The sequence below is a fragment of the Eretmochelys imbricata genome, chromosome 27 (genome assembly GCF_965152235.1).
Source record: "Eretmochelys imbricata isolate rEreImb1 chromosome 27, rEreImb1.hap1, whole genome shotgun sequence".
NCBI classification, from domain to species: Eukaryota; Metazoa; Chordata; order Testudines; family Cheloniidae; genus Eretmochelys; species Eretmochelys imbricata.
Genome location: NC_135598.1, coordinates 15,981,473 through 16,123,506, shown reverse-complemented (window position 1 = coordinate 16,123,506; position 142,034 = coordinate 15,981,473). Strand labels below are relative to the sequence as shown.

Here is a 142,034-nt window from a genome sequence, read left to right as displayed (position 1 = left end):
CATCTCCCACCACTTGGGACGTGAGGCCAAATATCCCCTTTGTCTGCCCCGTCAGCTGTGGCTGCAGTGTCGTGTATAACTACGCAAAACCAGAGGAGAATCCACCTTCCATCACAGCAGCTTCCGGTGCAGAGCTGCTCTGCAGGCAGCGTGATCACCGATGACATCAGCCTGGCTTCGTTACAGTCAGATTCACAGCTGGAGCTTGTGCAAAACAAAACCCTGCCTGCGGCCAGCACCCGGCGGGCAGGTCTGTGTCGGCTGCATGGATGCACCGAGCCCAGTGGACCGTTTCATTCTTTAACCTGTCTGTCTAAGAGCCTTCTCTGGCCTGCAGTACAGTGGTATCTGAGCACCACACCGTCTGTGATGTGTTTCTCCTCCCAACAGCCCTGTGAGGCAGGGCACAGCTGGGAATTGAAGCACAGAGAAGCTAAGTGACTTGTCCACAGCCATACAGGAAGTATGTGGCAGAATATAGCTTTGAACCTGGGAGTTCCAAGTGTCAGGCTAGCACTGGACCATCCTTGCTCTCCTTCAGACTGGGACCCGAGAGCTGTCACTGTCAGTCTGTGTGTAATTTATGTCAGCAGTGTCCCACATGTGGCAGGTACCTCACTCCTCTCCAAAGCACAGAGACAAACCCAGGTACAGTCGCCCAGATGCAGTAGAACAGGGGTGGGCAAACTTTTTGGCCCGAGGGCCACATCGGGGTTGCGAAACAGTGTGGAGGGCCAGGTAGGGAAGGCTGTGCCTCCCCAGACAGCCTGGCCCCTGCCCCCTATCCACCCCCTCCCACTTCCCGCCCCCTGATTGCCCCCCTCAGAACCACCAACCCATTCAACCCCCCTGCTCCTTGTCCCCTGACTGCCCCCTCCTGGGACCGCCAGCCTTAACTGTCACCCCGGGACCGCACCCCCTATCCAAACCCCCCCCCCGCTCCCTGTCCCCTGACTGCCCCGACCCCTAGCCACACCCCTGCCCCCTGACAGGTCCCCAGGACCCCCAACCCATCCAACCCCCCCCACTTGTTGTCCCCGACTGCCCCCTCCCGGGACCCCCATCCCTAACTGCCCCCCCAAATCCTCCCCATCCAACCCCCCCTGCTCCCTGTCCCCCCCCTTCCCGGGACCCCACCCCCTATCCAACCCCCCTGCTGCCTGTCTCCTGACTGCCCCCCCCAACCTCCTTCCCATCCAACCGCCCCCTGTCCCCTGACTGCCCCCAGGACCTCCTACCCCTTACCCAACCCCCCACTCCTCCTACCCCCTTACCAGGCTGCTCAGAGCAGCAGGACAGGCTTATTGGAAAGCCTGGGAGGTGGGTGGGTGCAAGCTGCACTGCCCGCACAACGGCATAGCTATGGGGGAGCGGGGACAGTGGGGGAGGGGCCGGGGGCTAGCCTCCCTGGCCGGGAGCTCAGGGGCCAGGTCGGACGGTCCCGCGGGCCGGCCATAGTTTGCCCACCTCTGCAGGAGAGCCTTTTCTATTGTTTCCTGCTTGAGTCAACAGGAAACATCCCAGCTATTAATGGGAGCTGGCATCTTAAAGCCCTGAAATTGGAGGCTGCAGGAGGTTGGGGAAGCTGAAGAGTTTACCTCTCAGTGTCGCTGCGAACAGCCTCCTTCCACTTACTGTGCGTCACCAAAGTCTCAAGCAATTTCCATTGCCTCCAGCGTGGTGTGAGCTGGGGCCTCAGGTTAATGGCCCAGGACGGAACATTTAATTCCCAGGCTGCTTGGGGGCAGGGGCCTGCACTGTCCCCTTCACTGTTAATTCTGCATCGGATTGGGGAGGAAAAATCCTGCCACCCGGCTGTGCTCCGAAAGGTCAGGTTAATAGTTATCCCAGTGCCACAGCCATGCTCAGATTAACCCTTCCTGCGCCAGGGGGACAATGCTGGGGGTGTGGAGGGGGTGCAGTCATACTCCATAGGAAACGCTTCTGAGAGTGAAGCAACCTCCTGAACACGGAGTGGGAGCTCTAGTGCCTGGGAGCCTGAACTCCTGGGTCCTTACCCAGCTCTTCCACTGACTTTCAGTAGGATTTTGGGAGAGTCATTTCTTTAGGTTGTAAGCGCTTCTGAGCAGAACCGTGTCTTCCTGTGTGTTTGGGCCATGCCAGCTCAGCCCCACTCCCTGCAGAGCTCCAGCCTTCGTCCTGTACCAAGCCCACGTAGCTCCAGTCCACTCTTGGTCTAGACATGCCCAGGAAGCATCATCTCAGCCCCCTTTCTCTGCTCTCTCCCAGCTGTATCCGGGCCTTGGCACCCGCTCCCTGCAGGGAGCTGGGAAGTGCAGAGGCCCTTGGCTGCAGGCAGCCAAAAGAGAGAAACCGCAATTAGGGAGTGGCATGAAATGCCTGAGCAACATGCCTGCAAAGCCAGGGGAGCACATGGGAGCAGGAGGGATTGCAGCAGCTGGGGCTTCTGAGCTGGCATGAGTTGACCCAGAGCCAGGCACAGGGCCATGTCTGTCAGACCTGATACACATGAGCCCCCATTGAACTGACTGAGGCTGCAGGTGGGCAGAGGCAGAGCACAGGGTTTGCACTCATAACACGTCATAACTCTCACTTGGCAGCGCATCGCGCGATCGCAGAAGCTGAGGCTGGGGCTGGGAGCAGATGCAGATCTGACAGAGGCACTGAATGTCTGAGGAGGCTCGAGTTGTCCCTCAGCGATGATCACCCAAGCTCTCTGCCTCATTCCCTGGAGTCACATCTGCACAACACTGGAGCAGTTGCCCTCACCTGGGGGGGCAGCTACTCCTGATGCACCTCATAGGCTGGGGCAGGGCATCCCCACTGCAGAGCTGTATGCAGTCTGAGCACGGGCTGGGAGACAGGACTGAGTCCTGAGTTCTAACCCCAGCTCCGACTCCGATGCCCTCTGGGACCTTGGGTTCATCACTGGCCTTCTGCGCCTAAAGCTCGCTGCCTATTTGATGGCCATAATAATACACGGCTGCAGCTCAGAGGGGTTGTGAGCTGCTGCTTGAGAAGCACCATGGCTGTGCAGCGTATTATTATCATGGTGTATCCTACAGTGGCTCACAGACTTTGACACCGATGCAGCTTTCGTGTTATTTACTTTTATTACTTAACCAACAGATTCAGCCTGAGGTGATCTATAACTGTAACTTCTGACAAGCACAGGCAAGAATCTGGGATTCTGGCATCTGACCCTTTATCTCTGTTGCAAGAAGCAAGGTATGAGTTCCACTTTGCACAGGTGGACGGCATTACTGAATACCTAAATTACAGCACAGCTCTCTGCAGTGCCCTTGCAGCAATTAGCAGCTAATGAGCACTGCACCCCTTGATAACATTCAGCTTTAGCTGAGCAGTGACACTCACATCAAATCCAAACTGTTCCTGAAGCTGATTTGGAAATGAAAATATTAAGTATCTTCTGACACATAAAGGGCCTCTTGATCGACATTCCCATTTGATGCCCTGCTGCTTTCAGATCATCTCTCTGTTGGGGGGCAGAGGAGGGGTTTTCCCTCGGTTTCTTACTACTCCGGAAATTTGCTTGAAAACAGGATCTTTATTTCCTATAAGTTCTACCTGCTCCAGCTGCTTCCTCCCTCCCTGACATCACAGTCCCTTGTTTGTGATGTCACCATTGGTTGCTATAGAGATTATTCTGACATCACAGATTCAGAAGCCAGCTGGGGACAGATGCTGATGGAGCTGATGGACCCATCAAGGAAAAAAGATCATACAAATGCCTCTTGAAATGCCAGTATGTGGGGAAGAGAAATACAGCAATGTACGGTTATGAGGCAGAAGCGAAATCACTCCAGAGAAGGCATTAGCAGATCTCACCTTTATTCCTACATAAAACAAACTTCAGTGCAGCCTTCTAATAATAAATTATCCTCATCAGTCACTTAAGATTTGGCACCTCTATAAAATCCTCCCTTCAAGGATCTTGAAGTGCTTCAGAACATGCAGGAACTAAGTCTCCAGCTGTGTTGAAGATAGTGCAGTGTTATTGCCCTCTTCTCATAGGCGGGGGAGCCAAGGTAAAGAGAAGCGAAGTCATTTGGTCACACAGCTCTTCTCTGTAGACTTGAGTCTAGAACCCAGGAGTCCTGACACCTGCTCTGTGCTCTGACTTAAACTAGCCCAGGCTTGTCCCCCTCATTTCAGGTCCTCAAAAGGGAATTAACTTTATGTGGGTTAAAATCCCTATTTCTGTGTTTTTCCCTTCAGGGCCAATCCAGCAGCACCAGGCCTGGCACACAGGAACCCAGGGCCTGCGTTGCAGCGAGGGGCCAGCCCCTGAACCTTGGTGCATGAAAGGGTCCACACCAGGAGCACAGTCTGTGCGCAGGATCCAGGTGTGAGTGGGAAACGCCCAGGTGTGCAGAGCTGTGTCCCAAGATCTGCACACAGGGCTGTCATTTACTCAGCTTCCTACACAGCTGGAAACACCCACCCAGAGCCAGCCCTGGTTGCAGACACGCCTTCACTCATCCTTCAGGACTCTGTTCCATGCTCAGCCCACGTTTGAGAGGTTTGGGGTGAGATAGGACACGATGCTGCCAACACCTCATTTATTCCGGGACCTTCCTGCCTGCATGGGGCTGAGACTGGGCGTGGGAGGGAAGCAAATCATGGACAGTTTCTCTCTTGAAGCTACAGAGGTTTTTGTGCTAATCCAGTGCTTGTGCATTTTCCCCACAGGGGGATTCCTGCTAGTTCCTGTCACTGAACTTGGTCCCCTTCCCCGGGCAGGCGCTGCCTCCCAGATACTGAGCTCAGCCAAGGGAACGCTGCTGCCTTCCTGCAGGAGACCCCCGGAGGTCCCCATCCACCTGCCAGCTGCAGAGACTTCTCCCTGCGTGATACATCCTGTGGGCTGGTTAAGCACTCAGGGACAGGGGTGCTGCGAGCACAGTTCTCTCAGTGCTAGAAAATCCACCATCTTTGGGTACCAGCCTCCTCCAAATGGAATGGATGGATGCAGCCTTGCCAAGGTTGTTGTAGGTGTGTGGTCCCTACATGAAGGTTCCCAGGGTCCCCCTTGTCCCTCCCATTGGAATATGGGCCATTTATGCCAGGTGGACTGGTGCAAAGGGACTGCAGACCAGGTGTAAATCCCCTGGCACAGGAGAATCTCTGCAGCAAGCTGCGGTACAAGGGGCATTTGGGGCTGGAAGGAGACAGGGGCAGTGCACAGGAAGGAAGGGTGCATCAGGGCGAAGTTCAGGTGGACCTGCACCCTGCTGGTTCTCCACCCCTGCAATGCCCCAGAGAGGCCAGTGAACCAGGGGCACAACCGAGGGCTTCCCTGGCCTGCACTGGGGACCACACAAGCCCCTACAAACGGAGGTGCAAGCTGCCTTCCCTCTATTCCTGTACCAGCGTGGGCATGAATCTGGCTTTGTATCCCGACCAGCTGCTCCTTCATAATCTTTCCCCACCCCCTGAAATCTATACAAAGGATCAGCCCAGGGCCACCCTCTGGATTTAGTAGGTCACCTGGCTGAGCCCGCAGTGCCCAGCACCTGTCCTGCCGCCACCCTAGCAGTGCCGGTTCTTCCAGTGTTGTCCTACCAGCCTGCCCGGGTGAGTCATCTGGGCGAAAGCTGCAGAGACTCCATCCTGTGCCACTTACAGCCAGCCCCACATGACATGCACGAGGCTGCTCCTGGGAGGGGCAGCAACAGCCCAGGAATGATCAGAATTGGCCTTCCCTTGGAGTCTCTCCTGGTTTGGGGTGCACGCCTTACCGAGCCCCCTGCAGGGAGTGGCTCTGCACAGCTCTGTCTGTATAAGAGAGGGATTCTGTTCAGAAGACCGACAGGCAGCATTCAAAGCTCATGAGTGACGGTTGCCAACCCGCCAGGACTGGCCTGGAGTCTCCAGGAATTAAAGATTAATCTTTAATTAAAGATGATGTCATGTGATGAAATCGCCAGGAATATGTCCAACCAAAATTGGCAACCCTATGTGGGGAACCCCCAGGGCTCCAGCAACCAGGAGCCTTGGGAATGCTTAGCCCAGCCATGAGCAGAGAGTGCACCGTGTTCCCCAACTCAGGGAGGGGGATGGAAATTAGACAACACTCTGCAATTCCTCGCCAAGGTCACAGCACAGCTGCAGCCCTCCCCTGGAGCACTGCAGGCCACACAGCTTTGGAATGTGCCTCAAACTCTCCCAGGTGAAAGCTGGTCTTGTTTATTAATTAGGAATTAATTCTTCTGTATGTGATGGCTCCTCTAATTATCCAGGAGCAGGTTCTGCTCTTCTCAGGACAGGGAGCAGCAGCCTGTCCAGAGGCCAGCTTCTTGCGGGTGGCTGGGCCCCAGCGCGAGATGTTAGCTGGGGGAGCGTGTAGTGCCATGGGGCACAGTGCCCTGTTGTGCTGCAGTAGGGCCCAAAGGCTCCTGTCAAGAGAGGGCCACCATGGCCCTGGGCACTATGCACACACTGCTGCCACACAGACCCAGCAAGGAGCTGTGCCTCGCACTGGAGGTTCCACGGTGTCCAGGCACTGTAACAGAGCATCTCAGGACAAGCTCCCCCCTCCAGGAGCCTGCTGCAAAGTACTAGGTGTGAGAGCCTACCCTACGGTGGCTCATGCTCCCAAGTGCAGGCGAGCACCAACTCCCAGGCCAGCTGCAGTCTTCACAGAGGCCCCCAGGACTTGCATTTTGCTAGGGAGGAACAGAGAAAATATGAAAAAGAGGAAATATATGGCTGCAGAGCAGAGCTTCTTATCACAACCTGGGACGCTCGCTTTCCCTGCCGCTCCCTCTCGGTTCTGGGGTTTCCTCTGGCTTCCATTTGCCCTACATTTTCTTCTACTTTGGACAAGGTTGTGCTAACACAGATCCGGGGGAACCAGCTACAAATGACCCCATCCACCTGGGCTGCTGGCATGTGTCTCTGCACAATGGAGGGGAAGAGCCCCTGGCTTTTAAATTATCAGTAACACTACACTCTGATCCAGTTCTCCTACACGGTTCCTCTTCTCCACAGCATCTGTCTGTCTCTCTGCCATGACTGTTATAACCCTGCATGCTGCAGTGTGCTTCCTTAAAAGAAACTCTGAATTAGGCAGTGCAGACACGCCAGGCAGCGCAGTTAGTGCTATGATTGATACACCACAGGCTTGCTCATATCTGGCTGTGCTCTGGCCAGCCCCGCAGTCCTTCATTCAAAAGAGTCAGCCCTGCACGTCAGAGGCTCTCAGGCCGCTGCATCCTTACACATGGGAGGAGACCCGATTCAGAGGTACCCAGAGCCTTGCTACGTCCCCATGTCATGCACCAATATCAAATGCTGGGGTTTCATGTCTGGTGAGTCCTTGCCAAGCTATTAAATAGTGCAAGAGAAAGGTTTTTTAAAGAGAGATTCAAAGCGGTTTTGGCTGGGTCAAAACCCAGCTGACCCCCTGGGTCACAGAGGGAGCGATTTCAATATCTATAACGCATCCCTGATGGATGGCGCTGGCGCGTCTGCTCCCTCCCTCGGCAGCTCCTCCCATCCCCAAAGCTGTTCCTAGATGTGCCAAATTCCCCTGGTATTTAACCTGCCTTCTCCCTGTGCAGCAGAGTCTTGCTCTGGCCACACTGACAAATGGGGACCTTGTGACATGAACCTGAACAAACTTCCAGCTTGGAAGCTACCCAGGAAACAGGTCCAAGCTCTAGTAACAACGGCTGGAAGGTGATTGATGTGGGCAGAACTGTGCCTGTAGACCCCAAACTGGAAGGCTCCTGCCTCCCAGCTGTTCTGCAGCTCTGGGAGGGACGGGGGCTCTGAAATAATCCATAAACACAGTGGTCAGCAGCAAGGCAGGTGAGAGGCTCTAGATTCATCAGACTGTGATCCAGGCTAGGAATGTGACTTGACTCATATGGTTTCCTTATTTTAGCTGCCACAATCATTATGTGGGCTGCAGATAGAACCTGGGGGAGCAGTGATAAATGTCAGGTCTCTCCCGCGGGCTCTAAGCTCCCTGCTCGCCATGCCAGTGTTCTCAGTGCTCGTCCCCTGGCAGCGGCCACTCAGCACCTCTGCTCTCCCATCCAGGGGGATGTGGGCCAGAGGCTTTGGTGCAGTAAGCCAGGGCAAAGTGACCAGCCAGAGCTTCTCAGTGGAGAATTCCCCCTGCAGGGGGGGATCCCCGCAGGTGCCGCGCCCTGGAGGGAGGTGAGCCACCCAGGCCGCACCTCTGACATAAGGGGGCATATCGGGGACTGTGTAGGGAGCTGAGCTGCCCTACACATGACCTCCACCAGCGCAAGGGCCTTTCAACAGGCTCTCTGCAGCCACCTCTCCGCCACGTCCAAGCAAACTGAGGTCTTTGTTTTCAACCACCTCCTGCTTCTTGGCATGGTGCACATCTGCCAGCTCTCTGGGGTGGGCCTTTTTGCTTGTGCCGCGCTGCACAAAGGAGTCCCAATCCATGATGGCGCCTCTAGGCAAAAAAACTCATAAACAGCAGAATATCCATAGAGCTGGCTTTGCCCATCTCCTCAGTGGGTAAAAGCAAGAGCAAAGCCAGGGGCCTGTGCTCAGCATGGACTGTTTTCCTGCTTCCCAAGGCAGGTCCACACTAAAAATAAGACCAATGAAGCTCAGTGCAACATCTGGGAGCTAAATGCTGAGGCTTCCGAGATGGTGCATTTCTGGAGCAAGAGGTGCTTGGCTGGCCCTGGGCCTCACCTGACACTGCTGTGCAGGAGGTCACAGAGGGCATAAACACAGTGAGATCCCAGCAGCAGCAGTGTCTGTAACACATGGGTCTTTTCGGAGCCAGGCTGCCCGTCTGCAGCCATGGCCTGTCTGGCAGCACAGCACTCAGCCCCAGGAAGCTGTTATGCATTATTTACAGTGGCTCCAGCATTGTTTGTGGATATTGTGCTAAAATCTTCTGCACCAGTGAAGTTTAGCTCAGCGGGATCTGCCCCTTCCCCACAACTTGACAGAGATGGGTATAGGTCAGGGGGCAAAACAAAGCCAACTGCTCACAAAGCCTGCATGCAGCATGGGGAGAAGATGATGGTGTGAACGCTGAGCTGCCCAGCCCAGGAACATTGAGGAGGGGTGGAAGAACAGACAGAGGTGCATCCCCATAAAGAGAGAACAATCTTCACCCCATAGAGTGACCCCGGCTTGCTGGGGATTTAATCCGCTGACAATATAAACCATGAGAGAGAATCCCTTGCTCCTGAACAATACACCCACAGAGTAAGCCCAGCAAGTCAGTGACACAGGTGTCTGGGTTTTTCCTGGGCTCTGTGCCACTCTTTCAGAGGGAAACGATGCTGTGCTTTATTTGGATAATACTTGGGAACCAACGAAACACCTGGATGCTTAGCTGAAACTCTCTCCTCTTGGCCTGCAGGACAGATGGGACCGACCTGTAATCATTTAAGTATCTGTGTTTAGGATTCTTACTGCTGAGCTGAGCTGTGTGCAAATAACCTGCCTCTACCTGAATAGCAATGAGGTTCTGAGGAAATGCAGGTTTCAGAGTAGCAGCCCTTTCTGCATGTTTATTTTTCCCCACTACTGTTCCTCACACATTCTTGTCAACTGCTGAAAATGGCCCACCTTGATTATCACTACAAAAGTTTTTTTTTTCTCTCCTGCTGGTAATAGCTCACCTTACCTGATCACTCTCCTTACAGTGTGTATGGTAACTCCCACTGTTTCATGTTCTCTGTGTATATAAAATCGCCCCACTGTATTTTCCACTACATGCATCCGATAAAGTGAGCTGTAGCTCACGAAAGCTTATGCTCAAATAAATTTGTTAGTCTCTAAGGTGCCACAAGTCCTCCTTTTCTTTTTGAGGAAATGCAGCACATCCAGTTTGCATAGTAATGAACCTCTCTCTGCCTGAAAGGTGTTGATTACAAAAAGGCGAGGAGGTTTGCTTGCCCGGGGATAATGAATGCCCCCCTTTGTAATGTTGTGGGCTGGGCATGATTGCAGAGCATGTGGCAGAATCCTATGTCAGTGTGTTGCACACCAGGAAGAGGAGAGGGATGCCTTCCTCCACAGCCCATGTGCAGTTAGACACCTCCCTGCTTAGGGAAATGAGTGGTTTGTAAATCCTGACATGGTCACATTGGAGGGGAGGACATTCTTGCTGGCTGCACTTGGGCAACCTGACCAGAGAAGAGCTAAGTTTGAGAGGGGGCCCTGCTTGGTTGCTATGGTGATCAGGTAATTTTTATTTATGTTAACTTCTTCCCTATGCGCCATTTCTGGTTTCTGTCAGATCTGCGAAAACCAAAATGTGACACTTGTGGTTAAGCAGAGCTGGCTGGTTGTTTGTCTGTTACCTGCTGCTGCTCTCCGAGGAAACAGAACTCTGTCTTCAAGGGACATGGCAGCCTTTCCCAAGGTCAAAGGGTACGGAGAGGCTGCAATCTTCCTCCAGAGGAGTGCCACAGAAATGCCCACGGCTTTCAGTGTGGGGAGACAGGAGGCCTGGTGACCTACGGGCATGATGTGACCCCCATGCCTCGGCCCCCTTGGTCACTGTTAGCATCATTTGCGTTGCAATAGCACTTAGGGGCTCCACTGTGCCAGGCACTGCACAGGAACATCAGGAGACGGTCCCTGCCCCAGGGAGCTCCCAACCTGGACAGACAAAGGCTGGGCACAAAAGCAGAGGCTTGGGAAGTGGGGGGTGTGATTTGCCCAAGATTAACCAAGATTGTCAGTGGCAGAGCGGGAGGGCTTGTCCAGGGTCCTAACCACTAGACCTCACTGCTTCTCAGGGGGTGAGTACAGCAAGCTATTCCCATCCCCTCTGACTCGCTGGAGGAGGTCCCTGGCCTCCCTTCCTCTCCCACTCCAGCTGTTCATGAGGACGCTGGCACTGTGCCAAGCATCCGTGAGTCTGAGCGAGGGGCTCACTCTCTAAGAAGGACCCGACCCCTCCACCCCGAGCATGGGGGGCAGGAGACCAGCTCAATAATTCATGCCAGTTGTTATGCAAAGAGCAGGCTGGCTGGTCCCGGAGGCAGGCGCTCTGACTGCAGAGGAGGGAAGCTGGTAACGAGGGCCAATGCGGGAGCCAGCAAACAATGCCGTGAAAAGCACTAGATCAATATTCACATAATGCCTCTCCTCTGAGCAGCCACACAGCTGGCGAGAGTTGCCAGGGGGGCTGGACGGGCCATGGGCCAGCACTGGCTCAGAATATCTGACTGTCAGGGGTAGGAGAGGTGCGCGTGTCCCCTAGGACAGTCAGTCATGCCTCACGCGCCAACCCAGCTTGGCCTGTAATGCATTGGCAATCTGAGAGCCCTCCAGGAGGTGCCACAGCAGCCAGCCAGGCCTTGAACAGGTGGAGAGGCAGGCAGAGAGCTGGCCCCAGCCATTGGTGGACTCCTGCCTCAGCCACATTGATTCATCAGAGCTGGGGATGAAGTTGCATAAAAACTATGGCAGCCCAGCAGCACAGGCCACTGCAAACACATCCCCCCCATGCTCTGCACAGGCTCCCCCATGAACAGAGGCCAGCCCACAGTCTCTGTCCTGATTCTGAAATCTCTCCATGGGACTGGCCCTGGCCAGCGGAGATGCCTCTCACTGTTACTGCGGTCTCCCATGACTTCTGTGCTTCACCAGCACAACAGGACTGTTGGCCAACAGCCAGGTCTAGCCTGTGGAACTCGCTGCCACAAGAGATGTCTTCTCCATCTTTGCTTCCCCTCGCTAGCACATCGCCAAATTGAATCAAGCCCTCACTTATCCCCGTGCCCTGTGGCAGGCAGGAAGGAGAGAGAGTTCCTTTGCTGTGCGTGTTCTTTCCAGGGACTTCTGTGCTACACTTCAGTGAGAAGGGATCTAGGTAAATGGACACTGGAGCTGGAGGAGAGGATGTGGGGAAATGCTGTCTGAATGCTAGGACACAAGCCCCTCCTGATGCTCAGAGCAGAGGGCGCTGAAGGTACTGTCCGTGTAATGGTAACTGGGTCACTTCTCTCTTCACTGAGCAGGACTTTGCCCTCGTTAGCACGTTTTCTTTCAGTCCCCTCCTTGTACTAACTGCTGCAGAACCCCAAGTGCTGGGGATGAGGGAGAAAACTAGGATTAACCAAAAACCAAAGACATTTAACCTGGAACCAGCCATTCTCTCCCCCTTGTTCTTCACGCCTGGCTGTAGCATGTTGGGAAAGGGGGACCAGAGGTAGCTGCCTTTGGCTCCACAAGGATCAATTACACAGGCCCAGAGGATCAGCAGAGATGCCTGCTCTGATAGCGGCATCAGATGCCCTCTTCCTGCTCTGGGCCTGGTGCTAATTTCTGCTTTGATCATTTGGATGAGATCAAACAAGTTGCTCTGGATGATTGAGGGAGGCGCTTAGAGTCTGCTGGGCTCCCGTCTGCCCAGGACATGGCAGGCATTGCTGCTTCACGGATGGCAGTGAGTCAGCAGCGCACGGAGGATTCCTCAGGCAGGGATGTGAGGAGCATCTGGGCTTCTACAGACAGGGATGGTCAGAAGAAACCAGGCAGATGGGAACTCAGAGACTGAGCCCCATTCCCTGCCTGCTTACCAGCACGTCTGCAGGAGAGCATACATGCCCTTGTTTGGGTACGCTTCCACAGCAAAGAAAAATCCGCAGCTGGTCCGTGCCTGCTGGCTTGGGCTGTGGGCCTGTTTCATTGCTGTGTGGAGCTGAAGCCTGAGCTCTGGGACCCTCCCACCCAGCCCGAGCCCAGACGTCTACACAGCAATGAAATAGCCCCGCAGCCTGAGCCCCCCGAGCCCAAGTCGGCTCACACAGACCAGCTGTGGGCGCCTCATTGCTGTAAAGACATACCCCACGTGTGCTCTTGTACCATGGACACACCTGTGTGCACCCTGACTTGGATTGTACGGCTGCAGGTCTGTGTGAGCCCACATCTGCTCCTGCACATGGCAGTATGTACCCACATGACAACGTTCCTGCATGGGCCTGTTGGTACATACTGGAGTGTGCAGTAGTAACTAGGCTGCTGGGGGTCCGGTTGGCTTAGGGGGCTGAAGATGTCCCCAGCCCAAAGGGCCCAGAGAGCCGGCAGCATGCAGGGTACAACAGGAGAGAGACGACACTGACAGCAGGGAGCGTGCAGGGGAGATGGATCATGGAACAGAGTTATGTATGCACCTGGGTTGCCTCGCAAGCAAAACAGCAGTGAACTGTCCCTCAGCCCCAGGGTCTGGGACACAGAAGCCTCCCTCTGGGTTTGGTTTGTTAGCTGCTTCCTTCTGTTTCTTGTGTTCCACTCACTCCAGAGGAGGCACGTGAAGCTGCAGAGCTGGCATCTGCTGTACTATACCATTAATCTTCCTCCCCTTGTGCCTTTCACAGGTGGGCTCTTTCAGCTCCCTGGAGAGCTGCAGATGGGTTTCAAAAACTGCAGAACACAGCAGGACTCCTAGCCAGCTATCGCAGGCATGCCACCCCCTGCCCTCCATTGTGGTGCTGCAGCCAGGAGGTTTTCCCACCTCTATTGAGATCAATTCTGCACAGCCCAGAGAAGCGTAAGAAACCAACTGATGCATGAAATGACCCTTAGAGTTATGCACGTAGATGCAAATTAGAGAGTCCAGGCCCAAAGAGACATTGAATTCCAGACCAATAAGCCTACAGTATCCTACTGCCCCATGCTTGCCTGAATTTTCATGAAGAAATTACAGTCTACAGAATTCTGAGCCAGTAATTTATACAGCACATTGGACAATATTTCATCTTTCCTTTCTATTGATCTTTGGCCTGTGCTTTAGTCTAATAATTATTCCAGTATTTCATACTTCATTTTACAATGTTCTTCAGGGGAACAGAAAAGTCTGTTTATCTTTGGGAGAACAGATGGGAAAGAAAGAGACTGCAGCCAGGAATTTCTTCTTCTTTGGAGCTGATCAAACTCTCATGGTTGAATTGTCAAGAATAAACATAATCAAATAGTGTTGACAACTTCAGCTGAGAGAGCAGAATGCATTTCAGAAGGAGACCTCGGCCTTTGCATATTCCTTCTCTACACACACACCAGCTGGCAGCCTCTAATATCACACACATCAGAACTCACCACAGATAAAAATCTTCCTCTTACAGCAGACACCCCAGAAGCTTCTTTTAGCACCAGAAAATGTGGGACCTAAATCCGCCAGGCGGATTTTCAGTTCCTAGCCCCCTTCCCTTCCCATTGCAGCATCTCAGTCTGTCTTTGCCTTGAGTTATTTACCAATGGAAAACAAGAAGCATACACAGTCCTGGGAGCCGGATGTGTACAAATCTCAGAGAAGGGTGGGGAATCACTTCTGAGAAGTGGGATGAACCAGGGGATGAAGTGTGGGGCTATGAAGTGAGAATCCTGGGTTCTGCCTAAGCCTTAGTTTTCTATAGTATCCGTTGCCATGGTAGCAAAGTCTGCCACTTAAACTGAAGCACCCACTTAATTCCCACTCAGAGATCAACTGCCTGGGGCAACCTTGTCTCTGTTCTGTTAGGAATCTCCCGTCCCAGACCCCCACTACGAGCTAGTGGGCTATTCCTGCCTCTTGAGGAGGAAAGGGGGCCCTGTCTGGTTTAGGTCATGGCAGAAGAAGTGGCAGGATCAGTCTCTCTGGAGTGTTTATACGTCCCCCCACCCCTTGGTATACCAGCACCAGAAGCCCAGACCAGTCAGGTTTCAGCCTCCATTTGTCAGCCTGACCTTTGGTCTGAGTTAGCTGCTAAGTGCCACCCTTGCCCAGGGCTGAGCTGGATTCTTTCGCAAGGGACCAATTCCTGGGCCTTGTGAGGGCTGTGTCTCCAGGCCTGCTCTGGGGTCGCGGACAGCACCCTTGTCCCTTCCCCATGTGGTCCCTTCCCCATGTGCCAGCATAGAGTCAGGGCCCCGCTGCCTGTGGAGGGCCCTGGGCAAACATCATCGCCGGCTGGATCCTCACCGTGAGGTGGGCACTTTCCCCATTTGAAACAGAGGCTGAGGCCAGAGTTTTCAGACGGGCTCAGCTCCCCTTAGACACCAAGCCGAGGGAAGATGTTTTCAAACATGCCCAACCCCCACAGCTCCCATTATCACAAAGGAATCGCCACCTCCCGCCTCGGCTGAGGGCAAAGGGGGTCAAGGCAGGTCAGGACTCTGACTCAGGAATCCTGGCATCCCGTCCCGGGCTGGGGCTGCATCATTCCAGGTCTCCAGGGTGCCCTCTCCAAGGGAGCTGGTGATGGCAATCAAGGAGCTTGCCCATCAGGTTGTGAATACATGGTGGAAGTTGGGCCACGTAACAGGAGATCAAGAGTAGGGAGGGTGGTTGAGAATCTGACGACGGGGCAGAGTCCAAGGTTCTACTGGTTTGCCCCTGTTTGTGGAGCATGCCCCAGGCATCCATCTCTGCAGAGCTGGGTTCCCACAGAGCCTTGCTGTCAGGCAAGATGTGTCAGGAGAGACCTGTCAGACCAGAGGCCGTTGCAGGTCAAAGGGAGAGAAAGGGCTGGGAAAGCCTTTGAGAGAGGGACCCATGTGGGGCTAGTCACAGCAAGGTCCTCAGCCCAAGCTGCTTGTCTCTGAAAAGAAGAGAATTTACGTGGACATCCCGAGTTTGGCTGCAGTGACTTCAGCGCTTCTGAGCCTCCAAGACTGCTCCCTAGAGCTAGCCCTACGTGGTACCAATTCATCCTTACAGCCTTCAAACTGCTTAGCCCTCCTGGCACGCACATGCCAGCAAGGCTCGCCACAATCCCTCGGTTTAACTGGTCAGTTGCGCCCAGTGTGGCCTGCCTGCAAATCTAGTGCCCGGGAGTGGCTGGAATAATGAGACTCTGCTGTAGCCCCCAGACTTTCCCCTTGTTTCCTTTCAGTGAGCTTGCTTCAGTTAAAAAAAGAGAGGAGCCCATGCCTGGTTTGTTTGCAAAACCAGGAGACTTGATGCAAGTGCAGCCCCTGCTCAAATGTTTTCAGCATAAATATTCCTGGAGATTCCCTGAAGGAGCCCTCCAACCTACTCCAGGTTCAGCCAACCACTGAGCTGCATCCGAGCTAATGCATTCACTGCCCACCCCTCCCCCACAAGGTGAGAGCCAAGAGCATCACTCCACAGGACTGCATGCCCTGACCTACTTTGTTGCACTGAAGGTTCCCCTTTAATTAAAGCGCTGACCAGAGAGAGGGTCTAGCATCTCCAGCAACTCACAGCTCAGATAATGAAATGTCACATAAAAGAGAATTAGCAGAGTTGTGAATTTCATGTACAGATTTAGTTATGAGAGTCTCTCTGCAGTGTGATGGGCATTAGGGTCTTTGGTGCAATCATACGACGTAAAACACAGCACCAAAAAGCTGAGATCACGTCTCTGCCTTGCTGATCCATTGCTGAGCCATGAGCCGTGGCCCTCTGGGGACTGGCTTTATTCTCTATGCTGTCATCCTGATGCAAAGTCCAAACTGCTGAGTGTATGGAGGAGCAGTGAGCCACACAACCTCACAACTCACATTTTATACCCAAATTTCACTTTCCAGCCAAGAATCTTGGTTTCCCACCAAACCATCCCAGAGGTTTTGCTTTGGTATCTTGTCTAACTGCAGGTGTCAGGACAGTAGATGGGCAAGTGTTGCCAGCAAATTCTGCGGAGACAGTCACCTCAGACTCTAAGAAAGGAGAATGCCCAGGTCAGCATTTCCACCCCTAGCCTCTTTCACCCTCTTTCTCCCTGCTCTGCAGTTGTCTCCTCCCATTTATTTGGCTCACTGGCTCTGGCTCACTTTCACCTTTTAAATCTCTTGAGCCCTGCATAGTTGGGAGATGATTGTACTGAGAATGAATAACTTCTCCTTGCGCACATGATCCACCCATGGGTGTTTGCCTTTTATAGCCTTCCCAGGTAGCTTTGATACAGTATCACCCACACTGTTTGTAGCAGGCACTTATCCCTTCATTGACATCACCTCCTCCCAAGCTGAAATGCGGGGACGGCTCAGCCCAGTTCCTGGAGATACAAGCTATTGCAGTTCTTACAGGAAAGCAACATTTGGCAGCTGGATAATGGCAAGTAGCCGGCCAGTCCTGCACCGTGCCCCTGGTCATGGACACCATGAGCCAATGGGCCTTTTCCATCTCTCACTGCTGTGCCACGCTGAATTCTGGGGGTAATCTGGGCCAGGCTCTATCTAAAGTGGCCCCTGGCAATAGAGTTACTGAGCACCAGCTTCAGCTTTTGAACTACCCCAATTGCCCTCCAGAAACATAAGCTAGTTTATAATCAGCCATGTGTGTGCACCAGTTCGCAGACTGGCCCAGGGCAAAAGGCTTTTGTGTTTTATTCCGGAGAGGAAATCTTGACCCAGGTGTTTCAAGCAAGGAACCAGGAGCCACATTTTCTGGGCTCTGCTACTGAGCTGTTGGGTGACCTTGGGCAAATCACTTAGCCTCTGTAAAATGCCAGTGTCCCTTCCTCGCAGAGTAGTTGTGAGGCTCAGTTAAACAGGACTTATAAAAGACTGAATTTTCCAATGGAAGCCATGTCAGTGCTGTGTTGTTATCATTGCCTCCCCCAAGAGGGGCAGGAAAGTTGAATCTCTTTAGTGCATCTTTCCCAGGGATCAGAAAGAAATTAAGTCGGCAGCACTCTCTCTATGCACTTATACAGAGCCCTCTCTCCAGCCCACCTGAGCTCCATTAGAACCCAGCATTTCGGGAGAGGGGTTTGCAGCCCACTGCCTCTGGGAGGAACGGGATTCCTCTCTGAACCACTGGCCAGCAGCCCACGGGAAGAGCTGGGTAGGAGCGGGTGCCGTGCATTCCTCTACCCAAACATCTGCTTTAGGTAGAGGCTGCAAGGCTTTGTCCAGGTCTCTAGTATTAGCCCTTGGAATAAATCTGCCCTCGAAGACCTTCTCCTCTTTGGTTTCACTCTGTGTGCTCCTAATGCAGCCTGTTTTGGACAGGAAGTTCTATGATTGTTTGCTTCCTGAAGGCACTGGATTTCTTAATGTGTGCTGTATGGCACAAGGAAATCCTGGAAGCCCCCCACCCCAGGCACTATATCAATAACCAAGATATACTAACAATAACTAATAGCTGTAGGAAACCTCCATCAGATAGTTCATAGATTTTAAGGTCAGAGGGGACTGTTTTGACTATCTAGCCTGCCCTCCTGCATGGCACACACTAGAGAACCTCACCCCTCGGTTCTGGCAGTGGAGGGAATCATTCTTCCCCGCTCCACGAGGGAACACTGCTGAGCCCACTCACTCGCGGTCGAACTGAGGCCTGTGCTTTAGAGAAGCCACCAGTCTCTATTGAACAGACCCCAAGCGTTGAGGAATTAAGCATGCGGGGGGAGGAGGGGGAGGGGGAGACAGAGAACCTGTTCCAATAGGTTACCCTCACACCAGGAAGGTTCTGCCAGTTCCAGTCTCTGGTCACAACAAGGCCATTCCCTTGAGTGTATTCTCCAGGTGTGCGTGAGATGCAGCAGAAAGGAGGCTGCAGTGAGAACAGAATAACTCATGCTCTCTCCGCTGCAATTCTCTAGCTTTGTGTGGCTCAGCAGACCAGGTGACGCCTGAGGCTACCGACAGCAAGTAAACACAGGGCTTTGTTAGTTCTGCTCTAGGGGAACTTGCCTTCTCTTACAAGGCAGACCCACTTTCCACCATGGGGGCTGAGCTCTCAGGTTAGGCTTTGATGGGGTTATTTGGGGCTCACCTGCTCTGCTACTTAATCACTGCAAGCAGCCAGTTGTATAAGTTAATTAAAAAATTAACAGGTAACAACAAAGCTTGAATTAAGCTCATTATGATTTTGGAAACTCAGCATCTCACCCCCAGCCGACTCTCCTCTCTGAAGAGTCCCAGTGACATATCCTGCCAGCTGGGAAGCTTCAAAGCATGCTGAAAAGATTCTGTGCATTGACCCACCCCCATCGCACAGCCTCCTATGTGATTGCTCAGTGCCAGGTCCTTGACCTCCCAGGTGATGCCATGGGAAACTCTTAGTGAAAGCATATGGCCTCCTGGTCCTGCCATTAATCAAGTTCTTACATTCCCCACCTAAAGCTGGAGGGGGATTGCAGGCACTACTGATTTAAACAAGTCAGCAGAACATCCTAGGGTGGGGTGTTGGAGCCAGAGAGGATGCCAGACACACAGAGCTGTATGTTCCTTATATAACAACCCCTAGGGGATTTAAACTGAGCGCAGTGAGCTTGGTTACATAAAGAGATTGGGGCTGAGGCTCATTCTATCAGCAGGGCACCTTGCTTTCTGTGGCTCAGAATGGGACTCTGCATTCCACCACTTAGCAAAACTCATCTAGCTTAAAATGCTCAGAGAGCGTCCCCCTCCCCTGACACCCATGCTAACTGGGCCAGGAACCCTGCTCAGCCCAAATACCCTGGCACGTGGGCATGGGCTTTGCTCTCCCTTCCCCTGCTGCTATCTGGGGAGAAGTGGGTGTAGCTGCTGCAGTAGCCTGGACCCACTGCTAGCCCCGTTCTTGCAAGAATCTGAGCTTTGCACTCGTATTAAGCCACCTACGGGTCCCGTGGCAGCCCGGGCTCAAGAGCCTGAGCTACAATAGCCACACTGCATTCTAGCACAATAACTCGAGGCCCACGGGTACAAGCCTGTCTACCCAGGCTCCCTCTCAGCTACAGCTTAGACATGGCAAGAGAGAGACCTAAGGGCTTATCCACACAGGGAGTTACTCTAGTGCTCTGACTCCCAACTCCAGCAGCCTCAACGCTCAGCTCCTCCTCTAAGCCCCAGACAGGTTTCCTAGTCTGTGATGATACTAGTACAATGCGAAGAGCCCCCACTGCCCTCCGGCCCCTCCTAGTTCAGTGCTGCTAAGCTAGCAGACGCTCTCCAAGCTGGAGCCTGCCTGCAGAGAGGGGTAGTGGACCTGGGGAAGATCTTATACAGGACGGGTGTGACCCAAGCTGCCATCAGAGAAGAGCGGGATTGGCTGTGAGAGTAAATTGGCATCCTAGTGGAGCATTTCTCATGAGGTTCAGCTGAAGCCATTCAGGGTCTCGCTAATAAGGAAAACTACCAGTATCAACTGAAGGACTAAGTTTGAGGTGCCCAGAAAATCACTGGCACAACAATGGGATCCACAAAGCCTAGGGTTGCCAACTTTCTAATCGCACAAAACTGAACACCCCTGCCCTGCCCCTTCTCCGAGGCCCTGCCCCCACTCACTCCACCCCCCCACCCCCGAAACTCGCTCTCCCCCACCCTCACTCACTCATTTTCACTGGGAGGGTGGGGTCCCTTTTCGACTGGCTGTTCGACCTGAGTTAGGCACCTAGGCAAGTCCCTGAACAATGCACTGGGGCAGCTAGATACCTGGGAACCACCTAAACTAGCCAATGGGAGATGCCGGATGAGAGGGGTGCGTCCTACGTCCCACGTCCCACCACTCTCACAGAGCAAAACGCCATAGACCCGGGCTGCAGGGAGGCACCTACCTCTGCTGACGATCCCCAGCTAGGACTCCCTCTCCCAGAGCCTGGTGGCTTTGGCAGCTAAAATGCAGGCGGCGGTGGTTCAATTTCTCCCTGCCCCCATCCAGGAGGGGCGAGATCTAGGTTCAATTCCCCCCTCAGCCTGAGGGAGGAAAAAGGATTTGGGGGGGCTCCCACTTCTTACACACTCTAACCATGGAGCTGTGAGATACTCTGATATGGTGCTACCTCAATCTCTCCTGTTCAAGCTATTCCCCGTTGAATAAATAACTGAAGTGTCATTAGAGCAGGGGCCCTGGCCCCTGAGTTTCCCTCCAGGCTATAGGGTCATTCTCATGCTTGCTCTGGCCTGAGGCACTCAGGGATTCTGATGCCTACACTCCTTTATGGATCTGGGCCTGCTCTCCTGAAGCATGAGGATTTATAGCTCCCTTCCAAAACCATTAAACTCTGAAGTGTGTGTGTGTGTGTCTGTGTGGCGGTGGGGGGGGTTCTCCCTGGTCATTGCCACTGATCTCCTGGGGTGGGATGAGGGGTATGGGAAATCAGCTAGGACACAGATCAAGAGGGTTCTTGGCACAGGCACCAAGAATCCTTAGAGTCAAGGTAGAAAGATCTGACCTCACCCACCTTAGCTCTGATATCCTGGGACCAACCCAGCTACACCACCAGGAATCTTTAGTACGTTTAATCTGCCTGCAGAACAAAAAGAAACACTTCCTTCTACTACCCACTCCTCAGACACCTGCAACCCCTTCCCTCCTCCAGGCCCCCTTCTCCCCATCCCTCCTCAGGCACAGGCCCACTTCCCCTTATGATCCTGACCTTGGCCCAGGTTCTCAGAGGTACTTAGCACCTGCCTCCCCTGGGGAGTTGATGGGAGCTAATACACAAATACCTCTAAGGATCTGGGTCCTTGTGACTGACACACTGCGGCTGTGATGGTCCTTCTGTGTCAGGGCTGGGGGGCGAAGCAGAGCAAGGCCAGCCAGCGTGATCATGCTCACAAAGCTCGTCCAATTATTTAAACAGCTTTTTAGGCAAATTATGTGCAAACCCTTGCTGCATATCCCTGTCATCTCTGGCAACTAACCCAAACCCAGGGCCCACATCGGGCTAATATCAAGGAAGAAGGGATTCTCTGGGAGGAAGTCAGTCCCTACCCCCCCCCACTTCCTTTCCTGCTGTGTGAGAAGTTGTGAATGGTCCAGCTCCCAGTTCTCTGTGCTTAAAACCACTTCTTGGCTCCTCAGACTCTGCTGCTCTTCCCCATGGAGCCCCTCAGTTGCCATAAGACTGCGCCTTCTCTTTGTCTGGAAAAGGGGAACAAGAGCTCTTCACACACAGTTCATGATGGAAACTGCTTCTGCTCCCGGAACATGAGACACGGCAGCCGCTCCCACAGGTCAGGGGGCTCCGACCCCACCGCTGTCCCACAAACTGCTCAGCAGACCCGAGGGCGCAGAAGTGAATACAAAGGTATAATCTTGTTTAGCGAAACAGGCTCCAGCCACACACACACGACCAGCTTAAGCTGAATAAACCCTGCGGTGGTCAATATTTATTCAGACTGGTCAATATTTTATTCAGACTGGTCAATATTTATCCGAACTCGTGTGGCACCCTAGACATTTTTACTCCGGGTCACCTTTGGGGCTAACGCCCTCCGCAACTGCTGCATTTACCACCCTATTGTTAAAGGAGTGGGGGGGGGGAGGAACATCTTGTGTTCACAGGAATGGAGCTGTCCTGCGTATTCCTCCCCCAGCCCTCCAGTTCCTGTGACAGCAACCACGTTTGTTGTCACCTTTGTACAATTAGAATTGCTAGGGGTTAGGCTGCAGTGTTGTTAAGGTGTGTGTGGGGGGAAATATATTTTATTGGACCAACTTCTGTTGGTGAGAGACAAGCTACACAGAGCTCTCAAAAGTGTCTCTTTCCCCAACAGAAGTTGATCCAGTAAGATAGGATCTCCCCCCTCTGGAGCACCAGTGGGTGTTTATAGCCTGTGAACAGCCGAGCTGCTACAAGGAAGGGACCCAGGGTAGCACATCTGATCCCAGCCAGTTGGGTGTGAGGGAAGGAAGAAGCCTTGGGCTTTTCACAGTTACTTAAAGGCTCCTAGCTCATTTTCACCCATGACACCTACTCAACTCCATACAGGGCACTTCAAAAGGTGACTTTGGTCTAGAGTTTCCGGGGAGCAACTTTTGAGATTTACCATTGACAGAGCAGTAGGAATTGCCACACCGGATCTGGTCCAGTGACCAACACCAAATGCTGGAGAGGAAGGTAGGACACCCACAGTAGCAGAGTGAAATAATTCGCTTCCTCCCAGCCCCCACATCAGGGCTCATCCTGGTCTCCAGTAGTTCAAGACTGGTTTAAACCTGCAGCCTGAGATTTAATATCCCTCCTTTGCTGAATCTGTATCATCACTAGTTATAAAACTCCAGATACATGCTGGCATTTGCAATTTTATGCAGTATGGGAGCTGCAAGGGCTTACCACCCTGGAAAAAAAACGATTGGATTGTGATTTTGTTACTATTAATTAGTGCAGCAGTCAGAGATTTGGTTGGTTTCTTTCGACCCCCACAAGAGCTCACTCCCTTAGCATGGAGACAAGGATAGGTTAGATTTCTGTTACTTTATGTTTAAAAGCCTTCTTTCCTTAAAGACAGCCAACTGTTTAGCAGAGGTCATAGGTTTCAATAAAAGGCAGTCCTGCCTTTGATCCCAATGTACCATTTGTCCTGATCCAGCCAAGTGAAAGCTGGAATCTTGACGAAGTATGAACTCGGACAGCATGAAAGTAAAGAGTCAAAGCCACTCCCAGCTATCCAATCTCTCTGTTTAATAACTTATGTTTAGTTCCTACAAAAAAACCAAACACACGTGGTTTATAAAAAAACAACCCAGTAATACAAAGATTCCCCTCCCCCACCTGTCCTGTAGCAATGATGGAAATGAACACCCACACGCCTAGAAAACCCACTTGCAGTGTTTTCACCTAATGCAGGTTGCCATCAAGTTGCAGTCTCCTAACCCCACCCTACCTCTCCTTTAAATTTGATTTGGACACATCAGGGGCCATTGCTCTCAGCCTGGCTGGGGCACTCCGTGTGTCCTGTCGGCCGGCGGGCACAGGTCCAGACCAGTCCCTACAGCACACTCCCATTGGAGCCGTCCCAAATCCTGGAGTCAGATTCACCGGGCAGGCACACACAGCCCCCAGAGGGTGCTGTCCCCTATCAAAGTCCTCGTCTACACGGGCGATTTAGCCACGCGGGGGTGAGCCAGGCCTGGCACTGGAGCCGCTCACCCCGCGCCCAACCAGCAATGCCCTGGCAGCTGGGTGGGGCCGGGGCAGGCCCAGGGGGCTGCTCATCGCTTCTTCTTGCTGTGTCGCAGCATTTTCTTCCTCTTGAGGATCATTTCGTAGAGCTTCTCCAGCCCCTGCTGCAGGCCCAGCCCGTCCACCGCGCTGCAGCCCTGGGTGTAGCTGAGGGTGGCGGCGCTCAGTTCGTGCAGGGCCAGCAGCTTCTCCACCTCGGAGGCCGCCAGCGCGCCCGGCAGGTCCTGCTTGTTGGCCAGGAGCAGCACGGGGACGCCCTGGTTCTCCGACGTCCGGGTGATCCTGTGGAGCTCCACCCGGGCCTCCTCCATGCGCTCCCCCTCCGCCGAGTCCACCACGAAGACCAGCCCGTCCGTGCGGCGGGTGTAGGACTTCCAGAGGGGCCGCAGCTTCTCCTGGCCGCCCACGTCCCACACCTGGAAGGCGATGGCGCGGGAGCCCCCCAGCGGCACCCGGATCTTCTCCATGTTGAAGCCCTTGGTGGGCGCAGCGCTCTTGACGAACTCCTTGAACTTGAGCCGGTAGAGCAGCGAGGTCTTGCCGGCCGCGTCCAGCCCGATCACCACCACGTGAAGCGCCTGGAAGTGCGGCAGGAAGGCCGGCGCGGGCGCGATCTCCGCCAGCTGGTTCCCCATGGCGCTACGGGGCGCTCCGGGCTGCGGCGGGGCAGAAGGACAGGGTGAGCCGCGGGCTGCGGGAGGGCCGGCCCCAGCCCGAGACCCGCCCCCAGCGCCGGGAGAGGCGAGGCGGGGGACCCCCGGGCCAGCCAGCCCCACTCGTCGGGAGTTCGCCCCGCTGCGGACGCTCCCGGGGCCGGCGTGGGACCAGGGTCCTTCCCACGGGGAAGGGAGCGGGCCGGGCCGGGCCGGGCACCCGCCGCGCCCCGTCCCCCTGGGTCTCTCCCAGCTCCCATCCCCACGGGCCAGTTCGCCGGCGGGGTCCCAGCGCCCCCGCAGCCAGGTTGGTGGGGATCCCCGGGGAGACGCCCCTTCCCGGCACGTCCCCAGCCCTTCCCGGCTCGCTCCCCGGCCGCGCCTTCCCCCTGCAGCCCCCAGCCCGTTTACCTGCCATAGGGGCCGGGGCAGCCCGGGATCGGAGCCTACTCGTCCGGCAGGGACCCGCCACCGAGACCGCCTCTCTGCGGCGACCGGAGCCGCGGCTGGAAACTCCTGCAGGGGCGGCGGCGAGGGAGCTAAAAGCCTCCGCGCCAGCCCCGTGATGTCACAGCGCCTGAGCCAATCAACGCCAGCCGCTGCGCACAGCTGGCTCCAGCTGTTTGCCCCTGGACAGGAGCCCGGAGCGTAGAGCCAGCCGTGGGGAAGGAGGGCGCAGCCCCAACTCACTGCGTGACCGGCGCGGGGGAGAGCTCGTCTTTACATTCGTCCACAGTTTCCCCCCCTGCGCCCGCCTGCTCGCAGTTCCCCTGGCCCCGTCATGCTGGCGAGGAGTCACAGCTTTCCCAGGACAGCCAATGTGTATGGGAAGGCCTGGGGAGAAAGGGAAGGGACCTGACAAAACAAATAAAAAATAAGTCTCCCATTATCCCAGGCAGAGCCTTCTCCCCCAGGGGCATGAGACACAGGCCTTCACCTGCAAATCTCATTTGGCTGAGATACTGGGGTACTGGACATTACAGAAAACCCTAAAATATCCATCATCTAAGACTGGAGGGAAAATCCAGTGGGATCCTCAAGGCGCACAGGCCCCAGGGCAAAGCCTTGTTTTCACAAAGAAAGCTCATAGATAGTGTTAGTAGCACCCCGCTCGTTTCCTTATGTTGGCGGCTGTCTAGAAGGACTGGCTGAGATGCGGGTGTGCCTGCAAGCCGAGAATGAAAGGTCCCTTTGTCACTGGTAGATGCTGCTCCCCAAATGAAGATGGTGACCGTTAACAGTCAATCATGAAATTAAATATGCTTCCTAGGAAGGCGGCTCCTGTTCTAGGAGGATGTATGCTCTGCATGACAGCTGTCAGTCATAGCTGGTGTTATTCGGTAGTCTTTTTTCCATGCTTCAGCTCCTGCGAGCCTTCAAGGTAGCGATACTCACCAGGCAGTGAGAGCTCATTTGCTGACAGAGAAGCCAATTACGCAAACTTAAAAGGGTTAAAGGACTAAACTGCTGCTATCTTTGGGAGATAGTGGAATCCAATAAATAGGTGACCGGGAGCATAAGCAAAGTACCTTGCAGGCAGACGCCTGCTCACCCCTCGGCTGTGTAAACAATTAGGGAGGATCTAAAGCAGAAGGATGGTCTTGACACTAAGGCAGCGACCTGGGACTCAGTAGATCTGGATTCAGGTCCTGTTTCTGCCACAGGGTCCCTGTGAGATGTCAGGCAAGTCACTGAATCTCTCTGCACCTCATCTCCCTATCTCTGAAAGGGGGATGCCCCTATTTCTCTACTGCACTGTAAGGGTAAATGCATTAATGGTTGTGAGGTGTTTGGATGCCACCTAGATGGTTTTGGCAGGGCTATGCGGAGTTCCCACCCAGCAGATTAAGATGCTGCTTCATTCTGAATGAAGCACTTGCATAGTCTCTAGGGTTTCCAAATAACCCAGTTTTGATTAAATAGCCCCATGTTTGAGAGGCACAGAGAGGTGAAGTGACTTGCCCGAAGCCTACACAGGACAGCAATAACAGAGCCAGGAACAGAACTCAGGAGTCCTGACTCCCAATCCCTTCTGCTCTCACCACTGGACACAATTCCCTGTCCATGTATAATACAGCCCCTTCTTAAAACGGTTACTACTACTTATGCACCCGATGAAGTGAGCTGTAGCTCGCAAAAGCTTCTGCTCAAATAAATTGGTTAGTCTCTAAGGTGCCTCAAGTCCTCCTTTTCTTTTTGCGGATACAGACTAACAGGGCTGCTCCTCTGAAACCTACTACTTATAGGAGTCACTCTAGATTTAGCACTAATACAACCCCACTGTTCAGGCCTATGAATCTGCCAGTCCACCTCACAAGTGGGTGATGACCTAATTTAAAGGCTGTCAATACACTGCACTGCTATACTTCTCAAGCCAAGCCAAAGAGATTGTCATTGACAGGAGTAATTTAATGGGAAGCATCTAATCCTGTTGGAAGCCAGCGGCGGATGGTTCAGGGAACAAAGAAGTGGACCTTTCACCTCCATGCCCCTGCTGTGAGTCCTGCCTGCTATCTCAAGTGAAATGAGTTTTGGTAAACCCAGTAATCCACTACACTTAACTCATTAATGTAGACAAAGCTGGAAGCCTCTATTCAGGGATAATACCTGAGACTGTCCCTAAGCAGGGACTCAATAGCTTCTGGCAGCAATGATCCTTCAAGGCTAAAAGTAGCAGTGAGGAAACAAAGGTCAGCTCCGGCTGTGGCAGGCCCACTTCCCTGGTGCATACACCCAGAAGGAGAGAGCATCAGTCCTAAACACCCTATTATATTTGTTCCCCCTATTCTCTGTTCCCCTGCCCACTTGTTTGTCTCACTTCTTGCTTGTAAACTCTTTGGGGCAGGGAGTCATTTCTTACGCCTGCATGGTGCCTGGCCCAGTGGGTCCCATCCTGCACCAGGGAACTGGGCATTACTACAACAGAAATGTTCAGTTACAAGCACCACCCTCAGTTTTTCAATGGGATGTTTTATTGCTGGCATTTGATAGCTCTGGGGCACCTGGGAACGCAGTAGGTGTTTGTGACACCCACTCTTGGCTCTGAAGGAAGCTAGACACGGATAGGAAGGCGGAATTTGCAGCACCCTTGTGAAGCCTAAGCCACTCCCGGAGAGAGGGAGGCAGAGTTCAGTGCTTACAGGGCCTAAGGAAGCTGCCAAGCGAAACCAGAGAACTGGATTCCACCAGGCTGAATAACTGTCCGCAGCCTGCGATGGGCAGGGGGGCTGTGCTGGCAGGAGACACCCCAAGCCCCGGCGGTTTGAAACCTGAACAGCCAGGTCCGAGTTCCCGAGCAGGGGGTGGGAGATGGGCGCCAGCTGCCCCCACCAGCCCTGCGCGGATGTTCAGCGGGGCCGAGCGCCCACGGGCGCTATTGCCGAGGGCGCAGCACCCGGTGTGGGGGGCCCGAGCGCAGCCCAGCGGGGCTAGGGAGCGGGCGGGACCGGGGGTGGCCCCGCACCTGCCGGACCCCCGGCGCCCCCAGAGGCGCGCCTGGCTCCCGGGGCTCCGCGCGGCCCCCGGCTGGTCCCGGCGCCCGCAGGCAGCGCCGCGCTCGCGGGCGGGGATCCCGGGGGCTTCCGCGGCACCCCCGGAACGCCGGGCGGGCAGCGCCCCCTGGCGGGCAGCCCGGGCTGCAGGGGCCGGGCCGGAGGAGGGGCCCCAGCCGGGGGTGGGTCCCGAGGGAGGGCCCCCAGCCGGGGGAGGGTCCCGAGGGAGGGCCCCCGGCAGGCGCAGCGGCTCCCCGGACGCGGTTGCCGGGCAGCCGCCGCCGCATTGTGAGGCCGGGTCCCCGCGGCGGCAGCTGGGGCTCCCCTGGGCAGAGCCAGCCCCTGCCCCGGCCCCCCCGCCCCATGTCCGCCTACCACTGGGAGGCCCGACGCAGGCAGCTGATGCTGGAGCGCAGGAGGCGGAACCAGCTCCTCCAGCAGGTGTGCGCGGGGGGGGGCGTCCAAGGGCCGGGGGGGGGTAGCAGCAAGGGTGGGGTGGAGAAGGGGGCGGGGAGGGGGGCAGCAGCGGGGGTGGGGTGGGGTAGGGGGCGAGGACCCTGCCAGGCGGCTGCTCACTGAAGGGACGTTCATTTCTGTGCAGAAGGCGCAAGAAGCCTCCAAGAAGGTGCCTGAGCAGAGGCCCGAAATCAACACCCCCCAGCTGCAGCCCCAGAGGCCCCCCGCGCCAGGTGAGGGGGAGCTGGGCGGGCTCTTGCCAGGGCTCAGGAGAATAAGGGTCTAGGCTGTGGCAAGGGGGCACTGTCCTTGGTGGCAGCTTGGCCTGCACGGGGGCAGGGCAATAGACATTTGTGAAACCCCCTTTTTGGGGGGAGTTGTAACATTGGAAGATATCAGAATCGTTTCCTAGGCTGCAGTGATGGGCATAGAGTCAGAACCTGAAGCGACCCAAAGGTCCACCCCGGCGCCTGCCCCCGACAGTCGTATCTTAGCCGGCAGGGTGCTGATGAGCTCCGTGCTTCAGCTCCAACTGAGGATGCTCAGCACCTCTGAAAAATCAGGCCTTTTTCTCCCACCAACTGCTGGAGGCAAAGCCTTCGCTGCGTGAATAACTGAATGGAACCAGAACTTGAGAAGAAGGCGCTATAAGGATCCCATCCTCACCTTCACAGCACTGGGGAAAATTCCTGTAGGGAAATGAATTGGTCCACTCACACATCATTCCACACCTGCAGCTTTTAACGTAGGTGGCTGGTGAATAATACATTAACAGATGAGTGAACTAGTAACTGAAGCAGAGTGCAGGATTTACAGGAGAATTGAGTCAATGACTGAAGTGTAGAAAGGAGACTGCTAGGACTAACACAGTGTTTCCAGTGGCTAGTACAGGGGACTGTAGGTCAGGGCTCCTGGATTCTGTTTGCCAGTAAGTCTGAAGGAGTTATGAAGTTTAATTCATTAGTGTTTGTAAAGCACCTTGAGATTCAAACCATGGCCTAGAATTCCAGAAGCGGCCCTTGCTTTAGTGCCCCCCAAATAACTGCACTGAAACAACACAGCCACAACTACCAGAGAGAGAAAAACTTCACGTGCAAAAAGAGGCCCAGCTGAAAATCGGGCCCTAGGTGTAAACAAAGTTTGTGTAGACAAAAAAAGGGAATCAAAGTAACAGCAGTTTAGTTCAGTTTTAGTTATTTTGGGGTAAGACTTATTTCAGATCATGTGTCCCCTGTTTGATTTCACATAATCAGAACAGGACACACTTTGTCCAAAAGGAGTTAATCCATTAGGGAACGCAGGCAAACCATCCTCTTCAGAAAGGCCTTTCCACCTTTGGCCTGACAACATTGACACCCTCTCCACCCAACCTCCCCCCCCAAAAACAACAACTACAACTCTGAAACAAATCAACCTAAAAACACCAATACAATTAATTAAGTTTAAAAAAAACTAGAACTCCGCTTCCACACAGTTTTAGTGTTCAACACTCCACTAGGTAGTCACCATTGCTATCAGTTTTATGTTGAAGGCCCTCAAATACTTCAGCGATGGACAGTAGAATAAGACCCTAAGATAGATAGAAACGTGTCCACACACAGAGATGCACCAAAATAATTAAAAGCGTGGATTAAAACAGAGTTAGCGCAGTTCCAGTTTGTGTCTAGACAAGCCCTTAATAGATCTGACCCTATCAGACTACCGGGGGAATTACAATAGTCTAGGTTTCCTCAGCCCTATTAAGATGGGAGTGAAAAGCAGGGTGGAAGTTCTTTCTCATGCAGCATTGTATCAGGTGTTCTAAAAATAAAGTCAATCCTTAAATTTTAGCTTCATAAACCAATGATGCTACACATCTGAGGCCAATCCTAAACTCGAATACACCACTGCAAATCCCTTTCACTAGGCCAGTTTTTCATTTTATCTTCTTACCACTTGTTGCTGTTTTATGGCAGTATGATAGCAACACAAAGGCATGTCAAGTAATTCTTGTGAATCTGCCTTTGTCCCAGAGCTGCAGTGTGGGTGGTTCTATGGCTCTTCATGGCTTTGCAGTTATTCAGGGCAAAGGCATTTAGTAAAATAAATTCACATTTGGAGAGAGAGTTTCTGCAAAGGCAACTGCATTTGGTTAGTAACTTGTGATTCGTTTCAGAAGTCACCTGCTCCTGCCAGTGCTGCCCATGCAAGTGTCATTACGTGACGATAAGCAGCGCAAAACTGCCACGTAGATTCTCAGTAAGTTGATGGGGAAGAGGTGAGAAAAGAGCTGGGAGCAAGAATTAGCTGTTTGCTTCCTTGATGTAAGGGTGTGATCCCTGTGCATGAGCATCCTGGGTTTCTCTGCAAGGAAATTCCCTAAGAGATTTCAGAGCTTTCATCTTTTGTTGCCATCACAGCCATCTTAATGAATCTCATCCACATCAAGAATTAGGGTTTCTCTCATCTTAGGTGTTTTGCCACTTTAACTATACCGGTATAGCTAAAGCAGCAAAATGTTCCTGGCATGAATGCAGTTACACTGGCATAAAAGACTGTACAGCAGCCTAACTTATTCCAGTTCAGCACCTTTATACTGAGTATAATGAGGAGTTATCAGCAAGAGAGTCACCTGAACTGTTGCTGGAGGTAAATTCCTCTCATTTCTGCATAAAACTGTTTTCTTGCCAATACTGGATCATTATTTAAACCCCACTGCTGTCCACTCCTCACCTCTGTTTGAAATTCAGTTGTGAATGTTAAGAACATGGTTCCTTTTGTTTTTAAAATCTTTTACAAATCCCCCCCCCCCCCCAAATTATAAAATGATGTGGCCTAAAACAGCCACCATGCATGCTTCCATCAGACACAAGAAACATGGAGACAAATGATCTTTCTTTACCCTTCCAGGCTGTACAATACACACAACAATGGTAAGGACCGAGTAACCAGCAGCATTGGAATGACTCCTCACCTAGTAACATGCTTTAAGCACCAAGGAGCTCCAGACGAGTGCAGCTAAATCCAACACCATAAAGAAGCCATCAGCATGAAGAACACATAGGACCTGCCGGCCACTTCCCAACAGGGGCTGTAACCCTTAATGTGTAATAAATTCTCCCAACCCACAGAATGTTATGAGGGTATGGTCTCTCTTAAGCAACCAAGTGCACCTTGCATTTGCATATCATCCATTCACTTTGCAGCAACCTCCCTGCTAAGACAGTTACACCCAACCAAGGCCAGGTACCTTACATTAAAACTAAGCTAAGTTCAGACCAAGAAAGCAGCATCCTTAAGAATTGACGTAGAACTTTTAAATTAGTGTCACCTGTCCACACACTGAAAATCGATTTGATAGACAAAATTCTGAGGGAAGAGACAATAAATACAGTGACAATTTTAGCCCATTTTACTCCACTGCTTATGATCAGGAATCAGATTATCCTTCCCAGTCCGAGTTGGTTTTGTTCAATCCTTCCCCCCGCCTTTTTTTTTTTTTTTTTTTTTTCCTTTTTTTGCAAGGAAGCCTGGCATTTCTTGGAAGTTGTTATTATTGGAAAGAAACATTTCACCAGTGCCAGCATTGGCACAGCTCAGGATTTTTTACACGCTGGATGAAATCCTGCGAGGGTTTCATTGGGACCGTGAGGGTGAGGAAGAAAGTGTATAGCAGTGACAAATTTGTTCCTGATCTGCGAAGGGAACAGTCTTTTTGACAGAATGATCCAGGGGTGCTGCCCTTTACTCTGGCAGAGCAGGAAATCTGCTCCTTTCCTACCCTGGCACATTCATCCTTCCAACAGCTGCTAATAGAGTGACTGTGGGGTCTCCATCCTTCGTTACCTAATTGCACTAACTTTAATAACCCACACAGGGGAAGACAAAGAAGTCCACTGTAGATACCGAAAATGTTCTAGTTAAGAGGCCAAATTCGAACCCACAGAAGCAACAGGCAGGGGAGAAGGAGAGTTTTGTGCCTTAGGCATATGAATGGGAGTCAGGAGATCTAGGTTCTGGTCCCAGCCTTGCCATTAACTCATTGCATGACTTCAGACAGGTCCCTTTCCTTTCAATTCCTTATCTGTAAAGCTGAAATAGTCACACATCCCTTCCTCATGGGGTGGGTTATGATGAAAATGCACTGATGTACGTGAGGTGATCGGACACTGAAGAAAGGCCTGCAAATAGAATTTGATCTCAGTGTGCTATATTTACAGCTAGAGAAACAACTGCCCTGTAGGAGGCTACGATGCACAACCCGCCGATGAGAGCAACTCCTGCCTCAGGCCTCCTGCAGAAAGTAGCTGCAAAACCCCTGGTGGGTGCCCCGGACATTGCTCCCCTAGGGGGGATGCTTAGGATGCACTCTCATGGGGCCTTGCTTTTCCCATTTAAAACCTTCCTCCTCCCTTTTTAAGCCCTAATATGCAGTGATCCCCACTGGCCAGCAGGGGTCATGTAACGCTACGAGGAGACTGATTTCCCCAGGGAATCAGGTCCCCAGCTCAGCACTCATAGAATCATAGAATATCAGGGTTGGAAGGGACCCCTGAAGGTCATCTAGTCCAACCCCCTGCTCGAAGCAGGACCAATTCCCAGTTAAATCATCCCAGCCAGGGCTTTGTCAAGCCTGACCTTAAAAACTTCCAAGGAAGGAGATTCCACCACCTCCCTAGGCAACGCATTCCAGTGTTTCACCACCCTCTTAGTGAAAAAGTTTTTCCTAATATCCAATCTAAACCTCCCCCACTGCAACTTGAGGCCATTACTCCTCGTTCTGTCATCTGCTACCATTGAGAACAGTCTAGAGCCATCCTCTTTGGAACCCCCTTTCAGGTAGTTGAAAGCAGCTATCAAATCCCCCCTCATTCTTCTCTTCTGCAGGCTAAACAATCCCAGCTCCCTCAGCCTCTCCTCATAAGTCATGTGTTCTAGACCCCTAATCATTTTTGTTGCCCTTCGCTGGACTCTCTCCACTCTCAGGAGTCGTCCCACCACAGATCATAAGGAGAAAGCACCACTCTGATTTTACAACGCCCTTTTTATTTGTGAACGGATTGATGCAGGCAGGTAACAGGCACAGTCGTGCCAGAGCACAGCCAGCTCTCCGCGACTGTGCCGGGGCAGAGACAGCAAGAAGAGAATGGCAGAGCAGGTGCAACACCACAGCAAATGCAAACACACATTGAGAGACGATGGAAAAGGACCAGAGCCAACAGGCAAGTGACGCTTTCAGAACACGAGGTGCTTCCTCAGGCAGGGATTTAATCTATTGCAACCTTAATGGAACACATAAACAACCAGGAAAAGACACTTAATGATTAACGTGTGTCTGCTGAAATGTGCTAGTTTGGGAGCCCTGGAGACTGGACCTCTGGATCCACAGAGCAGGTAGATGAAAGGCAAGCTACAGCACACTGCCCTGCTGGGACCTCCAGGAAGGTCAGGCCCCTAGGTGTCTCTGCTGAGAGTGCCACCCCAGGGGCAGGGGTCTGGTGGACAGTGATTAGTTCTTTGCTGAGGCACAAAGGTTTCCTCTCCCAACTACTCTGATGCGTGTTGCTTTTCCCACCATGTCTCACCTGGCTGGAGAGGTGTTTAGGGCAATGCTGGGCCGCTCCGGGTCAGATCATATGCCCAGCAATTTCTATACATCCATCTGTCCAGGCAGAACGTGCCAGCCATTAGCAACACTGGGATCTAAGGAGGGTGCTCACGCCCAGGGGTCTAGCAGGCAGTAACGTGAGTGTGTGTCCTCTGCCTGAGCTGTTCCTACAGCGAATGAGTCTGCACCCTACCAGTCTCTGGAGAGAGGGTGGAAGAGCAGCCAGGGATCCTCCCCTCATAGAAAATGCTACAAATAGGTATAAACGGCAGCTGTTGTTTCCTGGCATTTGCATGAACTGAGTTTTTCTTATCCAAGTAAGATTCCTGCCACTTGTTAAAGTTCAACTCCCTAATACAGGAGCCCAGCAAATGGAATGTGCTGTGTGGAGAATGCATGATGGGCTCCTCACCTCCCTCTGCCCCCTGGGACGTAGCAATCCCTCCCTCCCCTCCTGCCCTCCACGCTGCAAGGATCCACTTGCTCTGGTACAGTTTGATCACTTTGGGTACAAGACAGACCGTGGCTGCTGCATCGATCTGGACTGCACAACCCTTCATGCGAGACGATCCCTCTGGTAGGATTAGGAAAAGCCAGGGAATGAACATACTTACCCAGTCTCCCTAGCAGAGGAACTTGGCCCAGCATCCACTACACCACCCTTACCTCTCTCTGTGCAAACCAGGCATAGTTTTAGCACATTATTCAGAGCTTGTTATTTAAGAGCCAGAGGTTCTTAGATGTCAGTTCAAACTGGGTTTCTCCCTGCTTTGCAGAGCTAGGGGTGTAATTGCAATCCAAGAATCACTAGGAGAGGCACTCTCCAGCCAAGAGCGTCCACACCACAGGGCACAGGCACAAAAATGTTATTTGTCAGGAAGAGCTGATTTGACCAACAAGTAATGCCTCCCCTAGTGAAATACTGCACAGGATAAGGTAGCTAACAACCTAGCAGAGTTCTCTGAATCAGCTAATACAACAATTTCCCTATACAGTGTATAATCTGCTGACACCAACCACCATACAAGTTACAAATGGGAATTGCAAACTCAGAGCAGCATGTTCCAAGTTCATGAAATTTTGTCAGTCTGTGACCAGGAGACAGCAGCAGATTGAAAGTCTCCTCCCAAGGGAGAGCCAAATGTCCTGTTTAAAATCACAGTGGCTTGGAAGAGAAGCCCCTGGAGTGGCTATGTCCCTGGTACAACTTGCCTTTGCGACAGGAGAATGTCATCGTCCCGTGACTCTGTCATGGTGGGCGGTGGTACAGCGGGTGAGGCAGCGTTGCGTTCCCTCTACAGTCCACATACTGGTAGCTCTCAAAAGCCAGTTGCTCCGAGTGGCACAGGTATGAGCAGGTCAGGGTGCCCCTGCAACGCACAGTCACAACAAGAATCCATTTTACTTGAACTAGAGAGAGATTTGAAAGCACCAAGCTGGATCTTCTGCTGGGATTCACGTTAAGGAAAAGTTCCATTGTGGCCTTTCCCAGCCACTCAGACAATTCTCGTCTTTCTTACTCTGCAGCTCCAAACCACTCACACCACAAGTCCAGGCCGAGCTGCCCCGTTTCACACATTTGTAGGGGGGGTCCCTCAGGCTGCATTTATTTTTAAGGCAGCATTTAAGCGATCCCCCATCAGCAATCTGCAATATTCTTCTAACACAACCTTTAAAGCTGGACCCATTCACTGCTACGGCCTCTGCATCTCTGTGCTGCTCCGCCTGCTCCTTAAACGTCATGCCAAACAAACCGAGCACTTGTGCAGTCGAAGCGACGACGCACCGCGACAGCAGCACATACCTTCCCGTTCTGTTCTCAGGTGTTACAGCAAAGAACAGCGTGTGCCCCACCATGCCAGGCACCGCAGGGCTAACGCCACTGGGAAGCGGCACACCACAGAAGAGAGGCAGCAAAGGTCACCACTGAGTCACCTCCCGCCGCCTGCGAGTCCAGCAGATAGATGGCGTGGCTGCAGGAGCTGGGGCCGAGCATCAGCGCCACCGCAGCTGTTCACGCCATCCTAATCGATGCTCAGCCCCATCACCACAGGTCTCAGTCCAGAGGGGATACAGACTGTTCAACTGCTAGAGCAAACGGGCCAAACCATTCTCACCCCACAATGCACCACGGGGACTTGGCCACACTGTGTCTAAGTCAGTGGTTCTCAACCTATTTAACATTGTGGGCTGCATATGCAGTCCACAATGCATTATGTGGGCTGCATCCAATACGACATGTATGGCCCCGAGGATGCCACATGGGCCACAGCGGAGAACCACACTCTAAGCCATGGTTCAAGAACAGTGTTGGAAATGGGTTTGTCATCACTGCTCCATTGGCAGCCAGACAGGAAACTGCTGTCAATGGCAGGTCAGTTTCTGGGTCATGTTACTGACCAACCCCTGAGAAGGATTGTGTGGGCCCACACTCACTCCCACCTCCATAGGAGGAGGAGGCAAAGCTTTCTTGGCTTGCCTGGTGTGGGCCATTCGCACTGGCCCATTCAAAATACAGCACAATTCACGTGCAGTCAAGCTGAGTGCAATGCCTTCAGGCCATCTTCCTGGCCAGGACCTCCCCTGCAGCCAGGATGTCTGCAGAAGAGAGAATGTGCTTTGTTCCTTCACACCCTGGTCTCACAGCCATCTGCACATCTGGGGTCTTTGTTCAAATGCTGAAGACCTCAAGCACCAGTCTGCCCCCACATGGTGGATGTACAGGATCTATCCTCTGGGGAACAGGCCAAGCTCATTCTCCCCCACACAGCCTGCACCATTCACCCCAGACACAGGTATAGCTGTTCCCAATGCAGGCTGAAACAGTACCACTGTACAAGTCACCTCACCAACCCTCTGGGTTTGCACTGCTGGAGCTCTCTGGGAGCTGAAGTCAGGGCGTGTTCCTCTGCACCAATAGCTTGGGTGACTTTCCCCTTAAAATTCAAATAACTGTTGCATCCGATGAAGTGAGCTGTAGCTCACGAAAGCTTATGCTCAAATAAATTGGTTAGTCTCTAAGGTGCCACAAGTCCTCCTTTTCTTTTTGCGGACACAGACTAACACGGCTGCTACTCTGAAATAACTGTTACACACCCACGCCAATAGTTGCAAACCTACCTGAGGAAAGACTAATTAAAACTTCAAACAGTCTTGGTCTCTGAAAACACTAATATGAAGGGAAATTCAGATTGCCTCAGTGAGGAATGTTTGGGACAGCGCAGATCAACAGCGAGTGATTTGCTTTTAACCAAATGCCACTTACTGTAAGTGCAGTAGAACGTTGTGGACTTTAATTTTGATCCAGGTGCAGATGTTGCTTAGAAGACAGAAAATAGAGAATTAATTTTGCAGTACAATGTTTTCATCACACAAAACCCGTCTGCACCACAGAGCAACCCAGGCCTGGGGAGAAAGCGCAAGCTTCTCCTAAGTACTTCTCTGATCAGGTCTACACTTGGAAAGCTTTGCCTGTGTGGTTGGACTGATCGGCTTACTTGGCAAAGTACTCCTTGTATGGACGCTGCTTATACTGGCAAAGCATATTCCTTTAAACCTTTAGCTGACAAAGCTTATTCCAGCCACGCCCCTCTCTCCTCCTTGAGCAAGATAAGCTATACTGGTGAAAGTGCCATTTTGCCATTATAACTGCATCTACATTAGGAGCTTTTACCGATGCAGCTGATTTGGTCAGAGATCACACCCCCGACAGACATAGCTATGCAGTAGAAGTTTGTAGTGTAGACGTGATACCCTCCCTGCAAATGCATCAAGCAAAACAAGATGGGAGAATTCACATTCTGGCAACACCTAGTATCTTCCCCCACCATGGGCAGAGCAGGAAACAGATCGCATGAGATGCCTGTGGAGAATCACCAAACTGCTCATTCATAGAGATTGGGGATGGTAGATACACTTAACTGCACACAGATGGACTAATCTGTATCAGGCATTTCCAAACCAGATTGATTAATCTGTGGGGGGTATTAGATTTGAAAGTTATACAGTCTTGTCAGTTGCAGGCTGGGAAAACATTTAATGCAGAAAACTAGAAAGGAAGGGGGTCAGGGATAGCTCAGTGGCTTAAGCATTGGCCTGCTAAACCTAGGGTTGCGAGTTCAATCCTTGAGGGGGCCATTTAGGGATCTAGGGCAAAAATTGGGGATTGGTCCTGCTTTGAGCAGGGGGTTGGACTAGATGTCCTCCTGAGGTCCCTTCCAACCCTGATATTCTATGATTCTATGAATTTAAACTGGACATGCTGGGTTTCTGTCCCCACATGATTACACATATGAAACTCAAAAGGACACATTCTCAGCTGCACTGCAGGGTCAGACAGAAAGAGGCTATGGCCCAAGTTATACATTTATGCCAGACTGCCCCTTGAGAAAAGCCCAGAAACATTAATGCTACTTACCAGCCAGGAAAGTAAGTCTCTGAGAAATACTTACTAGGTATTATAGTCCTGTATAAGACTGGAGACCGTATAATATATCTGCAAGTAAAACAGAAGAGTTAGTTGGAGATTTACAGTGATTACAGTAACCATGTACAGGTGCAGCCCAGTGATCTGAGCACACAAAGAGTTAAAGATTATCCCATCAATTCCACACAGCTCAGAGCCAGTATTTAAAATCCAATCCACACTGTGTTGGGACCAAGTTACAACATGGCAGATCTCGACATAGTTACAATATACAGCATGAACCTGTGCAGGAAACACCCATATGAGACTTCAGGATTCGGTCTTTTGCCTCCCCTGTTTGCTAAGTACTGGCCTGGGCCAGCAGGTGAATGGGCAGCTGGAAAGACAGGAATGGGGGTGGGGGGTGAAGGGACTCTCTGCCCCTGGGGCAATAGAAATACAAGGCAACAGAGAAGGGGACCACTATCTCTCCCCACCCAAAGGGGGCCAGACCTTTTGACAGGGCAGCAACAGGCAGCAGTACCCACCTGGCCGCTGCGCAAAGGGCCGATATTCAGGAGGTTCTTCTTGGTGGTTTTCCCTATCACCAGGGACAGGTGTAAGACCTCAATGTCCAGTTGGGTGACAGTGACTGCGTAGAAGTTGTTGTTGGTTACATTCAACACATTCTAAGGAGAGAGACAAACTCAGCCTGAAGCTCTCACACAGCGAGGGTAACGCATGTGCTCGATTTCCATGCAGTGACCTTGCAGCACCACAGCCCTGCAAACGCCAGTCCTCAGACACTCATAGCTTGGCCGTGGCAATTCCCCTCTGCTGAGGATTGGCCCAAGGAAACACCCAAGATCACATTTGGGTGAGAGTCACTGGCTCTTTAAGTTACAGGAGCAAAACTCCTCACCTGCCCCAGAGCTGCTCTGGGAATCACTTGCTCCCTGCTCTGCTCCCTGTGCCACACATTCATGGCTGGGCTGAAAGCGGAGGAAAGATACAACACACAACGACAAACAATTCCCAACATTAGTTACATAGTCAGCTCACTTCCACCCGGCAGCACCTCCTGCCCCATCACACACCGCTCCACCAACATGCCTCATTTCTGACTGGCCACTCCAGTCTTGCCTGCTGTCCCACTGTGCGCACACAGCTCTGCCAACTAGCTCACTATTGACCTGCCGCGCTATCTCCGAGACTTAGAAGTGAGCCAAGCTATGGACTGATAATGGGATATGAGCTCAATGTCACCGTACGCGCTGAGCTGAGAACTCACTGTCATGTTGAGATCGATACTGGAAATGGTGGAATTAAAGGCAATGGAGGAGGCATTCAGCCCTGCGGGCTGCACAGCGATGGAGCGAGGGAACAGGAAGAATATGATGAGAGATGACATCAGCAGGCAAATCGTCACAGCAAGGGACACATAGAGCTTCCTGCAAGACAGCATCAAAGGACCATAACTGCAACAGTGGCCTAGCACTGCCCACAGCACTGTCCTAGGCTAGAGCCCTGTCTCTACGGGGTTGGACAAGCACAGGGGGGAGTGAGTGCCCGCTCAGACGCAGTGAGCACCAAGACATGAGGGCCTGCGAAGGGACTGTGTAGTAGCCAGTGGTAGCAAGTTCACCTTGGGGCCAGAAGGGGGTGGGGTTCAGACCCCAAAACATGCTGCTTGTCACTGCTGGAAGTTAGCAGTCCCACGCGGCACTTTTCAAACAGAACTAGCCCAGAATCCCAGGCCACAGTCCCTCCTGCATGAAGAAGTGCTGCTTGTACAGCCCACAGCCAACACAGAGCAGATGCCCTGCAGGCACCAACCCACTGCAGCTCGGGGCCCAGTGAGAAACAAAGCTTTTAAATGAACCTCTGCAAACAGATTCCTCATGTAATGCTGTGCACCCTAGCTGCATACATTTAAACGCAGTCAGAGCATTAAAAGAACAGGGGAGAAACAGGACTTTACGTTCGTCTGGGCTTCAGCCTCTGGTCACCATATGGAATCAGAGCCACCAACTGCTTCTCTTGCTCTGAAAGACAGAAGATAAGAGGTGCAGGTCAGAAGAGATGCATCGCACTGCGTGCAGCAGTGAACAGGGCACATCAGGCTGCAGAGCACCACACTGCAGTTTAGGGCCTATCAGCATTCTCGTTACAAACGCTGCCCCGTTCAGAGGGATGCAGGGATCTAACTCAAATAACCCTTGCTGGCTTCGACCTAACAGAGACAGACTGAGCTTTGCTCACATAGGGCTGCATGGATACTTTCCAACAGCCCCAGTCTTGCACTGATTAACACAAGATGGAGCCAATTGCAGGCTCTCTCTTTAGTACAGGATGGAGATTGCAGGTCACAGCATGCAGTGCTCCATCCTGACTGGCATTCCATAGGGCGCAGAGCTGAGTGAGAAGCAACAAGCAGAGGTCAGATTGGTGAAGTGCCTGGAAAGGCTGAAAACCACTGACGAAGCACACACAAGAGCCACCTACCCCTGGGGATTCTTCCCGTTCCCTGGCACGTTGGGCAGTTGATGCAGCCCCGACTCACAGTGCCTACACAGGGCATGCAGGATGTGGCAGACTCTCCTTCATTGATAGTGCCATAATTGGTGACTTCATCCTCACCAGCCGATTTCCTGCGCAGAATCGATTTCTCTCCCCTCTCCTTCTGGACAGAGACCTTCCAGAACTGGGAAAACGTTTCACCCATAGTTGAAAGAGTTTTTCACTAGATCCAAAAACAAAAACATTCCAGAAAAGACGTCTCTTTACTGATCAGTCCTGCTAACTCTTGTGTTTTTAATAGCAAATATTGCAATAGTTGGAGTACTTCCTAAAGCCCCACGTCCTGGAGTCATGGGAATGTGTCAGAATCTCAGCTGTCAATTTAAAAAAATGAAAAGTAAGTTTTTCTAGTCCAAATGGTTACAGGGGAAAACTTATCTCGAGCGTGAGCTAATGGCTACAAAAACAGAAGGTAAATAAAAAGAACCCAATGTGTTTTGGTTTTTCCAATCTCATTAATTTTGGGGGTCCGACTCATGAATTTTTGAATACTTGTGGGTGGCAACACTTCAAAAATCTACAAGTAACAATTCCCAGGTTCTGTCCATATGGCAGATCACTCACCCTATCGGCAGCGAGAATATTGTGTGCACACACGCACGCGCTCACTTTTGAATGCATCAACCCCTCACCAAACCTCACCTTACTAAACACATGCCTAATTAAAATCAGATCAGTGTTTGTCTCTCCCCTTTTGTTTAAGCCAGAATGACTTCTCAGATCTTCTTCCTAGCTCACTGCAGCCCCTTGCAATCAGAAACTCGTGAATCAGCTGTTGCAATGAGCCAGGCTTATTATTAAAGAGCGTTTGCAACTAAAGAAGAAAAATAGCAGAAGTGAAAGAACAATATTCTACCACCAGACCATCTGATTGCACCTTCCTCCATGATGTCATCTGCCGGCAGAAAGGAGAGAGCATTGCTCCCTAGTCGAGGCAGTCTCGCTTTAATGACTGAGACACAGGCTGCTTCTCAACAGAAAGGGCCTAAAGGAAGACTAACTGCACTCACCTAGAAAGTTATGAGGCTGGACGTAAAGAACCACTCCTGATTCTTGCTTGAAACACGCGCTGGAGAAAAGAACTTGGGGATGGGGCACAACACCCACGGACACATCTAGATCTTTCCTTTAGTCCCCAGACCAGTGCTGCTGAGCTCAGCATCAGAGTCTAGCAAACTCCGGAAGCCACTTATCTTTATCACATGGAGGCAAGTAGTGATATTCCTGGGTGACAAAGGAAGCCTCTGGACTTCATTAAAGTAAGGAGGTAAGATAATCACTGCAGCACTGCTGATTTGATCACAGGGTCACAAGGTTTCAGAGTAGCAGCCATGTTAGTCTGTATCCGTAAAAAGAACAGGAGGACTTGTGGCACCTTAGAGACTAACAAATTTATTAGAGCATAAGCTTTCGTGAGCTACATCCGATGAAGTAAGCTGTAGCTCACAACAGCTTATACTCTAATAAATTTGTTAGTCTCTAAGGTGCCACAAATCCTCCTTTTCTTTTAGGGTCACAAGGGGATCTCCCCACAGCAGCTCCCTGACACCCCATTTGCTGAGTTACTGCATCCACTGAGCACCCAACCCTTTTGCAACCCTGCAGCTTGGAAGGCTGCAGGGGAGACCCTGGGCTCTGATGCTGGAAAAATTCCAGTGACTCTGCGACTTTTGATCCCAGGCTTTTCTGCTAAGGACCCATCCCCTAGCTCTGCAGCTTCCTTTGGAGAGCTAGACAGGGGTTCTCAAACTTCATTGCACCATGACGCCCTTCTGACAACAAAAATTACTACATGACTCCAGACAGGAGGGGGCCAGAGCCTGAGCCCCCCAACCCTGGGCAGAGTTGGGGGGGCAGAGCCCTGCCACCCCAGGCTCAAGCCCTCTGGCTTCGGCTTCAGTCCCAAGCGGCAGGGCCCAAGCGAGCGTAACGCTGGCCCTGGTGACCCCATTAAAATGGGGTCGCAACCCACAGTTTGAGAACTGCTCAGCTAGAGGCTTCAAAGATTCCTCTAGCCAGTTTGGTCTCAGCCTCTTACCGTTGCAATTTTCCCCATTAATACTTGCGCTTTGTTTTCCTGTTCCAGGAGTAAAAAATGAGGAGGAGGAGGAATTAAAGCGGTGGTTTTTCATCAACTGGGACAAAAGACTATAGGGGCTGGGAGACCCCTGCTGATGTCAAGGGAAAGCCAAGCATAAGGTAAACCCTTTCCTTTGCTAATTTGCAGTACATTAGGACAACGGCACTCTTTAGCTGCGACTCTTCATTCCCAGTATAAAATTGCTCTTATATGCTTAACCCCTGAGGGAGAGGGCTTGGGCGGATGCGGTTTGCAAGATACATAAAGGTGGCCTAATAACGTATGTAGATAATCTGGGCGCTGGGACGAAGCCACACTGACTGTGTAACTACTATTATTTATACAGCTCCATGTGTGTGCATGGCACTTTACAGACAAGAAAAGAGCAACTCCTTGATCAAAGAACAAAACAGAGTTTGAAGGATAGGCTGGAAGCTGATAAACGAGTATCATTTCAAAAGGTCCAAAGCACTAACAGCTCGCTGCCTATCACAACAGACAAGTGCATCACTAGCGATGCTGTGTGCAAATGCTAGGCCAAAGAGGCAAGAAGGCTTTGCTTGTTAAAAGCAACAACCTGGGTTGGAGTTAGTGAAGGCAGCTATAAAAAATAAAAAAATAAAATATAATAAATGGAAGAAAGGGGAAGCTGATGGTAATGTATATAAATCAGAACTAAGGAACCGTAGAAAATCAATAAGGAAAACACAAGGAGAAATCTGTGGCCAGCAGAGTTAAGGACGGTAAGAAATTTTAAAAAATATATTAGCAAAAAGAATCCTGACAATGGTATTGGTCCATTGTTAGATGGAAACAGTAAAACTATCAGTAATAATGCAAAAAAGCGGAAGTTTTGGATAAATATTTCCATTCTGTATTTGGCAGGAAAAAAAACAAATGGTGCAGTCTCTTCCTAGAGTGATGTTAACACACTTTTCATTCCACTAAATATCTCTGGAGGATGTTAAACAGAATCTACTAAAATCAGAGATTTTTAAACCAGCAGGTCCAGATGATTTACATCCAAGATTTTAAAAGAGCTGCTGAAGAGCTCTCTGGACTGTTAATGATGATTTTCAGTAAATCTTGGAGCACCACGGAAGTTCCAGAAGATTGGAAGAAAGCTAATGTTGTGCCAATTTTTAAAAACAGTAAATGGGATGACTTGGGTAATTATAGGCATGTCAATCTCACATGGACACTGGGCAAGATAATGGAGCTGCTGATATGGAACTCAATTAATAAAGATTTAAAGGAGGGTAATGTAATTAATGCCAGTCACTATGGGTTTCTAGAAAGTAGATCCTGTCAAACTAACTTGGTATCTTTTTTTGACAAGATAATAAGTTTGGTAGATAAAGGTAACGGTGTTGACACAGTATACTTAAGACTTCTGCAAGGTGTTTAGCTTGGTATCACACAACATTTTGATTAAAAAAAACTAACAATATAAAATGAACACGGCACACATTACATGGATTAAAAACTGGTTAACTGATAGATTTCAAAATGGGAATGTAAACAGGGAATCCTCATCAAGCAGGTGAGTTTCCTGTGGGGTCCTACAGAGACTGATTTTTTGCCCTAAGCTATTTAACATTTTTGTCAATGACCTGGAAGAAAACATAAAATAATCACTGATTAAGTTATTTACCAAAAATTGGGAGAGCGGTAAATAATGAAGTGGGCAAGTCACTGATTCAGAACAATTTAGATCACTTGGCCAACTAGGTGAAAGCAAACAATGTGTTTTAATACAGATAAATAGAAACGTATCCATCTGAAAACAAAGAACGTAGGCCATACTAACAGGATGGGGAACTATATGCTGGAAAGCAGTAACTGAAAAATATTTGGGGAGGCATCATGCTGGACTGCTGCTGGAATACTGTGTCCAGGTCTGGTGCCCACAATTCAAGGACATTGATAAATTGGAGAGGGTTCAGAGAAGAGCCACAAGAATAATTAAAGGACTAGAAATGCTGCTTTACAAGGACAGGCTCAAGCAGCTCATTATTCAGCTTAACAAAGAGAAGGTTAAGGGTTGATTACAGTTTAGAAGAAGTTACACAGGAATAGAAATTTGATAATGGGCTCTTCAATCTAGAAGACAAAGGTCTAATGTGATCCAATGGCTGGAAGTTGAAGCTAGACAAATTCAGACTGGAAATAAGGTATGTGTTATTAACAGTGAGGGTAATTCACCACTGGAATAATTTACCAAGGGTCGTGGTGGATTCTCCATCACTGACAATTTTTAAATAGAGACTGGATGTTTTTCTAGAAGATCTGCTCTAGGAATTATTGTGGGGAAGTTCTCTGGCCTGTGTTATACAGGAGATCAGACCAGATGGTCACTGTGGTCCCATCTGGCCTTGGAATCTATGGATTACTGGCCTCCAGGAGAGCTGAGGCTAGGTATAGCAGAAGCCCCATAGGAGGTAACACTGCCTCCCCAAGAGGGAGATTGTGTCTGGGTTTGGGAACTTGTGCCATGACTTCCGTTCAGTTCTCTCAGTCACACAGGGTTTCCTCGGGATGAGCAGTAAAAGGGTTTGAACTCCACGGTGGTTTGGCAGGGATGACATAGCTTTAGACATCCAAGGGTGCCATTCACACCTCTGCAGTGCCTACTAAACACACTGCCATTCGCTTGCCTGGTTAGTATTGAACATCTGCCCCTCCATTTGCAAAAGTACAGTCCTGGTAGGCCGCCCCAGCACCCGTGCCATTCGCTCCCCTGTTCCACTCTGATGTTTGTGAGCTTGCACAAGTGGCTAGGAAGGAGCAGGACCCCTTTTCACAGGGGCCTAGGGAGTGGGGGTTTGCATGAGATCTTTCAAGCTCAGCCCTTTTATTTGTGATATGTTTCCTGCTGACATGGCTCATCAGTTTCCTGCTTGCTTAGGAGCCAGTTTCAGTGCTTTCGAACAGGGCTATGTCATTTCCTTCTGGCCCTATGGGGTTGGGGGAAGAGGTAACAGATATGGGGGTTGGATTTACCTGGCAGGGATCCCCCACAACTGGCTCCGTGCATGGGGAAAAAGGCACCAGCGTATTGGAGGCTGGAGGTGCCTCTACGGTGGGAGCAAGTTACAAGTACTGGGGAGGATATGGGGGCAAGGTTCCTCCATGACTAGCTCTGGGCACAAGGCTGGGGGTGGCTTGGACTTGGCGTGTCTGTAGAAGGAAGCTGGGGGTACATGTAATGGGGGCAGTGCTGGGTGAAGTGGTCCCCCTCATAGGGCAGGGCCCCCACGGCTGGCTGTGACGGGGGATGTCTGCAGAAGGGAGCTGGGGCTGCATGTAACAGGGGGTGGTGATGGAATCCTCCTTACAAGGTAGGACCCCCATAGCTAGCTGGGCCTTGGCGTATCTGTGGAAGGGAGCTTGGGGTACATGTAATGGGGGCAGTGCTGGGGTCCCCCTCAGGGCAGGCTGTACCTGGGGGGTGTCTGTGGAAGGGAGCTGGGGGTATATGTAACAGGGGGCAGTGCTGGGGTCCCCCTTAGGGCAGGACCTCCATGGCTGGCTGTGACTAGAGGTGTCTGCAGAAGGGAGCTGGGGGTGCATGTAACAGCGGGTGGTGATGGGATCCCCCTTACAAGGCAGGGCCCCCATGGCATACTGGGCCTTGGCATGTCTGTGGAAGAGAGCTGGGGGTACAGGTATTGGGGGCAGTACTGGGGTCCCCCTCAGGGCAGGGCCTCCATGGCTGGCTGTACCTGGGGGTGTCTGTGGCAGGGAGCTGGGGGTACATGTAATGGGGGGCAGTGCTGGGGCCCCCTCATGGGGCAGGCGCCCGTGGCTGGCTGGGTCTGGGCAGTACTGGGGCCCCCCCACAGGGCAGGGCCCCCATGGCTGGCTGTACCTGGGGTTGTCTGTGGCAGGGAGCTGGGGGTACATGTAATGGGGGGCAGTGCTGGGGCCCCCTCATGGGGCAGGCGCCCATGGCTGGCTGGGTCTGGGCAGTACTGGGGCCCCCCCACAGGGCAGGGCCCCCATGGCTGGCTGGGCCTGGGGGTACATGTAATGGGGGGCAGTGCGCAGGGCCCCCATGGCTAGCTGGGCCTGGGGGTACATGTAATGGGGGGGGCAGTGCTGGGGCCCCCCCACAGGGCAGGCCTCCATGGCTGGCTAGGCCTGAGGATACATATAATGGGGGACAGTGCTGGGGCCCCCCTCATGGGGCAGGGCCTCCATGGCTGGCTGGGCCTGGGGGTACATGTAATGGGGGAGCAGTGCTGGGCCCCCCTCACGGGGCAGGGCCCCCATGGCTGGCTGGGCCTGGGGGTACATGTAATGGGGGGCAGTGGTAGGGTCCCCCCACAGGGCAGGGCTCCCATGGCTGGCTGGGCCTGCGGGTACATGTAATGGGGGAGCAGTGCTGGGCCCCCCTCACGGGGCAGGGCCCCCATAGTTGGCTGCGTCTGAGGGTACATGTAATGGGGGGCAGTGGTAGGGTCCCCCCACAGGGCAGGGCCCACATGGCTGGCTGGGCCTGGGGGTACATGTAATGGGGGGCAGCGCTGGGGCTCCCCTCACAGGACAGGCCCCCATGGCTGGCTGGGCCTGGGGGTACATGTAATGGGGGACAGTGCTGGGGCCCCCCCACAGGGCAGGGCCCCCATGGCTGGCTGGGCCTGGGGGTACATGTAATGGGGGAGCAGTGCTGGGCCCCCCTCACGGGGCAGGGCCCCCATGGCTGGCTGCGTCTGAGGGTACATGTAATGGGGGACAGCGCGGGGCCCCCCCACGGGCAGGGCCCCCATGGCTGGCTGGGCCTGGGGGTACATGTAATGGGGGGCAGTGCTGGGGCCCTCTCACGGGGCAGGGCCCCCATGGCTGGCTGGGCCTGGGGGTACATGTAATGGGGGGCATTGCTGGGCCCCCCCCACGGGCAGGGCCCCCATGCCTGGCTGGGCCTGGGGGTACATGTAATGGGGGGCAGTGCTGGGGACCCCCACGGGGCAGGGCCCCCATGGCTGGCTGGGCCTGGGGGAACACCGGAGAAGGAGGCGAAACAAGGGCGGGGGGCGGCCGGGCCGCTCGGGGTCCCCCCGCCCCGCGAGGGCCCCGGGCCCGGTCTCTTACCCCGGCGGCGGCTCCTCCGGCCCGCGGCGGCAGCAGCAGCCGAGCCAGCCCCGCGGGGGAGCGGGGCAAAGCGGAACCAAACGCGCCTCCGGCCGGGGGCGGGGCGGGGCGGGGCGGGGCGGCCTCTCCCCGCCGCTGCCGGCAGGTGCGGCTCGGCCCCGGCCCGCCCCGCGGCCCCCCGCCGGACCGGCGCCCCGGGGGCCGCACCCCGCCCGGCCTGCGCGTTAGCGGGGCAGACACGGGCTGCGCCCGGGGGGCCTGCGGGGTTCGTCCCCCTCCCCGCCCCGACCCACGGCCCGTCCGGCCCAGCGCCCCGCCAGCGGCCAGCGCCGGGAGCCCCGGAGGGAGCGAACGGAACCGGGACTCGCCCAGAGATCCAGCCCCTGGCGCCAGCCCTGGCCGACAGAGCCTAGGGCCACCATTCTTGCCCATCCTGGCTAGTGGTGGACTGATCCTCCATAAACTTATCTGGTTCCTTTTTGAACCCTCTTAAGTCTTGGCCTTCACATCCTCTGGCAAGGAGTTCCACAGGTTAATGGGGGGGGGGTGCTGAGAGCTATTGAACCAAACAGGTTCTAGAGTAGCAGCCCTGTTAGTCTGTATTCTCAAAACAAAAAGGAGTACTTAGGGCACCTTAGAGACGAACCAATTTATTTGAGCATGAGCTTTCGATGCATCCGATGAAGTGAGCTGTAGCTCACGAAAGCCTATGCTCAAATAAATTGGTTCGTCTCTAAAGTGCCACAAGTACTCATTGAGCCAAATGGTAAACCCTGCATAGAACGGAAGCCGCTTCAAGCCCAGGGGTGCAGCAGCACCCTCAATTCTAGCATGTATGGCCATTGCATCCAAGCACCCTTTGAAATCCCAGCCCCACCCTTGGATTTTACACAGCAGGAACAGGGCAGCTCTACAGCCCCTCTCAGCCCACTGCTGGCTTTCAGAAGTTTCCTTAAACCAGTGACCCACTTCCTCATCAAGTGGGCCCTTTGGAGGTGGAAATGTATTTTAGGTTAGGAGCAGGAAAGCATGCTGTTCTCCCACAGCAAGGCTGGGGGTGTTTTTGTGCAGGTGTACAGCAAAACTGTAGGCTTGTTAGGCCTAAGCAAACTGTGCCCTTTAAACAGACAAGAGAAGAAACTTTATGCCTATATGCAGAATTGTGCACAGTAGCTGAGGGTGGTTTAACGTTGGTATTACCACCACTGGCAGATTTAGAGCAGACTGCACAAAAATTTCACCAACAGTAGTGTCATAGGAAGATTGATAGTAGCTGAGAGAGGAGGATGTTTCAGGAAAGTTGAAACAGTAAGTAGAAAGGGATAATAGAAATAACTACCAAATGGATTTTACCTGCCACAATTACAAAAGGAAAGGAGTACTTGTGGCACCTTAGAGACTAACCAATTTATTTGAGCATGAGCTTTCATGAGCTACAGCTCACTTCATCGGATGCTGTAGCTCACGAAAGCTCATGCTCAAATAAATTGGTTAGTCTCTAAGGTGCCACAAGTCCTCCTTTTCTTTTTGCGAATACAGACTAACACAGCTGTTACTCTGAAACCTGTCATTACAAAAGGATGGCAGAGCAGATCAGCACCTTTGGGTCCATTGTATGAAAATAATCCAACAGGCACAGCTATGGTTCCGTTATGGCCACAATCACATTTCATTATTTTGGTGTTTAACATTGTCTACACAGGACTTTTAATCCCCTGCTCTGGCACTTCCCTAGCTGAAGCTCCCTCCCTATGACTGTAGAGAACTACTGAGAGTCGGATTAAAAGGTGTCCTGTTTATACCACTATTATTCTACAGACCTGCCCACAACTGTGGAATTGCATAGAGGATTGTGCAACAGTGAGAAGTTTTAGGCTGTGTCACAGTCTACGGGTCGCTGTTCTCACATGATTGGCTCAGGGCCTGAGCACGCCTTTGAACTGTGGTTACAGCTCAACAGAACTATGATAAAAGTCGAGCTGCACACTTGCTACCAGAACAGTAGTAACAGAATGAGGAAATGAACCAAGATGTCCACTTAAATCACAGCTAGGAGTAAGAAGTTTGGTTCAGACTACAGCTGCAGAATCATAATGCTCAGCAGCTCCACAGAAACATGAGTTAAGTGACCTCAACATCTTTGTTTAACCTTGCTGTATTTATCCCCTTATGTGTCAAAGAGATTGCATAAGAGCCCTCACCAAAGCTGTGCCAAAACTGGAATTGTTCAGATGCTTTGTTCCATACTTCCTGCTCTCAACCCTGCTACCTAACATAAATGAACTTTTTTCTTGATAAGTAATCTGCATAGTGAGACAGTCAATCACTAGTTACGTGAAAGGAAAAAACCCAAAGTATCCTACTAGTTCATAATATCAGAAATGTACTTGTCACTCCCATTGTGTTACTGCAAGGCTACTAAGTGCACTTTAAGAGTTTGATGAACAAATAGTTAAGGATTTTATTATAAGGACCGAGGCAAAGATTTTTAATTTTTTTTTACATCACATTTGAAGACTTTAAAGTGCTTATTCTAAATAATATACAAAGACCTTATCTGCACTATGGAATATATTATAAATTATATCATGCATCATTAACAAAATATACAAAGCCAACAGAAATATATCTTAAGTCCAAGCATACATTATCTAAAACGATCAGGATACAGGAGAATGGCTTAGAGTTACAACAGTAAAACTAACCCAAGCATTTTGGAGGGGGAAACTAAAGAGAATAGGTTTTGCAAACTTGAAAGGGTTTCAATCTCAAATGAAGTGTTACTTGCAAATCTTTTAGTGTTTAACAACTACTTAAAGTAGCTCAAATGGAAACTTATTTAAAAACACAAACAAAAAAAACCCACCCACCCTAGTATAAAGGTATGTATTTAAAAAAAAAAAATTCTTGTTGAACAATCCAGATCAAAGTAAGATGCTTACTAGCAACTGAACTTCATCCTCACCATTTCATTCTCTGTAAGCTTGAGCTACAATACTACAGACCAGAGTTTGCACACATACTGTAGGTGGTGGAAAAAGTATTAAACTGTAGTTTTATCAAGTGAAGAATTATCTAGAATTGGTCCACAGCAGATAGAAATGTACTGGGGAGAAACACTGCAAAATAGTCTCACTGTATTTCAAAATAAATGTTTAACAATTTGTTATCTTGCATCTTCTATAAAAATAGGTTTTAAACAAAATTGTATCTGATACATATTTTCTTCTAATACTTTATTTAATAGAATCTAATTTATATTTGTATGGCTAATGATTATTATATAGTCAATCACAATACTGACACTGCTTTGGACTCTTTATCCACATCCTGTCAAAATATTAACACCTTAATTAGAAGCAGCAGAGATCAGAATTTAATGTGTTTTCGATACTGTCAATGGTATGAGTTTTGCTGTAGCAAGGACAAAAAAAAATTCACTTACACCATGACAGATTCAAAATAAGAGTGTAGTCTACACTGCTGTCAAATCCAAACGACTGGGTTCTACGTTACGAAGTACCGGCACACTACTGCACAGCAGTGGACACTGATGGTTTCTGGTCTCTTCCAAGAATCAAACCCTAGCTCTGACAGGTTTCAAGGGGAATTATTTTCTCAGATTTTCACCTCTCTCAAAAACTGCACATAAGCCAAAACGGCAATGGCACTGTACCATACAATATAACTGTATATAGCATAACCTGATTCATCAAGAGACTGGGTAGTTTATGCTGCTGGAGTTACTGCTTTTTTTAAACCAGAAGTCAACCAAATCCTACCTCTCACTCCTACTCACATTCCCAAACATAACTAGAATTCACACGCCCATATAGGCCTGACCTATCATATTCTTCAGTTCTTTATCAGTAAAACAGAAGGTTTGCACTGGAGTGATTTGGAAAAAGTAACAGTCAAACCTTCATCCTTTGCAAAAGGTCCTTAAGGATTCATAGGTGGACTTTTCCCTGTAGTTCTATTCTAATTTAGGAAAATATTTTATGCAGGCTGTGTAACTTTGTACTATTCACCATTGCAGATACTGGTCAGGAACTGCTGGTGAATCAATTTCTCATGCTTCATTGTATCTACAATGAAATTAAAAAATGAAATTCCTGATCTTCATTAAGTACATTTAAATTAACACGGGTTATACTTTCAGTATTTTAAAATAAATTTTAAGTCATGGGTTTGTTTTTTTTGAAAGGTGTCTTTCATGTGAGCACCCCCTTTCTTTTTTTTAAAAAAAGAGTGCTTAGTCTGTATTTTTAGTCTATTAGTACTTCTATCATGCATTAGAAAAAAGTCAATTAAAAAAAAAACCCTCAGTAGAAGTGGCAACCTGCTAGCTGTGTGCAGATCTTGAAGATTAGGTAAGACTACATTTAACAGCAGTGTCTGGCCCCTCTTCCCAATGTTTTGTTTTGCTGACCTCAGCATGAACAAATATCCCAACTGCCCAAAAACAACTTATACAGTAAAAGAGGAAGTTGTCACTTTTGTTGGAGAAGTTTAAAATAATTCTACTGAACTCCCAGATACAAGAGATTAGTATCAAATCAGATTTAAAACTTGTTCAATTATCTATCCAGTGTCTAAAGCAAAGTTAAAATTCTGGTCTTTGATTCATAAAATTCTGAGTCGCAGGTGGCGTGTTTGAGATTTCAGTGAAGGAACAAATCAAGAGTTCAAGAAAAATGGAAACGAAGTGCTTCTATCCCCCAACCCCAAAACAGAAGGAAGCCTGGGAGTAGTCTGCTGCTGTGGTGTTTAATAACAGTCTGGTCAAATATGGGTGCTTTGGCTACCAGGAGGAGTCAATATCTGCTGCTGTACCAGTCATTGTTATTGATCTGAAGCAATTCGGTAACTACTTGCACTATGTTATAGTTGTGTTTCTTCAGCAGTCTCAGGTTTAACTGCCTGTCACAGAATCCCATCTCACACAGATTGGCTAGGAGAGTGGCAGTCTGCTCTTCTGTAGTTGTAGGCTGCTTAAAGAAAAGAGAACCCTTTAAATTCAAAATACTGAATTGACTGAATAGTCATCTCTATTTCAAAGCAGAAAACTTAATACTTTATAAAAAGATTTTAAAGCTAATCTTAGCTTTATTTGCCGCTAAATTGTTTACAGTCTCTGATATTTGAAATGACCTCACTTTTTAGGGTCTCATTTAGCAACCAAGAATTAGTCTGCATGGGCTGTCTAGTGCAGCTGGTTAGTGCATTAGCCCTTCAGAGATGGATTTAAGTATCGACTCACGTTCCAAATGAATCAAGATTACCATGTCCTACCCTACTGCAGGCAACAGGAGGATCTCCTCCCAAACTACGCTCTTTGGGGCAGGGACCAGGTACAGCCACCCTTTATATGTGGTTGTACATTTCATCACCCTACATAAAAAAAAGTGTGTATGAAGAGCAATCAGAAAGGGTTAGAACTGAAGTCACCCTGGGGAACTTGAAGCGTCTGCCAGCACTATGGCTAGTACTAAGCAGTGCTACGGATTTCACAATAAGCACCAACTGTTCTAGTTTACGGAACAATTTCGAAAAATCAGTGATCTCTTCCAGGAAACACCTGGTTTATTTTATTTTAATGATATGATATCAGGATGTGTTTAGAGATCAATGCAAGTTACTTGCTGGAGAAAAAACAGAATAATCCTAGGACCATGAGCAAATCATTATTTTAATGAGTAACTTGGTTCTTTAGTTACTCATGAAAATAACTGTTATATGCTCACTGGCCAGAAGATGGATGAGATGAAAAAGACCTCAATGGGTATGTCTACACTGCAGTTAAAGACCCTTGGCTAACCCGTGCCAGCTGACTCGGTGTGGTGGGGCTCAGGCTAACAGGCTGTTTAATTGTGGTGTAGACATTCAGGCTTGGGCTGGAGACTGGGTTCTAGGACCCTGCGAGGTGGGAGGATCCCATAGCTCAGGCTGCAGCCCAAGCCCAAATGTTTACAGTGCAATTAAACAGTCCCAGGAGCCTGCGAGCCTGAGTCAGCTGGTAAAGGCCACCTGCAGGTGTCTAACTGCAGTATAGGCATACCCTAAGAGGCATCTCCCATCTGCAACTTTTATGGTTCCATGCTGTCAGGAAAAACAGCGCAAACAGACTTATTATAGGGAGGTAACTCAATAGTTCCTAGCCATATTGGAATATACAAAGCCTTAAACAGCTGCTGAGATTTATTAGTGGTGGAAATAATGGTGAGATGATTAGCCAATCCCAAAAGGCACACACAACAAAGCAACAGATGACTGTTATTACACTAGATAAAACAAGGGTCTGCAGACACTCTAAAGACATCATGGCTGAATGGGACACAGGTGGTTCACTGAAGGGCAACTCATTTTTCAGGGCTGAGTGGTTGAAACAATTCTCCTTCTTCCAATTGGCCGAAAGTTACACTGGAATATTATTACATCAGCTGTCCAATCACATCACTACTTTATACAAGTCACTCCCTCCAATAACTTCACCTCAACTCAGTCAACAATACATAACTGTAAATCTTTCCCAGCAAAGGAAATGGCATATCCCTCATTTTTGCATCTTAAAATCAAACTGCAGAATAAAAATAACCTTCAAGACATTGGAGTCAATGTGATAACCATACAGAGCTCAACTCTGACAGTTCAGCCCCCTTTTCAGATTTACTGGGTATGAAGCCAGTTATTGCTTTGTATGAACTGCTAGGATTACTAATGTCCCCCAGTTAACCATCTGTTGTTTGGCTTTCCTGAATTAGTCAGGGAAGCTATGCTAGTGTCTGCAGTTGAAACAGTTACTGCCAAACCTGTTTAATATTTTACTGTTCCAAGAGTAAAAGGACAGGAGTTTTACCCCTATACAGGGTAACAAACACATAATTAGTATTTTTAATGTAAGGTTAAAGTTCTTAAAAAAAAATCCACATAGTGCATCAGAAAACGAGAGATATACATACCTGTTCTGCAATGGACTGTCCAGCAAACAGTGCTTTGTAGGCAGAGGCAGCAACAGACAAAGCTCCTTTAACCAGCCCTCCTGCAATGCTGCTTCCTTGGGGGTGTCTGTGGAGAAGTGTGATGTTATCTGAAGTCAGTAAAGGCAAGAGTGTATTTCACTTACAGTATCTCCTTGTTAGAGAACCTACTGCAATGTAAGTCTCATTGGAGAAAATGGGGTATAATCAAAAGGAATCATTCAGAGGCTATTTGTGGAGGTCAATCCATTTCTTTTAAGACACCTTATCAGCAGGTTTTATGTAAGTACAGAAAGAGTGCATTCAAGACACACTTAACAGCTTTCTACGGTGGAACTATTATTTGCTTGCCCACAGAGATCTACAGGGTTGTATGTGGGTATGTAGCAGCATACTGTGTTGCCTGCCAAATACCTCTCTCAGAACAATCCTAACATCCAGATTTACCATTACCATTTCTGGTCTCTATTGGTCCCCTCAACTTAACCAGATATTCTGCCTGGTCTCTTGACCATTTTCTTTTTAGATTACTATGCTGTACATCCAACTCCCAACATCTTTATAAGCTGGTTGCATTCTCACTGTGTCTTTAGTTTAAATTTTTCCCAAGACCCAAGAATCTGAAAGACCTGGAGGCAACAAACCAGATTTTCAGAAGGACTCAGCTCCGACAGAAGCAGGCAAGTCAAGGGCAAGACTTTCAAAGTGGTCATCAACTTTGGTCCCTTCATTTAGGGGCATAAATCAGAGAAGAGCTCTTTTAAAGATCTGGCCCCATTGAATTCGGCATTAATTTCTGAAATCTTGAATTGAATGTTGCTAAGACAGGCTCCCCACCATCTCCACAGACTACAAAGAGAACTTATGCCCTTAACTGCTTTTCTCAGTTTAAAGAGATGCGAGGCCAAGATGCATCAATTCTGAAGTGATAAATGATTGGTTTCAATTACCTTGTGTATTCTGGGCACTTCAATTTATTATTATTTACAATTCCTGAAGGTCCTGGTCCAGGAAAGTCTTCATATCTGGGCTCTAGAAGTAAATCAAAACAAGTGAGCAAGTGGAGTAAACAAGCATAGTAGACAGCTGACGTTTGCGCCTGTGAACTGAAGTGAGTAGTGAGGTTCCTACAGTCCACAAGAAACTAAGTTTAACACAGATATCACAAGCTTGTAGGCCAACAGTTCACCATACTCTAAGCTGGGTGCTGCTGCAGCTATCCAGTGTTTGGGGATTATGGGATAAGAGAGGGAAAGTGCAGGGGTACTTATCTTTCACCCCCCTCGCCCTTTTTCCCCTGCACCCTCTGCATTCAGAAAACACCACTGAGACAGATTGATTTCCACAGGGCCTTTTGTGGCAAGCCTAGGAGTCCCACCTCTGCTACATCTGCCTCTGAAGATCTCTCTTTGCCAGGAAATGTGGTCAGGATTAGCTAGCACATCTCCAAATCTCTCTTCAGGCACATTTCTACCCAAACGAGAAGTTAAACCATTACTGGTGGGATAAATCGAAAAGCAGAAAGGGATCATTTGTGTATAAAAGAATCATTCTGACTGTATACTGGAATACTTCACCCCCAAAGAATTTATAGTATAAAAGACAAACATACAAAGAGTGTTGGGAGAAACTGCATCTTCCTTTGCCTCTATGACAACTAGCAGATTTTAGACACTACTTTAATAGAAATAATATGCTGCAGAACCCAATAAACATGTGACAATTAACTACCTGGACTACTAACAGTGTATGGTACTAAGCAGCCACCCATGGAATTTATAATATATGCTGCAGGTACCTTCTCTTATTTGATCAGGAACAGCTGAAGGTATTTCCTCTGTAAATGGCAAATTTGGTTTTTGGAGACTATGGCTCTGAAGAGAAGAGGGGTTCCTGCAAAAAAGTTATATATAAAAACATTTACAAAGATACAGAAGCAAAAACCACAAACCTCAGTTCTGGAGTCAGTACAGGCTGCACAGAAGATTCTTCCTTAAACGGTACAGCAGGATCTGAGACATTCATACTTGCACATACTTTTCAAACAGCACAAATGTAACTTTTTCAGTTTGTACACAGGGCTCAGGCTCAGTGCCCCACAGACATAGAAATTCCATCTTTAGCATTTTTGTTCTTGTCACAGAAGCACCCACACCCTCCATACCTTTGCAGTTGGGGTAGGGTGCCGACGATCTCTGGGGTCAATGGTACTGCATCCAATGTCTGTGAAGTTGTTAAGATATCGTTGATATTATGGACCTGAGGCTGGCTCTCTCCTTCTGGGATCACCATCTCCATTTCAGCGTCTATTGCTCTTTCCAAACTGGGCTGAGAGAGGGCAGAGCTATACATAGACTCTCCCAGTGGACGGCTGGTATCGAAGCACTCAGGGAGGATAATGATATAATCCTCTGAAGAAGCAGAGGACACTTGGCTTTGAACTTCATCTTTAACATCCCCTTCCTGTTCATACTCTGCGTCGCTAGGCTCCCCACTGAGATTTGCTCCATCAGACCCTGCAAATTTCTCTAACAGAAGAAAAAGAATGGTGTACTAGAATTTTGCCATTAAGACCAGCTTGGCAACAAAGGCACCATTTGCCTACAAACACAAGACAACAAGCTCAGAAACAACTGCAGGACCTTTGGTGCCAAGGCTGGCCAGGTTTTTTTCCCTGTGCGCATGTAGTGATGGTATGGGCTTTTGATTGGCTAGGAAGCAGACCTTGTCTAAATGGCCTTTGGCATGAGATCGGTGGGGTTGCACTTTGTCTTTGCTACTGCCTGGCATTCCAACTGTATATCAGGTTGTTTATCCAGTGCTCACACAAGGGCAGAGGGGTGAGGAACTGCACTATGCCTGGGTACCTTAAGTTAGAAAGGCACTGTGACACTCCATCCCATATTCTTCACAGTGATATTATTATAATAGGATTATGGCACGGCTGTTACTCTGAAACCTGGCATAATTATGGTGCATTTTGTACAAGATGGGCCATGTGAGGGTCTTGCTTAATATGATTATCCTACATGTATGTTTCATTTTTGTACCTAAAGTTATGAATATTGACTATGTATCTGTATTTCAAATGTGCTTACTCTGGGTGATGCCCACAACTAGACTTCAGGTATAACAATGAAGAAGCCAGACAGTGCTGATGGCCTATCAGCAAAGACAATGGACCCTGAAAGAACTTAACCTTCCTGTAAACGTTCCAGACAGTCTATAAGTAATGGCTCCTATGACTCAGCAAGGTAAGCAAGGCCATGTGACTAGGCCACATGACTCTGGACTTCCATGCTGAGACGTTTGTATTTTTCCACAAACTGGTCTAGGAACCAAGTTTAAAACAAAGGGTTCCTACCATATGCTAAAGCAATATAAAGCAGAGTGACATCTCTTGTTCTTTACTTCCCACACAAGAGGACACCTGGAAACACCTGAGGAACAAAGACTGAACTGGGGGGGGAAGTACTGGACCCAGGCTAAAGGGATTTCTAGCCTGTGTATGAAAAACTTGGGGATTCCAAGCTGTAAAGCAAGTGCAGCTTGTGCTTTAAGAATCTGCAAGCCTGCTTATACCATCACTCAGGCTGAGAAACTACTAAAACATATCCAATTTAGTATGTTAAGCTTAGTTTATGTTTTTGTTTATTAGGTAATCTGCTTTGATCTGTTTGCTATCACGTATAATCTATCTTTTGTAATTAATACATTTGTTTTTGCTTTATCTAAACCAGTAAGTTTGAATGAAGTGCTTGGAAATCTCAGCTCAAGGGGCAAAGGCTGTTGAAGAAATAGCTGTGTTTTGTTGACAGCAGAGCTCTCTCCTGTCGACATAATAAAACCAGCTCAATGAGCAGTGATAGCTATGTTGGTGGGAGAGCATCTCCTGCTGACATAGTGCTATACACACAAGTGCTTCTGTCAGTGTAACTTATGTTGCTCAGGGGGATGTTTTTTTTCACACCCCGGGAGTGACAAAAGTTTTTCCAACATAAATGCTAGTGTAGATACGGCCTAACATGGACACAGACTGAAAACCAGGCCCTTCACCTAGTGTTATAACAGACACCTACCCAACTAGAATTCCCCTTTCAAGTTTTCATTAGCCCCCTGTAGTTTAATTCCATTTTGCAGGAGAAAACTGTTTCAACTGCTGCTCGGTTAGAGTACAGACACCGATCTTCTAACGCAACAATGATTCCATTCCACAGACTTCTTATTGTATTTCAGAGTTTATCACAATTCTTAACATGGGATCTATTACAGCCTTAGAGTCAGGCATTCAAACACACATTTGACCTCACTGGTTGGGGTTTTTTTTTTTTTTAAAAAGGCAGTTCTAAATCAAAACAGGAATTATTTTAAGAGAAGTCCTATCCTGTGTTAAGAAGGAGGTCAGATTAGATGATTACAGCAGTCCATTCTGGCCTCAGAATCCATTTTACTTACCAAACCTATTTTCCTCTGTCTGTTGGCTCTTTGACCCCATTTCCTTGGGTTTGGAAGTGGAATTACTTTTTGTCCTAATAGCTTCTTCACTTTTTACACTGTAACTGAAGGTGTCTTGTAGTGTTTGCAGAGAGCCTAACAGAAGAAACAGGAAGAACAGTTAAAATGCTGTACCCACCTTCAGGATGAGGCAATTTATTACCAAGGTTCAGCTGCACAAAATTAAATAAAGCCACAGAACTCAGCTGAGGGGAGCACTCACTCTGCAGCGATTTCTTCCTTTGAGGAGGTTTGTGGTCAGGTGCAGCATCCAGGGTGAGTGAGCGTATGACTGTTTCACATACAAACTGAGTCCCACTCATGTCTTCTTCCCCTTCTTCCAAGTTCACTGGATGTTCAGCCTTCACTGTCACCATGTGAGCATCTACAGGACAGCAGGCTTCAATTACCACTTTGCAAGTGAAGTACCCCAGCTTATTTTAGTGCAGCTAGAGGAATGTATCACATGGACTATGTGAAAGGCAGCCTGACCAGGGCAGAGGCTAGCACAAGTAAACCTCTAGGTTTTCAAATGTTATTACTTCTTTGAAACAGATGCATTCCAGAGTTCACTTCCTTTAAAGTTAAATATAAGTGAGTAGAATCTTGAGAAACACATGGACAGAGAGACTGCAGTTTTCTGAGCATAATTCAAAGCACAACTGCAAGGGGTAGAGGTTCTGAGTTATGGAGATTTTCCAACTGCTGTTTCTCACTGGATCTAAAATCCACGTGAATCCTGCAATCAGAGTGGATCAGCCAATGGTAGATTATGAGCCAGGCATTCTCATTTGCTCCTCCATAGAAAGGGTTAAAAGGAGCAAACATTTAAGACGCTAAAGTAGTTTGGACTGAGGGCTTGTCTACACTACCACGCAGGGTCAATTTAAGACTCAACTTCAGCTATGTGAATAGCGTAGCTGAAGTTGACGTACTTAGATCTACTTACTGTGATGTCTTCACTGCGGTAAGTCGACAGCTGATGCTCTCCCGTCGAATCCGCTTGCGCTCCTCATTCTGGTGGAGTACCGGAGTTGACGGGAGAGTGCTCAGCAGTCAATAGACACAATAAATCGGGTGGGTGGTGTAGACAAGCCCTTAGACTCAATGAGCAGAAATGCGGAGTAAGGCGGCACCATTTTCGCTGCATTTCAGGCCACAGTGGCAATTTAAGGCAACAAAGAGGTTGCAACAAATTTGGTGGTGGCAGCAGGTAGGTGGTTCCCACTTACAGACCTTAAACTGCTAGCAATCTAGAGAAAACGGGAAATGTTCCTGGGGACTCCAAGGGTGACCACTTACCAGGTACTGGTTTAAATCCACTCCCCTCATTTTCCTCCTCTATCTGACCCAAGCCAGGCTTCTCTATCAGAGGGCTATCATGTGGCAGAGGAGACATGCATGGAGTCATGTCTGGAAAATGAAGGTAAAAAAGATTTATTTGCATTACAGGTAACTGTAATATGCATTACTGCTAAACAAAAGGCAACCTTTCAAGCAATTAGCCATTTTTAGGTTTAGCACCCCCCTCAGGTTACTTGCTCCAAGGTTGATGGAGACTGTGAGCATCCGAACAAGTACCTCAAACAGGCTGATCTATGATGCTCCACTGACACTGGCTGGTTGGGTGGACAGAAGAGCAGCCTCCCTTGAGGTCCATCACCTTGTTCATGGTGATGTGAGTGAGAAAGGGAGTCAAAAATGAAAGCACAAGGGACCCTCAAGATTCCGCTGGGCCAGAGCAAGGGGAATTCTGAGCAAAGTGCAGAGAAGAGCTCATTACTCTACCTCTGCCTCAAGAGGCAAAGTCTCACATGCAGAGTGCCAAATCGCTTCTCCAGCATCTCAGTCCATGGAGACCCAAAGGAAGAATCGGCTGTCTGCGTGACCACAGTCATACTCCTCTATTCTACGTCTCCTGGAATGGGAGATGCTGTGCGCCAGAATTTAAGAAGTTCCTTACCAACAGGAGTGTTGTGTGGCACTCGCTCCAGTTCCTGCACAATGTTAATGTCCAGCAGCTCGAAGGACAGCAAATCCTACAGGAGAAAACCCCAGATCATTCCATTAGTGTGCCCTGCACTGCACCCCCACACAGAACCTACCAGCACCACATTTATTATAAATAAATCTATTCCACTTCTCCAGTGGCCTCAGAATTTCAGGCAGACTGCAGCTCTCTAGTAGGACTCCTATGTCCAATGCAGAAGAATAGTTGTGTTTTTAAAATCAGTGAATTACCAGAAAGAGGGAGGCTATACAGTGGGAGCAAAGCACATACAAATGCCCTTTATTAGGGGCAAAGGAGGTGCCCATATAACTCAGTGTGGAATAGGTTCTACTGGGATAACAAGATAGGTGGCATTCCTATTGTAGTGGCAACAAGTTCCCACTACTGGTTGCTCCAGGGAAATAGTAGTTTTACTGAATCAGGAAAGCTTTGGCCTGTATTTTCTTGAACCCAAAACAGCTAACAGTTCAAGACAGAGGCAACTAACCCCTGTGAATCTCTATGCACTTTACTAAAACCAGGGCACAAAAAATCTTTTCTTTCTGCTTTTAATTTAGTATTTTACCTGCGCAGTAAGGAGATCAACTGATGGGATGTAAAACTCTCTCTCACTGGGGATATTTTTAATCTTCAGAGGGATGGCTGGCACTGGCAAGTCTGTCTGCTCCATCTCCTCACCAGCCTGCTGGCCTTCTACTTCTAATTTTGAAGAAACTGCCTGCAGAAAACCAAGGGTGGGGAGGAGAGACATCCCAGAGGCACCTTAAATTAACACCCTCTGATGTTGCAGGAGGCTCAAAAATATAGTTATATAAAATATGAAGCCAGAATATTATGCAGAATGACAGTATGAATATGAAAAAAGCCTCATTCCACCTACTTTGGAGCCTTACGGACAGGTGCAAATCTCATAAGAGTGGGGTCTTGCAAGGTTTCAGTTACAACAAAAGCCAAAAAAAAGCACCTGCAATACACCGCAACGAGTAATTCCAGGTTCGGCAAAGCAACAGGTAATATGTTAGCAACTACTACAGCAACAAAGTTAGGCCACCTTTTTTAAACAATGGGAAACAACTGAAACAATCCCCAACACTAGATCAACACTGCGGGAGGATGGAAGCAGCTACACCATTACACCAAATAGAGACAGACACTATTTTCTCTTCCATAGGTAGAGCCCATCATATCAGTTTGGGATACTTGCCTCATTTCTACATGAAGCGTTATCCTTTAGACTGGAACTACAGGTCTTCTGATTTCTCTCCAGACAGGCAGTGACTGGGGAGGGATCCACAACAATGCTGCACCAAACTCTGGGCCCAAACTGCTCTCCCTTGTGTGACAGCCGCCAATGAGAAGCGTAGGTTCCTTCTAGAGGAGGAGCAATAAACTCGACAGAGACAATCCCCACTTGCCCCGCTGGCAGGGATGGCACCAACACGTCCTTTTTTTCAGAAGACCCCAGGGTCAGGTTTCCCCACATGAATTTCAGCTGAAGGATAAAAAAACAAAATCAACTAGTTTATTGGCAGCCTAACCTCCCCCACACTCACCAGTTCTGCTCTTTCAGCGGAGGACCCTTCTAATGAATGCTTCAGGCTTTCTAAGTAAGTCACAGTCTGGCAAAGGTTGATAAAATATTGATGTTTCAGTTTTAATTTTGGTCTAGACTAATGAAAGGAAAAGGCTGTGGTGCTGTGGTCAGATGTTTGTATGTGTGATAGAAGCAAAAGCCGATGACAGAACCACCATGCTGTGGGGCCCCTCCCCCCCCCGACAACTCACTAATTCAATATAGTTTCCCAAAGTTATGGCGGTCATTAACCCCTTTTCTTCAGTCCTCTGCCATCTATTCTGAGGAGTGCAAGAAGTATACTCTTCTATGAGCAGACTAGCCAGAACCTGAAGCAGGTGTTGCTTTGGCTGCAGTCAAAATCAAAATCCCCATCCATAGCCAACACATACAAACATTACCTCTTGCAACTTACTCAAGTGATTTACAAATGTAAACACAGCAATAGCAAAAGAGGGGGGCACCTTGGTGTCTGAGTTCCACTCCACATTGCCAGTGTTCTTCATTCGCCAGTGCTTGATAAACTTTGTCCCTGGTTGTATATGAGTCCCGTCAGGCAAATTCTCATCCACGAATGCTGCGCTCAGTGTAGGGACAACTGTTGAGCAGGGCAGGATAGGACTCCTGAGTACAGAGCAAAGCACAGAAGCCACTCTGAAATTGATTGAATCAACCAGACTGACCTATTTCAGCTGTCATCCTTCTCCTCAGCCTGTGGAAGGCAGATCCAAAGCCCTAGCATTTTAAATAAATATCTTCCACTTAAGTTCTAAAATCCCACCATTTAAGCAGTTCGTCTTCCTTTGCTTAGAGGGGTCAAAATAAAACATTTTTCTGAAAATTTCCCCTAGTATAAAGATTAATATAAATGAAATAATTTGTTCCGAGCTGGTTTACTTTCATTTGACAGTTCTTTGGCCTAGAATCAGCAAAGCATTTAAAATGCATACTGAAATGCTCTGTTGAATCAGAACACTAGTATCTGGTCAGCCTCATCATTTCCCCTGTAAGGATTCTCTGCAATAGATGGGTTTAAATGTTCCCCCCGACCAACCCACAAAAAACTTGACAGAAGGCTTAGGGACATGTCAATTTAAACACAGGTCCTGCACTACATTTCAAATTCGTGTCCTTTAAAAGAAGTGGAAATATTTCCTATTTAGTAAATAGGTAACAACTGGATCTACTAAACTCTCCATGAGTATAAAGTAGCTCCAACTAATGTATAAAGGGAAAATATACACCCCAATGATTTTAAAGGAATGAGAAACCAGAGATATTACATGTTTTAAATCTGTACATGCATAAAGTAGAATGATTGAAAAACTCAAGCAGACTTCTCCACTTGGAAGACCCCCATCTAATGAGACAACAGGGTGCTATAGCCTCCACTCTTACCTCAGCATGGTCTTGTGCAAAACCTGTGCACATGGAGCACAGACTAGATTCCAAAAGGAGCCCGTCAGGAAGACGATAAAAAATGCAGTCTGTTCAAATGAGGCACCAAGTCAACTTCAATTTATGTTGCCCTCCCTCCTCGTCATTCCACCTCAAATTTACACCCCTCATGCTCTCCCAACGCACACAAGATGCCCATCTTATGCTCCATATACACCTGTTTTCAGATTTTTGGTAAGGGATAGGATTTTAACAAACAGCATCAAACTTTGCAGTCCTCACTAGGGCAAAGCTCTCATGGAATCTCTCTGCCATCAGTGAGAGTCTCCAGGATTTAGCCTTTCATTATTTCATAAAATTCTAGATGACATTTTAACCTCGTCGCATCACAGGATCAAGAAATAACACAGCTATGCACGAAGCACTGCTCTGGCTCCCAGCATTCCTTACATGATGGCACTGGGCTGCAGGCTCTCTGGTTTGATAGTGGGTGAGCCGGTGATCTCCAGCGCATGGACAGAGTTCCACAGGTGAATCTTCCTGTGCAGCTTGAGCTGCTTTTTGAGCTCTCGGACTTCAGCCTTCCGCTGTTTCTTCTCCGCTCGTAATCTTTGCTTTTCTGCCTTCAAAAATCTTTTGTCCATCTGTTTCTGGAGCCTGTGAATAAAGACATCCAGCTCTGTACAACATACACTTAGCAACCGAACTGGAGTTCAGCTTCCATCAACAACACAAATTCTAGTTCTGCCAGGAATGTTTCATGGAACACGAAATGAAAAGCCTCACGCTTCTACAAGCAATATCCCAGTGACATCTTCTGAAGGGCACATTTCCCAAAGAATGGAAATCTGCAACAAATCCTGAAGAGTAGCTGGTGAAGATATTCAATGTGGCACTGATGGAAGAGCTAACTCATGGAAGTCACATTAACGTATGTGGCATCACAGGGACGTACTGAACTCGTTAGGTGCTGTAGAACCCAGCTATGAGACAAGAAAGGAGAAAAAAACCTCTGCCTAACTATCTCTTCCGCCTTCTTGCTGAAGAGTCTAGGACAGTCTTGGATTTAATGTGGCACAGACATATGCTACTCTGCTTAGTCATCTACTCCATATTCTGGAAATGATGCATATGCCAGTTTCCACTTCTTGCTTTCTTCTGTATCTGGAGTCATAAAAACCTAAACAAAACTGCAAATATAGGCGTTTTCAAACTGCCTCCTGCAGACCAGGAGAACATTGCCATGTAACTGAGGCAGCTATGCATTTACCTAACTTGCTCCAGAGTAGCAGGGAGACGAGGGGAGAACTGCCCAACGCTGTAGGTCTCAGAGACACATAGAACAGGTCTCCGCAACTTCAACAAGACATGATTAGGATCATGTGCATACGTCTCCGCCTCACACGATTCACAGATACTGTAGGCTGGGCACACACTGCAAAGGAAGTAAAGGCAAACAGGTTACTTAAAGGTAAATAAAGGAGCGGGGGGTGTGTGTGCGCGCACGCCCCCTCATACGGGCGACACCCCCATCTCCCTAAAGCAGCAAATCACTGTATCAGAACCTCTGCATATTAGGCAAGACTACTTGCGTGGAGCAGGGGTCGGATCCATCATTTGTGCAGCCACCTCTATCGGGAACATTCTTTCCAAGCCAACCCCATCCAAGACATTGAGTCATTTCCTCTTTAGTGTCACATCTTAAGACATGCCTTACTCAACTTATGAGTGACTGACTGCAGATTGTTTTGCGACAGAGGGTAAGAAAGACGAAGCAAAATTCTCTGTAAAATATACTGCAGTACAGTGGATGATACAGTGTAGGGGACAGGACACCAGAGCTCTTAGCAGCCTCCCAGGGCTGTAAAGCAGATGTACTGATGAAATGAAATCAGTGGAAGTACCTCAATCTGTATGCTCTGAGTGACAGAGGAAATATACATCAGATTGAACTATGTCAATTGCTACAGTTGCTATTTAGGCCATAAAAGAACCAAGTATTTATTTGTACAGGAACTCAAAGGGCAGCTGCCCCTTTTTATGGGATATGTGTTATCGCACAGCACTTAGATACCCATCAGTATGATCCTTATAAATGTATTTGTAATGCAGGGTTCAGGGCTTGGAATTCTCATGTGGCGATGGAAAAGAAGAGGAGAAAAAAAACGTGCACCAGCCTAGTAACCAATCACAGCCCACAAGAGAACGATGTACGAAAGACCTCATGATCTCCGATCTAGGCCCGTATGCCACTGGGAAAGTTGCCAGATCACCAAAAGCACATGTACTGGAACAGTTGCTGATTATGCAAGACATGCAGCAATGGACACGGGGCATCTGAGACCAGGATCACACCTTGTGGATTCAAACTTTTGAGGTTTTTCCAAGTTCCAACAATTTCTCATCCTATAAAGCACAGGCATGCAACATGGATGTGTCACTCTTCTGAACAAGCAGATGCCATCAGACTGTACCTGCACTGGTAGCGGATCCCCACAATCCGGGTGTGGCAGTTGCTGCAGGAGATTAGCCAGTCACACTGGCTGCCTTGTGTCGACTGGGTCTCTGGAGCGGGATGTGGTGTTACGGTGGAGCTGCTGGATGAGTCTGGGGGCCGATGATGAAGGATGAGCGTCTCACTTAGTTTTTGCTCAAGTTTCTCAACAGTTTCTTTAACTACTCGTTCCCTAAACTGAGGAAAAGAAGGTGGTCACCAATGGCACCTGCCTGGACAACTTTAGGTTTTGGTCCACATAGTCCCAATATCCCCAATTTTTAAGACAGAAAGTTCATTGTTAATTCCTTTTCCTCTCTTGGCATCTTCCAGGCTGAAATCAGTGGAGCATCATCCTCAGAGAGCCAGTTGGCTTTTTACAAAATACCAAACCACTTATTTTAACGAATCAAGTTTGTAGCAGAAAAGCTAACAGAAGATTCTAAATACTGACCCTATGGCACAGCTTCCTAGGCAGGTCAGGTAACTCTGGGACTTAGGTAAGTCTAGAATTTTCCCTTAAACTCAGGGTTTGCATGGATCTTCCCAGACAGCAAGCAGGTCTTCAGCCTTCATTTTTAGAAGATCCCTAAAAGTCTGAATCTTTACTTACCAGATCCTACTTTGAATATCACTAGCTAGCTCCTCATAAATAAGCGGCTGCTTAGTTTGTGGTGCTATTATTACAGGGATCATTATTACTTGGATTAGTTCAGGAAGGAAGTAGCTGATTATTCCTGGCTAGTTATCTCTCCTGTAAGCTTGTGTATTAAGGAGCTGATCGACAACAACATTAATATCCATGTTAACAGTCTATATGTTCTACTCACTGGTCTCCTAGGAAGCATTACCTTTAGTGGCCTAGCCTCTCTTAATTGTTCTGTTTATGTTGTGGTTCAAAGTCTTAAGAAGCCCTGAGGGATACACCTGTTGAACTGGTCAAACAGGACATTCTAAGAGTGACACCATATTTTATGTAAGTTCTTCCGGACAATGACTAGCATGAGATCCTAAGGGCTGTGTGGAATGCAACATGGATTCTACTGTGGCAGTCTCCCAATGGAAAGTGAGAATCCCTAAACTACTCCAACCCTTGTCAAAGCTAAGATTATTTAAAATCAGATTGGAAAACATTTGTAAATGTTCAACAAGGAACAATCCAGCTTTGACAAGGGATAGAGCAGTTGTAACTTTCAGCGTGGACCATATCTTAGGCAACAGCTACCCTACAGAATTGTAGTGGCTTCTTGATATTTAGAAGCCAAGTGCCATCTGCTTTAAGGAAACCAGATTAATCAGACCTATACTTGTAAGAAACAAAATCCTCCCCGCATCCCCCACAGTGTCTCACATAAACCTTTGAGAGGACAAAGATCCAGGGAAACACTTACTGATTCCAAGTAGCTAGTAAACCACTCTGGAGGCTTTTCATTGGTCCCTTCAGCTTCGCTGCGATTTACCTTTTGCTGTAGAGCCAAAAATAAATTGCAAACCTTAAATACATAATTTCCTTGTATGTATCTCCTATCAATTTGGGATTAAGCAGCAAAAACCCCAACTCCAAATACATTCCTTTCCCCTTCCCCCCCAGCCCCATGAACAGCCAGGAGAGTTCAGAACATATTCCCCTCAAACACCTTTCACCATAAACAGAGTTTCAGGGTATGTCTACACTACGAAATTAGGTCGAATTTATAGAAGTCGGTTTTATGTATTCGAGTGTGTCTCCCCCCACAGTAAATGCTCTAAGTGCATTAAGTGCATTAACTCGGCGGAGTGCTTCAACAGTACCGAGGCAAGCGTTGACTTCTGGAGCGTTGCACTGTGGGTAGCTATCCCACAGTTCCCGCAGTCTCCGCTGTTCACTGAAATTCTGGGTTGAGATCCCAATGCCTGATGGGGCTAAAACATTGTCGCGGGTGGTTCTGGGTTCATGTTGTCAGTCCCCCGTCCCTCCCTCCCTCCGTGAAAGAAAGGGCAGACAATCGTTTTGCGCCTTTCTTCCTGGGTTACCCGTGCAGAAGCCATACCACGGCAAGCATGGAGCCCGCTCAGCTCACCGTCACCGTATGTCTCCTGGGTGCTGGCAGACGTGGTACTGCATTGCTACACAGCAGCAGCAACCCATTGCCTTATGCCAGCAGACGGTACAGTAGGACTGGTAGCCGTCATCGTCATGTCCGAGGTGCTCCTGGTCGCCTCTGTGAGGTTGATCAGGAGCACCTGGGCAGACATGGGCACAGGGACTAAATTCGGAGTGACTTGATCAGTTCATTCTCTTTAGTCCTGCAGTCAGTCCTATTGAACCATCTCATGGTGAGCAGGCAGGCAATACGGATTGCTAGCAGTCCTCTTGTACCATCTTCTGCCGGGCAGGCAAGAGATGAGGATGGCTAGCAGTCCTATTGTACCATCTTCTGCCGAGCAGCCATGAGATGTGGATGGCATGCAGTCCTTCTGCACTGTCTGCTGCCAAAGATGTAAAAGATAGATGGAGTATCAAAACAAGAAATAGACCAGATTTGTTTTGTACTCATTTGCAAACTACCCCCCCCATCTAGGGGGCTCATTCCTCTAGGTCACACTGCAGTCACTCACAGAGAAGGTGCAGCGAGGTAAATCTAGCCATGTATCAGAGGCCAGACCAACCTGCTTGTTCCAATAAGAACAATAACTTAGGTGCACCATTTCTTATTGGAACCCTCCGTGAAGCCCTGCCTGAAATACTCCTTGATGTAAAGCCACCCCCTTTGTTGATTTTAACTCCCTGTAAGCCAACCCTGTAAGCCATGTCGTCAGTCGCTCCTCCCTGTGTCAGAGCAACGGCAGACAATCGTGCATCTGAGTTGAGTGCTGTCCAGAGCAGTCACAATGAAGCACTTTGGGATAGCTCCCAGAGGCCAATACCGTTGAATTGTGTCCACAGTACCGCAAATTTGACCCGGCAAGGCCGATTTAAGTGCTTATCCACTTGTCAGGGGTGGAGTAAGGAAAATCGATTTTAAGAGCCCTTTAAGTCGAAATAAAGGGCTTCATCGTGTGGACGGGTGCAGGTTTACATCGATTTAACGCTGCTAAATTTGACCTAAAGTCCTAGTGTAGACCAGGCCTCAGTCTCCTAGAAGACCACTGGAAGCCTCGTAAGCAAGCCACTGTCTGCATACACTAAAAGTTTACTGGCAAAGAGTCCTGTGGCACCTTATAGACTAACCGACATATTGGAGCATAAGCTTTCGTGGGTGAATACCCATGCTCCAATACGTCAGTTAGTCTATAAGGTGCCACAGGACTCTTTGGCGCTTTTACAGATCCAGACTAACACGGCTACCCCTCTGATAAAAGTTTACTGAAAGCTTCCTCCATTATTAGCATTAGCTGCAAAATTACACACTGAAAGCTAGAGAAAATTACTTGAGAGCCGCTAGTTTGTAGCTGAGAATTACAGAGGGAATCAAGGCTTTAGGAATCTAACAATCGCACCTCTTCTAATGTTTAAGACCCCGTCCTCGACATTAAGGATTCCTTCATCCTAATATCGGACCAAAAAAAATCCCTCCTCAGTTATATCCAATCAACTTTACTGATTTCAGTGGGTTTGAACAAGTGTGACTGAGGGGCAAAATTTTGACTCAAGCCTCCATCTCATGTACAGGTAGATGACTACCAGCCTGCAATAATAGGCTATCAAGTGAAACATTTCAAAATCATTTGTTTTGAACAATACAGCTCTGTATCCTACCTGTGCTGTGGTTTCCCTTTCAGCCTTTAAGTCCTGCCCTAAGGCCTGCGCAAGCATGGAATAGTGTGAGAGAGGTCTCTTTCCATCTTTGGGAATGGACAGTTTTTCTAACCCAGCTTTTTCACAGACTTGCGTGGAACAGGAATGCGAAGTTTCACTTGGAAGGAAGTTTACTTGATACACTTTCATTTGGAGCTGATTTCCTTGTGTAACTGCAATCTAAGTGAACAGTGCGTGATACATACACTTTCCATTCTTGCCATTTCACAAGCAACAAGCAAGTTTTCCTACAGAGACATACTACAATGGTATGACAGAAAAGCCAAAAAAGCAAGTGACATGCCAGACTACAGTCAGCTGGTCTCTATTACCAAATAAAATAATTAGAAAGTCATAATATAAATGGAACGGAAAGCAGACAGAGCTTCTGTAGGTTTTGCTAAATCCACAACAGAGCAGTTTATCTGACCTGATAAACAGGATGACTAGGAAGAACTTTAGCCCTGGAGCAGTCAGGAGATTACTTCACAGTTCTTTTGTTCTTGAATATTTAAACATTATTTCCAGAACAGAAATTCAAAATTGAACCAAGTGATGAAAGGATTTTTCTTGTGCTAGTTACACAGCAAGTGGTTTACTGTTTACAGCTGCTCTGACAAATTAACCTTAGATTCAGCAGCTGAGCTCATCACCACTGTAGTTTACATTACTCAGGAATGCAGGACTGGAGCTTGTATGTGGTAAGGCCTTTAAGAGCCTGGAAGACCATGCTTTGGAGTCTCTTTTGCATTCTCTGAATATTGTTTTGTTTTTTAAGACGGGAAACATTTGGGAAGTCAGTGTAACAATATTTTGGCCTGGAAGAATTATTCTAATAAAGTCTTCAAACTAGCATCTAAAACTAGAAAACTTTACAACCAGGTTGTTCTGATTCCCCACATGCCAGATAGCCTGAGAAAAATCCAGCACTATGTGGATTTCCATTATAGAGATTTTTGAAGATATCAGAAAACGTTACAGGGACCAGTTACCTTCAGAGCTTCTTCATATTCCTCTAAAAGAAAAAAGAAGAAATGCGTGAATACTTCCATGTCCTAGACATAACATGGGGCATTTAGCATATGCTATTTGGGTTCCTGTGTCAGGAAGTGGGTGCTCTTCCTCAGGGACACGATAGCATTTAAAGGGCCTTCTGCAATTTACAAAGTAGCACAAAAGACGGTATATGCATCTGCAGTCTGGCAATGTAAAATTTCTCCCTTCATTTCTACTCATTTCTCATAATTCCCATACAACCAGCCAATGGATCACCAAAAAACTCTTAGAACTCCGCAGAAGACCTGAGCGTCAGGACCTACCCAGGTAGAAATTCATGACATCAGCAGCCTTGATGGACCAAACAGCCCTTCATTTGTGAAGAGCTTGAGCAAGGAACATGATAAAGAAAGCAACCAGCACCCAAGCATGGATTCCCCATCCAGGGAACTTTAGGGTGAGGAATGATCAGATGCCACTCACACAGAACAAAAGCAGGACAATTCCATGAGAGCAACAGAACTAGCCAACACTCCACAGGCCTTTTAACAATTTAAAAACCATCTCTCTACATAGCTTCCAGCAAAGCTAATAAGTCAGGGAGACACCAGAAGGATGGTTAAAAGGGGAGTCTTAAGAATAGCAGTGCTATAGATTTTCAGAAGCCCAGACCCTCCCTCGTCACCACTGAGATGCCCTGAATTGGCACGGCCTAGCAGTACCACATTTCCCCAGAAACCTAAGCAGAGCTATTACTTTACTAAAAATAATAAACCAAGTATGAAAAGCAAAGTAATACCTTACCTTCGCTATTGATAGAGACCTGTGAAGAGAAATAATAGTGAGCAAAAGCCATCATGTCATTAATATTTCCTATTATTACTCCCTGTATGTTCCAACAACTACATTTGAAAATTTATTTTCAAATAAAATTCTCTTATTCAGAATTTCAGAAACACGGTCTTACTTCTGTTACCTCATTCTCAATCTCCACCCAGGTGTTATTTCATCCAGCTGCATCTTGTTATTAACATAGATTGTATGCTCTTTGGGTCTTTCTACTAGATTTGTATACCAATCCCCAGCTGAGGCCTCGAGGCACTACTAGAACACAAACACAATCCTGTCTACGAGAAGCAAGTTGGAGAAGATTCAATCCGTGTCTTTGGGCCATTGACAGAAACCTATTACCTTTCAAGGTGTAATGCTCAACTGAATTAGACACAAGCCAGCCCCAACTCCTACAGTTTGCCTGATTAGTAAGTGTGCACAGAAAAGTTACTAATCCGTTGCATAAAATAGATCCTATTTCATCACTACAGACTGTTGATTCTGAAGATCCTGGGCAATGAGTCATCAGTTAGCATTTTGGAATGAAGTTTAACAAGAGAGCACCTAGTCTTCATAGGTGTGCCTTAAATGATAAAGGGAGACTCCATTTCTGTAACCTTTTCTGGAGACAACACAATACTGATCTGTTTGCTAAAGTACCAAAAAGGGCTTTCCTCAAAGCTTCCAGAAGTGTTTGCTTTTCTCCCAGCATACAAGAGCAGCTGTGAGGTATCCAACAGGGGTAGTGTTCAGGAGCTTTCTGAGAGTTTTAATGTGATCTCTAACTATATATTGAGAGGCAGTGAGTGGGTCAGGTTATGCTATGCAGCTAGTTACCCAAAAACAATAATTACAAATAGGCAATTTACTCACTCAGAAGGGAAGCATCACTTCATAGAGATCATGGAGTTTGAATAAGACATGCAAAGAATTTGAATGCTTCACGTCATAGAAATAAGCCTAAATTTTCCATGAGAAAGGGCATGGACTAAGGAGCTAGGGCTTTGCAGTGGCTGACAACACAAGTAGCTACAACCCTGTGAGTCTCCAGGAACATCCCTCCCACATAACAGCATGGAACTACTACAGGTTTTCACTAGGCCATGGGAGATGGCAGCAGGACTGCATTTTTCCATTTTTTTTTGAACAGGAACATCTCATTTTACAAGAGGGGAAACCAGCAAAGTGAATCCTCCATGTGGAGCTGCAGAGTTCCAAAAGGAATTAACTCTGACCTGTCTAGCAGCTACAAACCATCAACTTACTGGCCTCACACTAATGTTTCCGGGGGGGGGGGAGGGGAGAGATGGATTGGGGGGGATGGGGACACAACAGGAATCACTAACATAAGTACCTCATCATTATCGTCATCCATGTATTTGATCTGAATGTTGCTTAGATCAAATGAAACTTTCACCTGCAAGTAAAATTACAAAGAGTGAGACAGGAACATGGTCATTCTCGGTTAGTCATAGTTATTAATAGGGGAGACTGTTAAACTCTCTCCCCTCCCATCGTCTCTCATTTGAGATCAATCAAGTTTTATGAAATCCATTTTTCTGCAGTCAAGTTACATCCCTCTCTAGGCCTTACACAATTTAAATACCTATCATGACCAAGGGCAATACTCCCCTTTGATCCCGTCTTCCTTAGTTAATATGCACCTAACCCAAGCTTCATTCAGCAACCTTTCCACTGAAACGGGATTTACACAAGGTTAATGGTCCTATTCTGTGTAAACACCCTGCAGTAAAGAAAGGCTGATGCAAACTATTTTTAAGCACCTGCACTTTTACACAAACAAGCAATCAGGAGACAGTTTACTCGTGAAGAGCCTTTATTTGACATACCTGCTTCACTTGTCCCCTTGGGTTTCCAGATACTGAAGCCACATAAGCACTCAGAGTAAAGTACCTTACTCTTGCATTACCCACTACCTGATACTCTGCTCTGTGGGACCACACAGAATCTCTAATTTCAAGTGTTTCAGATTCAAGAAAATGGTTCCATGCAGCCATTCTGTATTTTGCATTAGCAGAAGACCCTGAATGGCTCCAAATGAGCCATAAACACAGGCAGATGCTTCTTATTGCGGGTCCATTTGCGGGTCTTTGGGGTCCATGTATGTTTCCAAAATTATGAAATTTAAATAAGTAAACAATCCTTTTCTTTCCCATAGCAGATTCAAATCTCTCTACTTGAGATGAGGAATAATTACATATGGGCCAGTTTTCTGCAATTCTGAACCTAGTAGAGACAACCAGTGGGGACGGAAGACACATGAAAGCTGAGTTTCTTATACTGTAGTTTCCTGAGAACTTGAGCAACTCTCCAGTGAAATAACTACAATCAGTGTAGCGGATCAGGCCAATAAATGCAGTTGTCCTCAAGAATATACCCCAGAATCAGCACCTTTGAAAAGTGGTCTCAGCACTCCTAATAGAATCCCTCTCTGCAGGTTTATCATTGCCATTTTATCAATAAATTATCTGCAAAGCTCCCAGTTGAGAGACTGCAATACTGAATGTTTTGGAGCATCTGCCCCAGCACTCAAGTATCTCAGTGGAGCTATAGGAAGCACTGCAAATTGACTCATGTCCCTCACTCCTGATGTGAGTAGGAGATGGGAGTACAGACCTGATGGTCCTGTCCTTTCCTTCCCTTTAGAAACATCGGAATAGCTTGTCATGCCAATAAAGTATTCTGAATCTGAACTACAACTCCTCCCAGAGTATTACAGTGCAGCTCTCAAGGGAGTTAGAGCTGTTTAGTTCCTGAATACAAGGATGAGTGAGAGCTGTGAAGCAGGGCCCTCTCCCAAGATGCACCATTCAAAGATCATAGCCAAGTCTTATATAGTGATTGAAAGTAGAGATATAAGCGGATAACTGCCCATTATGTCAAGAAGAACATAACAAACAAATCAAAAAGGAAAAAGATGGGAAGTTATTAAAGGTGGAAAAGAATTTGGTGCATTATTTCTGCTATGGCTAATGGAATTGTGAACTCTCCCAGACAGCTATGCCAGTGAAAGCATTTAACTATAAAATGTTGGAAATGCAAATCCAAGCTAACACTTTTCAGTGACCAGTCACCTAACATATGATATACAGATTGGTACAAGTGATTGTGAGAGTCCACACGCACAGCTTATATGCAAGATAAACATTTGCGTCCAAAAGGTAAACCAGTCCATAAAAGAGCACTAACATACCAAGAAGCTGATAACTCATGTCAGCATTTCCACTGCACCTCAGAACAAAGATCAAGTTTCAGGAGAACCAGTCAGAGCCAAGGCAGAGAATCATTAAGGTACATTTCAGAGTAACAGCCGTGTTAGTCTGTAGCCGCAAAAAGAAAAGGAGTACTTGTGGCACCTTAGAGACTAACCAATTTATTTGAGCATGAGCTTTCGTGAGCTACAGCTCACTTCCTCAGATGCATACCGTGGAAACTAAGGTGCCACAAGTACTCCTTTTCTTATTAAGGTACATTATTTCCCTATGTCTATTTTGGTAGGGAAGAGAATTAAGAGGTTGAGGACAAGACAGTGCATTTGATAATAGAAAATGCCTAAATTTGAATCCTTAGTAACTGTTAGTGCTGTGGAAAAGAACAGGATATGGAGACATTACGTCTTACTTTCAGACAAGCCAAATGAAAGATTCAAACTTTCACAATAAAATATAATTTTACCCCAAAACTAGCCAGTTGCAACCAATTTTAGAAAACACAATCAATGATAAAAGGGGGTGAGATTCAGAGAGATGAAGAGACAAAAAACAGATGATAGCATGATTATGACTCCTAAAGCTGAAAAGGAAAGGGAGAGAAGCTTCATTTTTAAGGTTTTCACCGATTAATCAAACATAAGAACTTCACTATGATTTTCAAATAACATAACCAAATTGGATTAGTATTCAAGGCAACCTGAGTTTTAGATTAAGTTTACTAAGGCCACGTCTACACTGTATCAGCCATGTGCTCCTAGTGTGGATGCAGTTTATAGCAGCAAAGCTGCACTTTTACCATACTGCCACCACTAAAGAAAACAAAATACACCAGTAAATGTGCAGTTTTGCCAGTATAACTGCATCTACGCTAGCGGCTTCTATGGGCACAGCTACGTTGGCCAGAGATACTTCTCTTCGCACCCCTGACCAACACAGCTACGCCGGCAGAAATATGTAGCATAGACATAGCTAATAGCTTAATGTAATCTAGAGGACCCTGTGTTTAACTGCATCAATAAAACGAACTTTAAGAACTTCTTCACAGTGGCAATTATCTATTTCAGTGGTTCCCAAACTTGTTCCGCCACTTGTGCGGGGAAAGCCCCTGCCAGGCCGGTTTGTTTACCTGCCGCATCAGCGGGTTCAGCTGATTGCCCGCAGTTCGCTGCTCCAGGCCAAAAGGGAGCTGCTGGAAGCGGCGGCCAGTATGTCCCTTAGCCTGCGCCGCTTCCAGCGGCTCCCTTTGGCCTAGAGCAGCAAACTGCGGCCACTGTGAGCCGCGATCGCGGACTTGGCAAGTAAACAAACCGGCCCGACAGGGGCTTTCCTTGCACAAGCAGTGGAACAAATTTGGGAACCACTGATCTATTTTAACATTCCCTTTAATTTGCTTTTCTCAAAAGAAAAGCAATTGCCTATATTAAAAATAAAAGTTCTTTAATTCCTAGATTTTTATAAAAGTTTACAGGATACAGGATGCATCAATACAATTACAAAACTCACCATGGCTTCCACATCAGCCCAGGTAGTGTTTGATGAATCTGAAACCAGGAAACTCTGAGTCTCACCTCTAAAAGTCACACTGAGGTTTACCTGGGGCTCCATGCTGTTGGGCTATGGAAAAAGAAAGACTGTTACCCTAAAATATGTTAAGACACTTCAGGCCAAATCCTCTTCTGGGAAAACTGAATGCAACTCCACTGACTTCACTGGAATTGTGAATTTAGTCCTTAATATTTAAGGTTTGAACAAAGATGGTTAAAACAACAACGGTTATCTTAATTGAAATGCTTGCAGCACTTTTGTTAGTCCAGGAATTAACAATACTTTGCCTTTAGAAATGACAGGTTTGTTCACACAAAGGACACACGAATTTTCAGCCATTTCTCTTCACAAATTGGCCACCCAACAGAGAGTTCAACCAGAGTCTTGGCTCCATGTCAATCCTGGAAATTTGCTACACCTCTTCCAACAACTATTTACATTGCAACCTAGAGTCAGGTGACTAGCAGCAATTCCTTCTCTCAGTCCTCAGTGGGCTAGGATGTATTCATGATTGATTGATCACACAGCTGAGTGCATAATGACAGGTTTCAGAGTAACAGCCGTGTTAGTCTGTATTCGCAAAAAGAAAAGGAGTACTTGTGGCACCTTAGAGACTAACCAATTTATTTGAGCATGAGCTTTCGTATGAAGTGAGCTGTAGCTCACGAAAGCTCATGCTCAAATAAATTGGTTAGTCTCTAAGGTGCCACAAGTACTCCTTTTCTTCTTACAGCTGAGTGCGTGCATCACTGCCCTTTCAGGCAATGTCCACACAGCTTTTCTCTGTGCTTAAGGTAACCAAGTTTTTCTGACACTCTGTTTTTTAGTTAATACATTTGTGAGAAGCAGGAAACAATATCTAGGTTTTGCAGAACTTGCATTAATCCCATTTCAGAGTAGCAGCCGTGTTAGCCTATATTCGCAAAAAGAACGGGAGTTCTTGGGGCACTTTAGAGACTAACAGATTTATCTGAGCATAAGCTTTCGTGAGCTACAGCTCACTTCATCCACTGAACGCATCCGATGAAGTGAGCTGTCGCTCACGAAAGCGTATGCTCTAATAAATTGGTTAGTGTCTAAGGTGCCACAAGTCCTCCTGTTCTTTTTATTAATCCCATTGCTGCTAGAGCCTGCTTAGAGCACTAGGCAAGGCCGCCTGTGGTCCGGGAGTCTGCTCCCAGGCCAATTTCCAGGGAAGCTGCCCTACAGCGGATGCCAGCGGTGAGAGGGCTGCCCAGCTCCTCGATAGGATTTAAAGCCAAGGCCACTCCTTTCAAACCCGGACGCCCAGAACCCAGCTTTCAGGACCTGAGCGGTCTCTGGGACAGCAGCGACCAGAGCTCGGCACCCCCACAGGGCAGAGACTCCAGGGGAGGGACTCGCTGCCCGCACCCATCACGCGGGCCCGCGGGCGGCCAGGACGCGAGAGCGCAGCGCCCTGTCCGTGCCCGGGGGCCGAAAGCGGTGACGGGCTCGGCAGAGGGTACAGAGGCAGCTGGGGGGCAGAGGGTCAGGCCGGGCACGGGGCAGAGCTGGCCGGGCCGAGGGGCCAGTCGAGGCCCGCGGGCCGACCGGGCCGGGCCCCGGCCGGACAGCCACGTACGTTGCCGGGGGTGACGCTGCCAGCCAAGGGGCGCGGACAGCCCGGGGGCCTGCAGGGAGAGGGGACCGTGACCCGTCCCGGGCACGGGCGGCGGGTCGGGGAGCCGGCTCGGCGTTCAAGGGTCTACCCCGGGGCCAGGCCGCCCCGCCCCGCCGCTGGGGGTCCTTACCCGCCTGCGGCCGCTCCCGGCGGGGACGGGGGACCGCTCCGCGGGACCCTGGGCAGGGGGAGGCTCCCGGCGCCGCTCGCTCCTCCCTGTCGCGAGAGAGGATCCTAACATGGCGGATTCACCTCACCTAGCCCCGCACCGTTTACTGCCGCCCGATTGGTCCGCGCGCCTGCCACTCACAACCTTCCTCCTTCTGATTGGTCTCCACCGTGAGGGGTGGAGCCACGTATTTGGGGACCACAACAATAAACAAGACGGGAGCGGGAGGCTGGGTCCGGGGCGGAGCGGTTTCCAACACCCTCCACTTCCGGGGTGAAGTGCCGCTGCCGGCATGCAGCCGCCTGAGGACGGCAACTCCCGGCATGCACAGCGTCGTCTCCCCAAAGGCCAGCGCCCGACGTTCCCCACCTCACCCGGGTCCGCGACTCCCAGGATGCCTCACTCTGGCTACTACAGTTCCCAGCATACACCACTCCCCAGAGGGGCTGGCCTGCGCAGTGCATGCTGGGAGTCGCAGTCCTTGTTGGGGCGGCATGTACCTCCTAGGCTGGGCCTAGCTCCAAACATGGCCCCGCTCGGTGAGGGAATCCAGGCCTGCTCGAACGGCAGGCCTCGCAGCTCGCTTTACGCCCGTGACGGAATAAACAAGCCCAAAGGTCACATGGGGCAGCCCAGCCAATCAGCTGCTGTTCGTCTAGCCTACGTGACCCTCACTTCCGGGTGCGCGAACAGTCATGTGGCTGTAGTGGAGCCAATAAGGAGAAACTTTTCTCCCCACGTGACGCGAACTGAAACGTGTGATTGGCTGCTTAGATGCGGTGGTTTCCTAGGTGATGGAAAGGGCGCGAAATACCTTCAGACCGACTGAGGAGTGAGAAGTTTGGAAAGTGAGTGTGCGAGAGGAGCAGGGGTGGGGGAGGGTGTCAGGGCCGGAGGGGGTGTGTGGGGTGGTGGGCAGGGCGGGGGGGTAATGCCTGGGGTGGGGGAAAGGAAAGAGGCAGTGTATGGGGCGGGACGGGTAGGCCCCAAGCTGGCAGGGCTCGGGCGTGGAGTGCATGTGTGGGGTAGGCCTCAAACTGGTAGGACTCATGGGTGGGGCAGGGCCTGGGGCAGGGGAGGCCCTTAATTGGCAGGGCTTGTGGGTGGCACAGGGTGCAGGCAGGGTTTGGGGATGGGGGTGCATGTGTGGGGCAGGGCCCTGGGGCAGGGGGTAGGGCCCTAAACTGGCAAGGCTTAGGAGCTGGGGGAGATGTGCAAGGCAGGACCTCTGGGGGCTAGGGGACAAGCTGATGCAAGGGGTAGGCTTGATTCTGGCAAGGTTTAGGGTGGGGGATGATCTGGAGGGATAAGCCCCTAGCTGACAAGGTTTGGGGGTAAGGGGCATGGCGTGACAGGGCCTGGGGTGTAGTGAGTAGGAGCAGGAGAGAGCTCTGTCTGGGGAACCATTACACTCTCTTGGTTTGGCTGCCTTGGGCTATTGTTTGTCTGAGGGAGGACCCCCACTGTTGTGGTTCTGGGGTGTCGACACACTCATTCTCTTTAAATGAGGGGCTGTTGTGATTGCCCTTGGGCTCTTGGGTTTATCCCTCCTTTCAACTGTTCTGTTTCTGAGGACAGTGCTAGGCTGTCTGCCTCTGGCTGATTCTCCCTTGGGTTTTTCTGTGTTTACTTTTGTCCTTGCTTCAGTGTAAATTTAAGGCATTGCTGCCCCCATCTGTCTGAGCTTCAGAACTGAGTCTATGCAATAATCCCTTTCAAGTGAAAAGTCTCAGACCTGGAAACTGCCATCCTTGAATAAGGTGGCACAGAGTGTCCTTTTGGTTCGAAATCTAGATCTGATCGTTCAGGCCAACACTAATCTGAGCTGCTTCTAGTGTCACCTGCTTTTGCTGCTGAGTGCTCACTGTGACTATATCATGTTTTGTTTCTGGTCTCTAACTGCACATTATTTGAATAGCCCATACTTGTAAGATCTAAACTGATTTAATTCAATTTTGATTTGTATACTCTTGCCCTGATACTCATAACTCCAAAAGCTGATTTTATTCCTTGTGTGATCTAATAGGTTTTCCAGATTCCAACTCTACTATGTCAACTACCATTATCAGATAATTTATCATGCTTTCTGCAAGTTAATGTAAGAAATATTAAATGTTTTATGTAAATCTATGGATATTTAGCTTTTCATTAGTTCTGGAAACTGTTCATGTGCAAGGCCCTGATCCTGGAAGCATGAGTCAGTGGAGCTCAGGATTGGGCCTCCTCACAACTAAGGCTATGTCTACATTGCACTTTCATTGGTAAAACTTTTGCCAGTCAAGGGTGTGGAAAAAAATCACACCCCTGATCGACAAAAGTTTTACTGATGAAAAGCACCAGTGTGGACAGCGCTTTGTCAGTGGGAGACGCTCTCCTGCCCACAAAGCTACCCTTGTTGTGGGTGTTTTTATTTTGTCGGCAGGAGAGCTCTCTCCAGCCGACAAAGAGCAGCTACACTGCGTACCTCACAGCGGCATGGCTGTAGAGTGTCACAGCTGTGCTGCTGTAAAGTGCGCAGTGTAGGCATGGCCTAAGATACTTGTGCATACCCTAACCATTTCCTGCTTTGACTATTATAGCCTCCTCTTCTTGACGTGCACCTCACCCATTTCAGAGTTATGGGAAACAGTATGTTTCCCATAACTCTGAAAGCCCTGTACTTGTTCACTATCCCTCTGCATATTAAGGTCAAATTCTGACCTTCAAGACTGAGATTCGGTTCCTCCCTATATCTTTAATATAGTCTACTTTCATGTCCTAATCTGTTCTATCCACCAGTGATGCCAGCTTTTGACTTCTCACATAAATCTCTGCTGTTTTCTATGCTGCCTTCTGTGTCTAGAAAACTCAGCTGAAACCTATTCACTAAGGCATTACCCTCGCTGAATCCAGGTCCCTCCTAAAGACTCACATCTGCCCCGAAGCCTCAAAGAAATAAACTAAGTCATATTTTAAATGAAAGCTTGAAAAAAAAGTTGTTCATCAGGAAGTGTACATGAGTTCGCTGAGTCTCCATATGATCTTATTTCTGTTACTTTACCCCACGCTACTCTATTCCTCTGTGGTCAGCTTCATATGTAATGTCAAGTCGAAATTGTCAGTTATAAACTCTTTAGAGCAAGGATTCATCAAATTCTCTGAGGAGCCTAATACATGCTACATAGTACATATTAATGTAGTAATGGTCACATTGCAGGCAAATGTGAATGAGAGATTATGTGCCAGAATAAATTGCAATGACATTTCTTTTTTGTAGATTGTGTTTGGAATTGAGGAATGGACTCGTCTGTGGCTGCCATTGGAGATGTGCAAAGTGTGCTTTTGGCTATGCAGAAGAACTTGGAGTGCCCAATATGGTATGTCAGGGGAATAATCTGGACTTCATACTACGCAGTGAATTATGACACATTGTTTATTAACTTTTTTTTTCTTGTATTCAAACACTACTTACCCTACGCACAGCCAGAAAAACACACAGAATAGTTGGGGCCATTTGGATAATGAATATTTGGGTTTTGTGAGGTCCAAGCATTCCGTATCTCAGAGAGCTTATTGAGAAAATATTTGCATCTGCTCGGATCTAAGCATGAAGAGTTAAAAACAGCACCTGGATACATGCAACAAACGTGTTCTAACAAATCTTGCCTTTATTAACGAGGAAGCGTGAACCTCCCTTAACTATTCAGTAGTGGGGGAAAAAAACTGGCACTGGCTGGATCCAAGTGCTGCTTGTGAGAGAGCCTGGATCCAGCCTGTTTGTCTCTACACAAGGTACATAGTCCTTTAAAACAAGCAGGATGTTAAAATGTTAAGGGTCAGAGTTAAAGCCAGAAAATTCAGAATTCTTGATGAACTTAGGACAGACTCTTAATTTCTAAGAACCACATATGCGGTAGATTTTGCATTTAATAGCAAACAGTTCAGGGATGAAAGGTCTGAGTTGAGTTTTAAACAAGCTTAACATCTCGCTTTTGCCCCAGTGACTAGAAAATGAGGTGGCCTAACTGCAGTGGACATGTTATAGTATAATCTCTTCCATTGTAAAACCACAGTGTAGAAGACTCTATATTCTTTATGACGACTCAGGTGTCACTGTACTACCTCTTCTGGAGCATTTAGGGTGTAATAATCCTGGTGCTTCTTTGGTAAATATCTGAATCACTGCATGATTTGTTATGACAATAAATAGCGAACCATTTGAGAGCGGCAAATATTAAAAGGTCATAATTGCTCAGAGAGAAAATATAATCCAACACAGTTGTCAAGGTTTTGCTTTCAGGTTTGCCTGGTGCTCATTTTCTACCCTGTTCTGTTCTCCATATGTGTATGGAGCTCCTTAAATGATGGTAACAAAAAGGAGTCTGGTGGCACCTTAAAGACTAACAGATTTATTTGGGCATAAGCTTTCGTGGGTAAAAAACCACTTCTTCAGATGCAACAGTACAAATGACAGTAGAATATCTCGTCTGAGGGGAGAGTTTTGTCCAGTGCAATCACCTACTCATTGATGGGAGAACTCTGAGAGGCAACATGGATTTGATTCTTAAAGCGAGCAGCATATTTGCTAAATAATAAGCCATGGAAAAATGCACAGTCTAACTTAAGAACCACTAAGGCAGAGAAACAGTAGATGGCAATACTAAAAAATACTTCTGGGATTTTACAAAACTTACTAAGCTCTCATGGTGGTAATTATAAAGTGAGCAAAAAGCTATGGATACTGTGGAAGTTGGGTCCATTTATTTTGCATTTTCATGAGAATCTAAGTCATAAGTGTAATGTTCTTTCTTTATTACTCTAGCAAATAATCAATTTTAAAAGTTAGGAGACTCATAAAAATTAAGGATGCAGGAATGAGAGTTAATGCTGATGCTGCTTTTTTGGCTACTATTGCTGTAGATTTTGCTATTACCAATTATTATTTAGACTCTTTTGCAGCAGAAACTGCTTTATTTGCTTTGACCAAGTAAAAGTCATTTTGATGTGGCCTTTTAATTGGAGTCATTGTGGTACTTGGCAAAGTTTATATAGTATGTTATTCTTCTCTACATTATTCACTGAGTTCATTGAGCTGAAATCCATTTCTGTGGCAGCGGTTGAAAGAAGAATGGTAGCAGTGAACAGAAAATACTTAGCCTGTTCTTACATGCTGCTAATTTCTGAGATTCTGGGATTCTGAATGATCTGAACTCCTGATGTGGATACAAGAACTGTGAAGCCCTTAAGGCTTTCGCAACATGACTCGGCCTGCTAACACCATGCTTGCCTAGGTGTAGGACATTTTATCTAAATAAAGGGAAATTTTTCCACATGTTGAAGGTAGGTTGTACTTGCTGACTTTAAGATGGCTAAAGCCTGGAAACGGTTCAAGTAAATCCCTTAGGAGTGTGTCTCAAAGCCACAACAACAAAGGATTCAGGATCAAAAGTGAGTTAAAGTTTTGAAGCCAGTCCTGTCTTAAGAACAGCTGAAAGAGTTAAAATGATTAAAGCCAAGTTATTTACTGAATGTTTCTTTCTGCACCAGGTGGATTTTGCTACTGTAATTCCCTACTCCATGTATTTCTTTTATTTTTGTACTGAGGCTAGAGCAGATTTGACTATTTTGACCTTGTCCGCCCATGCTCACAAGAAATGTGTGATTCCAGCCAGTGTGCCATAACTTAGTTTTGAAAGGTATCGGAAATGGAATTTAACTGTTATGCTAAAGATCACAGTGTGGCAAAGGACTGTCCCCATTGGAATCGTTTTTCTAATCTCTTTCTGATTTTCTTTTGTTCTTACTCCTTTCCCTCTGTCCTGCTTAGAAACTTATTTCATATCTTCCCTCTAGCGATGGTTGCTTATGTGTGGGAGCGGGGGAGGGAAAAGGTGGGTTGGTGGTAGGACATCTTTGAAGTCCTTACTTCCTATTAAAACATAGTGTGTATTGGATTTTTGGATGGAAAATGAGGGGCTTAGTAATGTCATTCACTGATTGGGCAGGTCCTGTCTTTATGAGCCTTCACCAATCCAAAGGTGGGTGTGTGAATGTTCTTTATGAAACATGTCATCCTGAAAAATAAGATGCTGAACACAGTGCAATGAGCCATTTTAGTAAAAGATGTGGCAGAGGAGGAAATGTCTCTCTTAGCCTGTTAGTCAGTGTTTGCAAGACAAACTACAAGAATGGTTTCAATCCTGTTTTGTTTGTTTTTTTGTTTTTTAAAATTATTATTTTATGTTGGAATTTTCCTGTGTTCTGAGTTTGTTTGCAGGATGTCCGCCTGTTTTGGGTTATAATTACTGTGCTGGAATGTAATTATTCCAGATCTGTGGTATTAGATGAGGATGTGGTACCCTAGCTAGAACTTGCTTCCCAATAACATTGATTTCTGCTCTATGTGCTGTATCTCAAAAAGCAGTAGGGTTGTATCCAAGCAGGGATTGTCTGTTTGCTTCAGAGCTTTGAGTTAATCTAGTCAAGACATAAGAACCATCATAATCATAAAAAGAAAAGGAGGACTTGTGGCACCTTAGAGACTAACAAATTTATTTGAGCCATAAGTTTTCGTGAGCTACAGCTCACTTCGTCGGATGCATTCAGTGGAAAATACAGTGGGGCGATTTTATATACACAGAGACCATGAAACAATGGCTGTTACCATGAAACAATGGCTGTTACCATCACTCTCGTTACAGTGTGTATGGTAACAGCCATTGTTTCATGTTCTCTGGGTATATAAAATCGCCCCACTGTATTTTCCACTGAATGCATCCGACGATTTTATATACCCAGAGAACATGAAACAATGGCTGTTACCATACACACTGTAACGAGAGTGATGGTAACAGCCATTGTTTCATGTTCTCTGTGTATATAAAATCGCCCCACTGTATTTTCCACTGAATGCATCTGACGAAGTGAGCTGTAGCTCACGAAAGCTTATGCTCAAATAAATTTGTTAGTCTCTAAGGTGCCACAAGTCCTCCTTTTCCTTTTGCGGATACAGACTAACACGGCTGCTACTCTGAAACCTATCATAATCATAGTGCACTTTTTGAGGAGTTTCCAGCATGGTGCAGTCTCTATTAATTAAAGTTGTGCAAGTGGACTATTCAGTGCACAGTTTAGGAGTGCTTCTATGTTCCTCACAAACTCTAAGTAGCATCTGCAAGTCACATGTTCTAGGAGATTGGGTCTCATCTCAGCAGGCTAGAGGAATGCTGTCTAATTGGGAATGAAGCTGTTGGCCCTCTGGAAACTACAACCAGTGTGGAATGTGGCAACCCATCTCCCCAGCAACATGAGCTACTGCAAAAACATCAAACTTGTCTTCTGCTCTTTTCAGAGGCTCACCATATACTACCATCTCAATTCAAGGACTCAGTCCTAAATGGTTTGAGTCCAGGATATTTAAAAGATCCCTAAAACTCTAGGACGAGGACTACAGATGAAAGCGCTGCTTCTCTGGTTCAATGGAACTATCCAGAGCAAAGATAAAGGTCATTTGTACAGGAGACAGAACTTTCACAGGGGGCTCTATCCAAGACTGGAACAGACTCCCACAGGAACTAAGAACAACCACAGCCATCTCCACCTTCTGCTCTAAATGCAGTGTTCACATCTTTGACCTTGCTTTTGCTAATGTCAATACACAGCACAATGTACTTACATTCAATTGATATAAATAAATAATTTTTAAAAATAGAATAAACCACTCCACACACACAGTTTCCCCTTGGGAGAAAAAGATAATCACACCTGACAGATGCTAGTCATATCACTTGGACTTCTGGAAAATGCTCATATTGCAGTGATGGGGGCCACATAACAACCTGAGTAGAATAGAATTGGTATAGGGAAGGCTTGTATTCCCAGTGTTCCACTCTGACCCCTTGTGGAAAGAGGTTTCAGAGTAACAGCCGTGTTAGTCTGTATTCGCAAAAAGAAAAGGAGTACTTGTGGCACCTTAGAGACTAACCAATTTATTTGGCGTGGAAGAGGACATCTTTTGTAGCTGCAAAACAGCTTGTCCATTGCCATGCTGAACTGGCATCTCCAGAAAGCATACCTTTTAGGTGAAGAGGAAGAAAGAAAGAAATTGCTTAGAAAAACTAATATTGTGCAATAGGCTGCACAACTGGAAAACTCGGCCACCTTGCCTGGTGCCCAAACAAAAATTATGTTGAATATTCTGCTTTTGTTGGCAAAAATTATGTATTTTTTTTCTAGTTAAATGAATTTTTTGCCTTTCTATCTTTATTTTTGTTGTATTGTCTTTTCAAATGTATAACTGTAAATATTTTTTTTCCTCTTCCAGTTTGGAGTTGATAAAAGAGCCAGTCTCAACAAAATGTGACCATATATTCTGCAGGTGGGCCTCCAAACTTCTTCAGCACATAATGCTCTCTGAGCATACTCTCTCCTATCAATGCTAATGGAGTAGGCTACTTCATAAATTAATGATTAGCTATTTCAAGAGACGAAAAGCCTTTCCAACTGAGAACTAGTTGCAGCTTCGTAGACCATTTCAGAAACAATTGGCTCAATTTGGTTTAAGCTCTGTAGTAATAATGTAGGTACTCAGCTTGACAATGACAGATTTGTACAGATATGAGATTATCCCAGCAAAGTGAAACCTATCCAAATGGGTGCAGCTTTTTAGAAAAAACTATTTCTTCCGTTAAAATGTATTACCAGCATGATTTTTCCTCTTTCTTTTAATAGATTCTGTATGTTTAAACTTCTCAGCAAAAAGAAAAAAGGCCCAGCACAGTGTCCACTGTGTAAGACTGAGGTTACCAAAAGGTAATGTACTCTGGGGACCATGGCGTTGGAGAGAGAGAGAGAGCAGATCCTGTTTTATGCAAATGTCTTCACCAATAAGGAACAAAAAACTGAAAAAGTAGAAAAATAGGAAGAATTGTCCCTTAGCTTTTTCTGTGACCATCTCCAAAACAGCTGTATGGTTCAGAATCTACTCTTAGGAAATGTTTGTGCTGTAAAATATCTCAGATTTCACAATTGTTTAACCATCACAGGCAGTTTCTGTGCTAAAGCTGTGTTAGAATAATTAAGTATAAAATTATAAGGATAATGTGTACCACCTCTTGGTTTATTCTGAAGTGAATAATACTTGGGGGGAGCCTCTGCTCCTTGGAAACCGTACATAGCACTGCCTCATTTTCCACATACCCAGTTGCATCCCCCTCCTACTTAGCTCAGATTCCCAGGGAACTAATGGTAACTTACCCATGCCTTCATCTTTGACACACATCTGTTGTTTTTGTTTCAGAAGTCTTCAGGAAAATCCAAGATTTAAGCAGCTAATTGAAGGGCTACTGGAAACTATCCATGCTTTTGAACTTGACACTGGAATCAAGTGTAGGTATTGCTTGTCTCAAAGGGCCTGCACTGATACGGTAAACTTTTGGGCATTTGTGTCAAAATTATATGTCCAATGCCAAAGTCACTATGCAGAACTCCAAGGGGTGGGTTTTTCAGAAGTGTTTAGTTATTTAGGGCCGTAAGTTGTAAAGAAAGTCACTCGGGCACTTCTGAAAATCTCACCCCAGGACTTTGAGGACTGTTCTGTGTGTGGAATGACTGCGGTATCTAACCATATTTTCAGTGTTCATCTGAGATATGTTTGTACTTGTGTTAGCTCATTCTGTAACCATGTCTAAAGTCTTATCCTGCTTCCTCTCTTTCTGATGCCCCCAACTCCTCTTACTGTGTCTTTGCTTTCTTCTATTCATTTTTTTAACTAAACTGTGATATAATGAATTTTTAGCCTAATGAGACTGAATTGTGAATCACTGCAATAATTACATGTACACTCTCAGTCATGTTGTTCTGATATGAAACGATCCTTTCTAGCACACGGGAACTGGTAGACTTTTAGATACATATTTTTGTTCATATTTTGGAATAGGACTTTCTTATGGGAAGGTGTTTTGATATATGGAGTTGGACAGTTCCTCTCAGGTTTTTTAATTGTTTTGTGTCGCTTTAAAATTACTAGTGTTAGGCCCTGATCCTGCAAGCTGATCCATGTGGTCATATCAATTTGCCTGGGCTATTGGTTTTTAAGAATGGGGCTTCAGTAAATTAGTTATAAGGAATTTCTCATGAATCTAGGTGAGGGGTAGTTTTGTAGTTTAAAATTAATACTAATTATTCACTGCTAGTCTTAAAATCAATAACTTTCTTTTCTGGGGCTTGGAGCATTATGTACAAGACACAATTGTACATACAGGACTTCTGTTACTGTTGCACATGATGTATTAGTGTCCAGTTCATGGATATTTAATGGTTATGGTGGAAGAAAGTTTACATAAGTATGGCCATACTGGGATCTCTCTCCTGCCATCCATCTCCATCCTCTGACAAACAGAGGCTAGGGACACCCTTCCTCACCCATCCTGGCTAATAGCCATTAATGGACTTAACCTCCATGAATTTATCCAGTTCTCTTTTAAACCCTGTTATAGTCCTACTCTTCACAACCTCCTCAGGCAAGGAGTTCCACAGGTTGACTGTGTGTTAAGTGAAGAAGAACTTCCTTTTATTTGTTTTAAACCTGCTACTCATTAATTTCATTTGATGCACCCTAGTTCTTATATTATGGGAACAAGTAAATAACTTTTCCTTATTCACTTTCTCCACGCTACTCATGATTTTATATACCTCTATCATATCCCCCCCTCGTCTCCTCTTTTCCAAGCTGAAAAGTCCTAGCCTCTTTAATCTCTCCTCATATGGGACCTGTTCCAAACCCCTAATCATTTTAGTTGCCCTTTTCTGAACCTTTTCCAATGCCAGTATATCTTTTTTGAGATGAGGGGACCACATCTGTATGCAGTATTCAAGATGTGGGTGTACCATGGATTTATATAAGGGCAATAAGATAATCTCCATCTTATTCTCTCTCCTTTTTAATGATTCCTAACATCCTGTTTGCTTTTTGACTGCCACTGCACACTGCGTGGACGTCTTTAGAGAACTATCCACAATGACTCCAAGATCTTTCTCCTGATTAGTTGTAGCTAAATTAGCCCCCATCATATTGTATGAATAGTTGGGGTTATTTTTTCCAATGTGCATTACTTTACATGTATGTTTCCTAATATTTTTCTTCTATCATTTCTCAGTTTTAAACAGTCAGGATTTTTCTAAAAAACCTGTAGAAACCAATTCTACTGGGCTCCTGTGGAAGGAAGGTTCTATCATCCAAAGTAAGGGCTACAGAAACAGACAAAAAAGAATTAAAGAACAGGAGCAAGAAAGTCCTACCTTGGTAATTTTTCTCTTCTTTTTATTCTTAATCTCTCCTACATCTGGAATATCTTTTGATGGCTAATGATTTAGGAATGCAACTCTGAGTTAATTTAAATGAGCCAAAATCCTTATATTGTGTTGGTTTTTAAATGACTATTTGACTGAAATAACTCTCCTTAAAGATGTTGCTTGAATAAAAGGGCTTCATTACTTTTTAATATGCAAGGTTGTAATATATATTAATTGTTGCTGAAATTACTGCTATGAGGTTTTTTTCAACTAATGTATAATGGTGAATCCTAAATGAATAACTATTAAAAGGACATTGCAGACTTAAAAAAAAACTATAAAAGAAAATTACTTGACATTGTAATAGCCCGTAATAATCTTGAAAAATAAAAACTTTTCAAATGTTGCCTTTCCACTTCAGTGTATGTCCTGTGAGAGCTGACAGTAGCATGAGCTGCTGTTGGATATTTTTTCTACTCCTGTGCAACTGGTGATGTTGGGGGAAGAACTGATTTTTGCAGCAGAGCTTTAAAAAAAACTTGTTTAGTTTACAGTCTACCTAGCCACTGTTTAATTTTTTGGTAGTAAAGTAGTGAATTTGAAGAAAATATTCTTGGCTATTTATAATCAAAGATATTTCCCAAATGGGTGGTAATTTTTTTGAACCTAAGCTCGTTCCCAGGACCCATTAGGACGCTTGTCTGATCTGCCAAATATTGAATAAAATCCTATGCTAAATGTGGCAGAACTATAATAGAAATGCTTTGAAATGTTAAATGAGTAAAAATTACATTTCTGCTTCTACACCGGAAGAATGTTTAATTGCAGAATGCCTCTCAAATAAATCGGGTAAAGCCACTCTCATGAACTGCACGTTAAAGTTCTGTACAGAGTCTCCAGATACAAATATTCTCCCTTATGCTCCATAACACATCTGACCGTCCTACAGATTATATAATTCACCCTGACGGGCTTACTTTTGTTTTTTGCAGTAACCACTTCCTCTGTACTCTTTTATTGGCAGGAAGCTAATGCTGGTGCCCAGGTTGCAGACAACATGGTCAGGAGAAGTTCCCTCAGAAACAAAAGGCAGAAATGTGAATCTGGTAAAGCAGTGTACATTGAATTTGGTAAGAACCCCTGAGTGTAAATGTACTAATCTAAAGCATAATAATGCTTGTATTAGCACCTTCTGCCTGTGCATTGCAAAGTGTTTTACAAACAGTTCTCTCTGTTTCATAACACAAGAACAAGGGGACATTTTAATTGTATTGGGTGGGAAATTCAAAGGTGATTAAATACTTTTTCAAACAATGTGTAATTAAAATATGAAACTCACTGCCATAGGCAGTTTGTGAGGCCAAGAACTTAACAAGATTCAAAAAGGGATTGGGTAGTTATATGTATATCAAGAATATCCAGACTTGTTAAAAATGATTATGGTAATTAAACCTTGTGCTTCAGGGTTTAGGCCAATCTCTAAGTGCTAGAGATCAGGATGAGACCTAATGTTGGGGGCAGATTATCCCACATCTGCCTACTGTGGGGTTTTGACACCTTCCGCTAAAGCAGCTGGCACTGTCCACTGTCAGAAACAAGATACTGGACTAGGTGGAGTTCAGGTCTGATTCCATATAACAGTTCCTGTGTTCCTAATTAATTTAGACTTGCACCATCCTTGGGAGTGCAGAATTCTCCACTTATAAAAAGGAAATAAACTGAGCCACAGAAGCCTGGGCTGGGATTAGAATATAGCCAGAGCTCCCGACTTAGTCTCATGCTTTAGACACTAGCCAATGCCTTCTGTATTGGATAAAAAATTAGAAACTCCAATCAGAGCTTTTCTTTCACTAGCTGGCTCTGTATAAAAAGTTTTAGTACATTGTTTTGTGCTGGGGGCAACAATGTATCTGCACAGAGAAATTAGACTCAGCGTAAATTGCTGGCATGATCAAGGTGGAGTTCACATAGCACAAGCTGAAAGAACTTAACCGTGGAAAAGACCAGGGTATAAGTGCCTGTGTGAATACAGCACATTGAAACAATGGCAAATCCTGGTTTGCTTTTTGAATTTTTTCAACCAGAGTGCTAATCGCTGATTTGTTTTTTTTTCCCAGGATCTGATTCTTCTGAAGATCTTTTTAAAAAAGCAGGTGGTTGTGGGTAAGTAAAAGAGAACAATACTTGGAATGTTGTTGGTATTTTCTAGTTTAGCTCATTTAACCCCTTCCTGTTGGGTTTTGGAGGATCAGATGTGCTGCAGTGCTGTCAGGAGGGACCTACCGCATTTAGCGATGCTAGGCACCTTTGACGGATTTTTCCAAATAGACAGCAATGCTGTAGTAAACATTATTCACAAAACATGTCTGAAGACATGTTTACAGTTAAATCCCATTTCTACCCACATTCTGCACTCCCTTGACAGCTAACAGTAGTGTCCCAGGATTCACATCCATAAGTCATTATGGAAAATATTACGCTTTTCATTCCTTCATACATTTCCAGATACATTGGTTTTTCCACACTTTCAAAAGGAAAACCGTTCCTAGGCTTCCAATTTCTTCAGAGTAGCCTCCTTGGTTGGATGTATATGATCCCAGATAATTTAATTCATCTACTCCCTCTACAGCTTGACCATTAATCGTAATGTCCATTTGTATCATGTTATTATTGATCATGGCAACGTACAAGCATTTCATTTTTGCCACATTCAGGAATAGTCCTGATTACATGTTTTTACAGGCTCCATTATTCATTGCATTATGTGCGTGGTTGCAGCAAAAAGTGTCATGTCAACATCAGCATATCTGAGGTCAGTTAAGAAGTGTCCACCAATAGAACCTCAGCTCCTTCCACTTTCAAAACCTTCCAAAGCTTGAATTGTAATAAATTTTGTGAACATGTTGAAAAGACTAGAGGGCAAAATTCACCCTAGTCTCACACCCAGCTCAAAGGAAAATCAATTGCTGCTGTTCACGCCATGTTCTGTTGTTGACAGAAGAGACTTGCAATGAGTTCAGTTCGATGCTTTGGAGTCTCCATGTCTGCCTGTATCCTCCGCTGATGGTTATGTCCGATGGTATCACGTAATCAATGGGTGTTTATACTCCTTGTTTTCAGTTATATGGATATTTGCAAATTTGATCATCTGTGTCTCATTCCTCTCTAAAATCACATAGTTGTGATGGTAGTTCTGCTCCTATCGTACTTCATGGTATCCTGAATTATGTAGAGTAGCACTTTGCTCATGTGCGATATCAGGGAGATGGTACAATAGTTACTGCATTCTGTTATATCCCTGTTCTTTGGTAAGGGCAGAAAGATTCCCTTTGTCCACTTCTCCAGCCAGTTTTTAGTCATCCATACATCATTGCAGATTTTCCACATGAGATCAAAACTGTGGACACCAATCGCTTTTAGCAATTCTGCTGATATGTTATTCACCCATGGTGCTTTCCTAGGCTTAATTTTCATAATAGCACACCCCGCTTCCTCTCTCAGGATTTATGGCTTCAGCTCTGTATTCTCTTCTCTGCTGTCACGTGTAGTACGTGGTTCTGATGAAGGATACAGATTGCCACAGTAATCACTCCACTTGCATTTGATATCGTAATCTTCAGTAAGAACTCTATCATCGTAATCTTTTATTATGGTTGGTCGTGGGGAAAACTTTTTAGTAAGGAGACTGACCACTGGGAGAATAGCTTTTGCAATATTACTGCCTTTATAATTCTCAAGTTCCTTGCATTTTGCCCTATTGTGTTTACTCTTGCCATAAGAACATAAGAATGACCATACTGGGTCAGACCAATGGTTCATCTAGCCCAGTGTCCTGTCTTCCAGCAGTGACCAATGCCGGATGTTTCAAGAACGAACAGAACAAGTCAATTATCAAGTTCTATAACTCCTGTCCTCCAGTCGCAGCATCTGGCAGTCTCGTCTAGTCTGCCTTGAATCCATGTGCTCAGTTCCTTGTATTTTCTCCTGCATTCTTCAGTCTTCACGCCTCTCTTTCACTCTGCATTGTGTTTTTGCCAGCTTGAACACCTTTTCCATTAGCTGTAGTGCCATCTGACCCTGGCTTTTTGGAATGTGTGGTTTGGGGGCTTTGAGCATGATAGTTTTCATTTTATTCCAGAGTTTATTCAGGTTGTTCTCCTCTTTCACCTGTGACAACGACTCAGGTGCATTCTTTACAGAAGTCATGTAGTTTTTGTTGATTTTGGACAGGTCCAGATGCAGTGGACCTGCCAAACGTGTTATCCTAAGTTTTAATTTTATGTTTGAGGCAAACAGTTGATGGCCTGACTCACAATCTGCACTCAGGAAAATCTTTGTCCATTGAATGCTTGTTCTCCAATGTCCATGTATCATTACATCGGTGATTTGGATCTTTGTCACACTGTCAGATGACCTCCATGTCTATAAACGTCTAGGATGTTGGGTGAAGATTATGATTGTAATGACTAGATGATTAAACAGCAGAATTCAACTAAACACCTTCCTCTCTCATTTTGTAAACCCAGATCATTGTTTCCCCTTACTACTTTGAGAGCTTACAGCTCCAACTTTCTCATTCAGGTCTCCAGTTACAAGGGTGATATCTTTACTTGGTGTTTCAATGAGTGTCTTTTCAAACCGTTCATAGAACTCATCAGTTGCATTGTCGTCAGCTGCTGTTGTAGGGACATAAACCTATATGATCAACATTACCTGGCTTATCTCAAAGGCAAATTGTGATGATTCTGTTGCTGACTAGATTATGTCCAAGTACGTACTTGGAGGTTTCCTTGGATAAGATAAATGTAACCACTTTTTCTCTCACTTTTACAGAGCCTGCATAGTACATGGCATACCCATCCATCATCATGAAATGGCCCCTGCCATTCCATCACAGCTCTGAGATTTCACATATTTCTATCTTGCATCTTTCCAATTCTTTGGTCACAATGGCAAGCTTCCCTTCCTACACAGTCCTCATGTTCTAGGTTTCTATTCTGATGATTCATTTATGAAGGTTCAGGTCATTCTTTTCCTTGGTGCAAACATCAGGTACTGTATTTTTCAAAGGATTTGGTACAGCACCATCATAACCACAACAGTTCGTTTTCTCGCTTCCCCCCCCCCATATGAGATAGTGTAAAATCAGGTACAAGGGGGAAAAAGACTTCAGAAAGGGTTACCCACACTCCGAGGGGATCTGGGTTGGATGAGAATGAATCCTGAAAGATGATGTCTTCAGAGGAGCAGAAATAATAATAATAATTACCTGGTAAATAATCTTTGTTTGCTATGGCGTATAAAATAGTATTTTCTGATTATGTCCAAGCATTATTGCACTTGTGGCTACATGGATTTTCTTTTTCATAATCCTTCCCAACAGAATGGGACACACAAAATTATTTCAGACTCCACCTCAAAAAGGAGAACGGGAGGAAGAACTAAAGTATGCTGAGAAGGAAAGTGAAAGTCCATACAACATGTGGCCTAGCACGTCAGATGCAGGAGAAATACTCTCATCGGATATCTTAGGTATGTGTGATATTTTTGTGACAGATAGTGCTTATGGACAGGAAGGAAGTTTGAAATTAGAGTATTAATTTTGGCTTCCTATAAATTAAAACTTTCATTCTCATGTTTAGGTAATATGCACACTCAGTACTGTACTGAATTCATTTTTCTTGTTGACTTTGGCTAGAGCGTGTGTAGTTTTGAGGCTAACTGTTTACAGATTAGACACACAAAAATGTTAGACATTTGGTTGTCTGTATCAGACTCAGATGTTTAACGGTCTGTGTGCATGGAAACAGAAAAATGAACTCGTTTAAAGGGCAAAACAAATTCATCGCTGCATGGGTTCCTATATCACCCTCATCACGTTAGTATCTGAGTGCCTTCCGTTAGTGCATTAAGCATCATGGTGAACACATGCCACGTGGTTCAGTGTTTCTCCCATCCTATCCCCATATGGAGAATAGTGTGTGCAGTGAACTATATTGGTAGGATTTTGTTTTTGTTTTTAAATTAAAGAACACAAGTTGAAAAAGTACATCTTGCACTTGGAGTGGAAAGTGGTGAGGTTTGTGATGGTCTGTAGTTCCTGTGGGAGCTCATTCCACAATCTCATTTCACGTCTCTGCCTCCTGCACAGACGAGCGTTATCCTTATGGGAAAAGTTCCATTTTGCAGCAGAGTAGTCTACCAGAATTCTCATCCTGGAGCTTTAGTCATCTTTTAGGTGTCCTGTGCTCAGGCCATAGAGCACCTTGAAGATAAGGACAGAGACACTGAACTTAATTCAATTCAGAGAAATTTCAGGAGCTGCAGGGGTTAATGAGGCTCTTTCATGACTGTATAATCAAACTACTCACAAGGAGTTCTGCCTTTCTTTTGCTGGTGAACTTTCTGTTAGTTCCAGATATTCAAACAAAGTCTGCTTTTGTAACTTACTCATACTGGTTGTCGTAATTATATTTCTAAAAATGTGTTGAAAGACTGGCAATTGAAAGACTTATTGTAGTTTAAATGGAATAACATTGTATAGAATAGACATTAAAACTTGATAACATGCCCACCTAAAAATGCAGAAAAATGAATGATTTGGTGTTAATTAGCCTTTGAAGATCAGGGAATAGAATAGTGTAGAGGGAGTAACAAAAACTCTGAAATTAAGTATCCTGGAAAAATGAGAGATGAGCTAGGTCTGGAATATCTTTTGTTTAGTTATCTAGTGAGTCTGGTAGTTGTACCTGAGTGTTCATGTAGGTAGGTTTTTTAAGCTATAACTAGTTTTTATTAATAAAATTAAAATTCCGTGTATTTGCAAACAAAATATTAGCTGTTAAGCACTTCATTATTCCTGTGTACACAAACCCTGAGGTGCTTAACAGCTTGTAAGTCTTATGTATTTTCAGGTGAATGTGGTGTCTCAGAGGAAGACAGCAAAGGCACTTGGAATGGCATCGAAGACTTCGAGGCTGCTCAAGTGAATGTGGCTGAGGGTCATTTAAAAGAGAGCCAGGGCATTTCTGCTTCAAACTCACAGACAGAACAGCGTGACAGAACAGGCAATGCCAGCTCTTTACTGAATGAGGACACAAGTTTATTCCACAGTGCAGAAGAAATGGATGCTGGGGAAACTCCATTTAGTAGTGAAAACAAAGAGTCTGGCTTAGCGCACAGCTCAGAAAACCAATTAGATAAAAGCAAGAAGTCAGGTAATGGTGTCCAGCATACAGAAGCTGTAGAAACATGTCAACCTGAGAGTAACTCCCTGCACGAAAGGGAACCTGCTTTGGAGAGTCTATTGCAGCCCAAGACTCTTCACGGCAATCCTTTGAGTCAAGTTTCTGGGAAAAGACTGAAGAGAAGCATTCAAAAAGTCAACGAGTGGTTTTCTAAAAGCAATGAGATGCTCTCTTCTGGTTCCTCCCAGGATGCTCCTGCTGGGGCATCTGACACAGAAGATGGAGATTCATATTTATCAGACAGAGAGTCCTGTATTTCAGAGAAGACTGACCTGATGGTAAACTGCACAGAAGTTGTGGTGGGATGTGAAAATGATAAGAATTTGTCAAAATCAACTGTGCATAACATAGAAGATAAAATATTTGGGAAAACATATAAAAGAGAGAGAAAGTCAAACCCTCTTGTCCACACGAGAGAGATGCCACTGACTCCAAAAGTGGAAGATGTTACTACTGATATGAAACCCTCAAGTAATTCCAGAACAAGTAAATTAAAACGGAAAAGAAAGACTGCCTCTGATCTCCAACCTGCGGACTTCATCAAGAAGAGAGATGAAAAGGATCTAAAGAAGCACTCTGAGGGTGTTAATCAGTGCATTGTTGGTAGAAATGCTCGAAGGAAAAAAGGTGGTGAAGGTTCCACTGTTGTTAACGGGAGTCCCATGGGTGTGAAAAATGGGGACAATATATCAGCAGAACTTTCCCTCCGAGAGGGGGAATCCATATTGAAAAATGATACTGAGAAAGTAACTTGCAACAGCACTGATGGAAAGCCGGCACAGGATACCCGTGACCGAAAGAATACTAAAAAAATGAGAAGCTCATTAACGAAAAGAAGCAGACATTCAGCTAGACCCGTGTGTGCTCTGCAGCTGGTAGTGGATAGAAACTCAAGTTGCCCTGATCAGACTGAGCTGCAGATTGATAGTTACCCAAGCAGTGAAGAGCCAAAAAAAGTTGATTCAGAAAATAAACGAGTCAGACGCAGCAGGAGGCTTCAGTTACTGACTGAAAAAATGACAAAAGAAACCAGGAGAAGAAATGAGCCAAACGAGAGAGCAAGAAAGCATGCCAGTGAAAGCAAAGATTCCTCCTCTGGATTGCAGATGAATGTGTTGGTCCATGTCCCTGAATGCAAAGACCCTGATGAGCAGCAGGATGTACTGAACCATAGCATACTTCTGTCAGACACTGATCTGAAGGGCAATGCCTTGGAAGTAGATAAAACACCCCCTAATCCTGAAAATTGTTCCGATGGGATGCAAACTGGAAAAGGCCTCTTGTATGACGAAATATCAGTGGAGGATTTAAATGCTTGTTCTGTTGTGCCTGATACAGATTCTCAAGATAACGAAAATCAAGGAAGCCATTCACTTCTGCAGCCTCATTCCACAAATGTGGATCAAGCTGCCTGCCTAGTGCAGAATTTGTCTGAGAATAATCAGTGTGCTGCATTCGAGCCCAAGAACAGAGAGTTGTGTGCGTGTTCACCCAAGACTAATAGACATTGCACAGAAAATGACTTGGAAAGTTTCAGAAACTCAAAGTCACATGAAGCTAAAATCATTTCAGAGTTGAACACAGAAACTGAAGACAGTGAGCTAGAAACACAGTACTTCCGAAATATGTTCAGACATTCAAAAAGACTGTCATTTACCCTTCATCCTAGTCCAGTGAAGGAATCTGTGACAGAAAGCACTGCTTCTGAAACTCTAAGGAAATCAGGTGCTAGCAGTGTAGAATATAGGCATAACAATAGTGACTTAAAAAATGAACCTCCATATGTTAAAAAAACAGTGGGCTTGGATGAGGTTTGTGAGAGAGATGAGCCTAAAACATGTGAATCTGCTAAAGGTATTTCTGGGCGTAGTCCAGGAATTCACTTTTCCAGGGACACCGAATGTGGACATGTTAGTGACGATGGCAAGAATATTTCACAAGTTCCAGATCAAGTGCAGTTATTCTCACCACCAAGAGCAGCCACTGCCAAGATTAAGAGTAGGAGCAGACTGCAAAAACGAAGGCAACCAAAGGAAAAGAGAATTTCACCTGAAATGGTGATAGAAAGTCAATTAAGTCAGAACAAAAGTAACGGAAGCCTAGGTGACCAGAGAAATATAGAAGAGCGAATTTCCCAAAGAACTGATTTAAGCACAATTAATGAAACAGGAAGCAATCAAGGAGTAAAAGCTGAAGAAGCTGAAAACAAAGGGCCAGTATTAAATTTTCAGCCCAAGCCAGTGCTGGTATATCCTGTAGTTTGTCAACAAAGCCCTGCTGAATTTAGCTGCAAAGTAATTGAAAAGAACGGTTATGAAGGGGAATGCAAACAAGTAAAGAGTGATAAAGAACAAGTATCCCAAATTGCCAGCATAGGTGTGCCTGAGTGCTTAATTTCAGAGGAGGCTCTGGAACAGCCCACTGAAGGTACTAGTGGTTTTCCATTGCTGTCTGAGACCCCTGATGGCTTATTGTGCTCTGCTGATGACATTAAAGAGAACATAAGCATTTGTGAAATTGATAGGAAAGAAATTTCTGCGGTATTTGTTAAAACAGGTGAGAGAGCCTCGTTAAGAGAACTGGACAGTGGCAGCAGTAGTTCTAAGTCTAGGTCTCAAAACTTTGTTCGGGAACCCAGAAGACCAGCCTGGAAATTGCAGTCCTCCGAGGAGGATTCTAGTGAAGATGAAGAACTACCTTGCTTTCAGGCATTAGTATTTGGCAAATTAGTAAGCACACCATTGCAGCCTACAGAACAGATCATGTCTACAGTAGAGTCTTCATCACCGGAAGAGATTCTAGCATTGCTGAACAGTAGCAGTGGCAATAATAAAGCTGTACAGAAATCGCCTAGAGTCATCTTGAGAGATACATGTGTTTCTCCAAGCCAAGAGTCAGAATGCTCAGTTAACTTATTTTCTTCCCAGTCCAACATGTCAGAAGATTCAACCAATAGACTACAAGAGCTGAAGAAGCCCATAACACTAGCTCCTTGTTCCAAAGAAATGAGCAGTTTCAGTGGAAGCAGAGAAGCTAGTCCAAATGGTAATGAAGAGCTGACAGGAAGAAAAACTGATTTGGAAGATGGACACCAACGAGACCAGAATATGCAACCAAATTTAGGTACAAAGCAAGATATCCTTGCTCCAATTTATTATTTGTATTACTGGATACTTAGGAGTCCCAGTGTGTCAGGCACTGTACAAACACAGAACAAAAAGACAGTCCCTGCCCCAAAAGCTTACAATCTAAGTAATGTGCAATCAAATCAGAAGTATAAATAAATTTACTTTTCTGCATTTGTGTTCATTTTTGTTTCCTTTAAGTTAAATTCTCATAGTAATTTTTAGAGCAGAGAGGAAATGACTAAAATAGAGCCTGGAATTAATTTGGCCCCAACCCCTGTTGACTAAAGGGCTGACTTTCATATGAGAATTTGGTTCCTAGATCTGCTGACAAAACTTCACTGTTCGTTCTAAGGTGGTTTTTCTAGAAAAAATATCCATGAAAGTGGTAGTCGATATCTTTTGCTGTTCAGCTCTACATTACTTACTACTCTGAGAAGTTTTAAATTCACAGGATAATTACTTTTTTTTTTCCTAAAGATGCTTACATAAGCTATTCTTAGGACACAGACCTAAGGTAAAATTTTCAAAAGCTCTTAAGTTCCATTGATATTAAGTGATACTTAGGATGGGCATAACTAGGATTCCTACGTACTACAGTAATAGAAATAAATAATAATATTTTTCAGAAGTGCCCAGGTGACTTAAGAGCACCAGTCCCATTGGAAGGGACTTGTGTTCTTGTTACTTTGGTGCTTTAGAGCAGTGTTTCCCGAACTTGGGACGCCGCTTGTTCAGGGAAAGCCCCTGGCGGGCCGGGCTGGTTTGTTTACCTGCCGTGTCCACAGGTTCGGCCAATTGCGGCTCCCACTGGCCGCGGTTTGCTGCTGCAGGCCAATGGGGGCTGCCGAAAGCAGCGCGGGCCGAGGGAGCCGCAATCGGCCGAACCTGCGGATGCGGCAGGTAAACAAACTGGCCTGGCCCACTGGGGCTTTCCCTGAACAAGCAGCGTCCAAAGTTTCGGAAACACTGCTTTAGAAGATCGCTCCCTTAGAAGCCTATGTGCTTAAGTCACTTCTGAATATGGGATTTTTGCTCCTAAGTCATTTAGGTGCTTTTGAAAACGTCACCCTTAATTTCTGTATTGTGAACATACAGTGATGGGCCCCGTGGTGAGTGAGAGATGTCGTTGTTGTTATTAGTAGTACTTTTTTATATATGAATCATAGCTTTTGTTTTTCAAGGTGAAGCATCCGGATATGACAGTGAAGCCAGTCACCAAGGAGATTCTTCTGGGCTGTCCTCCCAGGGTGAGATCCTTACCACACAGGTATGCAAGTTCATGCACTGAGCTCTCTAACTGCTTAACGCACTTTCCAGATATGGTTGGATAGTATAAAATCTAGGAACTAGACAGTCATGTGAAAATTATGGAGCTACCATCACCGGAAGCCACAGATCTACTGAAAAGGTGCGGTTAGTTTCAGCTACTAAGCTATCCAGAATTGCAGAGCTGCTTTAATGCTGATATTTGTCAGATTTTGCCTTATGCATTAGCAACATATTCTACTACAGATTGTTCACCATATAGCATTAAGATTTTGATGCTTAATTGTGGGTGGTGTCTGTAACTTCCCTTCTGCATTTGATTAGTGCTGGAAACTTGTGCTTCCTACACCAAAGGTTTGCATTGGTAGGAACTGATGTTGGATTTATGGTAAAAAGCCTTTTAAAATTATAACCCTGGTTAATTATTATTATCTGATTCCAGTTGTCTGTGGGGAAAGAGGTACTGGATTGTTATGGTGATTAATTAGAAGCACAAAGTCTTTGCCTTCTTGGTCACTGATTCCAGACCAGACCACGTTGAAAGAGTGGTCTGGGTCATATATACTGGCTGGTTGACCTCAGTCCAGTTTCCAGTGGACAGGTCTGCCCACAGAACTTCCCCTTGGCCTCCTGTCACACCCTGTTGGCTGTCTCAGCAGAGAATCCAAGGAAGAATAAACTTCACTTTTCTGTTGTGTGGGTGGCCCTTCCATGTTCAAACCAGTGTGTGCTGCACTATTGCAAGTCATAGTTTGTACCGGTGTAGCACAGCTGTGCTGTGGGTTTACAGTGGTGCAGCTTCATTGGTGACTGAGGCCTTGTCTACACGATAGAGTTAGATCGACACAAGGCAGTTTTCATCGACCTAACTATGTAAGTGTCTGCACTAAAATTTTTCTTCTGCGATGTAACTACCTGGCTACGCCGACTTAATAACTCCATCTCTATGGAGGCATAGAGTCGACGTAATTAGGTCAGTGCAGTGTTGGTGTAGACACTGTTTTTCTTTCAACAACTGTTACTGGCTTTCAGAAGCCGTCCCACAGTGCCCCACACTGACAGTACAATCAATGCAAGTTCTGCCGGTGAGGATGTGCACCGCTGACACAAGGAGCCAAGAGTAGACACGCACAAGCAATGTAATTACTGTGGCGGCTGTATGCCGAAGTAAGTTATGTCGACTTAATTTTGTAGTGTAGACATGCCCTGAAAAGCCCAGTGTACACAAATCCTAAGAGCTTTGGGCTGGACTTATTGATGAAAGAGTTATTCTTCTCATTTCTCTTGGTCAGTGATGCAATAACCAGAAAGTTCCACATGGTGGCAGTGGTGGAACTGGCAACGTAATAGCCACTGTTGTTATAGAAACCACCTCTGTCGAGCTTGGAAAACTGTTTGTTTATAAAAGCATCCTTTGAAGCCATGTATTCTGTGAGGCGTAAGAAGGTAAATGGCATATTTTTAGTAGAAGGCACAGCAGTTTTCAAGGATCAGAGACAGCATTAAGAAGGGAAGGGATGCAATATTTTCCTATTTGAAAACAGCTGTTGGGATTCTGAGTTATAGTGGAGAGCAAACATAAATTTTAATTAGAGGCTCTGTACTACCACTTTCTAAATAAAAGGAGTACTAGTGGCACCTCACGAAAGCTTAAATAAATTGGTTAGTCTCTAAGGTGCCACAAGGACTACTTTTCTTTTTGCGAATACAGACTAACACGGCTGCTACTCTGAAACCTTTCTAAATAAAGTGGCCTATTAACCCTTCATGTACTAGGCTCAGTATGCCTGGAATTCATGTAATAGGGACCTTTGCCACTGCTGAATAAATAGCATGTGCAAGTTAGGACCAATTCAGTGGGCATGCAAGGGCCATTTTGTTAGACGTGTTGTCTTAGGGCATTCAACAGGTTAAGATGACTGGAAGGAAAAAGTAGTAATCGATTATTGGAATTGTGTAAATCATTCTGTAGAAACCAACGCCTGTATTTGCTGCTAACTGCGAGGCTGTGATAACTTGGGAGTCTGTTTCAAAATGTTTTGCAATTGCAAAGTGAATGTATTTTTTTTTTCTTCTGCCATGACATGGTTTGTTTTTACAATAAAAACTCAGTAATTTCCCAAGCACCCAGTATGTAAATGAATTACATTCAGTATGTTGAATCAGAATTGTTCTGCTGTGGTTCCATTCACAACTATTTGAATAGAAGTTATTTTTTACTGTTTAGCAATTGAGCTGACTCCTGGTAGCACAATGTAGTTTCTTTTATTGCAGCAGAAGGATGCCATGCAAAACAACTTAAAAGAACTTCAACAGGAAATGGCTGTACTTGAGGCCGTGCTGGAAGAGCATGGAAGCCAGGGCTTTGAATTCCTAGCCCCACACAGTGAACTGCCTCCTTCCAGAGTGGAAGGAACACTCGCAGTGGGACAAACGAGACCAGCTAGAGGTAACAGAACATCAATGAAAATTATTTTTAACCTTTGTTCCAAACAACTTGCTGAGAATCTCATGATTATTTTTCCCCCCAGGAGCTGAGGTGTTGGGTTGAGCTGGCTTAATCTTAATATAGTTTTGCTTAAACTCAGTTATTCAGTGAAATGCACAGAATATAATAGTGGCGTTTTTGTGCTTATATGATTTACGTGGTAAAATTCATAGGCTACAAAACACGCACTTGTCTGTTCCTGACTCTCATAAAATGATTCTTGCTTAAGATATTTTCAAAAAGAAATTAGGTAGGCCTCATTGCTTAGCAATACTGATCCATGCTGCTTGTTTTGTGGACATTCGTTCCAGTCTGACTGTCTTTGGTCCCTTGGATGGATGGGGGCTGTGAGAGCTGCTAAATCCTCAAGAGGTCTCCACCTTCTCTCACTGTAGGACTGTCCTTTGGCGAAACAGAATGGAGGTGATTTCAGTATCGCTTGGCTGTAGGTGATGATGCAGGACAGGTCCAGACTGCTGACAGGTAGAGAGGGAGGAAGTAGATGTTTTATAGCGGAGTGTAAATTCTCTGGACAGGATGTGAACAGAGTCCCTCCTTGGGGACTGCAAAGTAGAGCACTGACTCTGAGAAGTATTTAAATCAGGTGTGGGCAAACGACGGCCTGCAGGCTGAATCCGGCCCACCCGCTGTTTTAGGCTGGCCCTCGAGCTCCTGCTGGGGAGCGGGGGCTGGGACTTGCCCCGTTCCGGTGCTCTAGCCGGGGAGTAGGGTCAGGGGGCTGCTCCACGCAGCTCCTGGAAGCAGCAGCGTGGCCCCCCTCTGGCTTCTGCACGCTCCAATGGCCCCCTCTGGTGCTCCAATGGGAGCTGTAGGGGCAGTGCCTGTGGACGTGGCAGCGTGCAGAGCCGCCTGGCCCTGCCTCCGCATAGGAGCCGGAAAAGGGACATGCCACTGCTTCCAGGAGTCGCTTGAGGTAAGCACTGCCTGGAGTCTACATCCCTGAGCCATGCCCCAACCCCCTGCCCCAGCCCTGATCCCCCTCCCACCCTCCAAACCCCTCGATCCCAGCCCGAAGCACCCTCCTGCATCCCAAACCCCTCATCCCTAGCCCCACCCCAGAGCCCGCACCCCCAGCCAGAGCCTGCACCCCAACCCCAGGCCTGATCGCCCTCTCACCCTGAATCCCAGCCCGCAGCACCCTCCTGCACCCCAAACTCCTCATCTCCAGCCCCACCCCAGAGCCCATCCCCCTGCTGCCAAAGTCCTCAACCCCCGTACTCCGCCACCCCAGACCGGAGCCCCCTCCTGCACCGTGAACTCCTCATTTCTGGCTTCACCCCAGAGCCCCCACCCCCAACCAGAGCCCCCAGCCCCAATTCTGTGAGCATTCATGGCCTGCCCTACAATTGCTAGTCCCAGATGTGGCCCACCCCTGATTTAAATTGTCGTGGGAAACTTACCGTATGAATAATACGCTGAGGATAGGGTGAGGCCCCCTGCATGTGTGTGTACTAAGGAAAGGGCTTTAGTTAGGCTTTTGAATATGACATTTCAAAGAAATTCATAGATTTTAAGGCCGGAAGGAAGTATTGTGATCATCTAGTCTGACCTGCATAACACAGGCCAGAGAACATCCACCAGCATTTCCTACTTTGGGCACAGTAGCTTGTGATTGAAGTAGCACACTTTTAGAAAGACCTACAATTCTGATTCGAAGACTTCAAGTGATGTTGTATTACCACATCGCTTGGTAAGCTGTGCAATGGATAACTACCCTCATTGTTTAAAAATGTATGCCTTATTTCCAGTTTGAGAGACTTATTTCTGTCCGTTACCCTTCCTCTTTGAGGGCAGCTGGAATAATCTGAATACTAATATGTGTAATAATACCTTGTGTTCAATTCATTATCCTGTCAAAATTTACTGGCTGTGGGAATATCACTGCAGGATTCTTTAAGGTAGGGTCCAGAAGTGTTTTTCATCACTGCTACAGGGGGCCAGTCAAATGGCACAAACAGCCTATGGTTTCCTGATCGTTCTTTCGGTTGGTGTTGCTCGCATACAGTATGCTGCGTATGTCTTTGGTCTTGTACCTATAGTCTTTCTAAGAACTGAAGTCTCTTGTCAGTGCAATATGCTATGGCTACACCAATGGCTCTGCTGCTTATGTGTTACTAAGTTAATTTTTGTTGTTGCTCAGGAGTTCATGGATGAAACGCTAGAAGAGTCGGTTGCCATGGTTAGTGGTTTAAAGTGTTTTTCCATCAGCACGTTGTTTTGTGGCTGTCTTGCGTTAGTTCATCTCCTAGATAATAAAGCCCACAGTCTTCTTTCAGTAAGCAGCACAGTGCTCCTATTTGGTGTATTTTCTTTGACTCCAACTAATTGCTGACTCCGTTCTAACACTGAGCTCCTTGTACACGGGGATTTAGAGAGCTAACTCTAGAATATCTATGCAGTATCCTGCATCTGCATCATCTGTGCCTTGAGGTCCGTAAATGGATGGTTTCTCTCTGGCTCGCTCCTTAAAGGCTTTGGGCATTTAGCTAAGATGAATCCCCGCTGTCGATTTATTGTGAAGGAGAGGTGGGCCTAGGTGAAGCCACGATGTTACTTTAATGCCTTGACTTCCTAGGCGTACACTGCTGCATAGTTTGTGTCGTTTTATTCCTCCTTCCCACCTACACTAATAGAGGGAGGGCTTTTGTTGGAATTTAGCATTGTTAGGTTTCTGTTTGTGTTTTGGAGTCCTTCTCTCATAGTACAAGGGACACTGTCACCTGAGAACCAAATTTCTGATACTTGTTTTTCTTTCTTTTGTAACCAGTTGCACCTTAAATACTAAACTGAAAGAAAAAATATTTTTTGTTCAGTTTGTTTACAGTTTGCATCAGACAGAACTCTGGGCAGAGTCAGTCAATTGACAATTTAATTTCCTAGTTTCATACTCAAGGGTGAGGTCACTGTACTAATGTACAGTTCCAGGAGCCTGTGTGTGTGCTCTTTCGCAGTCGTTCTGTGAACTTGTAACTGTGCAATGTGCTTGCATCCCACAAGGTGGGCATAGAGCTCTTCCCTGTGTATCACAATCAGTGGAACTGAAGTCAGAGGACACATGATCCCTGGAGGGACTGTTATTGAGGGGACAGCAGTGGAGCGGGTGTGTCCCAGAGTTAGACTGCAAGCAACTCAAACTCATGGCCAAAGCAGGCCACCAGGCTTAATAAAGTTCCATTTATCCAACTTAACCTGCATTCATCTTCACTCATTGTGAATGAAACACCCTGGACTCTTCCACAAAGCGGCGGGGGGGGACTGCAGGTACAAGATGAAGCCAAAGAGAGACCAAAAGAGCTAGGGGCAGTGGGGCCCCGCAAAGGCTCCAGGGCACAGGCAGGGGAGCAGGTCACACAAATATCAGGGAGCAGTACAGCCTGCATAAAATTAAAAAAGGAAAAAAGATACAGTACAAGTGAAAAAATGACCAGGCTGAATCACTTAAAGGTACCCTTTCAGAAACTTGGGTTTAGTGGTTGACAAATGTCAAGAAGTCGAAGGGCTTGTTTACATGGGCCCGCAGTTCAGACCACACGGGTATGAACGGCCGTGCACGCCAGAGTGCTGGGCTGGGACTGCCTCCCATGGACGCTTCTGGTGCGAACTGAAAGGTTCTTAGTTCACATCCCGTTTGCAACGATAATGACAGCGATGGAAAATGGAAATTCCAGTCAGAAAGGTGCCTGGAACATAATGGCTTTTTAATTACTGTTCATAACCCTTTCCTTTTTCCATTTGAACAGACTATTCAGCTGCTGTGTGAGCAGTCCTCTTACGTTTTGAGTTCAAAAATATCCTGTACTTTAGGAATATAATTCATGTGATTAAACTTCTCCTATGTCTCGTAACTGAAAAGCGTGTTGACACTGGTGGGCCTAATTCGGTATGAGAGACACATTATTCCCGGTGGAGCTCACTTTTGAATGAGTGTTTGTGTGACATTTCTAAATTCAATAAGCCAAACTCATAAGATAACTATAAATACAGTGTTTGAGGATTAAGTTGGGAAATCAATGATTAGTTTCCTTCAGGCTAGAAAGTGACTTAAAACAATTTTAATTAATACAAACCTTGTTTATGTTGTCATGCTAGAATATGGATTTCAGGCTTTCTCATAAAAGCTTAAAACTGATTACAATTATTGATGGCTTGTTAAAAATTACAAGCATCTCCCAGCCATTAAGTATTTGCCTTTCTAAAACACTTACTGGTGAACAGAGATACGTTAATATGTTTTTGAGGCTTTATAAATAAAAAGTGTATAAAATAGCAGAATTTTGCCTTAATGTTTCTACTTTTCCCTGTTATTTCATCATTAGTTTCACCTAACGCATCAGTTGACACCTTGTTTTTGTAAATGATTGAATATATGAAGTTTGCTATGTTTCAAATGGGGAAGTATTTTATACACATTTTGATTTGGGGACATTGGGATTTTATAGTCTGTAAGACGTAACTTTTTCTTTTGCAGGGGTCAGAAATTAATATGGTTCCATTTTTTTCATGATAAGTGCTGCATTATAATTCTGCAGCATAGTGAAAATTACGTAAAAACTAATCTCATTTCACCATTATTGACAGTAAAATGTGCTACTGGCACTATAGTTCGCTCAAACCGTGTATTGTTCGTATGTAGCTGTGTGTCCTTAGCCTAGAAAATTGTTCTTTTTCAGTCATTCTCCTGGTGATAACGGTTGCATATGCCTGTTGCTTTACTTGATGTTTTCCATTTTTTTTCTCTGGAATACTTTCTGTTTTAAAACAAATCTGATTTGTCTCAAGGTTGCTGCTTTAAAGAAATAATTGAATTCTTCCCTTAAGAACAAGGTTGAAAACACTAGTGTTTTATTTCTCTTGGGTTTTTGTAAATATTGTTTTTCTTTTGAAGGAACAGCATTAATTTCAGAAGTAAATCTTGAAAATCACAAAATCAGCAGTTCAAAGGGACTTTCAGCTGATGGGTTCCATGTAATGCCAAGTGATCATTCCAACACAAAAAATAAAGAGCTAGAAGAAGAAGGGTAAATGCTTTTTGTTTGTCATTTATGGTCTTCTACGAACAATTAGCACCTTGAAGCAGAAAGGCTGCATTTTGTTAGTATTTCCTTGATTGGCGATTCCATTTCTAGCCAAAATAATATTTATTTATTTATTTATTTATTTTATTTAGATATCATGTAGCTTGTTCTGTCATCTCTGTTTAATGACAGACACGCAAACTATTTCAGTGATGCAGGATTAACCCTTTTGCAGCATGCATACAGGAAACCGGAGTTTAGAGCAGACTTGTTTTTCCGTCTTTCGGGATAGAGAAGTAGGGGCTGTTCTTGTGTTGACTGTGTAGAGATCAGTGGGATCTGGAAGTTTCTTTTCAAGGCCCTCCAGTCTATCAGTTCAAGTAATAGGGTTAAAATCCTGTCCCCACTTAAGTCAATAATTGACTTCAGTAGAGATAGGATTAAACTAGAGATGGACTATTCTACAGAAGTGTGATTAGTTTACAAACGATCCATATTGTATTGCGCCCTGAAGTTATTTATGGCCAGTGCCTTTGGTTAGTAGAAAAGGAAGAGTTTGGCTTTCATTTTTAAATGAAAACAGGCGCACACCGTACAAATAATTGAAGGGTGTAAACATCAGGGAAGAACAAGAAGAATTCAGGTTGATCTGAGGAAATGTAATTACAAGTAACAGAACCAAATTGAGTAAAGGGGAAAACTTCAGGCTAAATATCATGGAAACTTGCCCCAGCAGTGAGATTTGCTAGACTGGAATAACAAAGCCCCATCAACTAGATCCTTTAAATTTGTACTGTACAAAATACTAGAAAACAAATTGTAGGGAGCAAGTCGCCATTGGGCTTTGGAGATGTTTAGTAGGTCTCTTCCAGCACTAATTTCTATGATGTGTGCCCAGAAATAAAATGTTAAAACTAAAATTACTGGCAGATACTCTGTCCGTAATAAGATGTAAGCATAGGGAAGACAAACCTCTTCAAGGTAACTAAGTGCAGGAAGATAGTTTGAAATATTTATTTATTCAATCACCCTTGTTTAATTACTGTTTGGTGGTTGATTGTGTGTTTCCTAAATGTAAGCATACATTGCACATGTCTGTCAAAGACAGCTGGGAGATGAAATAGGAACTTGAGGTATTGGTTGGAGGAGGTAGGGGAGAAAAGATAAATTGGGCTGTCAAGGGATTAAAAAAAGTAATTGTGATTAATTACGCAATTAAAAAGATTAATCGTGATGTTAAACAATAAAAGAATATCATTTAGATATTTTTGGATGTTTTCTACATTTTCAAATATATTCAGTTACATCACAGAATACGAAGTGTACAGTGCTCACTTTGTATTTATTTTTATTACAAATATTTGCACTGTAAAAAACCAAAAGAAATAATATTTTTCAGTTCACGTAATACAAATACTGTAGCGCAATCTCCTTATCATGAAAGATGAGCTTAGAAATGTAGAATTATGTACCAAAAAAGGGCATTCAAAAATACAACAACGTAAAACTTTGGAGCCTGTAAGTTCACTCAGTCCTACTTCAGCCAGTCGCTCAGACAAACAAGTTTGGTTACAATTTGCAGGAGGTAATGCTGCCTGCTTCTTGTTTACAATGTCACCTGAAAATGAGAACAGGCGTTCGCATGGCACTGTTGTAGCCAGCGTTGCAAGATATTTACGTGCCAGATGCGCTCAAGATTAATGTCACTTCATGCTTCAGCCACCATTCCAGAGAACATGCGTCCGTGCTGATGACAGGTTCTGCTCAATAACAATCCAAAGCAGAGCAGACTGACTCATGTTCATTTACATCATTTGAGTCAGATGCCACAAGCAGAAGGTTGATTTTCTTTTTCATAGGTTTGGGTTCTGTAGTTTCTGCATCTGAGTGTTGCTCTTTTAAGACTTCTGAAAGCATGCTCCACACCTCGTCCTTCTCAGATTTTGGATGGCACTTCAGATTTTTAAACCTTGGGTCAAGGGCTGTAGCTATTTTTAGAAATCTCACATTGGTACCTTCTTTGCATTTTGTCAAATCTGCTGTGAAAGTGTTCTTAAAGCAAACATGTGCTGGGTCGTCATCCAAGACTGCTATAACATGAAATATATGGCAGAATGTGGGGAGTTCAGTCACAAATTTAATTAATGCATCAAGAAGCAGGCAGCAGTATCTCCCATAAATGTAAACAAACTTGTTTGTCTTAGCGATTGGCTGTGCAACAAGTAGGACTGAGTAGACTTGTAGGCTCTACAGTTTTACATTGTTTTGTTTTTGAGTGCAGTCATATAACAAAAAAATCTACATTTGTAAGTTACACTTTCATGATAAAGAGATTGCACTACAGTACTTGTATGAGGAAAATTGAAAAATACTATTTCTTTTGTTTATCATTTTTACAGTGCAAATATTTGTAATAAAAAATAATAATATAAAGTGAGCACTATACGCTTTGTCTTCTGTGTTGTAATAGAAATCAATATATTTGAAAATGTAGAAAAACATCCAAAAATATTTAATAAATTTCAATTGGTATTCTATTGTTTAACAGTGCGATTAATCGTGATTAATTTTTTTAATCTTAATTTTTTTAATTAATCATGTGAATTAACTGCAATTAATCAACAGCCCTGATATATTGGTCCTGTGAAATCAGCAAAGATTTCTGTTCTTTTTAAGGGAGACCCAGGTTCTAGCAAAGTTTCTGGAACCTAGATGCATGGAGAAAAGACCAAAATTAAGTTTGTTTTACAAGGCTGGATAGTGTGGTGAATACAGCTGGTATGTTGTTAAGCAGGAAGCTATTAGCATTTATCCTTTGGGGTTAGTTTGAGAAAATTTACGTGACGGTTCGACATGTCGACATGCAGTTTTTTAAAATATTTTAATCAATTTGAATTCAACAGTACTGCTTTTGTGCCTTCATACTAGTTCTGTTGCTAATCATTCCCCAACATGTAATTCCACTGTTGCTATCCAATGTCTCTGATAGCTAAGGAGATGATAAATTGTTCATAATTCTTTTCTAGTTTGAGGCCGCCTGCTTTACAGCTTTCCCATCCTAAATCCCATCTTTTTAAAAAAAAAGCTCTGGAGCAAGGCCACTGGTGCCCGAGCCTTTGGAAAGCCAAAACTCGCTCTCAGGAGGGCACATTTCAGCGGGTTGGTGCGGCAGTGCTGCTGGAACAAGAGGCAATGAAACCATGTAATCGGTATAGACTTGAATCAGGTAACTCAGAGAACTGATCAAACCCAACATCTGCCTTTTGGCTTCTACTTGTACCCCAGTCACTGGTCTGGGTTATATCTCCATAATGAGAGAGATCGTGAAGAACATGCATTTAAATTAACTGTATAGTGTCGTCTTGTGAATCAAGAGACTTTTAATCTTTTGAAACCTGAATAATTCCTGGTACTGTTTGGGAGGGGATAGTTCTCTGATACAATAATGAATTTTAATGTTTTAGTCCCAAATTCATAGTATTCTCAGGAAATGCTAATTGTAGCCTGATATGTTTCACAGGTGTTTGAGCACCTTAGCTCTAGATCAGGAAAAATTATGATTCTTGGTGATTTTAAATAATGAATGAGGTAAAGGTGAAGTAGTGAATAACTAAGCAGAGAAAGGTTTCAGAGTGGTAGCCATGTTAGTCTGTGTCAGCAAAAAACGAGGAGTCCTTGTGGCACCTTAGAGCCTAACAAATGTATTTGGGCATAAGCTTTTGTGGGCTAAAACCCACATGCTGTGTATTTATACCTCTCTACTGTATTTTCCACTCCATGCATCTGATGAAGTGGGTTTTAGCCCATGAAAGCTTTTGCCCAAATAAATGTGTTCGTCTTTAAGGTGCCACAAGGACTCCCCGTTGTTTAAGCAGAGAAAATGACTGTAGCCTATAAATTTAAGAGATGGAGCAACATCCTCCAGCATGACTGCAATGAGAAACTGTAATTAAAGACTGGGACTGTTTCAGTTACTGATTCCTCTTTCCTTCAGAAAATGCCGCTGAGCAGGAATTTGGAACAAAGCTAAACACTGCAGCTGTTCCGTGTGGGAATGAGAGCAGGACTCCAAACAGCTCTCCCTTGAAATTTTCTGAAAGACTTACAAACTGTCAAACTGCAGAATCAACAAATAGTGCTGCCATATCGTGGAATGCTAATAATGGGAAGAGCACTCAGGGATGTAAGCAGGAGAGAAGGGCATATTCCTCTGCATCTGCTCTGCACACTGGAGTTGTAAAAGAAAATGCCAAAAGCCCAGTTGTGACCTGTAGGAGACAAATGTCAATTGTGGCATCAGGTCTGAACCAGAGTGAGCTTGTAAGTGTATTTCACTACCCTTGTCAATCCCCTGTTAATATATATATACCATGACCCCTGTGATCCTAAATAAAATTTTAACCTCTCCCTAAAGAGATCTATATGCAACAAAACTTAATTTGACATGAATTACCCATTAATAATACCAGAGTATTTGAAATTAGATACTGCCTTGTTAGCTAGTACTGATAAATATGGGGGTTTATATGTAATGATGCAATTAGGTATGGTTCAGAGCTTCTAAATGGATTGGAAAGCCATCCACATAAGCAGGCAAAAAGAAGGCTCGTTGTTCCAAAGCAAGGGAGACTCTCACCTCAAAGAACATAATTTTTTTTTTATACATTTGAGTAGACTTCTTGCAAGTTTTAGAGGCTCATAGCAGTAGGCTAGAGCCAGGTATGATGCAGACAAGTGCAGCTAGAGGAGTAACAGAGCTGAGTAATTTCTTTTACTATATAGCTATTGATTTTATTTTGTTAATAGATAACTGGAAAACTCTAGATTTCTACAACAATGAACATGCTAGTTAAAATCCTTCTTTGTAAGTAGATTGAAACAGATGGTTATATCACTGAGCTTTCACATCATCTGGACTTTTAATGTTTTGTTGCCATCAGAAGTTGAATATTGGCTTAATGCCTCTGATAACTGCAGCACATGTTTCCAGATTGATCTGAATTACAGTATAATAGAGTATTGCTTTACTTGAATTTATGTAAGCCAATCAAATAATTTCTGTTGTTAAAGGCAAAATGAATGTCATTTTTGAAGTAACGGTTGTGTCTATGTGCCTGTTGGCATAGAATATCTCCATTTGTTTCAAAATACCTCTCCACTGTATGTTGTACTTACAACTTCCATTGACATATGTTTAATTTCTCAGCCATATTAGAAAGCTAATCTTGTAACGTGGAAGCTCCTATTCAAAGCCAGAGATGTCTAATGTTCCGATTAAATCAATTCTTTTCTAATTCAATATTTATTTGTTTTCAGTTATTGGTGCAGAAGTTTGCCAGGAAAACCCAGAGCACTTTATCTAATCAAATTACTGAAGGAACAACCCATGTCATAATGAAAACAGGTGTGTTGGAAGCTCTGTGAACAAACCAGATATTTAATGCCACATAAAACACTAACTCCAGGCTAAATAAAGGGCACATTGACGGTCATTCAGCATGATGGTCTGAAGATGTTTGATTAGGATGTGGGATTTACAGTTCACTGCTCTTTTATTCTTTATCAGAGTTTGTGTGATCCCGAGTCTAAACTAAAACTTGACCCATCTGTCTTTTATTCCATTTCATGGAGTCCAGATGAGAGGTTTCTATTTTGGTTGCTTGTTTATATGGTATCATTGACATGGTAACAAGTAGAATTTGAAATTGACATATCATTATGATGAGTGATTGATGTCCTGTCACCTCTGTAGATTTAAGAAGGTGTCAGTAGCACGTTGACTTTAGATAATTCACAACCAACCAAAGGGAGAGCCAGACATTTTTCTTACAGCATCCTTTGTCTTTGTTTTAAAAAGCCCACTTAAATTCTTTCTCAAAAATCCAAATAGTCTGATGTAATCAAAAACAGACCAAAACTGAATTTTATTTGGCTTTCTAATGGTAGCTGAAAAAACGAATGGAGACCATACTTCCATTGGAACAAAGTAACAGTATTGCAAGATCAGGTGCACTTTTCAGAGTACATTAGCTTCAGAAAGTAAAAGACCTGTACCTTTTTCTTAATTATTATTATGGAACTTAAATTGCTTTTTGTTCTTTAGTAGAGCTCACTGATCTCTCTTAAAGACTTGAATAAACTTTATATAAACTTTAGTACACAGAACAACTTCAGATTTTACAAAGGCAAATCAAACTCTTAACTGATTAGCATAAGATTCATTGATTGGTTTTCAAGAAGGCATCAAACCTCTCTCTTCACATTCGTTACTCAAAATTTAAAATGACTTGGCATAAGTTAGTTTTAAGCTCCTTGCTAAATCTGTTTTATCAGCAGATGTTAAAAAACTTTAAAAATTAAACTGTAAAGTATTTGATGAGCTATTGCTGTTAGTTGATCTGCTGTGTTACAGGATTTAGTTATTTATAATATTAAAATAACCTACTCTGTCCTCAGTTTGCTTCATAAGAACATTTCAAAATTCTTCAAAATCTGAAGTGACTCTTCTTATCAGTTTAAAAAAAACAATGTAGGAAGGGAAAAAAGTCTTTATCGTTTTTAATCCATTAGATCCTCAACATACTCTTTTTGTCCTCTCCTTATGAAAGCTGGTGAGGCAGTCACAAGGGGAAAATCAGGAGGATTTGAATGTTTCACTTGCATACGAATTCAGAGTCTTGTATTTTGACTGGTGTTCTATGCCTTTCCAACATCTCTGAGCTCAGGTCAATAGGAAACCTGGGCTGGAGGGTGCGGGTGTACAGTCAGAGACTCTCCACTGACTACCATACTAGATTCCTCCCTTTTAGCAGACCCAGGAGGGGGCAGCATTAGGACATTGGTACTTTGAACCCCCCTGAAAATGCCTTCGTCAACAGTGTCATTGGGCAATATGTGTTTTTCTGGTGGTTTATCACTTTAAATACAAGTCAACTGTCAAAGTTGCTTTACGTTATTTAGATGGCAAAATTGAGAATGATACCAGTATATTTCTACTTAATCTGCAGATATGGAGCTAGTTTGTGAGCGGACACTGAAGTACTTTCTGGGCATTGCAGGAAGAAAATGGGTAGTTAGCTATGAATGTAAGTATAATACTCTTTGGAGCAGCTACGTGTCCCATCCTCCCCAGTTTCCTAACACTACATACTTTATATTTCATATTTAACATATTTTAGCATCTGGTATTTTTCAGAGTACCATCTGAATATTTAGACATTTAATGATAATGCTCAGTTTTTCTTTTTTAAAGTATCCATTGCTTCATTCAAATAACTGTAAGTGACCTCTCCCAAAGAAATACTTTCTCTTTATAATTAGACTGTTGGTGCTGATTAGAGCATCCTGCCTGATTTAATGTGATCTGTTCTTCTCTGCTCTTTTTGTTTAGGGATTGTTCAGTCTTTTAAGGAAGGAAAGATACTTGATGAGGTGGGTGTGATGTCTTAAGAGTGAAATGCAAAATATGTCCATTGCACTAGCATCCAGACACTATGGCGATGAGCATATTAATCATGTCTGAGACAGAAACAGGAATTAAATATTTGAAACTGAAAATTAGTTGAGGGTGTTTGGGACAGAGGAGAATTTGGCATAGGACCAGAGTCGGGATTCTAGGCTGTACCAAGAAACGTCACTGAAACCCACAGTTCTGCAGAATGCACGTATTCCATGCTGCTGAACAAAGAGCCTCCCCTGTGATATTTTCTTGACCTTTTGTCTAGCAACGGTTCCAAAGATAAAATACGTCTCTTGATATTGGCAAATGCAAGGTGGAGGTAATTACCTGCTGTGTGTATGAAGGAATAATGTTGGAACACAACCATGTCCGAGCTCTTGCACTTAATTAACTGATCTATAGCCAACTATTGAAAACTTCCCACTGCAGCATCTTCTAACTTTGTAGTGCAGTTAGCTACCTGAGACTAGAGCATGGATTAGGTGGTATCTGCCTCTCTTTATGTATAGTGCTCAGATTTTTTGCCTCAGGCACAGATTTTTGCAGAACCTTGCATAAGGAACATAAGAACGGCTGTACTGGATCAGACCAAGGGTCCATCTAGTCCAGTATCCTGTCTCCTGACAGTGGCCAGTGCCAGATGCTTCCGAGGGAATGAACAGAACAGGGCAATTTCAAGTGATCCATCCCTTCTTCTGGCAGTTGGAGGTTTAGTGACACCCAGAGCATTGGACTGCATCACTGACCATCTTGGCTAATAGCCATTGATGGACCTATCCTCCAGGAATTTACCTAATTCTGTTTTAAACCCAGTTATACCTTTTGGCCTTCACAAAATCCCATTGCCATGACTTCCATAGGTTGACTGTGTGTTGGGAGAAGAGGTACTTCACAAACTTTGGTCCAGTGCAAAATTTCATAATTCTGATGAGTAGAAATGGATGTCTTGCCTGCTCCACCCTCAACTTCTCTGGTCAAAAAACCCTAGGCTAGCATCCAAAGCCAAGGGAGTAGAAAAAAACTACTAATCCCAAAAACTCTCTGGGAGACTTCATCATTCTCCAGCTGGGTCTTACTTTATCCATTATGGAGGCTCCTGAAACTCTGGTCTCTCCAGCGAGCGATATGGGGCATCTACTGAATGCCCTTCAGTCTCAATTAATCTTCTGTTTCAAGCAATGTGAGAGGGGTTTTCAGGACAGATTCAGTCTCCCTCATTATGGAAACCACTACATAAGTCTGAAGTTGGGTGAAAATATGAGTTGTCTTTTATTTTTATTTATTTATTTATTAATTCCCTGCCAGTTCTCCATAGAAATCTATGAAGGCGCTTTCTTAATGTAGTGAATAATAGACAATTGAGAGACAGATGCAGACCTAACATTATCAAATAAAGCATTGTATTTACTGTTAATCTAAATGGCAAGTGAATGCTTTGAAATAAAATAGATGTTGAAAATTAAATAAATTAAGTTCTAGAGGTTATGTACTGATAGTTAATTTCTACTGAATGAGATTTGCCTCTGTAAACTGATTGCCACTCTTCTGAGTCAGTTCAGCGTGTTGAATAGAATTTGATTAGTTTCTTTTAAAGAAACACTTATGTGATTAAGCTGAAGGATTCATAGATTCAAAGCCCAGAAGGGACCACTGTGATCATTTAGCCTGACCTCCTGTGTAACACAGGCTGTATAACTTTCCCACAGTGATTCCTAGACCACACCTTTTAGAAGAATTATCCAATCTTGATTTAAAAATGGCCAGTAATGGATAATCTACCATGAGGGTAAATTTTTCCAGTGGCTGATTACTGACCTGTTATAAATGTACACCTTACTTCAGCTTCCAGCCATTGGATCAAGTTATATCTTTCTCTGCTAGAGTGAAGAGCCCATTATTAAATATTTGTTTCCCATGTAGATACTTATAGACTGTAATCAAGTCGTCCCTTAACCTTTTCTTTGTTAAGCTAAATAGATTGAGTTCTTTGAGTCTATCGCTATAAGGCATGTTTTCTAATCCTTTAATCATTCTCGTGGCTTTTCTCTGAACCCTCTCCAATTTATTAACATCCTTCTTGAACTGTTGGCATCAGAATTTGACACAATGTTCTAGCAGTGATCGTACCGGCTCCAAATATAGAGGTAAAATAACCCCTCTACTCCTATACTCCTATACTATTTCCATCTAGTAATGGTCCATTACCATTGTCAGCATTCTTTTTGTTCCTAATATATTTTAAAAATTCCTTCTAATTGTCCTTAACTCTGCTGGCCATAGATTTCTCCTTGTGTTCCTTTGCTTCCCTTATCAATTTTTCTACAATTTCTAACTTCTGATATATAGGCAATTCGAGAATTTCTTCTCCATCAGTGTTAGAAGCCTGGGTAGCAAACAAGAGGAATTGGAATTGCTCGGTTTTTTAGCATAAGTTCAATCTAATTGGTATTACTGAAACCTTGGTGGGACAAGTCTCACAACTGGAATGTTAACATCAATGGTTATAACCTATTTAGAAGGACTGAATGAGGGAAAGGGGGAGGGGGAATGGCATTCTATGTCAAAAATAGCATTACTTGTTACCAAGTCACTGATAACTCGGAAGAAAAAGATCTTGAATGCTTCAACATCCTAACAGATAAAGGACAATGCTTTTTAGTCAGCCTTCTGCGTGCATTTGTTGTAAGGTTTCTAGTTTCTGAAATCTGAGAGCTGTTTCCTGCCTTGGCCCAAGGGGCTCACCATGCCGGCCTTTTCTGTCTCTGATTTCTGATTCTTTGCATTATCTTCCAGTACGACTTTGAAGTGAGAGGAGACGTGATCAATGGGAGAAACCACCAAGGCCCTAAGAGAGCTAGACGATCCCAGACTGGAAAGGTACAGGCACATCAGCATAAGAAACCATTCATAGCTGTCAGAAGAATCCCATTCTACATAAACGGTTGTTTATGATGCCAGCTGAATAGCTGAAATATTTTTAAATGGTCTTTTATCCTCCCATGAAATCAAATGTACAGAATTGTACATAAGGGTGTAGTTGGCTCTGTCTCTGCAGTGCTGCTCCTAGAGCTTGCCAGTCATGCAACAGAAATATTCAAATGTTTTTGCATACCATGAGTGAATTACACCTTTTATAATATAGGTGTGGGCTGGCTCAAAGGAAGTGCTCTGCTATAGAGACAGCTCCCTGGGAAACTATTTGCAATCCCTCTGCCTGATTAAGAATCTGTGTTGTTAGGTTCTGAAAGGAGATCCTATAATCCTTCTACAGAAAGTAGAATGAGTGAGATACAAGACATGTTTTTGCAGGCAGGGTAAATTTTAATTAAAAATATGGGTAGGTGATCCTCCAGGCTCTGGGAAATGGAGGCCTGGGGGAGGAAAAGGTAAAACCAATCTATGCTAATTCTCATCTAGAAGAAACAGGCAGTGTTTCCATTGATCACCTGCTGTTTAACCTCTGAAACTTTCTCTCTGTACATGAAACTCTGTTCCCACGATTTTAAGCGTAGGATTTTTTTTTTTTAAGATAGTTATTTATATTCTGTGTGTAGGGACCTTTTGACTAAACTGCTACAGAAAACAGTTTGCAGAGTGATGGAACTGTAAAATACTAAATGTCATGCTGTCTTGCCACTGCAGTAGGAAAGAAATGGGTTTGTACAAAGCCAAATCTCAAAATGATAAATGTTGTTTATTCTTGAGTTTAGGGCTGTGTTCAAATTGCACTTCAGCTGTTACAAAAAATGTAGCAAATTTGAAATTTTATCTCTCATTTATCAAATCTGGGTGCTCATTATCTTTGAGGTCCTGTGCAAATAGTCTGTGACCTTAAAATGTTGCAGGCATAGTTAGTTGCTGTTTCATACCACATTGTTTATGCCATCAGATGGGAAAGCCCTGCCCTTTTCCTGGAACCACATGGGTTTTTCCTCAAGCTCCTTCCCATTAACATTTGCCATTCTGGTACCAATCCCTCCAGTTGGCTGGGGAAATCTGCCATGTTCTCATAGAATGGGATAAATAATGCTCTGTGTGACTGCCATTGGAAGGATGGCAGAGCCATCAGCTGGAAACACAGCCTGTTGTCTCCACTGGGCTGGAGAACGAGAAGCCAGAGGTTCTCTTGAATTGAATCCTAGTGCACAGGAGAGAGAGAGGCAATTCATCACTGATCTTTCCTCTCCGTAGTTATATAAGTTTGTGCAATGCACTTATTTGGAGACATTTCTCACCCTGCTCTTTGGTAATATTCATTATTCTTGTATTTACAGTTCCTTAACCTTTAACAAGATACAAGACTTCATACAGTGTTCCTCTCCTTTTTGTAACAAAATTGCCAAACACGAGTTTTAAACCCAAAAAAACTCCAGCTTTATCCATTTTTATAGCATACGGGTTGCTTTAAGGAGCAGCAGCGTCTTGTATAGTTCTCTGGGCTGGCACTTGTGGGAAGCAGCAGTAGAAGGAGAAAAATAAAAATAAATGAAAAGGAAGATGTAATCTGCATGTACTGTAGAAAGAGTGTGCTCTTCAGTCTTTGCCAGCAATATAACTGATTTTTCTCTTTTGCTCCTATAGGAGCTAAAATAATATTTTTCAATTCTATGGTAGCTTTCATCCCAAGTTTTCAAAGTCCCATATTTTACCAATATTAGTGAATAAAGCCTTGTAACACCCTGTGAGTGTAGCTAAAGATTAGCACCTCCTCAGCTACAATTGCAATGCTGTAGGTTACTGTATCCATTGAAAATGCATAGGAAATTTAGATAGTGTGATTACTCACTTTGCAAATTAGGCAGAATAGTCCTACTCTCATGAAGGGTGCTATTTTAATATGACCAGAAGGAGTTTTATACCTCCTTCAGAAGATGGCATCTCTGAAAGCACAATGCCCCTAACATCATGCTGGAGTTTTATTTCAGTGCTGACTTGGAGATAAGTGTGCCACATTCTGTTAACACCACTTCCGTAGCACCTAGGTTTGGTAGTTGGAAGTGTAATGATTTGGTGCATTCCTGCCTGCCTTGTGATATCTGCTGAGCTCACAACACAAGAAGGTCTGGCTGCAGCTGTGCTTGTTGATTTAGGATCCGTATTCTGTGATGTGTTTTCTCTGTGTGGTGCCCGTAAAATGTCAGGATCAGTGTGATGTTCACACTAAACTACTTCTAAATCAATGAAGTGAGCTGTAGCTCACGAAAGCTCATGCTCAAATAAATTGGTTAGTCTCTGAGGTGCCACAAGTCCTCCTGTTCTTTTTGTGAATACAGACTAACACGGCTGCTGCTCTGAAACCTGATTTTGGATGTGTTTGCTCTGACTTTCTGAGGATAACAGCACTGCAAGGGCTGGACGTGGTCTGGCAACTCTTCTCTCTCCCGATTTATAATTGTCATTGGAACTTCAAAAGTTATCATAAGTGTTGCAGATTTTAATTGAATGATTAAGCAAGTGGGTCATGGAACAAGCATTAACTGCAAAATAGCTCTCTCCTTGACATAATAAACCCTTTTCATAGGAAAGAAGAAACTTTATACCTTGCCTATGGGCCACTGATGTGAGGGTGGTTGACCCAATGCTTCATGAATGGGGATTTCTGTTTCTGAAACAATTGTTGAAATAATTCTAGCAGATCCCAAAGAACTTATTGTAGGCATTATAAATGTCTACTATCCATGAGCAATGCAACATAGAATGTCAGTTTTAAATTAAAAAGAAAAGGAGTACTTGTGGCACCTTAGCGACTAACCAATTTATTTGAGCATGAGCTTTCGTGAGCTACAGCATCCGATGCATCCGATGAAGTGAGCTGTAGCTCATGAAAGCTCATGCTCAAATAAATTAGTTAGTCTCTAAGGTGCCACAAGTACTCCTTTTCTTTTTGCGAATACAGACTAACACGGCTGTTACTCTGAAACCAGTTTTAAATTAACCAGCTAGCAGTGAGGAAATCCATTCATGTTCAAGCTGCACGCATAACAAATAAGAGAAGTGAGGGGTGTATTTTCCAAAATATACACTGTGATCTTATATACATTAGCATAAGTCATATACCAAAGTCACAAGAACTAACATGTCCCAGAGTATACCTGTATACTGTGGTGCAGGGGTCTCCAGTGCTTTCATTCTTCAGACAACTTCATGAGAGAGAGATTCCTTTTCCAGTCCCACAACCGTCCCCTGCTTGGTTGTCAAAACATTTAATTTGTGGACTACCAGGAAGAGTTTACTGCACCACAGCTGCTTCACAGAGCATAGCTTCAGAATCCCAACCATAGAGGGACCTCATACATCACTCTAATAAAACTAACATTTCATTGAATGTCCATTCTGCCCTGGAACCACATACCCTCTGTTCACATGTGCCTTGTTTTTCAGCTCTTCAAAGACTTTGAGATCTGTTGCTATGGACCATTCACCGATATGCGCACAGGTGAGGGGAATGTACTGTCATTTCTAGAATCCACAGAAAATATCTGCAGTGGTCATTGCAAATTCTCCAGAATTGTTGCCTTTGCTGACCCTTTCATGGAAACCCACCTTTTAGGGCTATTTAATCTGCAATTTACAGTATAGCAAAATGAAACATAAAACTGGAAAAAATACCTAGTGTATCTCCTTAACTCATAAGAGGCTGCTTGACTTTAAAAAAAAAAAAAAGTTTGGATGCAATTCTTTGTTTTGGGGGAAAATTCATCATACTATGATACACAGTCTGTCCCCTGCTGATCTCAGGAGAATTCCATCTCTGTATTGATGGCATAGGGATGGCACAAAATAGAATAAGATTTGGCTTTATAGAACACTTTTCGTCTTGGAAGTGTGTCCCCAAAGCACTTGCAGTGTGACTAGAGGCCCTAACAAATACAGTGATGGCCCCAAGCACTCCTTACAGCACAGAAATGTATACCATGATGTTGCTAATGTGATGACGTTTTTAATGTAAGGTGATGAGCCCTATAGAAATGCCTATAAGTAAATTGAATAAAAAGAAAAGAACTAGAGCCTTGAGGAAAATATTGCACAGCTTAGGATGATGGAAAGTAAGATCTCCAAGTTCTCTAATGGCCACCTATTCCAATTAATACTCTTACCACAAGCAATAAATTAAAGCACTAGAGACCAGTAATAACGAGAATGCTGTGCAGTCATGGGGTTAGAGCGGAAGTGCTTTCTTTAAAAAATTTTTTAAGAGTCTTGACAAATCTGGCATTTAGATTTTGTACTGAATGTGGCAGGTGTCAGTCCTCTAAACTGTCAGAAATATCAAAGGACTAGATTCTGTCACCCTCCAACTGAGCCATACTTTACACTGCGTGTAGCACCACTGAAATAAATATTACTTGTGGGGTCAGGTACTACTCAACCTGAGGTGAGGATGGAAAATTCAGGCCTATGTAAACAGCCCAATCAGAGAGAGGGAGAATCTTGTGCCTCCTGGCCCCATCTACCCAAGTGTCTATAGAAGACTGTTCAATTCTTATTATTACTCAGTAGGCAATTCTTAGAAGAATCTACTTAGCCAAAAATGTCTAATTTCATGATTATGCTCCCTGGTTATGGAAAAATCTTTGGACAGAGTCTGTAGGGTTGCCAGGTGTCCGGTTTTCAACTGAAACACCTGGTTGAAAAAGGACCCTGGCAACTCCAGTCAGCAGTGCTGACTGGGCCGTTAAAAGTCCAGTTGGTATGGGGCTGGCAGGCTCCCTACCCAGCTCCACGTGGCTCCTGGGAAGCAACTGGCATGTCCCTCCAGCTCCTAGGTATAGGGACAGTCACGGGGGCTCCGTGTGCTACCCCCGCCCCGAGCGCCAGCTCTGTAATTCCCATTGGCCAGGAACTGCAGCCAGTGGGAGCTATGGGGACAGTGGGCGGGGGTAGCCCATGGAGCCCCCAGGTCCCCCCTATGCCTAGGAGCCAGAGGGACATGCTGGCTGCTTCCTGGAAGCCACCTGAGGTGAGTGAGCTGCACCCCTCACCTCCTCCCACACCCCTGCCCTAGCCCGGATCCCCCTTCTGCACTCCACACCCCTAGCCCCAGCCTGGATCCCCCTCCTGCACCCCAACCCCCTACCCCAGCGCAGTGAAAATGAGCAAGTGAGCAACGGAAGGAAGGGTGCTGGAGTGAGCAGGGGTGGGGCCTCAGAGAAGGGGCAGAGCAACGGTGTTCAGTTTTCTGCAGTTAGAAAGTTGGCAACCTTAAATGTCTCCCATTCCCATCGGTATCTGCCTTGGCCACATAAAATGTTTTTAGAAGTAATCCTTCCATTCAATGTTTGAAATTTTCTGTTCACATTAAAAAAAAAAAAAAGCACGCAGATGTGTAAGCACCACTATCTCTGGAAAAAAGCTTATGTACTCCCTGTTGAACATTTGAAGTTATTTGAGTAGTTTTCTGCCCCCACACACAGCTCCTACTCATTATCTTCTTAACAACTGAGACAACCACAGTGTAACTTTATCTCTTCCTGATCTTACAAAAGAGCAGTTGTGAAAAGTAAAACACATATTAAAGCCTGCAATTATGTACATAGGATAAATAGATGAAAAGGATTGAAGCTTTCTCATTAGTTTAAAGCTGCAGGTATGTGGAGTCTCTTTATGGAGACAATTAAGCAAAACTTGTAGCTTAACTTTTCAGTAGTAGAAGCACATATCTTCCCATCTTTGCTCTTCATTCTCTTCCCTGCAACAAGCTCTGATTTGTCCAGTATCACATTTATTTCTGACTGGATGAATTATCCCCACATCTCTTGACATTTACAGTAATTCCCACAGCATGTGCAGAGCTCACTCCTAGTGCCGTGATGAGCAATTACAGGCTCCTTCTGCTTAGGAGATTTTGTTATGTTTTTTCATCAAGAGTTCAGCAAATTAATGGGAATTAAACACTTTGGCTAGTTTGTGTTAATGAGAAATTATCCCAGATCGCTAACTTCTTATTCCAATTGTAATGTCACGCTTTGGCTCTTTTAAGTTAAGATGAACTGACTGGCAGCATTTTTTCTGGGGGCTGTTTGTTATCTGCCTGGGACCCTGAGGTTCCCATGATGGTTCTCCCTGCTGAAGAACCTAGGATAGGACTATAGTAATAATTGGCCTACACAGGCTAGTAAGAGCAAGGCTCCCTGTTCTCTGCTTATGCCACAAATAAAGAGGATAAAATTATTTCACTTGTAACAACCACTCGAGCAAGGTGTGGAGAACCAGGGCTGGATCTCTGACATGCTGGTCCCCAGGGCAGTGCAGTCATAATTGTAACATGCTACTTTTGTCTGACTTAATCAGGTGATCTAGAGTGGATGGTGGAGCTTTGTGGCGCCTCAGTGGTGAAGCAGCCTCACCTGTTCACACACAAAGCTGTAAGTATTCAGTGGTGATGGGTGTAAGGTAAACTGTCCTATTGATTTCCCCCCCCCCCCCCCGCCCCATAAATACTTCGTGATTTTTGGTGCTTGTAAAAGACTGATTTATGCAGATATAGATAGAGGTAGGCACTGTTCGCACTTCTGTGGGTGAACCAGGGGCTGATCTGTAGCAGTCCTGTTCCAAGCTTGGCCTCTCCTGAGCACAGTGTCAGTATGTCAAGACACATGCTGGTCTTGCTGTGTTGAGGTTCACAGAGCACTGTGTACAAGCTGCCTAACTCATCTCATTGGGGCTCACCTCTGGCTTCAGCTTTCGGGAGCAAAAAGGCTCTGGTGCATTAATTTATCTTCACCAAGTCTCCCTGAACAGAAACCCTTGTAGAATATCCTTACAAACTTAATACACTTTTTATTTTTCCTCCTCTTGACTCCTTCACTGGAGCTATGCAGTGAAGCAAAGAAATACCAAGTTATTGCTATCTGCAGACAGACGGGAAGGATTGATTTTATGTGATACAAATAATGGTAGCTATTTTTATCTTGTTTCTTATCTTGAAATCCTAGAACTCTACTACTGTAATAGTTGTACAGCCTGATGCTTGGCTCGAAAACACAGGGTACAGAGGTAAGATTATATGGAGCTATGGATTGCTTTGTGCTGCACATGGTGAGTGCCTTATGGTTCCACTGGTCTGGGTAATAGAATAGAAGTAAGGTTCTATAAAGGAAGCAGAATAAAGTCCTTTTATGTTTGGAATTGGGAGCACATTCCTTCATTTCAAAACAGACACAGTTGGTCATTTCAAACTTTTCCCTTACCTATCTTGAGAGTAAACAAAGTCCTGAGAGGTGGTTTGCCAGGCAGTCTCCTCACCTGATGTAGAGTAGGAAGGTTGTGATGAAATGTGAATGTAAATATGCAGCAAAATAAACTGCCAGCCCATGTACCCTGCATGTCTCCAGAGTCAGGTTTAACTGAAATTATCCCTGCCAGCAGGGCTACTTTCTAAAATTTACAAAGTTTAGGAGAGGCTTTGCATTGTAGAGACCAGTGAGATCTAGTAGAAAACCTCAGCTGAGACAAAACACCCAGGAACAAGCAGCCAACAATCTTCCTTTCCCAACCATTCAAGCGCCAGTACCCCAACCCCAAAATAAAATATAAAAACCTCACTTGTCTCTGGTCATCCACCCCACTTATTTACAAAAGACACAGCCCCATGGCATTTAGTTTTCTGGGCAGTGGTTGGGACAAGAGGATCCCTGAGTTCCTTTCTCTCCACACCTCACCTAAACTGAAAAATGGATGTAATCCGGGAGCATTTTAATGCCACAAACACCCTTTTGTGCCATCCTCCCCTAGGAGTGTGTCCTCACATGTCTAGAAACATGACATACACACTGAATGTGTGTGTGCATGGAGAAACTGAGAGTCTGTGATTTGGAAATCCTTTAGCAATGCTTATCAAAGACTGCTCAGCTCACTTATCTTTATTAGTCTCTCTTGTATGGTAGTTTAAAGAGATACTGTGTATCCCTGTGTAGATACTGCCAGTTTGTCAAGTGGCCATGAAACAGCTGCATTTTATGCAATGTCAGGAAATGTAGAGTAGTAGCCACCATTTAACTGATTTGAAATGATATTTTGAACACCGTTAATGAAAATAATGCTGAAATAGAATAGCTCACAATCTGTATCTCACACTGACCTGCAGATATTATTTTATCATTCATATTTTGTTTTACAGCAATCCCTCAGAAGTGTACTGCCATGGTGACCCGAGAGTGGGTTTTAGACAGCGTTGCATGCTATGAGTGCCAGGAGTTTGATACCTACCTTGTGTCCCAGTCATGATGGTGCTGCTGCTCTTCTGTTCCCATTGCTCAGAAATCCTTATCAGTGCAGGCACTTAAGGACCAGGTATTTTTAGAATATCTTGTACACCATGTGTCTTTGGATAATTTGTCTTGAAACAACATTGCTTATTAAAAGTTTTACTTAAATCAGCACAAAAAATATTTAATTCTGCCTTTGCACCATAAAAGTTGCTTAACGGCTACTGTTTAAAGACTGTAAAACTTCTTGCTCGAAGTAGTCCTATAAAATCTATGTAAAGTGAGTCAAACAAATTTGTCACCTATCAGGAATTTAAAGCCGGACCTCCAAAGAGAAACAATGATGCATTATTTACCACCCCAGCCAGATCTTGATTATTTGCTCCAGGATGTTTTGGAAACATAACTATTTACAAGAGTTATATGGAGCTTGAATTAACTTAGCAGTGCAAGTGCCATTTATTTCCCTGATTTTTGTTTGCATAATAGTGCTTATACCAACACATTGAAATATAATCATTTTGGGATCAGTGGTACATCAACTCATTTTATTGTGGACCATTGAAAAAGCTGTTTTGAAAATAGTATAAACAGTTCTTTTGTTGTTTGTTGGTACTTAACTCTTAATTTCTCTATCCTAAAGACTTATCTACAAGAAAGAGCCTAAAAAAGAAGCCAACTTAACCAGCAGTCACTAAGAAGTTAAAGTAAATCAGTCCTTAATCCCCGTTAGTGATTGCTCTGTGATAATTTTAGTTCTATATGAGAGTATTTGTAGCATCCTGATGTAGTAGTAAACAAGATGCATTGTCATATTCCTGCTACCTATAATAAGCCCTAAAAAACTCTTTGATTCTAATACTTCATGCCTGCAAAATGAGAGGTCACAAGGAGAAAGAACATATTGCTTTTGCCTGTTGCCAAGGAATCAACCTTCATAAATAATATTGTACTTTCAGAGCAGAAAGAGAAACTGTTTTCATAAAGTTATATTTTTTAAAAATTGTTTATAGTACAGTTCAAATAATTGTTTGATACAATGACCTGCAGTAGGCTGGTCTAGAATATTTGTATAAAGTATATTTGTAAATGTTAAAATATTCAAAGCAAATAAATGTGACTGGCAAGTATTTTCCTTAGTTGTGCAGCTCTCTGGGTGTGAATCAGCCATTCAGCCTTGGTACTGAGACTCATATGGGAATATTTCTAAAGTCTAATCTCCTGGCAATGGTGGGAGGTGGAGGAGGAGGCCAGCTGGAAGAGATTTTATAATTGTACACTGGAATTTCAGAGCCGGAGACACAATTGTATGTAGGTTCCATCAGAATGAGGAGTAGATGTGTTATCAAGTGTCAAACATAGGCAGATGTAGTCTAGCTGGGGCTTACTACGAGTAGGATGGGTGCTGGGAGCATTTGCCTCAGTCTACTTATATTGCAATTTTTCCTTTTTTTGGTTCCTTTTTCAAGCTTGTGTGACCTATTTCATAACTGCCACAGCTGCTCAGCACAGCCTCACCTTCAGGCTGACATTCCTCTTATCTCTAGAGTCCACATTGGCTTTTTTATCTGCCTTTCGAAAGATTATAGCTATCGGGGTAAATGTTGCCTGTTAGATGAGAGGGAAAAGCCGAGCCCCTCTCGCAGCTGCCACTGTGAAATTATTCCTCTGATCTGGACAGAAGAGTTGTCCTTTCTCGGAGGTAACATAATAGTTCCTGCTAGATTATTGTCAACAGGCACAATACGTGTGACGCTGTCCTCCTCCCTCTGTGAAAAGCTGCGTTACAGGTGACAAGGTCTCTGGAAGCTGTTTCTAAGCAGTACCATGTGCAAATTTTGCATAGTAATCTGCATCTGAGTTAAGCTTTGAGTGAAAAGTTCAATTATTTTGAGAATCCAGTTGAGGATTACTCTACTTCATTGAAGCCGCAGCTTGCCCCTCCGCCTTGAGGTGTATTTTCTGGTTTTGGATGCTTTAGAACTTTATGTTCACTGGATCACTTTCTCTTTTCTCCTCATTCTGTTTGCCATTTAAAAAAAAATCACCAGCTTTAGGTCAGCCCCAGGGCAGTGCCTTAAACTGGAGACTAGGTGCCAGTTCCCTCACTCTCATGCTCCAGGTCAGGATGGGCTGGGAGTCTTGCAAGGGCAGCCTCTGAAAAAAGGGAAGAGTCACATCACATAGTGGTGACCCTCCACCTCATGGGCAAAGTTTGTGGATGTCATAGGGAGCTCCCAGGGTGAGGGTCTGGAGCTCAGAGAAGGACTTATAGAGCCTTCAGGGGGAAATTAAATAGCTTCACCCAATTTAAAATCTGGTTAAATTATATGGCTTCAATAAATTACGGTTGGCACCTCATTCCCCATCATAAGCATAGATTCAGATTTTATATTGTATTGGCATGTTTCTTGCAGCTTTCTAGTATCTCTGTCCTGAGACTTTTCTCTGTTCCCTGTGAAAAGGCTGCATTCCGGCACATCGCTGATGTGTAACGACTGAAACCAAGCCCCTAGGACATAGCAGATTCTGCAACTAAACTATGGGTATCTGCTCTAGTCTGACAGTACTCTGCAGCTAAAAGCTCAACTGCCAGCTTCATCAGGACAATCTGAGGTTAAGCTCCTAGTGATCAGGATCATGTGCCCTTTGTGATATCCTGGGGTGACTTGTGTGCAGAAGGTGAATCCAAAAAGATCTTAGACATATCTAAAACACTACAGCTCCTTAGGATTAGACACTGAACAAAATTATGGATGAGCATGAAGCTCCAGAGAGGCTTTTCTCTCTCCATGCTCCTGGATTGCCGGGGTTGCGCGTTGCCAACGATTTATACTGATAAATGTGTTATTGTTAGGGAAAGCATTATCGAAAAGGTGTGACTTACATTTCTATCTGAACACAATAGGGCTGAGGCTCAATCAGATCTCTAACTCAGCATTTCTCAAACTGAGGTCCTTGACTCCTCCCCCCCTCCCAGTGCCTCCGCCGTGGAACAGCTGTTCAGCAGCGTGTAGGAGGTGCTGGGAGGGAGGGGGAGGAGGCGGGAAGAAGAGGATAGGGGTAGGTCTTGGGGGAGAAAGGGTGGAGTGGGGGTGGGGCCTGGGGCTGAGCAGGGGGCTTAGGGGTCCACAAAATTTTTTAAATCAAAATGGGGGTCCTGGGGTTACTAAAGTTGGAGAATTGCTGCTCTAACTACCTAATTCCACTAAACAGCAGTGGGCAATAGCTAGCTTGCAAGGCACTGAAATGATTCAAAACTAACAAGCTTCCCTAGGATTTGAGCAGTAGGTATAAATTTAACTGGTTCTCAGATTTTACTCTCAGGCATGGAGAGGGACGGCAACGTCTGTATGAAGTCTGAGTAAACAATATTGCGATGGCAGAACCAGCACTTAGATTCAAGTGTATCCAGTGAGGGACAAATTGGAAGATTCTTGAGAAATAGCAGAATTTGGATGTCTCTCACTACACCAGCAGAAAGGTCGAGCCAAGTAAAATCCTTGGAAAAACAGCAATATCTGTAACTACCGCTGCTAAAAGCAAATGCTGAAGTGAAGGGATACTCATCAAGAGCTTAAATAGTTTATATCCACTGTAATAGGGTATATGCCTGGTAAAGGTCTGATAATATAATTACATAAATTCCTGAGGAAACACCTAAAAGGAGTAGATGAAAAGTCTTTCAATAGCACCTACCATTTGAGATTGTGTCCACAGTTCAAAATCTCCCATATCAGTCTGTGTTGCAGGAAGTGTGAGAAAACGAATGCTGTTTCATCGGTGTGGTGATGAGAGCAGCTATACAACCTTCTGTCACAGTTCCAGGGTAACTCTCCCCAACCCCTACCTCTGTGGTCCACTGCAGGAGTGCCCAGTTAGGCTTCAGGTCTCCAGCCTTCCTTCTGACCAGGCAGTTTTAAGGCTGCACTGCTCCCTGCCTTACACTGTGATATCCCCAGCAAGCCAGGCTGTCTAACGGGCAGCGCCTGTGTTTTTCTCTCTCACAGGTCTGTGAGCAGTGTTTTGCCAGCAGTTACTAGTGGTCACACAGCTCTTTCTAGCAAGCACCTTTGTTCTTAAGGTAACAATATTACAGAGAAACGTAATAAACAGATTTAAACACACATGAAATATAGCACAAGTCATACATCAGTCTGCTGGGGCCCTTCTGCAAGAGTGGAGGGCCCCCCTTGGACAGACAGGGCTGAACATTTGATGGATCAGAAAGAAGGCCCAGAGTGCATTTAAAAGCAACCTTTTTATGCCAAAAGCCCTTTCAGTGTTGGTCTCTGCAAAATGCTGTTTGAACCAGTATACACCAGCATCCCTGAGGGGTTGGGGGGGTGTTAAGTGGCACCTCTCTGGAGGAGTTTACAACCTAAGTGATTCACCTTAATCTCCCTCCACTGTTTTGGTTTCTGGGAACTCTCCCTGCTGGATTTGTAGACAGCCCCAGGCCCACAATGATGTATAACTATACAGTATGGTCCCCAAAGATAGCACATGGGATTGGAATGTCTGTCACATACCCTGCACCCATGTCATCCCCAGAATGAGCTAACCATGGCTACAGCCATTACAGAAAGGCCACACACAACAAGCCATAGCATACAGGGACTCTGCATAAAGTTACACAAAATGCAAAACTCAGGCAAAGGGCTGAAGAGAAAGGCCTTGAGCAGTGATTCTTTGTGCAGAGGTTTCCTGTTTGTGTCAGTTTGTTTTGGATGAAAGTTGGATTTTCCTAGATTACTGAGGGATTAGAACAGTTATGGCTGATGTTGCCACTGCACTGTCTTCCTGTAAATATGCATGACAGTATGTGTTGATGGGTGTGTTTGGATGGGTATAAATTTTGGTGGATTCTTATTTATTTTTGGTTGTGGTTGGAATGTTTCCTTGATGATCTGCTCCCGATTGTTACAACATACAGTGTAGGGGAAATAAGGAGAGAGAATGCAGGGACAGCCTGTCAATTACTGTTAAAATAACAAGAAAAAGGGGGAGACTCAACTAATAGAATTGATACTGGCTCTTTAGTTTGCCACTGAGTTGGAGTCTCCACTGGTTCCAGTCCTGCTCTGGTGAGTGGTCCTCAGAAGTCACTATTATTGACCCCTGGGAAGTGAACTGGGTGGGGTCTCGGTCCAGTTCCTAGTAGTGCAAATGTCAGTCACAAACACAATCCTAATTAGATTGTTCCCTTTGTTGTGAGCATTGTGGCAGAGGCCTGAGATTGAGTTATGGAGACTGAATGCACCTCTCGCACCTGGAAAGATATCATTAAGATTGCTCTCCAGATAAGGTAGCGTCTTGACAAAAGTTGATCCAAAACCAGACTGTAGCTTCCTCCAGAGAGGAAAACGCAACATTTGCTTTCGAGGAGGCTGATTGGAATTCTGAAGGCAGCAAAGTGGGCATAGTCACCATCACCCCTTCTCTGCATAGGTCCCCTTTCCTTCAGTGTCACAGGTATGTGCTGAGGTAAAGCAGGTGACTTGGGAGAAGATGCCCTACTCTACCTTGTAGCGCTAAGAATCAGAGGGCCAGGCTGAAATAACTTGCCCACCTGGAATAGTAAGTTAAAGCATCCGAATCTGGCCCTAGGTGAGCAGGGCCATGTTTAACCATCTTTTCTCTCTCCCTTCTCCGCATCTGTTATAGACTCTTCTCCTTTGATGCACTTTGGTTTTACATTTTCTTGGAGGGACCACATCACGTTTCTAACTTTCATTTTATTTGTAAAAGAAAAGGAGTACTTGTGGCACCTTAGAGACTAACCAATTTGAGCATAAGCTTTCGTGAGCTACAGCTCACTTCATCGGATGCAATCTGTTACTCTGAAACCTGTCATTTTATTTGTTGTTATTCCCTCTCTCCTCCCTACATCTGTATAACAGTTTTTATCTTGGACTTTAATTTCCTCCAGTAACTTCTGTTCTGTACAGCTCCTGCCCCCTTGCTACAATCTCCCAGTAGCCACACTGCCTCATCAATCTGAAACCTATTTTCTTTCGAATTTCTCCTCTAATGAGGTTATTACCTCCTTCAAGGAATCCAGCCTCTCTGTCACTGCTTGGCTGCCTCTAGCAATAAGGAACGTTTTACAAGATTCTAACGGCCCAAAATGTCACATCAGCTCTTGAATAAGTTCCAGCTCAGCGAAGAAAACTCTGCTTTGATTTTCCTGGTTTAATTTTTGGCCCCTTAACTTCAGATAAACAAAACAGTGAGGAAAACTTAAGCAAGATGTAAAGAAGGCTGGCTTGAAACCATGCTCTCTTGCCCCATCTCCTGTTTGTTCTTTATTCTGTGTGTCTAGCCTCAGTCCTCCTGCAGTTTGGGAATATGAATGTCATCTCGTCAAGTCTAAATTCAGTCCCTCTCCAGAAATCTAACCTGACTTCCCTGGAGTGTGAATGTGGGATCCTTGCTGAAATAACGGTTTGTCTTAGATGTTCAAATATTGCACTAATGAGGCCAGATAGAGATCTGGATTGACCGTCTCTTTAGGGGCTGGTGAATAAGCGGGTGAAAGTATTCTGTTTTCCTACAGCATGTTTGTGCACGTACAACTAATGCTAGGCCAATGGACTGCAGGTAAAATAGAAAACAGGAACATGAGGCTAGAGCAACAATGAGTATTATCCTGGCATCTCCGCTGGGTTAGGTTGGCTGATCCTGAGTGTCCATAGCTACTGTGAGCTCAAATGCCTGTCACTCAGAGGCCCGCTATAATAGAGACCTATAGGGATCAAATTCAACTATATGTGACTTAAAAACAAAAAATCTAACTCATGGCTGAGCATTACAGCAGAAAGCTACATGGTTTTGTGATGTTAGAAGCCTGTTTTCGGAAGTGCTTGACCATCTTGCTTATCAGTGCATTTAAATCGGTTGTATTGTTCACTCATGAGATGCATTCCAGAGCTTACCATGTGGCATGTAAAATTCCTTGCCTTAATGTTAATTCAGGCAAGGACTTGTTTCTAGGAGAGACAGCTTGAAACTAGAGTCACTTTTCTACAGACTGGTGTATAGAAAGTTTGGCCAAGATTTTTAAATGTTGGTGCTCAACATTAGTCACCTGAAGACGTGAGCACCCATTGTGCCTGTTGATGTCAACTGGAGTTGTGAGTGCTCGGCATCTCTGCAAATCTAGCTGCTTATTTAGGTACCTGTCATTAGCCACCCAGGTTTGAAAATGTTGGCTTTGGTCTCTCAAAAGTGTGTTTCTCCCTGTGTAACTAAACATGGATCGCCAAAGCTAAAGACTGAAGTTGAAAGCGCTGCCTTTGTGGAGGAAGGTTTAACACAAAGCAGCATTGCAGGGACTCCAATTGTCTACTGAAGATTTTGCATTGCATTTAATTTCAAATGGAGGAGTCAAGCGCTGCTGCAGTTGACATTCTTGTGGGAAATGCTCTATACTCAGCAGGCTTAATGCCAGCGACACAGAATCTAATTGGAGTTTGCTTTGTAGCTTGTGACTTAGGAATGGTAAATGAAGGCAATGATAGCCTGTAGGAAAGGTAAGACAAAGCTGTCAGCACCTTTTCTGAGGCAGCATGCAGGCCTTGGACGAATTGCTCTGTCCAGTTTATTATCTTGCAGCACTTCTGGATATTGTCATGTGCATCTGTATTAAATATTGGTGTTCCCCTCTCACCAGGAAGGCCGGAGAGTTTTTCAGTCTCCAGCATATATGTGCACTTAATGCCGAGGCAGCTTTACCTCTTGGTGGGGCCTTGGAAGAATCACTTCTCCTTGTCTTCAGAATTCACAGTGTAATCTTAATCCACCGAATATGTCTTGGTCTGAGTTGGTCTGAGTGACCCCTCAAACAAAGGCAGTCTATATGTAGTTTTATCACGGCTTGCTGGCAAAGGCTCACTCCAGCAGACAGGTCCTCCCGTGTTTCGTGATTTCTGTCGGTCTGCCATTGTGTGACTTCAGCAGCTCCGGGTCCTGCTGAAAAGGTGGGGCTGGGTCACATGCAAGTACTCTGGGAGTCTGGATAATGGTGGGTTTAAAGTTGGTGTCAGCAGGTAGCAGCCCCCTGAACTATCCATATTTTAAAAGTGGGAATGATAGATTGTCCTATAAGACCTTACAGTAATTTGTTACTTGGAGAATCTCCCTTTTCTCTCTTTTTTTTTTTTTTTTAAACACAAAAGCCCTGGATGCAGGATCCCTGGGCCAGATTCAGTAGTGACGTAAACAGAGGTGCACACTACAAGCTAACGGAGAAAGAAGTTGAAGTGGACGTGAGATAAATTAGAGGAGGCCCTCCTTTCACTTATGCTTCCCAGTTACTTGCCTTCCCTGCATCACCTCTTCCTCAGCGTATCAGGCACACTCACTCTGCACACCAAATCAGTGCAAGTTATGCTGCTCACACTAGCCACCTATGCCCATTCTTTGGCTAACTTACCCACTGTTTTCCCAGAGATCTAAACGGGACGGGGGGACTACTCCTTTTTACACCAGGTCTGAATTTGGGCCCCTTGTTTATAACTGTAGGACCAGTTCTGGCTCCAGCCATGCTCCCTTATAGAAAGCAGTTTTCAAAGGCGGTTCAGTACAAGAGCTGGTTAGCTGTCTTGTTGTAGCTGTCTGCACCCGTGGGAGGGTGATGGGACAATGGGAGCATCTGCTCTGGGCATTCTGAAGAAAGCTCTGACAGTGTCCTGTGATGTACAGACTAAAATCATAACATGCCTCAAGGTGCTTTGGAAAGGGAGTGAAAACAGTCTCCAAGCTCCAGGCCTCACTCCCTCCTGTATCTGGCTGTTCCCACAGAATCAGTCTGGCCCTGGAAGCTCTGTGGCTTTGTAAGAGTAGCTCATTCTGAATGATGGGTAGCGGCAAAAAGCCTAGACCACATCAGGTAGTTGTCATTTGGCCCAGCAGTTGCCATGGCAACCTGATAGCATTTTGCTTTTACCCGGTGGCATAGATGTAGGTGGGGAATGCGAAGGAAAAAGCAAGACGACTGGACTGCTACTCTTCCAGGAAGCAGGAGAGGGTACTCACGCATAGGAGTAGCAGGGCAGGGGACAAGGGACAGCCAGATCACATTTCCCAAATGAGTTGGCAGACAGAGTATTAGACTTTTAGCAGCTAGTCGGACTCCATGTACAGGATTGCTTAACACTAATATCATCTACGACGGGCTCTTCAGTTCAAGCCAAAATATCACAGTGAGCAAAGACATATAACTTAATAAAAAGTGTCTGTAGGTTTAAACTCCATTGCCATTTTCGCTAGCGTGGTATAACTCCCTGAGTAGGCCAAGTGGCAGGCTGTGTATGGTGGTTCGTTCCCACGTGTGTTTCAGAGTTGGGAGGCATTTCCATTCTCGTTTCAGCAGGAGGGCTGTTCTGAGTGTTCCGTCCTGTTTCACCTACTGCTCCATATCAAGGCACCGGCACTTTCAAGTGTTCTGGAAACTCCATAGAGCTTCTGCGCAACAGCCAAGCTGCTCAATGGAGCTGGTCAGCTTCCCTCAGCCCAACTTCGCCTTGGTGCAGGAAATGTGGGCTCAACTATTGTCCACACGCCGTCAGCCTCCTCCCTGGTATGCAGCCAGGACAGAGGGAAGATTCAGGAGGCTTTGTCACAAACACAGGCCTCTTCCTGTGCCACTTTACGGGCTGTGCTTTAGACCTCTTTAGAACTTGCTGATTTTGAGGGTGGAGATCTAGTGTATTACCGAGAATTGTGGAGTTCCTGAAGGGCAAGGCCTGCAGTACCTGACCTGGAAGTGACTGCTCCATCTCTCACCTGCATACATTGTTATCTCTTTCCTTCACTAGGGGGTGGTGCTGCTCAGATCCCAGCATGTGAGAGTTACAATCTAGGCCTGTTTCCAATTAGGCTCCTTTACAAAGGCATTGCTAAGGACTAAATGGGATTAGGGAATCTGGTTCCAATTTGGTCCAAGGAGGTAGTGACCTAAAGCCATGTTACATTCTGTGGAATGATTTGGTAGCCCCGGCCTCCTGCCCCAGTGACTAGTGAACCCTTTGTCAGCTGGCACCAGAGCTTGCATCACAGCAGGTATCCTGGGTATTGCAAAAATCAGCAGCATCACACCTGCACTAGCTTGGTGCCCTGCCAGTTTCTGCGCAGGAGGCAAGGGCTAGATGGACATGGAGCCTGACTTCCCTTCTCACCCCTTCAAAGTGGTACCCCGGCCAAAGGCTGAGAAGCAATGAGGGGTCAGCGTGAGGAGGCTTGTGTAAGGGGACTGTTGTTCCCTTACTAAAACTCAGTGGGGGTGTTTTGGTTGCTAGCTCCCAGTACCAAAAGAAAGGGGAAGGGTCGATGGGGAATCAGGACCCTGAGACTGACAGTCCCCAGGAACAATGGGGAGAGGCCAGTGCTCCAGGTCAGCCTGATTGACAGGGCGGGCAGGCTAATCAGGGAGGCAGGAGGCCAGGGGGGTCCCGTCCTCCGAGTGAGCTGGGTGTGCCTGGGTCAGACAGAGTGGGGCCGAGCTAAGGAGAGAGCAGGGGCCCGAGCTGAGCTGTGGAGCAGAGCTGGGCCAGATCCAGAGGGGCCAGAGAAGCAGCCCAGGGAGAAGACCTGTCCTGGGAGCGGAGCTGCAGCAACCAGAGCCAGAGGGGCCAGAGAAGCAGCCCAAGGAGCCAAAGCAGCAGCCGTGCTGAGGCAGAGGGGTGGAGCTGGAGCTGACGCCGAGTGGAGCTGGAGCCGTCCGGAGCCGGGTGCGGTGAGCAGCTGGGGAGAGCGAGGGGGGACCCTGGGCAGCGGGCCCAGCGCAGGGAGACGCTCCCAGCCAAGACACCCTGCAGGCCAGACTTGGAGGGGCATCGTAACCTGCGGGGGGGGAAGCTGGGAAGAAGGGTCCTGCCTCCTAGAGCCTGAGGGCGTGTGGCCACTGCCAGAGCAGTGTCCGACCCGCAGCATCCCTGCCTGGGACGTGTGAGGAACAGGCTGAACTGCCCTGACGTTCCAGAGACGCTGGATGTGACGTCCCCGTGCCTCAGAGCTGCGTGACAGGTTTTCCTTTAACCTTTCACTTTTTTCCTTATTTTTTTAATTGATTGCTGTTTATTAAATTGTCTTTGTTTTGAACTGTATGTAATGATCAGTGTGTCAGGGAAGCATCGAGAGCACCCCGGAGTGGAGACACCCTAGCCCCTGCCCTAAGTGATCACGACAGGGTTGGGGCTTGAGCCCCCCAGGAATCCTGGGCCCAGCCTTGTCGGGGTTACGAGGACTCTGCCACACAGGAGAGTGGAAGGGAGCCCTCGAGGTCAGGCAGGCCTCTGGGTAAAGGAAGTGGGAGCGAGGACTCGGATCCTTTCACTACCCCACTTATGTGGGGTAGCACATAAGCCAGGAAAGTTTCCCACAATAGCGGGACCGTTCCCTCGCTTACACTTTGTTTTACAGTGCGGCAGGGCTGGTTCTCTGGGAGGTGTCAGCTCAAAAACAACTGAAAACAACTGAACTGCTAGAGTGAAGTGTGCCTGGGATCCTGCCTCCCCAGTCCTCATCTGCAGGCTCTGCTGCCAAATCACTCGTGTGCCCATAAGTCTGTGTGGGGTTTGGCTCACATGTTAATTCACAGAAGGAGGAAATTCAAAATTAAATCTGCCGTAGTGTAGCCCAGCATTTCCCAAACTGTGTTCCGTGGAACACTGGTGTTCCGCACGATGTGAATAGGTGTTCAATGAAAGAATCGTAATTTTAAAAAAAGGGTCTTGCACTTGATTTTTGTACTACTTTATATGCGCTTTCCAGTTAGAAATTGTTAGTTCAAGTTATTTTAAATTTGTAATTTTGCTTTGTTTTATAAAATAAAATATATTTGAGCATAAATAACGCAATTTTCTATTTGAAAACCAACCGACTACAAAATAATATTAGACGTGTTCCGTAAGTATATACCGGGTGTTCCGTGGTCAAAAAAGTTTGGGAAACGCTGGTGTAGCCTAACTTCCAGCCTCTTCTGTGTCTCCTAGCCCTTTCCCAGGCATAGCAGCAGGTGCAAATAATGTGACGTGGTTTATGCAGGCTTCACCTCCCTTGTGCCTGGACAGAGCCATGCCATGTGATAGTTTGCTTTGTTGGGCACAGATCCTACAAACAAACACCAGCCTTAACTCCCACATTCCTGTGCACTGGCAGTGTTTGTCACACAGCTAACCGTGTTAACATTTAGAGAAACAAGGAGGGACAAGTAATATCTTTTATTGGACCAACTTCTGTCCCACAAGGCTACACCAGCCCTGCATACAACAAGTGTGTTAACTTTTAGCACTTTCACATTGATTAGTTCACAGCAAAGTTTGCTATAAGAGAGAGGTAGTGAACATGTCCCCTTTAAGAATTCAAGGAGCAGATGCTGTCCCGCAGCGGCCACTGAAACAGCCCAAAGAAGTCTGTCAGGAAATTAGACTGAACTTGTGTGCATGAATGGCATCTTCAGCTCATTTGCTTACTGGGGCGGGGTGGGGGAGAGAGAGGGAAGCTGTTACAAGTGTCTCGATGTTTTGGATAGTCCCTGAATCTCTGCTACACCCATCTTTTAAAATAAAACCAAAAGGAATAATGAACAATGGGCTATGAAAACACAGCATTCTGAGAACAGAAGAAATATTGCTTTTAAAAAATTAAACTAGAATTTGATTGTTTTATTAATATTTAAATTACAATGAATCCACCAAGACTGTCTTACAAAACCATTTATTTGTTCGTTACCTTAAGGGAAGCCTGTAATTGCTTTTTTAAGTTGTATTTGCATATTTCTATATTGGCATTGTAAGTCACTTTAATGACATGAAATACACATCAGCGATGATAAGTCAATGCTTCAGTTTGTGGGGAAGGGCTGGGCTGATTCAGATACAGAATGGATAAAGTCAGCATCACAACTGGGGTGATTAGCAGTGTGCGAAGGAGTACTCTGAGCCCCACCATCTGGAGGCACGCAAGCTGGGAAAACGGAGCTGCTGTGGCTCAGTGACACTGAAAGCCTGGAAAGAGGGGATAACAGTCCCACTGCAGCTTCCAGCAAGTCAGCACTTGGTTCTGCAAGCTTGATGGTAGAGCTGGATGGGAAGAGAGGGTTGGGCCTTGTAGTAACGGGGGTTTGTTTCATGTGTTCCCACAATAGTCATCCAGCCATGCCGCTCATTGCAAACGGGAAAGAATGGAGCCCAAAGACCAGTGGCCCAGACCAAGTCAATAACATTCTGCAGCAGCCCTTCACCATATATTCAGCAGATGGAAAGAACTTCAATCAGAGAGAGAATCTGGTCTCACTGGTTGAATGTAATATGGGAAAATCATGCTAGATGTTTGCACACTTGATGAAACAATCCTTTCAAATTGAATGATCACCATGTTGGTAGCAAACTCCTGCCGTTCTGCCTCAGATCTTTCCCACTCCCTAGGACTATGCATTTTGGCATGCACACATCTCTTGTAACCAGAGCGGCAGAGATGGTGGAATAAACTGAGCACAGGCAAACCAGGTGCAGCAAAGCTCTTCATGAGACATCTTGGCTGGAAAGGGGAGAGCCTGGGACAAGCCCACATTTTGTGAGAGAGAGCTGGATGCCCTAGTCCCGCTACTTGTAGGAGCTCTTGTCCATACCTGATAAA

The 142,034-nt window shown here is 45.8% G+C and overlaps 4 protein-coding genes across 11 annotated transcripts; 1 reads left to right on the top strand and 3 right to left on the bottom strand.

The window, feature by feature from the left end:
* Nucleotides 1-23,467: 23,467 nt before the first annotated feature.
* Nucleotides 23,468-24,948, bottom strand: ARL4D (ARF like GTPase 4D). The gene is made up of 2 exons (XM_077806280.1): nucleotides 24,866-24,948; nucleotides 23,468-24,457 (listed from the first exon to the last, which is right to left on the bottom strand). Exon 2 carries the CDS (start codon nucleotides 24,434-24,436, stop codon nucleotides 23,831-23,833), a length of 606 nt encoding a protein of 201 aa, XP_077662406.1. The 5' UTR covers nucleotides 24,437-24,457; nucleotides 24,866-24,948; the 3' UTR covers nucleotides 23,468-23,830.
* Nucleotides 24,949-33,406: 8,458 nt separating this feature from the next.
* TMEM106A (transmembrane protein 106A) lies at nucleotides 33,407-48,223 on the bottom strand. Its single transcript, XM_077806516.1, has 8 exons — nucleotides 48,148-48,223; nucleotides 40,899-41,136; nucleotides 40,375-40,438; nucleotides 39,685-39,844; nucleotides 38,942-39,082; nucleotides 38,440-38,483; nucleotides 37,254-37,307; nucleotides 33,407-35,358 (listed from the first exon to the last, which is right to left on the bottom strand). The coding sequence occupies exons 2-8, from the start codon at nucleotides 41,116-41,118 to the stop codon at nucleotides 35,238-35,240; spliced, it is 804 nt and encodes a 267-aa protein (XP_077662642.1). The 5' UTR covers nucleotides 41,119-41,136; nucleotides 48,148-48,223; the 3' UTR covers nucleotides 33,407-35,237.
* A 2,360-nt stretch (nucleotides 48,224-50,583) lies between these two features.
* NBR1 (NBR1 autophagy cargo receptor) lies at nucleotides 50,584-79,808 on the bottom strand. Of its 6 annotated transcripts, none has more exons than XM_077806031.1 (22): nucleotides 79,792-79,808; nucleotides 77,439-77,549; nucleotides 74,057-74,119; nucleotides 72,676-72,694; nucleotides 71,868-71,890; nucleotides 70,837-71,055; nucleotides 68,489-68,563; nucleotides 67,078-67,295; nucleotides 65,874-66,038; nucleotides 65,054-65,260; nucleotides 63,670-63,829; nucleotides 62,833-63,124; nucleotides 62,198-62,346; nucleotides 61,585-61,660; nucleotides 60,924-61,034; nucleotides 59,845-60,006; nucleotides 59,583-59,717; nucleotides 57,292-57,655; nucleotides 56,926-57,020; nucleotides 56,078-56,159; nucleotides 55,110-55,215; nucleotides 50,584-53,141 (listed from the first exon to the last, which is right to left on the bottom strand). In XM_077806031.1, exons 2-22 carry the CDS (start codon nucleotides 77,538-77,540, stop codon nucleotides 52,965-52,967), a joined length of 3,000 nt encoding a protein of 999 aa, XP_077662157.1. In that variant the 5' UTR covers nucleotides 77,541-77,549; nucleotides 79,792-79,808; the 3' UTR covers nucleotides 50,584-52,964. The 6 variants fall into 6 exon arrangements, with proteins under 6 accessions (XP_077662157.1, XP_077662156.1, XP_077662154.1 ...); XM_077806030.1 differs by lacking the exon at nucleotides 79,792-79,808 and adding an exon at nucleotides 79,380-79,657; XM_077806028.1 differs by lacking the exon at nucleotides 79,792-79,808 and adding an exon at nucleotides 79,253-79,386.
* A 305-nt stretch (nucleotides 79,809-80,113) lies between these two features.
* Nucleotides 80,114-129,596, top strand: BRCA1 (BRCA1 DNA repair associated). Of its 3 annotated transcripts, XM_077806217.1 has the most exons (22): nucleotides 80,114-80,139; nucleotides 82,548-82,647; nucleotides 87,594-87,647; nucleotides 88,001-88,081; nucleotides 88,569-88,657; nucleotides 90,427-90,572; nucleotides 91,587-91,692; nucleotides 92,680-92,725; nucleotides 95,946-96,094; nucleotides 102,119-102,204; nucleotides 104,478-104,652; nucleotides 109,598-109,730; nucleotides 112,754-112,953; nucleotides 113,722-114,047; nucleotides 115,044-115,131; nucleotides 116,735-116,812; nucleotides 117,118-117,158; nucleotides 119,980-120,063; nucleotides 123,568-123,622; nucleotides 126,478-126,551; nucleotides 127,122-127,182; nucleotides 128,306-129,596. In XM_077806217.1, the coding sequence occupies exons 2-22, from the start codon at nucleotides 82,568-82,570 to the stop codon at nucleotides 128,410-128,412; spliced, it is 2,259 nt and encodes a 752-aa protein (XP_077662343.1). In that variant the 5' UTR covers nucleotides 80,114-80,139; nucleotides 82,548-82,567; the 3' UTR covers nucleotides 128,413-129,596. The 3 variants fall into 3 exon arrangements, 2 of the variants coding, with proteins under 2 accessions (XP_077662343.1, XP_077662344.1); XR_013344617.1 differs by lacking the exons at nucleotides 80,114-80,139; nucleotides 82,548-82,647; nucleotides 87,594-87,647; ... (8 more) ...; nucleotides 127,122-127,182; nucleotides 128,306-129,596 and adding an exon at nucleotides 99,307-100,932 and having other exon boundaries at nucleotides 123,568-123,626; XM_077806218.1 differs by lacking the exons at nucleotides 80,114-80,139; nucleotides 82,548-82,647; nucleotides 87,594-87,647; ... (13 more) ...; nucleotides 127,122-127,182; nucleotides 128,306-129,596 and adding an exon at nucleotides 99,307-100,932 and having other exon boundaries at nucleotides 112,754-113,069.
* Nucleotides 129,597-142,034: the final 12,438 nt, after the last annotated feature.

What these genes read in the sequence shown, in the direction of transcription:
- ARL4D (XM_077806280.1), bottom strand. Translation starts at nt 24,436, where the DNA reads ATGGGGAACCAGCTGGCGGAGATCGCGCCCGCGCCGGCCTTCCTGCCG.
- TMEM106A (XM_077806516.1), bottom strand. Translation starts at nt 41,118, where the DNA reads ATGGGTGAAACGTTTTCCCAGTTCTGGAAGGTCTCTGTCCAGAAGGAG. An exon ending in AACGGGAAGAATCCCCAGGG is followed by an intron (nt 40,439 to 40,898) that starts GTAGGTGGCTCT and finishes TCTGTCTTTCAG; the next exon opens with AGCAAGAGAAGCAGTTGGTG. An exon ending in ATACAGGACTATAATACCTA is followed by an intron (nt 37,308 to 38,439) that starts GTAAGTATTTCT and finishes CTGTCTTCTAAG; the next exon opens with CAACATCTGCACCTGGATCA.
- NBR1 (XM_077806028.1), bottom strand. Translation starts at nt 79,363, where the DNA reads ATGTTAGGATCCTCTCTCGCGACAGGGAGGAGCGAGCGGCGCCGGGAG. An exon ending in TTCATGTAGAAATGAGGCAA is followed by an intron (nt 62,347 to 62,832) that starts GTATCCCAAACT and finishes TTCTGCAGGCAG; the next exon opens with TTTCTTCAAAATTAGAAGTA. An exon ending in TTGATCTCCTTACTGCGCAG is followed by an intron (nt 61,661 to 62,197) that starts GTAAAATACTAA and finishes TTTCTCCTGTAG; the next exon opens with GATTTGCTGTCCTTCGAGCT.
- BRCA1 (XM_077806217.1), top strand. Translation starts at nt 82,568, where the DNA reads ATGGACTCGTCTGTGGCTGCCATTGGAGATGTGCAAAGTGTGCTTTTG. An exon ending in AAGACTGAGGTTACCAAAAG is followed by an intron (nt 88,082 to 88,568) that starts GTAATGTACTCT and finishes TTTTTGTTTCAG; the next exon opens with AAGTCTTCAGGAAAATCCAA. An exon ending in ACTTGACACTGGAATCAAGT is followed by an intron (nt 88,658 to 90,426) that starts GTAGGTATTGCT and finishes ATCATTTCTCAG; the next exon opens with TTTTAAACAGTCAGGATTTT.